The sequence below is a fragment of the Saccopteryx bilineata genome, chromosome 3 (assembly GCF_036850765.1).
Source record: "Saccopteryx bilineata isolate mSacBil1 chromosome 3, mSacBil1_pri_phased_curated, whole genome shotgun sequence".
Taxonomy (NCBI): Eukaryota; Metazoa; Chordata; class Mammalia; order Chiroptera; family Emballonuridae; genus Saccopteryx; species Saccopteryx bilineata.
This window is the reverse complement of record NC_089492.1, coordinates 209,188,296-209,332,474: the sequence shown is the minus strand read 5'-3', so window position 1 is coordinate 209,332,474 and position 144,179 is coordinate 209,188,296. Positions and strand designations below refer to the sequence as shown.

The following is a 144,179-nucleotide window of genomic DNA, read 5'->3' as shown; positions in this document are numbered from 1 at the left end:
TTATTCTCAAATAAGACCAGATTTCGGTTTGGCTTTCTTTTGGAAATTCCCCTTATTCTGAAGCAAGAGAGGACAGCTTCACAAGGCAAGGAATATCAGGGAAAAGGGAACAGGGAATTGAATCCAGGTGGTGGTTACCGCTGGTGTTTAGGGAGGTATATATACCCTGCCAGCTTTCAAATCCCAGCTCTGCCACTGCCCAGCTATGTAACTTTGGGCAAGTTATTTTATCTTTCTGGGCTTTGAGTTAATTGTGTTTATCAAATTCTACCTACCCTTCACAGGATTGCCCTAAAGATTAAATAAGTTACTACCTAGAAGATGCTAGAATATTCTATTATAGTCATTTTTACTGCTTGCAAAGAACAGACATAGATTGCTACTAAGGGCCACTGATTATTTCCAAATGATCATTTGCTTTTCTATGGGCATCATGCCATCAGCTAAAAGGAAATAAAAGAAGCTAAATGTAGAGAGGACAAAGCTACTTTGCAGATTTCCTGGATTCTCTGAAAGTGACATCATGTCAGGGCTATGACTAGTTTATCATCCATTCATTTGGAAAATATCTGATGGTAAGATCTCATTAGAGGTTCTGGCCTCAGTGAAGGAGCGAGGCAGACACATTGCCACCTGCATGATGCTTAGACCAGAGTAGAAGAGAACGACATCATAAGTAACCTCAATACAGAGCCATGCACGTGGTAGGGGATAAGTGCGGGCTGTGGCTATTGTTCAGTGGAAGGCTACATCTTTCACAGCCTTGTACTGTCCCCATCCCTGCCACCAGGCACCCAGCCCAGGTCAGGCACATAGAGGACGCTCAGTAAACATTCTTACTGTGCTTTGTGGTATGTCTCATGTTGTTCTATATCCCAAAATCTTCAGAACAAAAAAAACCCCTTCATTTTTGTGTTCCAGTTAAGGTCCAGAGACCACTTAACATCATGCCCAGCACATAGGATAGGGGTCCATAAATATTTAGTGAAATATATGAATGACTGATTAAACCTATTGTGTCTCCCCCTTGTTCAACTGTAAAAGCTGTTCTTGCTTTAACCCAAATAAGTGAGAAACTTAACAAGATCAGCAGCCAAGTTATTTTTAGGAACTGGGCTTTTAATACCCATTAAGATTGCATATGTAACTGGTTTTCTGCTTACTCTTAGCTGCCAGGACCTACTCTTTCTTGCTAAAACTCCCCTCTTTTAGTATTAGGGTCCCATCCTGTCTGCCCCATCTCTCTGAACATTCCAGTATTTTTCCCTGAACCATCTTCCTCCTCCAGCAGCATAACATGGCCACATCCCAGCCTCAGTGTTAGGCCCAGTGGTATCTATTGTTTCTGTTGAGCCATTAACTTTATCAACCTCCAGTAGCAAACCTATTCCCTGGCCCCAGAAGTGAACTCACGACCCAGGCCTGGACACATGATCCAGACCCAGGAGTGTCCCCAAGCAGGGACAATCAAAGTCATTCTCTGGCACTGACAGCTGGCCCCTGTTGTGATGAAGCTGAGAGGATGTGGCTCCGCGGCTGTTGGTAGCATCCGCCCTATGACAGGGGTCCATCTGCAGAGAAAAGTGGAGACCAGCTGAAATGAGCCCTGGGAGAGAGCAGGCAAGAGCAAGAGAGAGACCCAGTCTTGGAGGCCCTGGCTCTGTAGCCGTTCCATTGGGTTAGAAGCTTCCCAGTCTCATAAATATCTACAATCCCCTCTGACTTGAGCTAGGCTAAGCAGGTTGCTGTTGCTTGCTAAGGGATTTGTTCTCACTGTATACCCTGCCTTGGAGACATTGTCCACTTTTACATCTTTAACTAAATCTCTAGGCAAATGGCTCCCAATTTCTATCCCCAGCCTCAATCTCTTTCCAAGTCTCAGTACCCCATTTCCAACTCTTTATGCTGGGATTTTTTTCTGGAAGTCCACTACCCTTTGACTGCAACAACTCCAACAGATCTAAAACTCGTCCTTATTGAGCTGCTCTACCTTGACCGGTGGGGATAACTTTCTCAGTCCCAGGACCTTCCTCTTTTCTCTCCCTTTTTGCCTTACCCACAATCAGGCACTAAGTCCTACTGCTTCTTCCTTCATACTGTTTCCTATCACTGTCCTTCCTTTCTATTCCTCAGCCACCATGTGGGGTAGAAGCCTAGCTTCTTGATGTGTCACCCTGACTCAATTCTTCTGACATGCCATGAACAGAAGAGTAACTCAGCGTCAGGTGCTTCATAAGGTGCTACTTGGCTCCAGGTGGTCTCTGCTGGCACAGGGCTCTCAACCTATTAGCGTGAGACTTGGCAGCATGCCCCACTTCACTTATATCCCCTTCTCCTCTGGAAGCTGGCGTATCTGTCTCAGCTCCCTGACTAGCTCCCAAGATATTTTAAAAAAGGGACTCATAAAATAGTTCCTGGCACACTGCCCCACACATAGTAATCCCTCTATATATATTTATAAATTTGTATAAGGCTGGATCTTGGTTAGCAAATTAATAAAGAATAGGAGCTCTAAAAAAAATGTTATTCTTAAAATTAAGGTGCGGGCTTAAGGCCAATCCTTTCAGTTTGGTCATTTGATTAGCTGTCTGTAAAGTTTATCAAATTCTGAAATCCCAGTCACTGTCACGGTAACATAAGCACTCTCCATAGTATATTTCCTCTTAATTCCCTTATGACAAGTATGTGAGTCATTTTATGGTTTGTTTGTAGCTGATTCAGAACTGTGAGTTACATATATCCTACCTTAAAGGGTAATGGCTGAGGATGGCAATTACAATTAGCCAAACATTATCAACATGCTTCAGTGTGGAAATAACTTCCTTTATCCAGGAATTACTTTCTGGCTTGAAAGCAGGAATATAGAAATTGATGTAATATATCTATTAAAGGTAGCAAGTAATTGACTAGTAGGTAGAAAGGTAAATTTTTGGAGCATCCGTGAATTATGCTATTTTATAAAATGTCAACCAATGAATTATCTAAAAAGGAAAGAAGTCTCCCATACAAACTTCTTAAATTGGTTATTTCCCTAATGTTTTTATTCTTTATCTGAGGAATCCCACACTTAGCTATCTTTTTTGTTAGAATTACCTTTTTATAGAGTCATCTTGCTGCATCAGAATTTTTTTCCCATGTGCGAAACTTTGAGAGTTCATCAATACATTCAAATTGATAAAGTCCATGTACTTCAAGTTCACAGATCATTTTCTGAATTAGATAGATGTTTGATGGACTGACCTTGGCACACCTAAATCTTTTTTTTTAATTTGTACGAAACAAAATTTACTAATAAATTACATTGTTAAGATCGTTTTATACCTAATCCAAAATACTGATGGAAAATCATTCAAATTATTAAAATTGGGTCACTAAATAGAAGTGATGATATATTTCATAAGAAAAAGATTCTGTTTTATTCTGGATATTCAGAATCAAGCAGAGAATTCAGCATCAGGTAGATATTCAAGTATGTATTAAGTGAATGAATTTCTGTCCATCAAATTAGTACATATGTTAGGAATAAGGAGTTATAAAATGGGGAATTAAGGAATGCTTACATAAACTGATACCATATAAAATCTTTCAAATCATATGTTATATTAATAAAACCATAAGCTGAATACTTTTATTTTAAATGAATTTTTGTTGTTAAAACAATATCCACAATTCACATCTATGTTTTTATTTATTTTGTCACTATTGAGTATGTAGAGAATAAAAATAATACTCTCTCTTAATCAAAATCAAAGTTGACAAATATACGATAGTTTGATAAGCCTTAGACTTATAAAGATAGCAGTGTGCTAAAAATACTAATCCATGTCTAAGACATAAACTGTAAGCTTTTTTTTTAAGATTATACTGTTTAGAATATTGGTGCTATGTGGTCACTAATTTATCAAAGCTTTTGTTAAACTATTATAGACAATTAGTTAATAGAAGGATTTTGAATGACTAGGATAATAGATTTCATTGTATGGGCTTTCAACTATTTAATCTTGGCCTAACATATACACTATGGAATACTACTCAGCCATAAGAAATGATGACATCGAATCATTTACAGCAAAATGGTGGGATCTTGATAACATTATACGAAGTGAAATAAGTAAATCAGAAAAAACCAGGAACTGCATTATTCCATATGTAGATGGGACATAAAAGTGAGACCAAGAGACATTGATAAGAGTGTGGTGGTTACGGGGGGGGGGGGGGGGGGGGAGGAGGGGAGAGGGAGAGGGAAGGGGGGAGGGGGAGGGGCACAAAGAGAACTAGATAGAAGGTGACAGAGGACAATCTGACTTTGGGTGATGGGTATGCAACATAATTGAACGACAAGATAAACTGGACATGTTATCTTTGAATATATGTATCCTGATTTACTGATGTCACCCCATTAAAAAATAAATAAATAATAATAAAAAAAATAATCTTGGCCTAAATATTAGCTGTTGGACTAGTCTATAATTATTTTTACAAAATGCATAATCATGACTGCCAAATTTTCCATGACTAACTATACCCTGCCAGATGTGTTTTAGGTTTTGCTGAGTCACTTTTTTCCCCCAGAACTCTGTGTTCCCACTCTTAATTCCCTCTGGTCTTCTTTCATATTTTTTCTTTTACCTGAATTTTGGGTAAAATTTGGGGTTTCACAGCTCTTTTTACCATTTCATATGCATATAATATATAGTTTTCTATGAATTACTCCCGATTTCACCTGCTGTCATAAGTTTAGCCAACCCTGGGAAATACATGTTTTGTGCAATTCATTCTGAGAAGTCATTAAAACTTGCTATGCAAGGAAAGCTCTCAACAGCCTCATCATGTGGCTGAAAATTCTCTGACTCACTCTAGAATCCAGTCTTTTAGAAAAATGCTAACTAGTTCTCAAGCTTCCACATTTGTTTCCTGCTCTTCAGCTACTCTCTTCTCCTGATTAGATTTTCTGGCTGTGCCAAGGATCAGTAATCACTCATCAGACAGTTGGAGCTTGCTGTCAAGTGATGCCTTGAACCCACAATAGATTTATATTTTTTTACCAATCTGAACATTTTGGGACACTCATTGCCCAGCTCTGAGACAGAAAAATTTCAATGACAAATTTCATCTCTTGAATACCAATGAAAATGTTTGGCTGCATGCATGGTTCCAAAAGTATTTATTGATTCAAAATGTATTAAAAGCCTACTATGTGCTGGTAATCACACAAAGGGTTGAGAGATGTAAAGAATAAACCCCTCCTTATTCCCTCACGGAGTTCTAGGGGGAAGACAAACAACAAACACAGTCAAAATCAAGTGAAGCACACAATAAAACCAAGTCTGTGAAATTGGTGGGAAGAACTATAAAAGCACAATGGGAAGAGCTGCAACATCACCCCAATCACCTACTTCTCATCAACCACATTTCATAACATTATGCAAAAGCAACGCAAGCTCTTCTATATGTCTCCATGCAAGCATGTTTCAAGGAATAACCATCAGGATATTTCTGCTGGAGAACAGTGAGTTCTCCAAACTCCAAGTTTTTTCCACATCAATTGCAGAACATTGTTCAGTGCCTACAGGTGAGTGAATTAATTTAATACGCCTGGGCTTAGAGCCCAATCTTACTTCCATGCATTGGGAGTAGAAGAAAGCACAGCCATGGAAAGAAATCTCCTGGAGTCAAAAGATCACCTCTGACTTGTGAGGGTCGGCAAGCCAGTTCACTCAGGCAGGTGGCCGCAGGACTCTCACGTGGGAAAGGATGTCTGTGAGAGGTCCCCTCCAGCCCTCTGACATTCTAATATCTAATCATAAAGGGATTGGTGAGGCCAGCCTGATTACCACTATAGTCTAGGAATTGTTCATACTTCTCAGAGTCTCTAAGATGTATCATATAGAAGGGAACATTGATAACTGCTAAGGTTGAGTTTACTGAAGGGGGTTTAAAAAATTGGGTCAGGTTTGTGAAAATTTTTAACAAATCAATCTGTTCCTGTGCAAAAGATAACAAATGTGAAATGTTGGAAATATACTTTTAACAGCGCTGAGCATCTGGCCACAGTCTGATCAATCAGGAAAATTCTTTGCTATGAGATGTTATTTATCATGGTCAGTTTTCTTCCTCTTCTTAAAAATAGTAATAATTTTTAGCATTATTAAAATCTTGAAGAATGTTATTCTATATTTACTCCAAAATCTATGCAAACACCCAAGAAATTCCTCTCTTCTCTGCCTAATCATTTTAGTCAGTGTGCAAAATAAATATTCATGTATTTTATCAACCTTTAAGGCACCTTTTGTATCACACTTTAATGTTAAGCACATTTTTCTCATCCAAGTGCTGATCTTGACACTGCTTAAAGCCCTTCATGATTTCAGGACACTTGTGGCTCTAAATGGAATCTGTAGACAGAACAACAATTTTCTAGTCTTCCAACATGGCTGAAGTGTAATGTTTTCTCTTAGTTACCTTCAACTCCAGAGTACAAAAATATCACATTCCTGTGGGGCCAAAGATCTGTTGAGAAAAATGACTCAGGCCACAGCCTGCAAAACTGAGGACTGCACGGCTCAGTTGTGCAAATACAAACGTTGTGGGTTATAGAGCTGTAAGTGAGCTCAAAGGGGAAGCCAACAAGTGCAGCTTAGCTTCCAGGAGGAAGGACCACAAGGCTAAACCTGGATGTGCTATTTCAATTCAGGCAAAGGGAAAAAATTAAAACTTTTGAAAAGTTTAATTTCTTTCAAAAATGAGGGTAATGCCTTGGCTCAGTAGGCTTGATGTGGATGTATGTATGCACAGTATGCACTAAAATGCAAGACTGATTTCCTAGGAAAATAAAAGTGGGAGAGGAGAGAAAGAAAAGACTCCACTCTCCCCCTAAAAACTCTCCAGTCTGTCTTGGAGGCAATTCCAGAGTAATAACAAATGAGGAGAAGCACTCTGATAAACCCGTGTACAAGCCAGTCAGTAGAGTAAAAGTGGACATTTTCATGCCTGACCATTTTACAGCAGAGCCCAGAAGAGGAAGCCAGAAACATTGGTTATATATTTTAATTTCATTTTTTGTTTCCTTGCACTTGAGTGAAACTCAGTTCCACCAACATCATCTTCGATGTGAGAACAACCTTTTCTGGAACCACAGGGCTGCAGATGTCGCCCTGGAATTCTCCCAGGCAGAGGAAAGGCTTGGGAATGCTCTTCCACTGTTAATACCCTGGGTAGTTGAGAGGCTTACTGACCTCTGGATCTGTCAGCAGACACCTGCATCTCCACCACCTTTACAGACCCACGCTAAGGGTTCTGTGGGGTAGGAAGGTCAGGTGTCATTGACTGCGAGAGAGAAGACCAAACGCAGCTGGTCTTAGACCCACTTAGACCTGCTGCCCACTCTGGCTGGGCAGGAGTCGCCGGCCGGGTGGCCTGGAACGAGGGGCCTGGGGGTCAGGGGAACCCGAGGGGCGTGAGACCTAGTTCCCCTCGGCACCTGGGTCCTCCAGCGACCCAGGGGGAACTTGGAGCTCGGCGGAGCATTTCAATCACGGGTGAATCACTCCTTACAGGGTCTTGGAGTTTCCTACCGGGAGGAGGCGGGACAGGGGTGTGGATTCGCCGGGGCCGCCCACCGCGGCTGCGAGTGACCGGGTGGGGGCGGGGAGTCGGGAGGAGCGGCTGGGCTGGCGCCGGGACCGCCGAGGCGCGGGTGGCCGCGCGGCCCTTTAAAGCGCGCGGGGCACTGGCTTCCGCCGACTCGGGCTCCCCGCGCTTCTTCCCACTTTCTACTGCCGCCGAAGGGCACCTTCAGCCCAACTTCCCCAGCCTCCGGGGTGCAAGGGGATCCTCCCGACCTTACCACTAGCTCACGGACATGGCGACTCCCACGGGACCCCGGGTGACCTGCCCCGAGGTTGCTGTCTCTAGGACACTGCTTCTCGGTTGGGTCCTCGTCCAGGTGGCCGCAGTCACAGGTGAGTGGCATCGCCTTCCTTAAGTCCTGGGGCGCTCTGCCCAAAGGATGGGGGACAGTCCTGACCCGCACCGGGCTCGCCCTGCTGCCCGGAGGTGCCCCAGCGCCCGCCGAGTTCGGCCACGCTCACCCTTCTGCGTTTGAACGAACCTGGGCCTGGGGCTCCAAGGCGGGAGTTGGAGAGTAGGTGGTTCGCGCCGGGGCCCCGCCTTCGTCTGCTAGAGATGCTTGCTGGGGGATGCGTTGTTGCATAAGTGAATTCGTGGATCGTCCAAGTGACCTTGAAGGTGGTTCTTAGGTCTGCACCTGCACGGGTCAGCGTGCAGTGGTTTGGATATTATCCTTAATTGTGCTCTTCATTTAATAAAGAGTGATCCCTCAATCTTGTCTTAATTATCTTTGTTTTAGATTGAGTTAGAGGCAATCCTGTTGCAAACCGTCGCTTGGATTGAAACAGTCATTATTACATCGTGCATGGCCCCAGTACGAGGCAGGACAGAGACTGACCTGCCTGGTATTGGCAAAGTAGACCTTAATAATAAAGCGTCTTAAGCGATGTACCTCCCCCCGGTTATGACAGGCGTCACATCTGCCCGGGTGTCTGTGGAAGTTTCAGTATAGAGGCATTTTAGATAAAAATGGAAAAGCTCAAGATTTGGCCTTTTCATTATATGCGGCCCTGACTCCTCTCACACATGTGGGATTGCCCTTTTCCATAAATTAAGGAAGGCGCTTCCTAGTCAGCCTTCGGGGCCACAGCTGAACCTTGGAGTCCTGTGCTCCCCAGCTGGGCCATTGACACCCTAGAGCACTGATGGCTCCTGGGCTGTGCTTCCAGGTCAAGTCTTCAGATGAATTTCAAACAAAGATTTCAAGATTTTTACCTGTTTCCTTACATTACAAACAAGCTCTTACCATGAGAAAATTCTGGGTTAGGGAAAAATTTGAAACTCTTTTCTCTTGAAGCTTTCGTGGTTGGGAAAAAAGTAATGTGAAGTTATAGTGATGTTTGGGCAGGAAGGTGTTTTATACCTTCAATGTGAAATCATGTGCTGAGAAGTTTGTGTAATAAGAGCTGTTTCTCTACTGTTTAAAGGCACTGCAGGTGTCGTGGTACCGTATAATTTAACTTGGAAATCAATTAATTTCAAGACTATTTTGGAGTGGGAACCCAAACCCATCAATCATGTCTACACTGTTCAGATAAGGTAAGCTAAGTACAAAAAAAGAAAAAAAGAAAAGGAATGTTTTTTGATGTTTCCACTTTCCTGTGCTGAATACAAATGTCTTTAAAGCTGATTGATGGATGAGTTTATTTAATAGATGACATGGTAATTTGCTGACCAGAGCTATACTCTATCAAGCCTGCAACATGTCCAGAACTTAAACTAATAAAACATTTCATTGTTTTGGAAATGATGGGAAAATTCTCAAGTGGAGTATGAGCTGTGGAGAAGTGAACCTTCTTAAGCAGGCCATGTGGCTTTGATCAATGTGATTCTGGATGGATAACTGATCTCACCTAAGTGCATGCACCTTTTTCTGTGCTGTCTAGACTGTGAGCCTGCTCTAACGTGTTGGGGAAGAGGTGGAGAGGAGTTCGGATGTATACATTGCCCCGAAGCAATGTTTTTGATGCATTCACCTTTGGACTCATGATTCCAAATTCAGGTGCATACGTGATATCGAAGGATGTCAGTTTCGTGACTCACCCAGCGGGAAAGAAATACTCCTCTGTCTGCACTCAGCTGTCATGGCTACTCTGCTTATTTAACCTTGTCTCTGACTGACAGCTCTCCCCAAGAACCTGTAATTCAGTATATTCAGTCTAAATGTTGACATATCTTCCATAATGGTTTTCACCATATTTTTGCAAGTTTCTGGTTCCTGAAAGTATTTGAAGACTTGGTAGCGATCTTATTAATTAGAGGAGAGCAGCTGTGGAAATTATTTTAACACTAATTGTATAAAAGCATGGAAGTATCACTAGCTAAAATTAAAGATGTCATGCTTTTTGTTTTCTTCTGTTTAGTGTGTTTCAAGCCTTTTATAGCATTAGGAAAGCAAATACTAAGTATAGAGGGGGTCTTTTGGGTGAATCTTCTTGTTTTTCAAAATGAACTTCATGACAACTGTTGTGAAAGCAACAGAGAATAGAATTTGTGTGTGCACACATGAATGTATGTATAGATAGAGGGAGGGAGGGAGAGAAAGGAGTTTCATGACCTGAGGTCATAATTATGATTATGGTCAAATTTGTCAATTCAGATTCCACTAGTCAAGAATACGGAGCTGAAGTTCACCTTGGTAGGAACTTTCCTTCTGGAGAGTGAAAGTAACATTTTAGGAAGGATGCTTACCTCGTAAATATATTCAGTCTTATGTTTGGTGAACATATGGGAGCATATTTATGATCTAGCTGATTTTTAAACATAAGCAAGCTCTTTGGACTTCCCAAGGCTGCTCTTTAAGTGAATGTGGCCCCTAATGAGCAAACATCCTGGTGCAGAGCTGCCGCTTGGGGGCGCCCATGAACACCGGGTTCTTGTGGAGCTGGGGATCTCCCCATGCTCTTGCCCGAGATAGAGGACTTGTGAGCAGTCCGTCGGCACTGCTGGAGACCTCACTGTGCTCGTCCTACCCTTGGGGTAAACAGAATCCTGGGTGAAATGGACCACAATCATATTATAGAAGAGGAAACTGTTGCCCTGGGAAGGTGAAGGATTTATTCATGACAGTATTGATGGTGAGTGCCCAGCGGGGTCTAGAACCAAGGTCTTCCCAGTGGGCCTGTCGGGGTCCACGTGAGAGGAAGAAGAAGGGTCGGTGCCAAAACACCGAGTTTCTCCTTATTTCTCAGGTTTTTCTGAGGCTCCAGCTCCTCAGCGGGCTGCCTTCCCTCCTAGTTTCTCTAGAGGAAGTGTCTTAACCTGCTGCTCCTCTGCTCCCACTGCCCACCTGTCCCCCGCCACCGGGCACCGCTGCTGTGCCTGCAGCCCCTCCGTGGACATCCAACTATATTTTTCTCTGAAACAGTTTCAGAGGTGGTGGCAAAGGTTGTTGGCCCAAGCACTGAATCATCACCTGTAATATTGATTCCAAGGGAATGTTTCAATTCTAAACTAAACTTTCAAAGCTCCTAGAAAACAACCTGCTCCTAAATTGGTGAGTCTTGATTCTGTTGGAATTTTTTTAGTAATTAAGACAAGTCTTTTATTTTTTCCCAATCAGGAGATTTTTGCAATAAATACCTAGAGGGTCCTCAAAAGCTTTTGAAGTGTTAATGCTGGTAATAGCATTCAGAGGAACTTACTAAAGAATTGCCATTTTCATTACCTGTTCACACAACTTCACTGATTTTGCTAGTTTGGGTGATATAGGTGCTTGTGTTAAGTTTTGCCAGAGAGTACTATGATGTCTGCGTGTGAGCTGGGAGGAAGCAAACACACATCTCTCGGACAGAAGGCAGCCGGAGAGCAGAGCAGTGTTTGCTCTGTCGTCTGAACAGCATGTTTGCCATAGTGATGCAGAAGAATCATGGTTTCCTTCACTTTTGCAAAATGCATTTTGGTCACTCTGGAATTAAGATAGCCTCTCTTCTTTTATCACAGAAAATTAGAAAAATCTAAGAAGTCAAAATATTTCTGTATCAAGGGTAGTTTGTAAATTTTAGGACAAAGAATGTGTTCATCCATCCATACCCTCTTAACCCAGTTATTTAGTTCAGAATTTTGAAAAATGCATATTTATGGATTTAGATAATTGAATTCAGCTTGTTTTTTCTCTAATTCAGCCTATAAGTGCAAACCTTCTAATACTCAGCAAGGCCTGGCCATGTATCAGCCCTACAGTCTTGCTGCTTAACAGCAAACACCAGGGCATGGACCCTGGGTACCAGCAGCCCAAGTTCAACATGAAGTGCTTAATGAGGATATTAGTGCTGGGGGACAGGGAAGAGCGAGATCAGTTGTGAGCAAGGAGAGCTGAAGATTCCTGGGGGAAGTGGGATTGGAACACGGCCTTAAAGGGTGGGAAGGGCTGTGACGCTCGAGGACGCTGAAGAGAAGGGAAACGCAGCGTAGTTGCCATGCTGTTGTGTCAAGTCTCAGTGACATTTATCTATAAATTGAGTTCTTTAAAACATTATATTTATAGAAGTTCTATAAATCATGTCCTCTTCAAATGAGGTCCTACAAAAGAGAGATCTGCTAGCATCTTAGCCTTCCAGACTTTGTTAGAAAAACACTACTTGTAATGTTATCCTGTAATCTTGAATGGAATGCATTCACATCTTGTAAGAGTGAGGGAGGTCTGGAGTAGAACAAGACGAACAGACCCAGTTCTCACCTCATTAGTTACTTGACCTTGTACAAGTACTAGCCTCTCTGAGATTCAGTGTCCTTGTGTGTAAAAAAGATCTAATACCTTCTTGGAAGGATTATATCAAATGAAGTAATATGTGTAAGGGGCCTAGTACAGCACTTGGCGTATAATGAACTCAATAAATTTTAAGTAACCACTCCAGTAATTGTTATGATAAAATGTAATATACAGAATATATTATATAGACTCTATTATTTCTACATTGACTATATTCTACAGGGAAAATAGAATGTGATATAATAAATAGAATGTAGTATAATATAATAAGTAATAAATAATCGGGTCTTAATTTTAAAAATTGTCTACATTTTAAGAAAGATATTTAACAAAATGGTCAAGAGCATGGACCCAAACTTAAGCTGTCGTCTGGCTGAAAATTCAGTTGTGTGACTTTGAGCGGGGCACCTAATCTCATTTTGCCTCAGTTACCTTATCTGTGAAAACAGAGATGATTACAGAGCCACCCCAGGTTACTGTTAAGACTCAAGTGCATCTGAAGTGCTTAGCATAGCAAGTGCCTGCTCATCAGTGGTTGTGGGTGATATTATTGTAACAGCCAGAAAACCATCTATCTTGTTGGATGCAAATCATAATGTTTCTCTTCCTTCCTTCCTTTAGCCATAGATTAGGAAACTGGAAAACCAAATGCTACCACACAGCAGACACAGAATGTGACGTCACTGATGAGATTGCAAAAGACGTGAAGCAGACGTATGCAGCGCGGGTCTTTTCCAAGCCAGCAAATGCCACCAGTTACGCCGGGGAGCCCGTGTATACAAACTCCCCAGAGTTCACACCTTACTTAGAGAGTAAGTCGTTTGGTTTCATTCTTGTTGTCATAAGCTCCTGATCTTTTTGTGAGCTCATGACACTTAGGAGACATTAGATAAAATGTATTTCTCCATAAACACATCTTCTTTCTCAGAAACTGGAAAGCACCCCAGCCCTCTTCACTCATTTCGATGCGGTAGATGGGTCACAGAGCGTGAACTTTGAATTTGATATGTGTATAAAGTAACTTCCCCCACCAGTCTATCCAGACGGTACCAGTAACAGGCTGGATGGGGCCTGTGGGGACTAGGAAATCCACCAAGGCTGGGGGTTCAGCATTTCTCCATATATATTTCAGAGATTACATGTACATAGATGTGTGTACAGACATACATATATCCTAAAAATTCTGTCCATCATCAGACCAGGAGTCCCAGTTTAAGGTTTTTCACAGTCACAAGTCCCCAGGGAAAGTCTAGTTTCCCTCTGATGCCATAATAAGGCTTGCTGACCTTTGTTAATCAGTTGGCCGTGGTCTGAGTCCTGCATTGTGCCGGCACTTAGCCAGCTCCCAGCTGCCTCCTTCATGCTGGTTTTTGAAAGTGCAGAACACTTTCCTCCCCAGCCTTTGCCCCAGTGAGCTGACCTTAGCATCTCCTAAGGGAGTGCATGGGATTCCTGCCAAGTGGGAGATTACATTTTTTTGTCATGACTATGGTTCTGAACTAGGTATTTCAAATAAACATGTAGCACATTGGGAAGAATGAAATCATTTAAGGTCTTTTAAGGTCTTTAAATCTTCAAAGGTCTTTTAAGAAAACCTGGAACAAAAGGTTAAAATGAAAGTGTCAGGCTATTAGTGCTTTTATATCTATCCCTCTGACCACTCAGAGAGAGGATAGCCTCTCAAGGCAGGGATGGTGAAGAAGGGCAAAGGACCAGTCTTTCCCCTCACGTATAGACTTTGAGGCTGGAAATAGAAGGTAGCCTTCGCCCAGGGGAATCTGGCTGCCTTTCCTGAGCCCTTGTTTGCCAGAACCTGTCCTCAAACTCTTTTAGTGCTTTTTACTTGTGTGTCTGTCATGCTGGAGTTTAGACACCACCTCCACGGCACCTCCAGTAATTCTGCCAGATCACTAATTGTCCGCCCCCTTCCATTGATGGCATCCTTGTGATCTTCCATCACAGTTCTTGAGGTTTCTGTAAGCCACTCCACATCCTTTTTTGGTGCAAGATAGAATATACTTTACATATTTATTTTGCATGTGCTCACACATACTTGCATATAATTTGTGTGTTCAATCATTGAGATTGGTTTTACTGTCTGTCATTCAACCAAAGCACATGAGATAATTGAGCCATCCACAGCCCCAGGGGTTAAAACAGGTTCCTTGAGTGACCAAGGACATTCCCTGGGCTTTCCCACAGTCCCTACCTTATTTTATTGTACCTAAAATCTGGAATCTTATGCAACCATATTATTTAATACAGTAGCGGCCACTAACCACATGTGGATATTGAGCACTAGAAATATGGCTAATGCTGTAAATGTAAAATATACACTTTATTTTGAAAAATATCTCCCAATGTTTTTTTTTATATTGAAAACATGTTAAAATGACAATATTTTATAGCTACATTGAGTTAAATAAAATGTATTATTGAAATTAATTTCCCCTGTTGCTTTTCACATTTTCTAATGTGACTACAAGGAAGTGTAAACTGACACCTGTAGCTCTGGTTACATTTCACTGGCAGCACGGCTGCTGGAGGGCCTGGGGTTCGGGTCTGGTGCCACTCAGCTCACTATGGCCAGGGAGCTGATTCTATGCCAGTGTTTTATGAGGGCTGACCAGGCTGTTATTAGCCATGATAACTAAATGAGATCCCATTGGTAGAGAAGTCTTTGGTTCCAACAAAGTTTATTTTCTATGTTATAGCAAAGCTTGGACAGCCCACAATTCAGAGTTTTGAACAAGTTGGGACAAAATTGAATGTGACTGTACAAGATACACGAACCTCGGTCAAAAGGAACGGCACATTCCTGAGCCTCCGGGATGTTTTTGGCAAGGACTTAAATTACACTCTTTATTATTGGAAAGCTTCAAGTACGGGCAAGGTGAGGATTCTGCCATTTGTTTTTATGACTTGCTTAAAATCGGAGGTCCTTGATTTTACAACTCACTTCTGCCCTGGTTCAGAAGTAGCCGCACGGAGCGGTAGAAAGGACGGGGCGGGGGGGGGGGGGGGGGGGGGGGCTGCTGTCCTGGTTCTACCTGTGACTTTGAGCAACCTTGTGACTTTGGGCAGGGCCCCCTGGGATACCCAGGCTCCTCAGCCAAGAGGAGGTTTCTGTCAGGTCTCACATTTCTTTCTTCACTGAGGACCACAGAGGCAAAATTTGTTTTCCACTCAAAATTGATATGTTATCCTTTTTTCTCTTTACTTCAAATACCCACTAAAGAGTCTAAATTGGATATTACTAGTCTTGAAAAAAGCATCTCCAACAATTACCATGGGGAACTGCTTAGATGAGTGACCTCTAACCCTGTGTATGTCAGATGTGACCTCACAGGCCTTTACTTCCACAGTGACTTAGCAGAGGAGAAAGATCTCCCCTAACACCCAGATGAATTAGGAACCCTTTATCTTTCAACAGAAAGCAGTCAAGACAAACATGAATGAGTTTTTAATCAATGTGGAAAAAGGAGAAAACTACTGTTTCAATGTTCAAGCAGTGATTCCATCACGAAGAACTAACCAGAAGAGTCTAGAAAGTTCCATTGAGTGCACTAGCCATGAGAAAGGCATAATGAAAGGTGAGTGTTCTGGCCAGCAGGCACGGATGCACAGACGCCCTCCAAGAGGACTAGCTGCACCAGGATGTACTTTTTGTTCAGAGAAAAACTATCTTGGTTGTTCATGGTTTTGTGTTTTTTTTTGGGGGGGGGATACTCATAATTTTAGGCATTTAGAAATGTTTCTGTGTTGTTCCCTTATAGTAGCAAGTGTTTTCTTGAGCACCCACCATGTCCTAAGCTCTCTGCTGAGCACGGGGCACCCAGTCCATGTTTGGAGGTTAACGTGAATCCCAGATTTCTCTGGGCATGTCTTCATAGTTAAAGTCTAATCTTGCGGGCTTGGGGGAGCATCTGGAGCAGCTCTGAGCAGCCACGGTGGGCTGTTGTCACAGAGGACAGAGTCTCACCCATGAGAGGCAGGACTGAGTTTGTCACACACACACACAAGTCCGTGCACTCATGCATGCACACACACAGGGCCCACGCGTGGTGAGGAGAGGCTCCTAACCGGAATTGCTGTGGGGTGGGTGTTCAGACACGTACATGAGGCTACAAGCCTGTGAGTCCCCTCTGGCTTTGTAGGGAAAGTGCTCTGAGTACTTTTAGGGATTAAGAATCAGAGGATAGTCATGATGACCTAGCTCTTTGCTAAGAAGAGATTAGAACATGTAACAACACTTTAAAATAAATTCTCTTCAATTTATTGCCGTTGACAGAAAGAAAGGACTCTCCTTTTCTCTTGTCTTGCAAGATGGCCTCTGGGCCATCGTCCCCACATCCCTGAGGTCTGTCTTCCTAACGCCAACTTGCGTGCACTGCCTCTGTCTTTGTGTACACCCCGATGACGGCTTCCCAGGTCTCTTCTCTAGCTGCTGAAAGGTGTCCTTTGGCAATCAATGCGACCTCCACCAAGAAGCTTTCTTGTTACCCCAGTCAGCTAGCATCTCTCTTCACCTGAATTCTGGTAGCACTCTGTGTGTCTCTGCACAGATAGTCTATCTTCTACTGTAATCATGGCCATGAGCATTAAATCTTGGTGTTATTTTAACTGTTTGTTTCTAATGCTGTTCTTACTTCAAGCTGTGTGTACCTTTACTAGACTATGAACACTACCCAGTTTACTAAATGGCCCATTTACTAGCTTTAACCATTGTCAAGTGCTCTAAAACATCTAGGGGTTGACAAATTCTTAACCAAAAGGTGTTGTGGTGAAGACAATGGAGAAAGACATTTTGAATTACACAAAGGCAGAATGGTGCGATTTGGGGATAAGCCCTCAATTCTACCCACTGATATATGAGATTCAAGCTCTTTGTCCACATTCACTTAGTACCCTTTATTTTTCAGAAATGTTCTTCATCATCGGAGCAGCGCTGTTTGTGATCATCATCTTCATCATTGCCCTGTCTCTGTTTCTGTACAAGTGCAGGAAGGCCAGAGCAAGGCAGAGTAGGAAGGAGAACTCTCCCCTCAGCATTGCATAAAGCATGTGACATTGGAGCTGATTTCTGCAGAGTTTATATTGCACTGACATTAACAATTTTTAAGAGAACAGACTATATGGAAACAAAAATGAGTATTTTGGAGCATGAAGTCGCTTGGGCCGAAAGAAAATTCTTTATCTGACTGTTCTCATGATTAGCATTGTAGTTTTGACAACAGCACTAGTCACTTTGGAATGTAATGAATGGTACGACCAATTCCAAAACATTTTAATTTCTTTTTAAACACAATGATAGTTTTTGCACATATCATGTCTTAGACTGTATGTTCTACTTTCAAGACAAAACCAGGTCATCTAAGCAAAAACAAAATAACAAGTGCCTTAAAAAATCTTGGATGGTCTTTTGGAGAACTTTGAAGAACTGACTTCAAACCATGTGGGAAAGTAAAATGGAAACTGGGTGGACTTTTCTAACTATGTCTATCCTTTTTTAATATGGTGTTTAGGTTCCTTTTTTTTAAGAGTTCTTCTAATTGGCAAACTTTTATATGAATGTGTTAAATGCAGACGTCTACTTTGGCATGTTACTAACATGCATTACAGTTTAGCACTTTAACTAACTTAAATGTTGTTTATTAAATACTTGACAACTGACTATTTTTTATAAGACTACTATAGAAACAAACTACATAGAGTTTATGATTTAAAGGTACTTCAAGCTTATATGGTCAATATTGTATATATATACTTTTTAGAAGGTTTTATATGTGGGGATTTTCTATTTATAGAGGTAATATTCTGTTTGTATATATTGAGATAATTTATTTAATATACTTTTATATAAATAAAGGTGACTGGAAATTATAACTGTTGCATGTATTGTATCTTCCATTTATTGTTTATGATTTGGCCTTTGTATTAGTTGGCTCAGCTGCAATGGCAAAAGGACCCTAAAATTCTCAATGGCTATGACATTATTTCTATATTATTTTTATTTCTCACTTACATTAGTTTAGTGTCTGTGAGTTGACTGCAGCTCTTCTTAATGTCTTCTCATTCTGGGATCCAAACTAAAGGGAAGCCAGTATTTGGATCAGGGCAGAGGAAAAGCAAAAAGAGCTGGTAGAATTAATGCTCTTTGTGGGCAGAACTGGGTCTTGCTCATCTTTTTTGCTCCTTTGGGGAGACTGTGCCAATGGGCTCTTAATCTCGATGGATTTGGGTTCATTTACCTCCTCCTAGAATGTAGAAACAGTATGTTTATTCAAGTACAAATTAAACACAGCAGAACAGCATTGTTCTCTCAAGTGTATTAACAGAAGATTCTAACTAGAAATGAAAACGAGGTTCCTGGCACCTACTTGGGCCACAGCCATATTTGCTTCCTGCTGCAGAAGGTTGGCCAGTACAGTTTAGGAAAAGCATCCAGATGGCACACCTACCTGGATGTGGTCCCACAAGGAGACACTGAGTAAGCATTAAAATTAACAAAAACTTGGTTCACTGTCCAACCACGCATACACTTTAAATCCATTTTGCTCCTTTGCTCAAAAGAACTAAGCATTGGCAACAAAATTCTCAATATGAAATGTGTGATATACCATTATGTTCTAAGAAATAATGAGCAAAAAAACTTTCGATGTTCCCTAAAAATGGTATCCTGAAGGAAAAATAAAAAAAAGGTAGACATTTTATAGAAATTAAGGGAAACAGACCAGTGGTTGGTTAATCGAGCTGATTTGTTGATTGGTTTGCCATAATTCATCCTCGCTAATGCTGGAGAGGGTAAAGCACACACTGTTACACTGTGTATTGTGCCAGAAAAAGAGCTGCGTTTGCAGTAGCGAATCAACAGAAGAAAGGTTGGATGGGGCACATCCTGAAAGAAGTGTGCTTTGGCCATCCTCTTGAATTCCTGCTCTGTGAGGCTACCGGGGACAAAATGCTCAACACTAGACGAGAGCAGAACAAGCTCCCAGAGCCAATGTCTGACGGGCATTTCCATCAGGCTGGGCTTCCCTGCCAAGAATTATTACAGCATTGGGCAATTCTGTGGCCTCATAATCTAAGGAATTTTAATAGTCCCACTATAAAGTACTGCTAAAGTAAACGCAGGTCTCAGTAGTAATGAGAGGTGTCTGGCTGTTCATAGGGAAGGAATCCATTACAGATCCGAAGGAGGCCACACAGTAACAGGGAGCTCCAATACTGCACATTTTAACCCTGGCTCAGGTCGTCACACCTCTCCTTATCGCTGAGACAAAACCGCAGCTGCTGAAACCAACCGTGTCATCAACACTGGAGCAGAAAACCATACTTTCGATTGTTGGCTAGTACCCAGAAACTACTGCCCACCAGCGGGCCAAATTCTATTGCATTACTTAGCCCAGCCTATAAAAGATCCAAAAAATTTGTTACTAAATGAAACTTTCATGATTTTAAGAGAGATTGTTTACCATCTTAAATTATCGACCAAGTTTGCCTGACTGGTGCTGTCACAGTGGATAAAGTGTCGACTCAAGATGTTGAGGTCTCCAGTTCGAGGTCCAAGGTCGTTGGCTTGAGCACGGGATCATCAACATGGTTTCAAGGTCACTGACTTGAGCCCAAAGTTCACTGGCTTGAAGCCCAAGGTCTGTGGCTTGAGCTCAAGGTCACTGACTTGAATAATGAATCACAAGCTTAGCTTAAGCCCTCTCTTCCACCCCTCAGTCAAGGCATATATGAGAAGCAATCAACAAACAACAAAAGTGAAGCAACCATAAGTTGATGCTTCTCATTTCTCTCCTCCATTTCTGTCTCCCTTCCTCTCTCTCTCTCTTTCTTTAATCAATAAAAAAATAATAAGTAAATAAATAAAAATTGCTCTTAAAAAATTATTGACCGCCTGACCAGGCGGTGGCGCAGTGGATAGAGCGTCGGACTGGGATGCTGAGGATCCAGGTTCGAGACCCCGAGGTCGCCAGCTTGAACCCAAGGTCGCTGGCTCCAGCAAGGGGTTACTTGGTCGGCTGAAGGCTGCGGTCAAGGCACATATGAGAAAGCAATCAATGAACAACTAAGGTGTTGCAACACACAACGAAAAACTAATGATTGATGCTTCTCATCTCTCTCCGTCCTGTCTGTCCCTATTTATCCTTCTGACTCACTGTCTCTGTAAAATAAAAAATTAAAAAAAAAAAAAAAAAATTATTGACCAACTTTGACCTACATGTAAGAAACTAATACCGAACAACTCCTGGGCAAGATGGTGGCATTGGTAAACATGATACTCACCTCCTCCTAAAACCACATTAAAATTACAACTAAACTACAGAACAACCATTATTCAGAACCAGCTGAAATCTGTCTGAATGGAAGTTATACACCTAGGGAATTAAAGAAAGAGCTATATCAAGACTGGTAGGAGGGGCAAAGTACAGGCTGGTCCCACATCCATATGTGGTGAATAAAAATTGGGAGGGAGGCCCTGGCCGGTTGGCTCAGTGGTAGAGCGTCGGCCTGGCATGCAGGAGTCCCAGGTTCGATTCCCGGCCAGAGCACACAGGAGAAGCGCCCATCTGCTTCTCCATCCCTCCCCCTCTCCTTCCTCTCTGTCTCTCTCTTCCTCTCCCACAGCCAAGGCTCCATTGGAGCAAAGTTGGCTCGGGCACTGAGGATGGCTCTGTGGCCTCTGCCTCAGGCGCTAGAATGGCCCTGGTTGCAACAGAGCAATGCCCAGATGGGCAGAGCATCGTCCCCTGATGGGCATGCGGGGCGAATCCCAGTCGGGCGCATGCAGGAGTCTGTCTGACTGCCTCCCCGTTTCCAACTTCAGAAAAATACAAAAAAAAAAAAAAGGGGAAGGATATCAGACTGTAGAGTCTCCCTTGAGGAGCAAGGAGTCCCAGCCCTAAACTAGGCCTCCCAGCCCAGGGTTCCAGTGCCAGGAAGAGTAGTCCCCATAACTTCTGGCTTTAAAAAACCTAGTTGGAAATCAGTCAATCCTTGTAGTTGATCAGCCCGGGAATAAAGTTCTCCCTTTGACATTCCAACAGCAGTCAAGGCTCAACTACAAGAGGAAGATGTACACAGTCTATGTGGGAGGTGCTCAACTTAGGTGATTGGGGAGGCTGTGCCACTGGACCCTACAAAACACCTACTACATTAGGTCATTCTACACAGCAGCCTGGGAGACACAACAGCTCTACCTAATATGTAGAAACAAAGACAGGGAGGCTGCCAAAATGAGAAGACAAAGAAATATTTCGTAAATGAAAGAACAAAACTCCAGAAAAACAAAGTGGAGACAAGCAATCTACTAGATGCAGAGTTCACAACACTGGTTGTAAGAATGCTCTATGAACTTGGCGAGAACCTCAACAGCATAGTCAAGGACCAGTCAGAAATGAAAGGTACACTATCTAAAATGAAGAATAGTTTACAGGGAACCAGAGTACCTTTGATAAAGCTGTGAATCAAATCAATGATTTGGAATATAAGGAAGCAAAAGACAGCCAATCAGAATAGCAAAAAGAAAAGTAACTCCAAAAAATGAGGGTAGTGTAGAGGCTTCTGGAACAACTTCAAATATACCAACATTCACATCCTGGGGGTACCAGAAGCAGAAGGAAAGCAAGAAATTGAAAACCTATTTGGAAAAATAATGACATAAAACTTTACTAACTTGGTGAAGGAAAAGACATACAAGTCTAGAAAGTGCAGGGAGTCACAAACAAGATGAATCCAAAGTGGCTCACATCAACACACATCATAGTTAAAATGCAAAACATTAAAGGCAAAGACAGAATCTTAAAAGCAACAAGAGAAAAGCAGTTAGTTACCTACAAGGAAGTTTCCATAAAACTGTCCTCTGAGCCCTGGCCGGTTGGCTCAGCGGTAGAGCGTCGGCCTAGCGTGCGGAGGACCCGGGTTCGATTCCCGGCAAGGGCACACAGGAGAAGCGCCCATTTGCTTCTCCACCCCTCTGCCGCGCTTTCCTCTCTGTCTCTCTCTTCCCCTCCCGCAGCCAAGGCTCCATTGGAGCAAAGATGGCCCGGGCGCTGGGGATGGCTCTGTGGCCTCTGCCTCAGGCGCTAGAGTGGCTCTGGTCGCAACATGGCAACGCCCAGGATGGGCAGAGCATCGCCCCCTGGTGGGCAGAGCGTCGTCCCATGGTGGGCGTGCCCGGTGGATCCCGGTCGGTCGCATGCGGGAGTCTGTCTGACTGTCTCTCCCCGTTTCCAGCTTCAGAAAAATGAAAAAAAAAGAAAAAAAGAAAACAAAACTGTCCTCTGATTTCTCAACAGAAACTTTGCAGGCCAGAGGGAGTGGCAAGAAATATTCAAAGTGACAAAAAGCAAGGACCCTAGAATCAAGATTCCTCTGCCCAGCAAAGCTATCGTTTGAAATTGAAGGACACATAAAGAGCTTCCCAGACAAGAAAAAGCTAAAGGAGTTCATCACCACCAAAATAGTATTATAAGAAATGTTAAAGGGTCCTCTTTAAGAAGACGGAAAAAAAAAGATAAAAAAACGTAAAAAATAAAATGGCAATATATATATTGCATATCAACAACTGATCTAAAACAAACAAGCAAAATAAGTGAATGAACAGAACAGAAAAAAACTCATAGATACAGAAAACATTTTTATGTTTGCCACATGGGAGGGGATTTGGAGATGAGGGGTCAAAATGTGAATGGATGAAGAAGTATGAATTGGTTATTACAGAATAGTCATGAGGATGTAAAGTATAGGGAATATAGTCAATAATATTCTAACAACTATGTATGATGTCAGATAGGTGCAAGATTTATCGATGATTACTTAGCAAGTTATGTAATGTCTAATCACTGGGGTGTACACCCTGAAACTAATGTAAATAATGTATGTCAACTGTAATTGAAAAATAAAAATGATTTTAAAATGGAAAAAAAAAAGTAATACTTGTGGAATCCAAAGACATTTTACCTTAGTTATAGCTGATAGCCTACAATAAAAGTACCTGTCTCTTGAATAAACAAAGAAACAATTATCTTTATCCATCACATAGTAAGTAAACTCTTTCCCAAATGCAGTTTTTACCTGTTTTAGGATACATGCATTTACCATGTGTTACTTTTCTCCAGAGGTTGCCTGAGAAGGTTTATTACTGTTATAACGTGACCTTCATTTAGACATGTATAGTGAAGATTAGTTCTCTTGCCCCCAGCCCTTGCTTTTTAGCTGAGTGTCTGGGTGATTTTGGCTTTGCCATTCAGCACATTCCTTTCTTGTGGCTGCAGAAATTGGTTTAGGGGTTGGCACATGACCTACCCTAGTCTAGGAAGGGTAAACCTCAGGGTTTTTTTCTGGGAATATTGGAATATTCTATTTCTTGATGGACATAATCAAGAAACATGTAGCCCTGAGAGCTGCTGGCAGTGACCTTGAGACAATAAAGGGAGCCGCCTTAACTGAAGCTGGCACCCTGTACAGCAATGCAGTGTGATGGAAAGAAACTAAGTCACCGAGCTTCTGGATCAAGCCTTGCCTGAAGTTATCACGGCCCATGGACTTTTCACAGGATATAAACCAAGTAATTGTTTATGCAAGCTCAATTCAGCTTTTCTTGACTTTTTTTATTTGTCACAAAAAGTACCTTATTTGATGCTGTGTAAGCATTGACTATGCAATATAAACAAAGAGGAGGAGGTGCCTATAATGTGATCTTATCATGTAAACTGACATTCCATTCTCAACCACTAAGACTTTAAACTGAAATTATTCACTCTTTCAGCATTGTCAGGTTTTTCTTTCCTATTCCATCATTTCTGTCAGAACACTAACGTACTATGTTATTTTTCTTCCTTAAAAAATAATCTTCTTTTGTCCTTATAAAGGCCCTCATCTGGATTTCCTCCGTCCTCTGTTCTCCTTGGATACCATCCTCCTCTTTCTGACTTCTAAATGTTGGATTACCTTAGTGTTCCAACCTGTTCTCTATCAGTAATCACTCTCTAAGTGACATGTCTAAGCCCATGGCTCTATCATCTACCTCTTTCATGCTCTATCATCTACCTCTATCATGCTACATCCCCATACCATCTACCCATATTCCCCCATGTATAAGACACACCTTTTTTAGAAAAATTTGGGGTCTTAAAAACTGGGTGCGTCTTATACAGTGATTGTAGATTTTTTTATTTGCATTTCCTGTTTTATCGCACTTGTTGTCTGAGCTCATTGTTTCGCACTTGTTACTGGTATATTATGGTAGGTTACATTTTGCCATATTCTGCCCAGTAATGGCTCAGAAAAGATTTTTGTACAGTGCTGAATATAAGTTAAAAGTGATCCAGTTAGCAAAAGTGAATGGAAATCGTGCTGCTGAATGTAAAGTTGGTCCTCCTCCAACTGAAAAATCAATCCAAAACTGATTAAGGGAAAAAGAAATCCTACTAAAAATGCCACGGCAGAAGAAGGCCATGAAAGGCAAGTCAGTAAAATGGCCTGATTTAGAGAGGGAAATGAAGATACGAATCGAAAAGGGCAATTGGAATTTCCATGTCCACAAAGATGGTTCAGCATGAGGTAAGAAGAATTGCTGATGAAAAAGAAGTTCCTGATTTCAAAGGAGGACACAATTGGTGCTTCAGGTTCATGAAACAGAATGGACTAAGTATGTGTACACACACCAGACTTGCCCAAGAGATGCCTTAAAGCTATGAGCAGAAGGTCCTTGAATTTTATCATTTTGTCATTCAATGTTCGAAGAAACATCAGTTTGAGTTGGGACAGACTGCAAATATGGACGAAGTCCCCCTTCAATTTGATGTCCCAAGTACCAGAACTGTTGATAAGAAGGAGGTAAAAACTCTCACTGTGAAGAAGACAAGTGGACATGAAAAGAGCCATTCTAGAATTGCTCTCATTTGTTGTGCTGAAAGAATCAAGCTGCCTCCTACACTGATTTTCAAATGTAGTACAATGCTAAAAGAAGACATTCCTCGAGGAGTGATTGTTCATGTTCATGGCAAGGGTTGGATGGATCAAGATGGGATGAAGATCTGGTTTGAGAAAGTTTGGAGAAGGAGACCAGGTGGGCTCTTATGCAAACCTGCCCTATTGGTGCTTGATCAGTTCAGGGCACACATTACAAAAAACACAAACAAGATTGCTGCAGTGCCAAAAACAAAACTTGCCATCATACCTGGAAGCTTGACATCCCAGCTCCAATCACTATGATATCAGCATTAACAAACCCTTCAAAGCTGCCATGAGAGATGAATGGAACCAATGGATGAAGTCTTCTGGGGACAATTTTACACTAGCAGAAAGAGTGAAGAAACCAACTATAGGAGAAGTTTGTACCTGGGTGAAAAGGTCCTGGGATAATATCAAGATTGAGGTTGTTGTCAAGTCATTTAAGAGTGGGGTATTTCAAATGCCAGAGATGGAACTGAGGACAAGGCAATATACAAAGACAGTCATCAGACACAGATGAGGACAAGCTAATGGATGGGAGTTTTGACAGTGATAAGGAGTTGTATGAATTTTATGATGAATAAAACTTGAGTTCAATAACTGTATGTAATATATATTTTTTCAAATTTCAGGCCCCAAAATTAAGGTGCATCTTATACATGGGAGTGTTTTTTTCATGGGGAAATATGGTATATGCTCAGAACTCCCAAATGTATATGTCAGCCCCAGCCTCTTTTCTACACTCCAGAGTTGCAGTATAGATCCACTCATTTACACAACATTTTAAGAGAATGTCTAACAGGCATCTCAATCTTACTATGGCCAGAGAGAATCTGTTTATTTCATCCCCAAAACCTGTTTCTCTCTCAATCTTTTCTATTTGAAAAAAATGTTGCCACCATTGGCACAGCCAGAAACCTTGGTCGACACTGACCTCTTTTCTTCCCCATGCCACATTCGCCCACCAGCAGAGCTGTCAGCTCCACCTTTTATATAACATATACCCCAACTGCAAAGCTCACCCCCTTCTCTGCTGTTCCTCTAATTCAAGCCACTCTTGTTTCCTACTGGATTATGGCAATAGTGTCCCAGCTAGCCTCCCTGTGTCTACATTTGGTCCCCTGCAGTCTATTCTCCTCATAGCAATTACAGTAATTTATTTTTTAAATACATAAATTATGTTTTTATGGGCACTGTTCTCGGCCCTCCATAAGGATTCTGCTGGGGAGGGGGTTGTAGTGTGTCAATTTGGCTGACCTGGAAGGGCATGTCCTGAAGCCTTTTCCCTGTAGGACTCTAGGTAAGAGGTATCCAAAGGGAAATGTACACAAGGCTTTAACAGAAGTGAAGCAGCAGCAAGGGAAGGTTGGTGCGGTTAACAGTGGAGCTAGACAAATACAGAGGTCCCAGCAGGTTCCCCTCCCTCCTACTCTGTAACTGGCTTTTCTCTCTGGCTTCTAACCCTGCTGACCAGTACCCCCTGCACCAGATGCAGGAGAGCTGTTTTACATAGGCTTTCCCACCAGCTCTTTAGCTGAGAGCCCAGGGAGGCAGTGACCACATTCTTCTGTGAGGGCCCACAAAGCCTTCAAGGAAAAGGGGGTGTGAACTGACACACGTCCTTCCTTCCACAGTCTCCCCAGCTTTCAGCCAGAGAGATGCATTCCTCAGTGGCTGGCCTGACAACACGAGGACCAGAGACTGCTGAGCGGAGGCCACGCCATGCTCTGGGGCCACCTGCCGAGCCCTGCACAATCTGGCCCTCACTCTGTCCTCCTGAGTTGTAAGTCCTAATGCCTCCCACACACAAGGCCCCTGTAGTGGTGTAAATTCAGTACATAGCCCAGGTTCTTAATCATTGTAACTTTCTTCATATTACAGACTCCCACATGTGCCCCAACCAGGATCCACCCCACAAGCCCCCTACTGGGGGATGCTCTGCCCATCTAGGGCCTCTGCTCCATTGCTCGGCAACCTAGCCATCTCAGCACCTAAAACGAAGCCATGGAGGCATCTTCAGCACCCGAGGCCAACTTGCTCAAACCGTTCAAGCCATGGCTCAGGAAGAGAAGGAGGAGAGACAGAAAGAGAGAGAGAGAGAGAGAGAGAGAGAGAGAGAGAGAGGAGAGGAGGAAGAGTGGAGAAGCAGATGGTCATTTCTTCCATGTGCCCTGACCAGGAATCAGACCTGGGACTTCCACACACCGGGACAATGCTGTACCACTGAGCCAACCGACCAAGGCCTTTCTTCATGTTTCTAATCCTTGATTAAATTTTTTAAATTTCTAAGAAATAGTAGAAATCATTCTAAGCAACCTGGAGATTCCCCTGCACACTCACTCTTCCCCTGAAGTTGTATCCAAGTCCAGCACCCCCGCTACCACTGTTGCTGAGCTCTAGGTCCCTGCACTTCCCCTCTGACTATCCTCTCCAATGAGCTTGAGAAATCCTTTCCTAGTTGAAGGGTGGTGGGTTGGGCTGGGGAAGACTCACTCTTACTTGCCATTTTTCCTTTTTTATTATTTTATATTTGTTTCAGGTGTATAGCATAATGGTAAGATAATTCCACAATTTATGAAGTGATTCCCCTGATAATTCTAGTGCCCACCTGGCCCCATACATAGTTATTAAAATATTATTGACTATGTGTCCTGTGCTGTATTTTGCATCCTCATGATTATTTTGTAACTACCAATTTGTATTTCTTTTTTTTTTCTTTAGCAAGAGAAACAGGAAGAGAGAGATGAGAAGCATCAGTTCTTTGTTGCAGCACCTTAGTTGTTCATTGATTGCTTTCTCATATGTGCCTTGACCAGGGGGGCTCTAGCAAAGTGAGTAACCCCTTGCTCAAGCTAACAACCTTGGGCTCAAGCCAGCGACCTTGGGCTTCAAGCCAGCTATCACTGGGCTCAAGCCACTGACTACGGGGTAATGTCTATGATCCCACGCTTAAGTCAGCGACCCCATGCTCAAGCCAGATGAGCCTGCACTCAAGCCAGCAACCTTGGGGTTTCAAACCTGGGTCCTCTGCATCCCAGCCCAAAGCTTCATCCACTGCGCCACCACCGGGTCAAACCCAATTTGTATTTTTTAATCCTTTTACCTCTTTCACCAACTCCCCAGTGTTCCTCCCCTGCAATAATCAGTCTGTTCTCTGTGTCTGTGAGTCTGTTTCTGTTTTGTTCATTTATTCTGTTTTTAAAATTTCACATATAAATGAAATTATATAGTATTTGCCTTTTTCTGTCTGACTTATCTTACTTAGCATTGTACCCTTTTAAGTCCATCTATGTTCTCATAAATAGTAAGGTTTCATTCTTTCTTATAACTGAGTAATATTTCATTGTATATATGTACAAAATCTTCCTTATCTAATTGTCTATTCATGAGCACTTTGGTTGCTTCCACATCTTGGCTATTGTAAATAATGCTGCAATGAACATAGGGATGCATATACCTGTATTTCCCCATATATAAGACGCTCTCATGTATAAAACACACCTTAATTTTGGGGCCCAAAATTTGAAAAAAAAATGTATTACATAAAGTTATTGAACTCAAGTTTTATTCATCTACAATGAGCACAAAAACAAGCGCAAAAAATCGGACAATGCAAGTAAAAAAATTCTACAACCACTGTATAAGCTGCACTCAGTTTTTAGACACCCAAATTTTTCCAAAAAAGGTGTGTCTTATACATAGAGAAATACAGTATCTTTTCAAATTAGTGGTTTGGATTTCTTTGGAAATCCGGTGGAATCACTGGGTCATAAGTTAGTTCTATTTTTAATTTCTTGAGGAAACTCCACAACACTGTTTCCAGAGCGGCTGCTTCAAGTCGCATTCCCACCAACAGTGTTTCTCAGTATATACTTTTTTTTAATGTCTTTGTCTGATTTTGGAATCAGAAAAAAATAAATTTCAAAGTCTTTCCTCCTCTTAAATTTTTTGGAATAGTTTGAGAAGAATATGTGTTAATTCTTCTTTGAATGTTTGGTAAAATCACCTGTGAAGCCATCGGTCCAGGATGTCTGTTTGTTAGGAGTTTTTTGATTACTGATTCTATTTTGTTGGTAGTAATCAGTTTATTCAAATTTTCTGATTCTTTTGGTTTCAGTCTTGGAAGACTGTATGTTTGTAAGAATTTATTCATTTCTTCCAGGTTTTTCAATTTGTTGGTATATACTTGTTCGTAGTATTTTCTTATAATCTTTTGTATTTCTATGGTTTCGGTTGTTACTTCTCCTCTTTAATTTCTGATTTTATTTCTATGGATCCTCTCTTTTTCTTAATGAGTCTAGTTAAGGATTTATCAATTTTTTTAATCTTTTCAAAGAACCAGCTCTTGGTTTCATTGATCTTCTGTATTTTATTTTAGACTCTTATTTATTTCTGCTCTGATATTTATTATTTTCTTTCTTGTACTCACTTTGGGCTTTGTTTGTTGTTCTTTTCTAGTTATTTTAGGTATAAGGTTAGATTGTTTATTTGATATTTTTCCTGCTTCTTCAGATAGGAACATAGTGCTATGAACTTTCCTCTTTGAATGACTTTTGCAGTATTCCACAGATTTTGTGTTGTTGTGTTTTCATTTTCATTTGTCTCAAGGTGTCTTATAATTTTTTTCCTTGTCATTGTTAACCTATTCATTGTTTAGCAACATGTTATTTAACCTCCATGGGTTTGTGTGTTTTTCAGGGTGTTTTATTTTCTTCAGTGAGAGGAGGGGAGGCAGAGAGATAGACTCCCGTATGCATCCCAACCAGAATCCACCTGACAAACCCACTAGGGGGTGACGCTCTGCCCATCTGGGTATTGCTGAGCAACTGAGCTCTTCTTAGCACCTGAGGTAGAGGCCATGGAGCCATCTTTAGCACCTAGGGCCAACTTGCTGCAATGGAGCCATGGCTGCAGGAGGGGAAGAAAGAGAGAAGCAAGAGGGGGAAGGATGGAGAAGCAGATGGGTGCTTCTCCTGTGTGCCCTGACTGATAATCAAATCCAGGACATCCCCACACTGGACTGACATTCTACCACTGAGCCAACCAGCCAGGGCCAGTTTTTTTCTTGTAATTGATTTCTAGTTTTATACCATTGTAAGCAGAGATAACATTTGATATGATTTCAATCTTCTTAAATTTATTGAGGCTTGTTTAGTGTCCTAACATGTGGTCTATCCTAGGAAATGTTTTGTGTGCACTGAAAAATAATGTATATTCTGCTGCTTTGAGGTGACATGCTTTGAAATTATCAATTAAATCCAGCTGATCTACTGTACCATTTAAGGCCATTGTTTCCTTGTCAATTTCCTGTCTGAAAGATCTGGGTGTTAAAATCTTCTACTCTGACTGTATTACTGTTGATCTCTCCCTTTATGTCCATAAAAATTTTCTTTATATATTTAGGTGCTCATATGTTGGGTGCATAAATGTTTAGAAGAGTTATATCCTCTTGTTGATCCTTTTATCACTATGTAATGTCCATCTTTGTCTCTTATTATAGCCTTTGTTTTAAAGTCTATTTTGTCTGATATTAGTATTGCTAACCCATCTTTTTCTTTTTCATTTTCATCTGCATGGAATATCTTTTCCCATCCCTTTATTTTCAGTCTGTATCTTTTGTTCTGAGATAAATCTCTTGTAGACAAAATATACATGGGTCTTGTTTTCTTATCCATTCAGCTACCCTGTCTTTTGATTAAAGCAGTTAATCCATTTATAGTTATAGTAATTATTGATAGGTACATACTTATTAACATTTTATTATTTATAACTATATTCCTCTTTTTTTGTCCTTCCTTTTTCCTAAAGAGGACACTTTAACATTTCATGTAATACGGGTTTGGTGGTAATGAACTCTTTTAGCTTTTTTTTTTTTTCTGGAAAGCTCTTTATCTGTCCTTCAATTTTAAATGATAGCCTGGCTGCTTAGAGTAGTCTTTGTTGTAGGCCCTTGCTTTTCATCACTGTGATGAGTGTGTTGGTTCTGGGGCCTCTTGGGAGGGACTGGTGCAGGTCAATGTCAGATGCTGCCTGTGACCAGCTCAAGGATACCTGTTAGGAGCTATAGAGTGATCAGTGGTTGGTAGCTGCCTGTGTTGGGACTTGAGGTGCCTGAGAGGGCCATGCTGCAAACCGAGTCAGCTGCCATCAGTACTGGGCCTGGAGCAGGCCAGAAAACGGCCCAAGGAATCCTAAGACCTGCCACCAACTGCCAGCTGTGCCTAAGGCTCCGTTGCTGAAAGATCCTTGAGAAAATGCGAGTTGGATGATGTGGGTTGTCAGAGACCCATCAGAATGGAGCTAATGGAGTTCACCAGCTTAACCAGATTTTGGTTCGGCTGTGTTGGGGGGATGGTTCAACACAAAGACAATGGTGGCTATCTTTCCAGTCCTCATCCTGAAGCCACACAGTTTAGTTTTTTTCTTTATGTTTCTGGCAGCCCCAAACTTGACCAGAGTTTTTAAAGACTGCAATACAAGTCCAGGCTGGTTGCCCCCAAAAGAACCTTGTACCATGAAGGAGCTGGGTCAAGCAGAATGTCAGGGAGTCATTAGGATGGACCTAGCAAAGTTCTCCAGGCTACTGCAGGCCACTGGGGGAAGGTCTCAACACAGGAAAGATGGTGCCCTTCAGCCATGCTGAGGGAGGGCTCAACACAGTGACCATGGAAACCATCCCTCCAGCCCCCACCCGGAAGTCACACAACTCAGCTGTTCCATGTAAGTCTCCAACACCTCCAAGTTTGACTGGAATTTCTTGAGAATTTTTTAAAGAAAGATTACAACATAGGCTCAGTCTGATTGTCACCATCAGTAAATTGGGTAGGGTAGGGTCTCAGGGAGATGTCAGGGTAAAGCTAGAAGAATTCACAGGCTACTGTACTTCAGATTTGGCCAGTGAGGGGAGTGCCCAACACAGGGAAGATGGTATCTGTCAACCCAACAGGAGGACAGCTCAACACAGGGACAGTAGCAGGCATTCCTTCAGCTCTTGCATTGAAGCCATACAACTCAGTCTCTCCCTGTAGTCTCTGGTGCTCCTCTCCCACCACTGAGCCACTTTCTCTCTTCCAGAGTCCAGTAGTGCCAGTGAGCGAGAGTTTGTGCACTGGCCCTTTAAGAGGATGCCTAGGTTTCCAGCAGCCTTCCATCTCACCAGAACAGACAGAAGAATTCTTGTTGATTTTTACAACCAGATGTTAGGTGGGTTTCTCTTCCTGGCACTGGTGTTCCAGGCCCAGGATCCCACTGTGTGGCTGAGATCCCTCCCTTCTAGGGGGGCACCTCTACAGCTGAGCTATCCCTCTGGATTTTCAACCTTCACATGTGGGTGCAGGGCCTGCCCATTTCATGTCTCTGCTCCTCCTACCAGTCTCCATGTGGCTTCTTCTTTATATTCTTATTTATATATAAGACTTCAAGTTCAACTAGTCCTCAGATGGTTCTCCAGGTTGATTGTTCTATAATGTAGCTGAAATTTTGGTGGGGGCCAGGAGAGTGATTACAGCATCCACTATTCCACCACCTTAACTAGAACCTTCATAAATATTATTTTACCATGTTCTCTTTAAATCTGTTATCTGTGTTCTAATCCTGTCCTGAACGGGAGCGGACTCCACTTTTCTCTTTCACCTGCCAAATCTCTTCCTAAGACAATGGTCACAGAACAGTGACTGACTGAACCAGAGGGTCAAGTGCAAAAGAACGTACCAGGGGAAAAAAAGCACAGACTGGCATTTCAAAAGACATCATTATACTATCCCAACTAAAGAAAAAAGTTAAAAATCACATTAAAATGTCAATGGCTCATAATAATATTTTACCAAGAGTCATTCTCTTCAAATAAAAAACGAAAGAGTAGTGGTGGAATTGCACTCATCAGCTGCTGTGACAGGGTCTGGTGGGAAGGTAGGAAAGGCTTCTCGCTCCTGAGTCTGGCCGCACGCTGTAGGACAGGCCCCGGGCCTCCCTGACATCCCGCCCTTATCCCGCTCACACTTCACTCCGCGCCTTGGCTTCCCACTTGTCCTCGTTTTTAATATCCTCTTATTTTCCCTCTTTCAACAGCCAAGCCATGCTATTTTCTTTAAAAAAAAAAAAGCTGTATTCACGGTGGTGAAGCTTAAATCTCGTGTACATATCAGATTCCCTGAAAAAAATGTGTTCATTTTCCTGGATACTTGCAAGTCATCACTTTGCTACATCGTTAGCTCAGTCCCGTGGTTCGCAAAGTGCAGTTCCCGGAGCAGCGGCACTAGCGTCCACTTAGAAAGTCTTAGAAAAGCAAATTTATAACCCTGACTTGTGACTCACTGAATTAGCAATCTGTGTAAGTTTTGTTTCTTTCAAGTTTTTCTGAGACATCGTTGTCATACATCACTATGTATGTTTAAGGTGTGCAGCATGATGGCTTGATTTATACGTAGTGTGAAATGACAATCACAGGTTTAGTTGTCATCCATCATCTCACGTAGCTACAATAAAATCTCTCCTTGGATGAGAACTCTCAGGATCTCCTGTCTTAGCTTTCCTGTATCTCATGCAGCAGTGTAAACAGCAGGCATCATGCTGCACATTACAACCCTAGTACTTATTATACCCGAGAGTGTGTACCTTTCGACTATCTACCTCCAATCTCCCCTTCCCCACCTCCCCCCTGTGGTAACCACAAATCTGGTCTCTGTGTTTGGTGCTTGGCGTAGGATTTTTTCTTATTAGATTTCACACATAAGTGAGATCATACAGTATTTGTCTTTCTGTGTCTGACTTATTTCACTTAACGCTTTCAAAGCCCATCTACATCCTTGAAAATGGTAGAATTTCCTCAATAACATTTCTCTGTGTGTGTGTATATATAACATACACATCTTTGTTATCCATTCAACTACCATAGACACAGGTTGTTACCATGTCATGGCTACTATAAAAATGCTGCTATGAACATGAGTGTGCAGGCATCATTCTGAGTTAGTGTTCATGTATTCCCAGAAGTTCAAGTGCTGGATCACCTGGTAGTTCTATTTTTAATTTTCTGAGGCAGCCTCATAGTTTTCCAAAGTTGTTGTGCCAATTTACAATCCCACCAACAGACCACAAGATTTCCTTTTCTCCACAAGAATTTCCTATCTTTTGCCTTTTTGGTAATAGCCATTCTAACAGGCCTGAAGTGATATTTCACTGTGGTTTTAATTGCATTTGCTTAGTTACTAGTGATGCTGAGCACCTTTTTATGGACCTGTTTGCCACGCATAGATCTTCTTTGGAAAAAGATCTATTCAGAGCCTTTGCACATGTACATTTTTAAATTGGATTGTCTTTTTGCTGTTGATTTGTATCAGTTCTTCATCTACTTTGGATATTAACCCCTAATCAGATCTATGGTTTGCAAATGTTTTCCCATTCCATAGGTTGTCCTTTCACTTTGTTGTTTCTTTTGCTTTGTGTCGCCTTTTATTTTGATGTAGTCCCACTTCTTTTTTACTTCGTTATTTGTGCTCTAAGTATGCTTTCCAAAAATTTATGACTAAGACCCAAATCAGTCGGCTTTTCTCTGTGTTTTCTTTTAGGAGTTTCACGGTTTCAGGTCTTTCATTTAAGTCTTTAATCCATTTCAAGTTAATTTTTGTGAGTGGTGTAAGATAGGGGTCAGCAATCTGTGCCGAACAATAAGCCCTTCGAGTGATTCTAATGGATCATCAAGTCAGAGAACCACTGGCCTACTCTCATTTCCTGCACTGAGAGGCTGGGAGTAGTTCTAGACCCAATGGGGCATTCCTAGACCTAGGAGAGTCAGAATGCAGCCTGCTGAGAACCCAAAATCAAATGAAGAATAAATACAGCATAGACAAGATTCTCCATCTATAGACCACAGAGTGCCCAGAGGTTTGTCACACAAAGGTCTGTCAGGATTATTCCTATTGTGAGGAACACACTCTTTCAAGAGAACTTCAGCAAAATTGGATTGTTTTCTCTTTTGTCAAGTGCACTAATTGATCTAAAGCTCTTCAGTTCCTTTTAGACTAAATCCCATAATTATACATTATAGTATCAATAATTAACAATTAAAATAATACTTTCTCTGGGAAAATTTTTTTAAAAATTAAGTAATTTTGAAACAGAAGTTGTGATTCATCTTAAACATGCAAAATTTAATAAACTTTAAAATATGGTTCTAAAATTCCATTGTATGTATGTATCAACTTTTTTATTCAATTATCTATTGATGGGCACCTGGGTTGCTTCCATATCTTGCCTATTGTAAGTAACACTGTAGTGAACAGGGGAGTGCATACATTCTTTTGAATTCATGTTTTGGGTTTCTTTGAATATATCCACAGAAGTGGAATTGCTGGGTCATAAGGCAGTTCCACTTCTAACTTTCTGAAAACTCTATATACTATTGGAATACTACTTGGCCATAAAGAAGAATGAAACCTTACCATTTGCAACAGCATGGATAGATGGAGACTATTATGCTAAGTGAAGTAAGTTAGATAGAAAAAGACAAATACCATATATTCACTTATATGTGGAATCTAAAGAACAAAATAAATGAACAAAATCGAAACAGATTCATGCATCCAGAGAACAGGCTGATGGTGGCCAGAGAGGAGGAGGGTTTAAGGGACTGGATGAAAAAGGTGAAGGCTTCGAGAAGTACAGACTGGTAGTTACAAAACAGTCACAGGGATGTAAAGTGTATCATAGGAGATATAGTCAATAATATTATAGTAACTATGTATGGTGCCGGGTGGGAACTGGAAATATTGGGGAAAACTTTGTAACGTATGATTGATCACTATGCTGTACACCTGAAACTAATACAAAATAATAATGAATGTAAACTGTAATTGAAAAGTAAGATGTAAAGTTCTTTTTATTTCTTATTTTTATTTTATTATTTATTCATGTTTGAGAAGAGAAAGAGAGAGAGAAGGGGGGAGGAGCAAGAAGCATCAACTCCCATATGTGCCTTGACTGGGCAAGTCCAGGGCTCCGAACTGGCGACCTCAGCGTTCCAGGTTGACACTTTATCCACTACGCCACCAGAGGTCAGGCGGAAAGTTCTTTTTAAACAGAGTTCTAAAAAGTGTTTAAAAAACTTCTCGACATAATCTTTGTCTAGCCTAATTTTCAAAAACCACCGAATAACTATGCCCCACCTGCAAATTATGATTACTAATTTTTTAAAAGCATTTTCAGAGTAACATGTCTTCTCTGAACATGTATCAGACTGGAGAGTAAGAAACATAACACTCAAAGGGGCAGGGAAACACTTTACCCTTGCAAATTAGCATATAACTTTGGCACTCTGAATATCCTTGATAACTAAGATTGTGGCGCCATCTTCAGTTTCTGAAGAGGATTGCCAACTTGACCAGAATGCTTGGACTGAATTTCATACTTAAAAAAAAAAATCAAAAAAAAAAAAAAAAAAAAAAAAAAAAACCTGTAAATGATTAAGAATGAAGGAACATGTGGGAAGGAGTGGCCAGAATCATTAAACCAGAGAACGTTCTCCAAGCTGCTGCAACTCAACTTGTGATGGCCTCTTTAGTCCCCAGCTAGAACTCCCACCCTGGATCACAACACTTGAAGAGTGTGCTTGGGGACTTGAGCGTCATGAGAGCTAGATAGAGATGGAAATTCTCAGGCCCAGCAAGACTGAGGGAAGCACAATCTGCACTCTGCAGCTCACGTGTGCGCTCCCTGGGAAGTCTGCGGAGCTCTGCTCTCTGTGCTTTCCCCCACCACTTAGCCACCGTTTCAGACTTCACACAAGCAGGGCAGGGGACGAGGGGCGGAGAGGGGACACAGACATCTCACCAATGGCTAGAACCACAGTCCATAAGACACACTTCTCCCCCAAAAAAAGTGGAGGGGAAAATGCCTGTGTCTTATGGAGCAAAAACTACATTATTTTATTAAATATTTTAACACACCATTTGGTTCAGAATATTTTTCTTATTTTCCTTCTTAAAACCCTAGGTGTGTCATATGGTCAGGTGTGTCTTATAGAGCAAAATAATACGGCATAATGCAGCAATAAATGTGAAAGAACTATTGCCAAATCTACCACGAATCAGTGTCAGAAAGTTAGGGGAAAGGAGCTGTACACAAAAGTGTGTCTAGAAGTTCAAAACTAGGCAAACTAGCCTGGCCAGGCAGTGGTGCAGTGGATAGCATTGGCCTGGGACATGAGGACCCTGGTTTGAAATCCTGAGGTCACCAGCTTGAGGGCAGGCTCACCCAGCTTGAGCCCAAGGTAGCTGGCCCACTGGCTTGGCTACAGCCCAGGTAAAGGCACATATGAGAAAGCAATCAATGAACAACTAAGGTGTCGCAACGAAAAACTAATGACTGATACTTCTCATCTTTCTCCCTTCCTGTCTCTGTGTGTGTCTCCCACAAAAAAAAAAAAAAAAGTTTCTTACAACTAACTGCTAAAATAAAGTCTGTGTGAAAGAAGAAAATTCACTGTTTTTAGGTAAATTATAAACAGCAAGCTTAAAAGTAAAAAATTATGTAAGAAAATGATAGATGCTATAATACCATCTTAGTTTTAAGCTAAATGCTTATCATTAAGAAATGTAGAAAGAGGTGAAGGGTGGCAGAATATGCCATCCCGAAATATGCCACTTCAGCATAAGGACGATTTTGAGCTAAAGGCACTTAAAAAAAATAGCCTTTGAAAGAAGGATGCTCTCTTTTTCTTCCTGAAAACAGGCCATTAAACGCCCACATGGAAGATGTCTTCCCTGGAAAGTAATAGTCTTAACATTGAGGTCAGGATGTAGAGACAGAGAACTCTACACAAGCCTTGTTAGAGGAATTCTCACCTTCTCGTAGCCTCTCACACAGTGAGTCTCCCGCAGCTGCCTCTGGTTGAGCCTAGTATGGAAGCACTTAGGTTCTGCCATTGCCTTGGTCTTCATTTCCCTAGTGTCACATAAAACCTGTATGATTTTCTCCTGTTACTCTGCCTTATGTCTACTTAATTCTCTGGCCCAGCCAAAAACCGTAGAGGGTAGAAGCAAACTTCTACCTCCCCTGCAGAGGCAAACCCTGGGTACACTTATCCTGGTGAATGCACAGCAAACAACCTTCGTTGTTTACATCCCCATCTTTTCATTATGTAAAAAGTGGAAATTTGGTGTTCAACACGGAATGACAACTTGGTATGCAGTGTGTTGATTATGGATAGAAGTTCGTTCTTTTTCTTCATTCTTCAGATTAAACTTCCATTGCCCAGTACAATCTATAAAAGATGTTCATAGAAATTATGTGAAAAAAGATGTCCCATGGTCAAGCATGTTTTGGGAACATGGGATTTCCTTACTGCGAGTCTTCTTAGACACATCATTCTGCTATGAACACTGATTCTCAAGGATGATCTTCCTCTATGACTCAAGTTGGTGAGGTTCTTTAATATTTGTTAAATTAAAAAGGAAAGAAAAAATGTGCGTAGTACAAATCATTACAGGAGGAATTGGGAGGCAGTTATTAGTAGGTACAGGGTAATCTAGAAATCCAAAAATCTCAAACTTACCCCATGCCTTAAAATCTTTCCCCAGACTACCTGGTAGCATTTAGGAGGTACACTAATGGGTTTACGTGGCTTTTCTAAAAGAAAATTTTATTTTATTAAACCACATATGACACAACTTTTCAAAAAAAAAAAAGAGACACTGGGTACAAAAAAAAGCTTTCTGAATGTTAGTTTATTTTTGTGTTTTTCAAGTCAAGACTGTATAAACTATGTATGAACTACCCATTATTTATATACCAGAAAAAGAACAAGCAAAGAATGTATAGGATATCTGATTTTAAAAATTTCTGAACAGAAATTAAGCAAGTATACAAGTACATTAAAAAGTGGTAAAAACTGAATGTTAAATATTATGAAATCAGTACATCAAGTTTTACTTTGGTAGCTGATAATTCTTATAACTAATTCCACAAAAAAACAATACCAGTTATGCAGAACAAAAATTTTAAATGCCCCTTTCTGAACCCCAGTTTGATCAAACTGATTTCATATCTAGCTTATTGATCACATTCAGTTTCAGTTCTCCCCCTGCAAATAATATATGTGGTCATTGATGGTGATTTGGTGAGGTGAAATCAATTTTTCTTAGGATAGTTCAACATAATAATCCAAATATTAAAAAGTTTTTAAAGATTCACAGAGATTAATCAGTACCTACAGAACATAATTCACTCATGTGAATACTAGCTGTATAACATTTTAAAACATAAAATCACAGTCAGAGACATCTAGAACCCTGCAGACTCACTGCATTGCTTCATGTAGTGCATTCTGGTAGCTCACCTGGAGTTTAACACCATGGAACCACCACACTGTTAATGAATGGGCTTTACTGTACACAAATCCATCCAATTCTTGAAAAAAAAAAATCTAAACATCTTGTAAGACTCTGAACTTACTTGAACATGTAAGGACTTTGTGTTTTAACATCCCAAACATTGGGAAGATCGGGTGTAAAACATGGTAATCACCTCTTGTAAAGCAAAACTGCATATATTTTTGTTATATCACCACAAAGAATCTTCAAAACAACTCGACACTGCCCATTGAAAGGGGTACATTTATTATTTGGCCAAAGAAAATTCAAATGCCTTTCCCGGGGTCAAATGTACCCCAAGACATACACAAGGAATGAGTATAGCTGTGGCAGCTACAGAAATACGCCACCGTGTAGTGAATGTTATTCTGCACTGATGCTGTACATTTTGATAATACACTATGATTTGGCTGCTTCCCACCATCACGGGACACAAGAAAATAAAACTCAAAACTATCTCATTAGAACAGGACAAGTGATGACCCCAGGCTTAAAGAGGGTTCTTCATTGAAGGAAAAGATAGAACCATAAGAGTCAAATTAGTTGACTTCAAATGGTTTACATCCCAGGATGAATCAGGTTACACTGATTAAAGCCCAATTTAATTTAGGCAGTTTTTTAACCACAAAAATAAGGTCATTCTTAGTACATATTAATAATTAAACCAACATATACACAATTAGTAATATCCTATATAATATTAAATTTTTAGCAACTTGTTCTCGATTACTTTATACTTAGTTAATTTGTTGCTTTGTTTAAAAAAAAAAGCTCAACTTTAATTTACAATGTACTTGGAATTTCTAAATGTGTTCTGTAATTATTTCATTGAAGCAGGTACAGTTCTCCGGATTCTAAGAGCCAAACTCAACTGTATCTTCTGTTATCTGTTTAAATTCATAATTTCCTCTTCCATCCATATGCAAGTAGTACTATGGGAAAAAAAGGGGGAGAAATCAATAACTAAGAGAATTTCCTTCTTGTCAGAAATGTAGATTATTATCCAAGTAAATGATAAAAAATAATTATTTCAAGCCACTAATCTTGAAAAGTTTATACACAGAAATGCATATAGCTCTCCAAGGTAGGACTAAATGAAGAAGTCTGTTCTTTTTAAAAATAGCAACATTATGACTCTGCTTAGAATGGATATGGTACTTGACCTTCTGAGAATTAAAATACTAGACATTCTCATTATTTTAAAGAAACCAAATCTATAAGCTTCCCATAAGTAAGAATGTTTCTATGACTCCACAACCAAGGATCTGATTTACAATAGGTCAAACTGCGTGAAGCGCAAGTCTGTTCAATCAGGCAGTCTTTATAATTCCTTAATAATGTTTCCTAGACGAGCTTGGAACCTGACTAAAAGCTTCTGTTTGGGGATTTAGCAGAGGAGAGAAAGAGCTATACAGTGGGCTAACATCCAATCCTATGAAGAAGCTCAGGACAGTGGTTAATAAAGCATCTGTTTAAGTGGCTTTTTATTTACAGAAGACTTCTGTTTCTCTGTTTTCTATATTGTTATTTCTTAGCTATTCTGGCCTATAAACCTTGCTGTCCCTCCTCCTGTCATTCCTCCGTCACATAATCACTAGTCTGATGGTTATTTTGCTGCTTGTCTATACGTATCTCCAGAAGAGAGGTAAAACCCAAGTCCTCTCACTGTTCAATGGTTGTTAGGTTTATGAACTTCTAAGAAAATACAAGGGTTTGTATATACGGTATGTCCATAAAGTCATGGTGCACTTTTGATTGGTCACAGGAAAGCAACAAAAGACGACAGAAATGTGAAATCTGCACCAAATTAAAGAGACTCTCCCAGTTTCTGTAGGATGATGTGGCAGCATGTGCGCATGCGCAGATGATGATGTAACACCGGGTATACAGTGGAGCAGCCCACGGCCATGCCAGTCGAGATGTGGACAGTACAGAGGAAAGTTCAGTGTGTTCTGTGGCTTGCTAAATTCGAATCCGTGACCAAAGTGCAACAGGAATATCAGTGCGTTTATAACGAAGCGCCACCACATAGGAATAACATTACTCGGTGGGATAAGCAGTTGAAGGAAACCGGCAGTTTGGTGGAAAAACCCCATTCTGGTAGGCCATCAGTCAGTGACGAGTCTGTAGAGGCTATACGGGATAGCTACCTAAGGAGCCCTAAAAAATCTGTGCGTGAGCCCACATCGAACTGCACTGAATAGGTACGAAACTGGGAGAGTTTTCCTTTTATTTGGTGCAGATTTCACATTTCTATCATCTTTTGTTGCTTTCCTGTGACCGGTCAAAAGTGCACCATGGCTTTATGGACATACTGTATATATTTTAAACTGCTCTGATTTCTAATTATTCAATTTCTCATTCAATTCATGAAAATATAGGCAAATTATAATGCCATAATAAAAACTATCTTTAAAAGTCACAGAGCTACATAGAATTTCACTAGATTTTATGAAGTACTCTCATATAGGCTATCTCTTTAATACTCATGGTTATCTATAAGGCAGACCAGGATCAGTGACTTCAGTATAGGAAGGAAGCAACTGATGCCAGAAACAGTGGTGTCTGCAGCCAGGGTCTCTAACCTCAGTCCCATGCCTCTCACTTTATCATGTGTACACTGCTGTCCACCACAGGTTCTTAGGGGTAAAGAGGACTCTGCATCCCTCAGACACTTAGCCTAGTACCTGGCACAAAAGGTGCTCAATTAGGAGTGTATTTTATGAGACAAGATACCTTTACCACTGTACCAACTTTTCTCAAACCCCTTCTTTTACCTAAAATTTCCATATCATTTAGGAAGAAAAAGGGGAAGAAAATAAAATGGACTAAACTGGGTTTATCTGTAGGACTTGATCACTTGACATAAAGAGCTGAAAAGTACTGCTCCGATCCCGAGCACAGCGCTGCTGCAGCGGCGGGACGAGGCACCGTGCACACCGGCTGCAATACCTCTGTGGACGGAGGTGACTACCTGACGAATCTCCTTTATTACAATGCAAGGATGAACACAGCTGGCATCATTCAAGTTCTCTGCGGTCCTGACTGCCACTAAAAATATCCCTAGACTTTCCGGAATCTAATCCTTCTTAGGAGTCTTTCCCGTTCTCCAACACTAGATGGTAAGAAAAAGTTTATGTAGCCACAGTTGTGATAAAATTATGCAAATTTTAATCAGTCATTATATGACAGTCATTTATAAAACTAGAGAACCAACAACCAGTTCTCTAAAATCTCTCATATATAAAAGGGATTGTTTCTAGATATTGTAGCTTTCAATACTGACAACTACATTACTATTTAAGAAAATCCTACTTCATTTTATTATACTGAGACAGAATCACCCTGTTCCCTTAAGGTATAGATATATAAGGGAACATACACCAAGAAATCTAAAACCATAATCAACTGAATTCACGCATTTAACAAAATAAACACCTGACCAAGCGGTGGCACAATGGATAGAGTGTTGGACTGGGACACAGAGGACCCAGGTTCGAGACCCCAAGCTCTGGTTTGAGCTAAGCTCACCAGCTTGAGCCCAAGGTCGCTGGCTTGAGCAAAGGGTCACTCGGTCTGCTGTAGCCCCCCCTCCACAGGTCAAGGCACATATGAGAAAGCAATTAATGAACAACTAAGGTGCCGCAACAAAGAATTGATGCTTCTCATTTCTCTCCCTTCCTGTCTGTCTGTCCCTGTCTGTCCTTCTCTCTGTCTGTCCCACACAAAAATAAATAAATAAGTAAACCTTCACTGATCATTCACTGTGAGAGATACGAACCTCATGGTGCTTCCAGAGAGACTTCCTGTGTGACACAGTGAAGAGGGTGATGCCAACCTAACACAAAGAACAGGACTCAGATTCATATCAATAGCACAGAGTACTATTTAAACCACTCTATATATTTTAAGGTATTAAAATCATGGTCTTTAGTAGCTACAGCTAAAAATTAATGTCAAAAAGAAAAAATTACAACTGATGCCAAATGTTCAAGGTAATACAGTTATCAATAAAGTTCTTTAAGAAAAAAAAACAACAAGCCCCAGCATTGTGTATTATTTTGTTTTGGGCAGAAAATATATAACCTGGCACATTTTCTAGTTAGTCTAAAAAAATATGAAAAGTGTATAAGAACAACAGAAATAGCAAAAGGTCAAAATCAGAAAAATTAAATCAAACATAAAATACGGTGTACAGAGATGTGTTGCAGAATTAGTCACCTGAAACCTATATAATTATATTAACCAGTGTCACTCCAATAAAATCAATTAAAATAACAGAAAATTTAAATCGATATAATATTGCCTACAGTCAATTTGTTTTTCAAATACAGGGTCATAATCCTTTATTAGAAACCCATTTTGGAATGTGCCTTGGAATTCAGATCTCAGAAAAGCAGTATTTACCACCCCAGAGTGTTGTGGGGCAGAATTCTGTAATTAAACACACAACTGTTTTTTCTACAGCATCACTGTGGAATGAGAATAGTTAAAGGCCTTTAAGTATCTTTTGTTAGTTCAGGTCAAGTTTGGCTACCCAAAAAATGATGATTAAAAAAAAGTCTTTGGTTTTAAAAAGCTTACTGGAGTTTAGATCGTGAATAAGCTTTTAGAGATCTGAACTTTAGATTTAAAAAAAACAAAAACACTAATTGATATAACTAGTTGCTCTAGATCAGTGGTTCTCAAGTGGGAGGTCATGCGTGTGTGTGATTTTGTCTCTTAGGGGACATTTAGCAATGTCTATAGACATTTCTGACTTTCACAACTGAGAGTGCTTATACACATTTAATGGGTAGAGCACAGAAATGGTGCCAAACACCATCCAGTGCAGAGAATAGCCTCACACTAAGAATTATCCAGCCAAAAAGGTCAACAGTGCTGAGACTGAGACAACCTGCTCTAGGTCACTGTCTGTCCAAATGGGTCCCTCGGGGCTGACAGAGACACAGGCCAGGGTATCCAGGGCACTTCCATCGTGAGTTCTAAATTTTATTGTCATGTGATAATTTTTTAAAAAATCAGCATAAGTATATTCTGGGTCATTTCTATCAGGAGATTTAAGTGCCAAAGTTTGTATTTATACTTCTGCTGGTACAAAGTGACAACTTAATATCACTTAAAATCTTCAATGTGTCATAAGTTTGGCAGCTATGTCAAAAAGTTCTCCAACTGGTTAGAAACTGATAAAATAAATATGCTATCAGTTGTTAATAAAACATCCATTTTAACAGTACAACAAATATCTGATTTTTGAAAGTTCATTTTGGTCCTGGCTGGTTGGCTCAGTGGTAGAGCATCAGTCCAGCAAGTGGATGTCCCAAGTTCAATTCCCAGTCAGAGCACACAGGAGAAGTGTCCATCTGCTTCTCCACCCCTCCTCCTCTCACTTCTCTCTCTCTCTCTTCTCCTCCCCAGCTGTAGCTATGGCTCGATTAAAGCAAGCTGGCCCCAGGCACTGAGGATGGCTCCATGGCCTCTGCCTCAGGTGCTAAAACATAGCTCCAGCTGCAACAGAGCTAGGGCCCCAAATGGGTAAAGCATCGCCCCCTAGTGGGCTTGTCAGATGGATCCTGGTTAGAGCGCATGTATGTAAGAGTCTGTCTTTGCCTCCCCTCCTCTGACTAAATTAAAAAAATAAATTTAAAAAAAAGTTCATTTCATATATCGTTTCTCTTTTCATGATTCTACAATAACTGAATTAGATCTTGACTTAGTGAGGCATTCTTTGTAAAAGAATTACTAAAGTCAAAATACATAAGAGGAGAACCATATTTTATGTGGGGACTTAGAGCTACAACTAGATACAAAAGGAAATCACATGATCAAAATTACCAGCGAAGAGCCTCTAAGTCACTGATCAAACAGACTCCAAGGTATTATGTGTAAGAGAACACCTCTAATACCTATAAATCTGAAATCTATATATATAAATGCATTAAAAAATTATAAATGACCAAAACTGATTCAAGAATAGAAAACAAATCATTAAAAAAACAAAACCAGTAGTAAAAGTGTTCCTACAAAGATGGATGTAACAAATTTATCCTTTCATCAATATGTCAACACTTCTCAAACTTTGATGTGCATTTGACTCATCTGGAAATTTTGTTCAAGCACAGACTGAATCAGCAGGGCCTAAGATTCTGTGCTTCTAACAGCTGCAGGTGGTGTCCGTGCTGCTGACTCACGACCACACTTGGAGCAGCAGGAATCCATACTTTTATGTGCATCTGACCTTTCGTATTTATTTTAAATGCCCAAAGAGTAGTTACAAAGGTACTTTGACCCGTGGTTGAGCAGTGGATAAAGCGTCAACCTGGAATGCTTAGGTCGCCAGTTTGAAACCCTGGGCTTGCCTGGTCTAGGCACATATCAGAAGTAACTACAAGTTGATGCTTATATCTCCTCCCCCACTTTCTAAATTCAATAGTTAAAAAAAAAAAAAAGATTCCTGTACTTCATTTACTTATGTAAAATCTTGTTGGATTTGCTCAAAATTGTGAGAAAAATCCAACAACAGTAAAGATGGTAATGACAATTCCTCACAGAAAAAAAAAAACAACAAACACTGAGACTACATACTGAATAAATGCTTAAGGAATGAAGCCAATGTAGAGAGCCTCAGAAAAGGCTACTAAAAGAAGCTTGGTAAAATACTGCCCAGGTGAGAGGGCAAAGATGAATAAATTAAAGACGCCAAATGATCACTGGTGAATCTTCTTGATTGAAAAAACTAAAACAAATGATATTTAGGTAAAGTTAATGGAACAAATTAAGAAAACACCAATTTATTAGCTCTGTGTATAGAAAATGATGTAAAAAGGAAATAAATTTAAATATATTATTCATTTCTTTTTTTTTCTTTTTTTTAAATATTTATTTATTTACTTTTTTAGATTTTATTTATTCATTTTTACTAGAGAGAGAGGGGAGAGAGAGAGAGAGAGAGAAGGGGGAGGAGCAGGAAGCATCAACTCCCATATGTGCCTTGACCAGGCAAGCCCAGGGTTTTGAACCGGCGACCTCAGCATTCCAGGTCGACGCTTTATCCACTGCGCCACCACAGGTCAGGCCTATTATTCATTTCTTATCTTAAGATGTGGCTAAAGGGAATTAGATACAGAATTTGTGTACTTTTTCTTTTACCCATAACTATTACCCATTTAAATTTTTGCTAAAGCAAGATATTATCCTTTGACAGCAATCGGTTACTTAATAACTCAGAATCTTCTCTTGGCTAGATATCTGCCTGGACACAGAGTGCACCAGGAAAGGGGACAGGACCCTCAAACTGAGAACCTGTCCTACTTACCTCTCGACAATGACTGTAAATGTAGCCTTCCACGTCCACACTCACAGCACTTGTGCATTCATCCAAAATGGCAAACTGGGGTTTATGATAAAATAACCTTGCCATCTGAAGCATAAAAAATAAATAAATAAAACTGTGTATAATCACATGCATAAGTTAATAAATTAAAACAGATTAATTTAGGTATGTACTTATAGTCTTATAAAGCAAGTATAAAAATTATTCTAAAAAATTTATCTCCCAAAAATGAAAACGTAACTGCTTTCTTTTATCTTCATGAACAAAGAGAGAAATAGGAAATATTTTTAAGAGTAAAATAAGACTTTTAGGACTGAAACGAAGTAAAGTTGAGTTTTAAACTAATATTAAAGAAAGTTCTCTACATAAGATTAAAGGGTACATATTTTAACCAAATCTTAGAATTCAGACTTAGAAATAGCTCAGGTGCAAAAATGTGTCTATCTTTAAATATTTTGTTGCTTAAGTAATGTCTATTAATATTAAGTTGCCAATATTCCCATCAATCCTTTTTAGTGCACCTGTATTATATTCCTATAGTTAGTATTAGTCTTGCTCATTTTTTAAAGTGTTTGCTAAATTTTTTTTTTCATATAAGAGAAAGTTTATTTAGAAAGTTACAGAGGCAGTGGAAGTGAGCCAGCTGGGGTGTGTGGGCTCAGGAAACAAGTTACAGAGGCAGAAGAAGGGCCCCTGGAGCTCAGGAGAGAGGCAAAGGCGGCACCTGAGAGGAAGGGGAGGAGAAAGGGAAGGACTGGGCATGCTCCCGGCAGAGACAGTGTGCCAAGCCTTCACTGATTATATAACTAAAAATTAACATCAAGATTTTTATAGCTTACATTTCTTCGATTAGCAGGAATGTTGAACTTTCTCGTGTTTACTTGCCATGTGTTTTATTTTCTGCAATTTATTTATTCTGATCCTTTGTCCTAACAGATAATCAAATTTGTCATCTGCCCCTTACAATAAGCTCTATGTTGCGAGTCCAATGGACACTTTTCTATCCCTTATCCCATTTAGCTTCTCTGCAAAATTCAATTCAGGTGACCACTCCTTCCTTCTTGGGACAGTGAGAGCGAACCATGGTCTTAAGTTTTTTTCCCACTTCTTCAGGCTGCTTTCTCAGTATCTTTTCCAGCTTTTTCTCTTCCACTTACCCATTGAATGTTGGGGTCCCTCAGGGCTAACTCCGAGGCCCTCTTCGCTTTTTTTCTATATTGTATCTAAGTAATCTCATCAAATTTCATGATTCCAAATATTTTTTACATTTGTAAACTCCCCATACATATCTTTCATTCAAACTTCTCTTCTAATTTCCAGATCAATATATAAAAATTTGTTTTTGATTCTTGGATATCTCACAGGAGTCTGAGACTTTAAATATCTAAAACTCTTATTGATTTTCCCCTTAAAATTCACTCATCCATCACTCCCACATAACACTATCAGTTTCTCAAGCTAGAGAGCCATGAGTCCTTGATCTTTTTCTATTCCTCCTTCCTTTCACACCTCATGTTTAGTCTATTCCGGTAAGTTTTACTGTGTGTATGGTTCACTCACTTTTCCCCCATCTCCACTATCAATGGCTTTAGCCAAGAAGACAATTTCTGCCTGATTGACCACAAACAGCCTATTTCCTCTTTTGCTCTTCTCCAATCCATTCTCCATTAGCCAGAGAGGATCTCAGAAATGTAAATCACAGAATTTCACTCTTCTGCTTAAAACCATTTAACAACTTCCCTATTTCATTAAAATAAAACTCAAATTCCTTACCATGGCCTATAAGGCCCTACACAATCTTATTCTTCCTCACTCTCTTAACCTCCACATTCAAGCCAATATCAGCTCCTCCCGACTACCAGAACATGAGACCCAGTCTTAGGCATTAGAGGCTCAGCACCTGTCGATTTCCTTTTGTCTCAAATGCCTTACTTTGCTTCTTGAACCCTTCAAATTTCTGCTGTCACCTCCTCAGACAACCTACCCTGACCTCTCCTAGTCATTATTAATATCCTGTTGGGCAGATAAAATGTATTATGCTCACTTTGTTAAAGATGGCACTGCCCATGAGGAGGCCGTCGCCCAGGTGATATTAATGTGTGTTGGGGGTAGGCTAAAGGCAGGCAGAATCCTTGTAGCCTGGGGCTTGGTTTTGGGATTAAGCCTTTCCCACCTGTCTTGATGTGGGGTAGTACAATCCAATCATGCCTCAGAGAAGTGACTTTGTATTAAAGACTTCCCTATTTTGTATATTGGATTAAAGGTTTGGAATCTACACTATAAAATGGGGGCAGAACGAGAGCTTGCTCTCTTGGTTCCTGGAATGATTAGCATGAGAGAGCAGAGAGATCACAGCAGAGAGCAGCAGAAAGAGGCCATGTGGCCAGGAGAAGCAGCCAAGATGGCGGAGTGTTGAGTGAGAGGCCAGTTTGTGCAGTTTGACGCTGGAGAAGGAAGGAGATGGGGAACAGAGGTGAATAAGTCTGGTGAGCTAGAAACCTTTGATTCTAGGAAACTCGGATAAGTCAGTAGCTTTGTGAGCACTGAATGTTAGTGGGTTTTGGAGCCCAGTGTGTGTTTTTACTTGCCCGCCGGGTGCAAGCTAGGATTAAAGATGACAGCCCATCAGTTCTTGGCTCCGTTGTTTCTTTACCGACTGTTCGAATCCAATGAGAACCTGCATGGGCCAGGAGGCTGCTGTGATAGTGGCCCTGGCTGCTGGCTTTACATATCCCTTCTATACCATCTCTGTGGCACTTCTGATCCTGTGAATTGTATGTTGTCTGATTCTTTGTCTACTGCCCCAGGCCAGAATATTCATTCTCAAAAGCAGAGAGCCCACTTTAATCGGTACTGTACACCCAATACTTCATATATAAGAAACATTCAAATATTTGATAAATGATTGACTAAAACATACAAAATTGACTTCTTGGGGCTTATATCTATTTGTGTGAGGTGAGGAAGGGGAAGCAGCAAATATAGACTACCAAGAAGTTTAGCTGTACAGAGAAAAAAGGTATAGACTACAAGGTATAGACCTTTGGTTAAGGCCAAATTTGCTTTTTAGAGGGGAGAGTCCTGAAAATTTCTTTTTGAAAGGGAAAGACTAGAAGAGATTAAATATAGAGTGTAGCTGTGGGCCTGCACGTGAAGAAAGGGGATGTGATAAAGTTGGAGGAGACAAGGTTCAAAAACCCATAGAAGACATTTAGCTTTTCTCAAGAAGAAGGATGGCATACCCTCCTAGATAGTGGAAGAAGGGTGCCAGGACAGCCCTGTGCAGAGGTAATTAAAGGAGTGGTTATTTGAAGGCATTCCACAAATGCCCCTCCTGTGTTCCGATGGAGCTCTTTGCATTCCTTCATCACCACACTCACCACATTGTGTGGGGATTTTCTCATGTGTGTCTCTCTCCACTCTGCTGTCGGCTACTCCATTCCACAATGTAAGACTATAAAGTGAGTAAGTACAGGGTGTGGCAAAACTAGGTTTACAGTTGTGAGTATGTAAAACAGAGTCTATTCCTATATTATTTATTACTGCATTATTTTCCACATGAACAACTGTAAGCCTACTCTGTCCACCTGCATGAACACTGCAGTTGTACTGCAGCCTGGGCTTGACAAGCCCCTCCCACCCCACCAGCTCTCATTTTTATTAGCTATCTTTGCTTGGCAAGCTCCTTACTTATACTACAGTTCCATTTCCTCTGTCAAATGGGGCATTCACACTTCTTATCTCACAGGATAAAAGCTGTTGTGAGAATTAAATGAGACAACCTATGTAAACTCTTAGCATACTGCCTATCATCGATTAAGCACTCAATAAAAGTTAACTGTCATTTAACTGAAATAAAAGCTTCTCTTTTTTCTTTAAAAATCAGGAGTTATTCTGCTGAAAGTGGTGGAGTAAGGTAATGGGGTAGAAAGCCTGAGGTTAGCTGTTAAAAGATTATCATGAAAAAATGAGAAAGAGGGGCAAAAATAAGTAAAATGACTGCCAAGCCATGATGTGAGCCTCTGTAGGAACTGATAAGCCTGAGAGTGTGGGGCCGCCAACCCACAGCACTGACTTTTCAGCTGCGCTCAGAAGCCTATGCACAGAATACCACAGCAGCAACTGCTCCTGGGCCGGGGGGGTTCAGGGAATATGTGGAAACAAAAAGCGGGAAAGGAAGTTAAGGGTAAGGGATCACTGTTTATTCCTGTAAGACATACCCCCTGAATACCTCCCACGTGCCAGGCCCCAGAGCCAAGGCCTGGACTATTAAATCTGTACTAGACAGTAAAGAACACAAAGTCAGAAGAGATACGATCAACTGTAAGAAAAGGTAGGTTAGTATTTAAGAAATCTCAGTGAGTTTGAAGGAGGAAGATAGTTAACAATTAGGTAAAAGAAAAAATTTGTAATTTAACAGATTAAGCAAAACACAAAGTATTTTGACCGTGGTATCGCTCGTAAGGGGACTTTGGCCCTTCATAATTTAATAAATGTCCCAACCTTTCTATCATATATATTTTTTCATATATCACAATAAGAAAACCCATTGCTAAACAGGAAGAGCAAAAACAGTAAAGTGGGAAAGAACTTTCAACCAGGAAAGTAAGATATACCAACTTATGATATTAGGTGGAGCAACCCTGTCTGTTGATGACTGGCCCTAAATGGGTACAATGAAGGAAAATGTCACTTGAGAATACAAGGGACAATGAGAGAAGAGAACTGGACAAACCATCCACCTGCACAATGAAGGCTCTAACATACTCATTAAGAGCAAGAGTTCTGGTGTCAGATTCACCTGCACTTGAATCTCACCTCTGCCACTCAGTAGCTGTATGGCACTGGTAAACTGCTTAGCTTACTTACTGCACAGGGATGCTGGGAGAATCATATAGGATCTGCCATACAAAACCAACTCTTCATCATCTACTCCAGTGCATATTCTTTGCAGCTGTAAGATTGCCTTTTATTACAGTTAGCTGAGAATATTTGGATACCTAACTAGATTATGAGCACACGCACCTGGCTAATACTGAATTATGATTCATAAAATTTCTTCCCTCAACTTTTTACTTCGAAAAAATTTTGATCCTGCCCCCCCCCCAAAAAAAAATAGTAAAATGAACACACTTTCTTCACCCAACTTCATCAATGTTAATATTTATTGCATTAGCCTTTTCTCTCTCCCCACAAACCCTTTGAAAGTAGTAAAACAATATGCTCTCTTTTAAATTTCACATTCAATTCTCCGAATCCTGGCCCATACAGAACACACCCTGCCAATGACGTGGTCACGCAGCAGTGTCACTGGTGAGCTTTCTCTGTTTTCCAAACAACTCTACCACGGCCCATCTGGTTTCACAGGATTCCTTCCCCCGCTCCTTTACTCTTTAAGATACCCTCATTCCTGTAGGGCTGGAATTTCTTATCTTTAAATAAAAACTATCCCCTCTGTACCTTTACACCACACACATAGTATTCATTAGTTCTGCACATTTTTCTTTCTCTTGAGTTTCCATTGTATCTATCTATAAAACTTGACTATCATTCCATTTTCCTTATAGTCATAGTACAGAAATTTGTATATGTTTTGACTTGCAGTTATTTCTATATAACCATCCTCTAAACTGATTCAAGAAATACCCAATTACTTCAAATTCCCACTCTTTCAGTCCAATTTCCATTTTGAGTATGGCTGCCACTTCTCTTTTGTTTACAGTTCATTCTTCATTCTGAATTAACCTCATATTACATAACCAGACAAATAAATCACAATATTAGGCTATTAAGTTCATACAGAACGGTTATGATTTTCGGACAAACAACATGCAAAATCAGGAAGCAGGAGGCAACAAAAAGGTAAAATATAACCTGAAGATAATGAATAAGCAATTCTACAATAAGCCGCTTCTTTTGCTGTCTTTCCTTAGCTCAGTTTTCTCTAAATTAACATTCCGGTCTGGATCTGCTCAAACTATATGTAGAGTCAGAAAATGAGTTTTTAAATGTTATCCTTCTTAATGAAATACTCAAAGTAGCACTCTTAACATATATAGTGATGTAAGATTAGGGATAAGTTTAGTCAAACATAAAATTAAGGCTTTCTTAAAATAGGAAAAATTTTAAAATCTAAATCACTTTAGATAGTAGATACTGAGCCCTGAAATAAGGATATGTACTGCCAGAGGGAAAGAGCAAGAACAGAACACAGAATAAAATGATAATAAAAGGCTGATAAACTCTAATATCTTCAGCTACTTAAGATACTGACCAGGATCTCATAACCTAACCAGGATTACCATATATCCCAGGACCAATGTGGTACAAAGTTTCCTCAACTTTTACAAGAATGGATTAATGGTAGATAGTTGGATCTAGCAGCTTTTCCTTTCACAGGAAAATTCAAAATTTTTTCAGAATTTCAAATTTACATGCAACTTACTTTTAAGTACCTTAATTATCATTTAAACTAACCTATACTATAAAATTGCTCATTAAAAAGATTAAAATAAAATGGCATGCCTTGGTTAATCAACCAGTTGAATTGTTGTGCAATGTCTTCAGAGTATACTTACTGCCATTCTCTGCTTCTCTCCACCACTGAGTACATCCATCCAATCCTGAACACTGTCCCAGCCTCCTTCACGTTCCAGGATATGACCCAACTGGACGTTATCTAAGTATTCCTTCAGTACCTTTCAGCAAAATGATTAAAGATGAAAAAAAACTTAATATAAGCCAACATGTTCTAACTTGCTTAATTTTTTTAAACTAAAATCACTGTAACTCTATTGCCACTATCATTTAAAGAAGCACATTTCACAAAAGAATTTCGTACAAAGGTAGCCCTGAACACTTTACTTCCTATCTATATTAACTTTGACAAAATGTATCTAGCAGCTTAAGGTGAATAACACTACTGTACATAATTAAAGGATGAGGGCAATGAGAAAACAAACAATAGTGTAAAGACAAGGTTAAATACACAAAAAGTCTTATTTAAGCAAAATGGTTAACATCCTATCTCAACTTGGAAATTATAATTGATGTCAAAGCTGTAGAAGGCTTTACAGGTTAGAACAAACTACCTGGCAATGAAAATACTTAACTGATTAAGAAACAGATCTGAAACAGTATTTTCAGCAGGTCTAGGACATAAATATTAACTTACTAGGTCAGATATCCCCTTCTTTTTCTGATCTTCTCTTCCATCTGGATAAATCACTTGGTCTCGGAGTGTTCCAAGGGTCATGTAAGGTCTCTGATTAGAGCATAGCAAAAATCATTAGAAGTGAATTTTTAAGCAATAAATGTCTTTAAATAAAAGATTACAAAATAAGGTCTTACCTGAGGAACATAAAATAACTTTCCTCTCTCAGGTTTAGTTAGACGTCCTCCAAAAAGAGGCCATAACTATAAAAGGGAAGAGGTGGAAAGAAGCATTTGTAAATTTCACAATGTGGTAGATCATGGGGCAAAATAACACAACATATTGAGGCCAATCTACTTACTTCACCAAGGACACGAAAAAGTGAACTCTTCCCACAGCCATTTGGACCACAAATTAGAACATTGGCCCCAGATCGAACCTGAAAGAAAGTTATGAACTAATGAATAATTTAAATAAATTTAATTAAATAAGTTAGAGTGACTCTATACACAAAGAACATTTCCCTAGAGTCCAATTATTCTTTGCTAATAAGCTTTCTATTTTGTCTATAAATGTAATATTAGGTAGAAGCAGTGAAGGGTATGACTGAAGGTCCCATTTACTTTTGCTTACTTTCAGATTTTATTCACTCTATTTTCAAAATCATTATTTATATTATGAACTTAATCTTTTTTTTTATAAACTTAATCAGAACACAAAGAGCCAAAGCTAAAATTTTGAGAATTCTTATTTTATTTTATTTTTTCATTTCCTGGGAGGTGGGGGAGGAGCAGGAAGCATCAACTCCCGTATGTGCTTAACCATGCAAACCCAGGGTTTTGAATCAGTGACCTCAGAGTTCCAGGTAGACATTTTATCCACTGAGCCACCACAGGTCAGCCCAAAATTTTAAGAATTCTTGAAAACCAATAAACATGTGGGCATATGCAGGTTTTTAAATTTTTACTTTTCAATTACAGTTTACATTCAATATTATTTTGTATTAGTTCCAGGTATACAGCACAGTGGTTGGACAATCATCTAGTATACAGTGTGATCCCCAGATATTTCCAGTACTTAGATGACACAATGTATAGTTATTACATTATTATGCACTACATTTCCTATGCTGTACAGTCTTTTTTTAAAAAAATGGAATCATACTATATGTGTTCTACATTTATTATTATTTAACAATATGTCATATATATTTTTCCAGGTCTATTCAGATTCCATTCATGCTTTTTATTTTATTTATTTTAATTTTTACAGAGACAGAGTCAGAGAGAGGGATAGATAGGGACAGACAGACAGGAACGGAGAGAGATGAGAAGCATCAATCATCAGTTTTTCACTGAGACACCTTAGTTGTTCATTTATTGCTTTCTCATATGTGCCTTGACCGTGGGCCTTCAGTAGACTGAGTAACCCCTTCCTCAAGCCAGCGACCTTGGGTCCAAGCTGGTGAGCTTTGCTCAAACCAGATGAGCCCGCGCTCAAGCTGGCGACCTCGAAGTCTTGAACCTGGGTCATCCGCATCCCAGTCCACGTTCTATCCACTACGCCACCACATGGTCAGGCCATGCTTTTTATTTTTAAGGCTTGCAGTATATATCATAGTAAGGATAAGCCATAATTTATAAATCCTCCCCTTTTGTTAAATATTTAGGTGCAATGAACCTCCAAGATAGTAAGCAAATTTATGCTCGATTGGTTTGAATGTCAGCCTAAGCACTAAGAATAGCTCAGTTGATTCGAACATTGGCTCCAGATAGGGGTTGCTGGGTTGATCCTGATTGGGGCATATGTGGGACTCTGTCTCACTATCTCCCCTCTTCTCACTTTAAATTAATTAACTAATTAATTAAAATAAACAAACAAATAAATAATAAAACGTTAGAAAGCAAGTGATATGGAGAAAATGTAGATCAGAGTAAGAAAACTTGGGAGTGATGGGTGGTGACACTCCATTTTGGGGGGTCAGGCCAGGAAACTGGGAAAAAGTGGAAAGAAGGAATAAATTAGGAATTTATCTGGAGGAAGATTGTTCCAGTCCCAACTCTACCACAAAAAGATGATTCAAAGGCACTGAGGCATCAATGTACCTGTTCTATTCAAAAAGCAGAAGGAGTTATTTGGCTGGAGAAAAAAAAGAGCAGGACAGAATAGGAGAAAACGAGCTCAGAGAGGTAAGAGGTCAGGGCAGGATAGTGGCAGGCAAACCAAACAGGGCATTATAAGCTACTGAAAGGATTTTTTTTTTTTTTTATTCATTTTAGAGAGGAGAGAGAGAGAGAGAGAGAGAGAGAGAGAGAGAGAGAGAGAGAGACGGGGGGAGGAGCTGGAAGCATCAACTCCCATATGTGCCTTGACCAGGCAAGCCCAGGGTTTTGAACCGGCGACCTCAGCATTTCCAGGTCGACACTTTATCCACTGAGCCACCACAGGTCAGGCCTGAAAGGATTTTTGATGGCTTTTACTCTGATGAACTGGAGAGCCATTTGCATTATTCACAATAGCAAAAAAATAAAGTGAAACAAGAGAATGAATGGATAAACAAATATAGCATATACAATAATAATAAAATATTATTTAGCTTTAAAAAGGAATGAAATTTTGAAACATGCTACAACATGGATGAACCCTGAAGACATTTATGTACACTAAGCGAAATAAGTCAGACATGAAAGGATCAATATTGTATGATGTCACCTATATGAAGTACCTAAAGTAGTCCTATTCATGGAGACAGAAAAAGTAGTACAGCGGTTACCAGGGACTGGGGAACAAGAAAAATTAAAGAGTTACTGTTTAGTGTGTACACAGTTTCTGTTATGATGAAAAAGTTTTGGAGTTAGTGGTGATGGATGCACAATACCATAATTGTACTTAATGCCACTGAATTGTATACTAAAAAATGGTTAAAAGAGTTAAATTTTATGTTACATATATTTCACAAGAAAAACAGAGAAAAAATGAGCTTCTTGAAAAGGTTGAGAATTACCTACCACATAGCTGACCGTAACTTATGCAATCAGTGTTAGAGACTACACTACTATGAAAGAATGTTCCAGACAAAAAAAACGAGTAAATTATTTTAAAGAATTATTTTGATGGCTCGAGCAAGGGGTTACCCGGTCTGCTGTAGCCACGCGGTCAAGGCACATATGAGAATGCAATCAATGAACAACTAAGGTGTCACAATGAAAAACGGATGATTGATGCTTCTCATCTCTGTCTGTCTCTATCTATCCCTCTCTGACTCTCTCAGTGTAAAAAAAAAGATTTGACAGACTTCTCTATATGTAATCATTTAGTTCCTTTTCCTGTAAAATATAATGTAATAAATAGTCCTGATAGTACGAGGTTATTATATAATAATATTACTCTACAGGAATATGATGTCCTTATGAGCTCCTATAGTTCAGAAACCTGTTAGTTAAATGGTTCCCCTACTACTATGCTTTATTTAAGTAATGTCATTTTTTTTCTGCCCCTCACTGCTCATTATAATTTTCACTGGTATCCAATACTTCTCCACACTATTTGTTTCAATAAGCCAGAAAGCCCTAGTACAAAGTTTGTAATGATGTGTAAAAATAATAACTAGACTTACAGACATCCTTAGGTACTCTTTTATGTTCAAATGTCTTAGCTTCAACATTAACTTTTCTTCTAAGATCAGACGTGTTCAGGGTGGTATGGCCATAGATGCCTAACATTAACTTTTCTTTATTCCATGGATTTTGATAATGTTGGACAAATCTTCCAATTATGACATCAATCATGGTAAGCCAGTGATAATTTTTCCATATTAAAGGTTCATAAAAAATGTATTTTTTTTTTCTGGGTTGAATTAAGACTAAAAAGCCAAAGGTAACTTTCACTGAAAGCTTAATAATGCTATTATTCATAATAACACTTTATTACTGAGGTTCCTGGATTGGATTAATAAAGCAACATATGCTTTAACTCACCATACTTTTACCAATTAAAGCATTTACCCAGAAATAACGCTTCTTCATAAATCTCACTTTCTATTAATTTATAATAATAAATTATGAAACTATCTATACATAAATATGACCTAAAGAGAGCTTATGTAAACGTTATGCTGTTTATGAAGATTTATAGGTTTCTTTTTATTAACTGAATTTATTAGGGTGACATTAATAAAATTATATAGGTCTCAGGTGTATGATTCTACAACACATCATCTGTACATTGTATTTTGTGTTCATCACCCCAGGTCAAGTCTCCTTCCATCACCATTTACCCCTATATCTCCTCGTCTACCTTCCCCACCCCCTTTTCCCTCTTGTAATCACCACTGCTGTCTGCGTCTAAGGTTTTTTCCTTTGCTTTATCATTTCACCCAGGCTTCTTATACACTATAAATGTGCCTTACTAAAAAGGTAAGAACTTGAATAAGTTATAAAGTACTATTTTAACGCCTACATTATAAATTACAAGTTCTCTCTTAGGGTCTCTTCAATCTACATCTAGATAAATAAATATGCCTATGCTGGGGGGATTTTCTAAAAAAAAAAAAAAAAGGGTATGAAATCTCCTATCTCAAAGAAGTTTATGTTATTTGGTTATTATATAACCCAAAAAACAAACTAATCACAACATATAAAACTTTTATTCTTGGTGGCCAAGTCTATTTTATTATGCCTCCAACCAGGACAAAAGAATCCTTAATTTCAAGTAAGCCAGATGGGTAGGAAATAACTGGAGGTAACAAAAAAATGAAGGATGTTTGCTGAATAAAGGAAGACTATGTTAAGAAAAACAATGGAAAGACCAAATAAATAAGAAAAGCCTGACCTGTGGTGGCACAGTGGATAAAGCGTTGACCTGGAAATGCTGAGGTCGCCGGTTCGAAACCCTGGGCTTGCCTGGTCAAGGCACATATGGGAGTTGATGCTTCCTGCTCCTCCCCCCTTCTCTCTCTCTCCTCTCTCTCTCTCCCTCTCTCTCTCCTTTCTAAAATGATTAAGAAATAAAAAACAACAACAACAAAAAAAAAATGCCTGACCTGTGGTGGCACAGTGGATAAAGCGTCGACCTGGAAATGCTGAGGTTGCCGGTTCGAAACCCTGGGCTTGCCTGGTCAAGGCACATATGAGAGTTGATGCTTCCAGCTCCTCCCCCCTTCTCTTTCTCTGTCTCTCTCTCTCTCTCTCTCTCCCTCTCTCTCTCCTCTCTAAAAATGAATAAAATTAAAAAAAAAGAAAAGCCAAATCTAAAATAAAATACATTAAATCAGAGACAGAAGAAGAACGCATTACAGTAGATCAAAAAGAGAGAAGTCAAAGAAACAGCTCCCAGGGGTGGAAAAAACAAAACAAGGATCACTGGACAGATAACAAGTGGTATGAAATACGGTCAAAATAATCTCCAGGCCCATTCATGTTGTTGCTAATGGTAAAATTTCCTTGTTTTTTGTTTGTTTGTTTGTTTGTTTTACAGCCGCATAATACTCCATTGTGTAAATGTGCCAGGGTTTTTTATCTATCCACTCATCTACAAGTCAGTCAAAGAAAGACAAATACCACATGATCTCACTTATATATAGAATCTAATAAAATCTCAAACTGATGAAAGAAACAGAGGCATGGATACATGGAATAGATTGACAGCTGTCAGAGGGGAGAGGAGTTAGGGGATTGGATGAAACGTGAAGGAATTAGCCAAAAAACATATCCATAACACACAGACACAGAAAACAGCACGGTGGCAGCCAGAGGAACAGGAGGGGCTTGGGGACAGGTGGAGGCGGGCAAAAGGGGTGGGGAATGGGATGAAAAGAGACTTTGCTGGGGCACTGGGCACACAATGCAGCATGTAAATAATGTTTTATTAAATTGTACAGTTAAAATCTGTATGGTTTTGCGAATTAATGCCACCCCAATTAATTTAATTAAAATAAAGAGAAAGAAATATGGCACAAAGTAAAAATCTTGAAAAACTAGGGGCATGACTAGGTACTCAAAGAAGATTTTCCAAATGAAACCAAAATAAGAGCAAAAAGTAAGTGCCCTTCTGAGACTATAAAAGTAAAGTTAGAAGAACTGGCCAGCCTGACCTGTGGTGGCGCAGTAAATAAAGCGTTGACCTGGAAATGCTGATGTCGCCGGTTCAAAACCCTAGGCTTGTCTGGTCAAGGCACATATGGGAGTTGATGCTTCCTGCTCCTCCCCCCTTCTCTCTCTCCTCTCAAAAATGAACCAAAAAAAAAAAAAAGAACTGGTTAGAAGTACATTAAATTTAAACATAAGGGCTTTAAAGGGAAGGGCATCTGGACTGAAAGGAAAGCAAGCAGTCTAGTGTGGTAACCTTATGACAACAGTAACACTACAGACCACCACCATGAGATCCACAGATCCACTCTATGTATCTGTGCACACAGGTCCCAAATCCCTTCTCACTGTGCTTAAGCCAGGTGTGCCTCTGCCTTGTGGATTACTTATTTCTGCAGAAAGATAGTGAGGGCAAGAAAGGGCCAAGAGGATTCTTCAATGAAGACATCTTGATGACCCTTTTTTTAAATGTTTATTTTTATTGATTTTAGAGAGAGAAGAAGAGAGAGGGAGGGAGGGAAAGAGAGAGAGACAGAGAGAGACTGAGATAGGAACATTGATCTGTTCCTGTATGTGCCCTGCCCGGGGAACTAACTGGCAACCTCTGCACTTTGAGATGATGTTCTAACCAACCAAGCTATCTGGCCAGGGCTGATGACCCTTTTAACCCTTGGGTAGTGGCAATAAAGGGGCTCCTGGAACTCTAAGAAAGACAGGGTTTTGGTCTGTTTTATCCCTGAAATCAAGCCTGATGGGTACACACCAAACTGACTGAAGTGCCCAGAACTAAATCATAAAACACTTTTGTAATACTTTTATAGTCATAATATTTACCAACTATATTTACATTTTCTCCACTTCCTCTTGTTTCCTGGCTTTAAAATAAATATAATACACAATACTCATTGTTAAGTTCAAGGTACTTTGCATAACTAACATTTTTCATTTATAGTTTCTTAAGAAAATGAAGATGTATTTAATAAATATGTTACTAAGGTAGGAAAATTGAAGACATACCTAAGATTACAATAATTTAAAAACAAATCCAATAATTATACTCCTTATTTTATAAACTATCAGACAACATCCCTTCAACAAAAACAGTTGAAAAGACCCCTACACCCAGCACAAACTACAGAAAGCCACATCTATAAGGCATACAGAGAAGAATTCTATGGCTGTGCTGTCTACTAGCCACACAGCTATTTAAAGAGTAAATTAACTAAAATTAAATAAAGTTTAAAATTCAGTGCCTCAGTTGCACTAGCCATGGACTTTATTTGCAAAAGACTTTTTTGATAGTAATATCTGAGTCAATTTAGAAAAATAATATTTCTAAGTCTTTCAAACACTATTTAAGGCAATTTTGTGGATTCAGAGATTAAGTCAAGCCCTAAAATTATTTTAAATATTTAGACAACCATTTTTTATTTCATATTCTGAAAATGAGTTAAGCTTTTATATAGTCATTTAAAAACTTACTTCAAAATTAAGATCTCGGATCAAGATATCTCCATTTGGCGTTGCTAAAGGAACATGATCAAATCTAGAGAAGAAATCAATAAAAAATGGTAATTTTACATTGAACACTAAATAAATGCAGCTGAAAGAAAAGGGCATTATGTAGTTTAACAAGTGTTTTTGGTGTTAAAAACCTTTCTCTGTACGTACTTTATAATGTTATCAGCATTGATGATTTCTCCAGCACCAGGTATCAAGGGAATGCTTTGTGCTCCTTTGGAAAACAAGTATGAGAGCATCATAATCATATCACATATTAAAGCAAAACAAACTGTGTGACTTATTACATTCATATTTACCCCTTTCTTGTTGCGAGACCATTGTGCGTTCATATTTTCCATTATTTAAATCCTTTAGTACTTGCGTTAATTCTGAAATCCGAGCAGTAAAACTAAAATTAAAAAAAGAAAACAGCCATGATCAAATCTCCAAAGGTATCATATCTTTTATACTATTTGTTTACTTGTTCTTGAGATAAAATTGACATATGACAGTGTGTAAGGTCATATTTTCTATTTTATACAAACTGAAGTTTCTAAAATTATAATTTAAAATTAAATAAAATAACCTAAAAGAAGTCTCATCAACATAGAGTATTAGTGAGAGTATGCATGTTTTACTATTATGTTTCAGCAGGACAGCAGAAACATGGGGATAAAAGGGGAGTTTCATAGGATTCCAACCTCAACAGATACTTTGTTAGTGCATAAATCAAGAAGATTGTTTGCTGCTAAAATTTTAAGGAAGTTTCTGGTAGATACTACAAAAGGACTAGTACTAGTGCATTTCAAAGGCCCAGGAAGTATGGACTCTGAGTTTTGATCGGAGTATCTATAAAGCCTTGTATAAAGATAGCCTTCTATTTGTTGAAGGCATTTATTATATGTACACCAAATACCTACTACCTCCCTGAAAACATGGAAGATTTGGAAGAGTTCTCTCCTATTCTAAAGAGGAAAAAAGATACTAGATAGAAATTACCATGCCAATAGAGAGAAATCAAAATTAATGACAACAAGTTGAAGCATATAAGAATAGCATGACAGTCAATATCAGAGGCACAAACCAGGATTTTTCTGTGAAAAACAAGCAGCAATCTCCTAAAGGAACAAAAGCGTCCATATGCCATGAACTCTAAAGGCATGAGACAATAAAGATATTAACAAGTAGGAAGAATGTTGGCATTCTCAAGAGAAAGAGACCCTGCACCATAGTTCACAACTTCCATCTCGCAGTGAGGACCTTAACTGACCTAGGAGGGAAGGAAGAGGGATAAAGAAGAGGAAACAGACAGATGAATCACGGGCCTGGGAAAGTGCTAAGCCACCCAATTTCTGCAGATGATTTATGGTGCTTTTTTACACTATAGTGGGCTTTTTATACTATACCAACCCTTTATATGAAGGCTAGAAATACTGAAATATTCTTTCATTTCTTTCCATTAAAAACAACTTCATCTTCGTTCATTTTTTGCTACGTTGCCAGTACCAAAGGTTTAAGACAGAAATTTCAAAAGAGATTTTATTAACTTTATTTTCTGCAAATTAATAAAAGACTGTCATGATTCAACATTTCCCAACTTACTAAATATCCATGTCTATGAGGCAGTATGAGAACTACCACTTAGTTTAAGGCTCAAAACAACTATCTAAGGTCGTGATGGCAAACCTTTTTATAAAAACTGCCCGCTTTTGCAGTGCTGGTCAACCTGGTCCCTCCTGCCCACTAGTGGGCTTCCAGCTTCGCCATCACGAATCTATGAAAACTTCACTATCAAGGGAAAATCTTCCTTAATTCTGTATCAAAACCAGCTTCCAGGAGGAGCAGCTTCAATTATCACTGACCTTAACCTCAACTGGGCACAAACATTAAGGATAACATTATATTTTTAAAAGGATTCTCTGCAATTGCTCTTTATGACTAATTAGTACTCACCCAGCCAATCTTGTCATCTCACGGCCAGCCAGAACAATTCTACCCAGAGCTTGAGACATTCGCAAAAGCATCCTTCCACTTTGGTAGTAATCCTTAAATAGAAATAAATATTAGTTTTCACTTACATTTCTAAGATTAAACAGTAGGTTTTCTGCATTTTTCTATTCAAATATTCAATTTATTAGTATTATTACTACTACTTTACCTCCAGAAGTTCTGAATGTGTACTCTTGAGATGCCGAGGATGAGACAAATCTAGGAAAGGACGGCTGACAACTAAGTAACCAACTACAGTGGCAAGATCTGAAACAAGACAATTAAGATTTAAAATATTACCATACTTCCCTTTATCTACAAATCCCATTCCACCATCTCTTTTAAACCATACTTACATTTGGCAATTATGCTATCAATGAAGCCCATAGAAAACCGAAACAAAATGAAATTATGTAGGTGTTCCACCTGGCAGAAAACAAAAATAAATTTATTTTCTATGTATACAAAAAATGAATCTACTATGAGGTTGAAAGAAACTAATATATTCATTCAAGAAATACTGACTGAGTGCATATGAGTTCTGATTATTTTGTACATCACATTTCATCAAGCACAATAATGACAGAGTAGGTGCCAAATACATACTTCGTGAAACCATTTTTATACAAAGAGAATGGAAAATACATAAAGAATGTTAACATGGTGTCTCTTGCATGTACAATGATATTTATTCACAATACTGTCATATACTTATATACTAAAACTGATCAATAATCAAAAAAAATCAGAAGGATGACCTCATTTAGGGAAAACACTAGCAATCTGGATTGGCATGCAAATCCTTTGCTTTAACTGAAGACATTGGTCTATGATTAATTATATTACCCTGAATCTGAACTAAGTGCTAATAGAAATTAATGCCACACAGTCCAAGTTTGCGGGTTTAACCTGAGCTCAGAATTATAAGTTAAAAATGTTTTTAATTCTGCATCGTAGTGCTCTCAAATTTTCCATCTATCAGATTACTCAAGGTCCTGCATGTGCTGGCATGAGGCTCTATCTTAAACTCCATCTGCTTCTGCTTTGCTCCTCAGTTCCAGAAATGCTGCTTCTGCAAACATGCTGCAGCCTTAAGGCTTTCCCTTTGCTGTGCCCTTTCCCAGGAATACTGTCTTCCTAGATATTGATATTATACCACCTTCTCAAGAAATACCTTCTTGCCACCCTACCTAAAACAGCTAGGCAACAGCCTTCATCATACTCTACAACTCTATCCCACTTTAAATTTTGGGTCACAGAATTCATTACCATCTGAAATCACATAAAATATCTAGTAGTTTACATGTCTACTGTCTCCTCCACTAAAATGCAGGTTTTTCTAAGTTCAGGATAGCTTGCTCTTACTCTATCTTCTGCAAAAGAACAATGGCTGAAACATTTATTCAATGAATGCTATTAATATACTAAACCTAGAACAAGCACAGGCACCTAGATGGCACCCAATATCTTTTGAATGAATAATTAATTAATTACCATTTTCCAAGTGGCAAGTGAATACAAAGTAAAATAGTTTCCACAAGAAACTGTTTATATTCTAAATCAAATGTCAGTAAACAATGGTCTCCAGTACAAATCCAGCCTGCTACTTATTTTTGTTAATAAAGTTTTATTAGAATATAGCTACATGTATTCATTTACATATACTATATGGCTACACTTGAGTAGCAGTTGAACTTGCAATAGAGACCAAAAGGCCTGAAAAGCCTCAACTATATATGTACTATCTTGTCCTTTACAGAAAAAGTTTGCTGACCCCTGCTCTCAATAATAATCTTCACAGTATTTTCATGAATGCTATCAGAACAAATTTTCTGTAGGAATCACTAAATTTATTAAATAACACTCTTATGCAAACTCTGTAAAAATACACTGACAATTATTTTAATAAATCTACCATTTTATAATTAGGAAACTTAATATATTAATATGATAGTTTTATTTCTCATATTTTTTATGAAAACACATCACAAAATTCCTGTATAACATTTTAAAAAGAAATATCTTAAAAATTAAAGCTATGTATATATGTATCTTGGCATAAGCCAAAAAAAAAATCTTTCCAAAAACACACGAGCTTGATCAAGCAAGATATCTTACCAGTTTTCGGAAGACTGTGTGGATTGTCTGCTTTTCTCTTTTGTTTCCATTATAAAAGGCAATTTCTTCACTATTAAAAAAAATTAGCAATTAATTTTAATGTTACTCAAGTGTGAAAAATAATTGTAACAGTTTTTTGACTGAATATTTTTATTTAAAAAATCATTTTGTGGCTAAGAGCTTACCAGGTATGTCTCAAGGCCTGGTCTGCACTTGAGACCTGCTAGCTCAACTGATCTGAGCATATGAATACACACCCAATTACACACTAGATCACACACTGGACTGCAACTGTGTGATGCATATGCCATATGTAGCCTGGCTGGAAAAACTGTGCCAGGCTAATTCTCAGAAATCGGAATAAAGAAATACGAAATAAGAAAGAAGCTGCCATGACATATAGGAAGGCAGAGCCTGGATAGCCATCATAGACTACAAATTGAGTACAGACCCAGATAGAAAGCAGGGGAGAAAACAACAGCTGGAAAAAGACAGGTAGTGATGTCATGATACGCAGCCTCTGAAAGACAGGAAAGCAAACGAAGTGCTCATGGCTTCACAGTGCCACCTCCCAGGAAGCCTAGCTGCATAATTGTTTTTATTCTCGGAACTCCACCATTTCCTCACAACAACTTGTTTTTTTGAGTTGGTTTGAATGGGTCTACAAGGGCCACAGGATCTTGACTAGAAAGACAAGTGCTTTTATAGATGAAGAAAGCCTCAGTGTAATTAAGTAAATTTGCTAAAATCATGCAGTTAGTAAGTCAAGCAGCTGAGATTGTAACTGACCATACCTGACCCTGAAGTCTAGCCCTTCCATTTTATTCAGTGTGATGTAAACTTTCCCAGCAAAGTACCTCTTACAACAGAGGAAAGTAAAGATTTACAGAGCAGTCCTGAAGGCACAGTTAAAACAGCCTTCAATAAACACCAAATATCTCCTTAAAGTCTCTTTCCTCCCTTAATAATTTATGTGAATTTTATATTTTACTCCACACTATGCCTGTGTTTTTCCATCAAACAAGGTAGCTCCTATTTCTTTTTTAAGATTTTATTTATTCATCTTCTAGAGAGAGGGAGGAAAGAGAGAGAGAAGGGGGGAGGAGCACGAAGCATCAACTCCCATACGTGCCTTGACCAGGTAAGCCCAGGGTTTCGAACTGGTAACCTCAGTGTTCCAAGTCAATGCTTTATCCACTGCACCACCACAGGTCAGACAGTAGGCTCCTATTTCAACCCCTTCAAATATATAAAAGTAACTTTCCATAAAGATGCATCATGTTTGACCTGTTTGATGGTTCCCTCGACACAATGATTCCGAGCCCCAAGGCATGAGAATCCCAATTTAAGGAACACGATTTTGCACCTATAATTAGTTTTCTTTCTTCTTTCTATCTCCTCTGCACATTTAAGGCTACGGAGGAAGATGGGGTGAGAATCCTAATTCTTCTAAACTGAATCATTTCAGGCCCATTCTAAAACTGAAAGAACAAAATATCCTAGAGTACTGACTATGGCTGCCTAACCAGCACCTATTCTCTTCCTCATCCTTACTCCTTAAAAAATCCAATTTTCTTAAAGTCATCTATTCTTTTCAGTATATCCAAATGGTTTGGTAATGGCCTAAACCCCACCTACAAGGGGTGAGTTCCAAATGGTCTTCAGTGTTTTCAACTGCTGGTCCACGAACTGGTCCACCAGAAATTTCATGCAGGTCCACATTAAACACCCTGATGTATAAAGATTATAGACCCAATGGTCTTAGTCAAATTTGCTTATGCTCAGGGTGATTTCTGCTTTAGCAGCCCCAAAATAATTCTCCTACTTTTACTGGTCCCCAAGCATAAAAAGGTTGAAAACCACTGGAAGGCAATAATTTTGATGTAATTGTTTTAGACATGGAAGAGCAAATGATAATTCTGGCCAATAAGATGTGAAGTCTGCTGTAGGGCTTCTGGGAAAGTGTCCTTGCTCTCTTACAGCAAAAGAGGTGGCCTCATTTTTGTTTCTGGACTTTTTGTAGGGAAGAAAGGCTAATGAGATCTGGAACTGCTTTCATCTTGTGACCACAAGAAGAACTGGGCTGAGGAAGGGGGCAACATGCAAAGGAGAGCAGAGCAAAGAGGTCATGAAAAAAGAGCCAGAACCCTGACCATGCTGTGCCTGGAGCTGCTCTCCCTTGAGTTCTTATGGGAAGCAGTAAACATTCGTATTGCTGCAGCCCTCTGAGTCAAGGTGCTCTGCATTTCAGGATGATGCTCCAACCAACAGAGCTATCCAACCAATGCTAAATTAGGCTTTTCTGTTTCTTGCAATAGAAAGAATACTGGCTGATACCATTTTCAGTCACTTGGCAAATCACCTCTACTCAGCCATCTATTCTTCTGCCTCCCTAGAGCATAAAACCCTATTTAAAACTGGTACTGCCCTGGCCGGTTGGGTCAGCGGTAGAGCGTCGGCCTAGCGTGCGGAGGACCCGGGTTCGATTCCTGGCCAGGGCACACAGGAGAAGCGCCCATTTGCTTCTCCACCCCTCCGCCGCGCTTTCCTCTCTGTCTCTCTCTTCCCCTCCCGCAGCCAAGGCTCCATTAGAGCAAAGATGGCCCGGGCGCTGGGGATGGCTCTGTGGCCTCTGCCTCAGGCGCTAGAGTGGCTCTGGTCGCAACATGGCAACGCCCAGGATGGGCAGAGCATCGCCCCCTGGTGGGCAGAGTGTCGCCCCTGGTGGGCGTGCCGGGTGGATCCCGGTCGGGCGCATGCGGGAGTCTGTCTGACTGTCTCTCCCTGTTTCCAGCTTCAGAAAAATGAAAAAAAAACAAAAAAAAAAAAAACAAAAAAAAAATAAATAAAACTGGTACTATTTAGCAATCCAAGAAAATAACATAAGAGGGAACTACTAAAAAAGTAATTTCCTAAGTAATTTTAGAAGGGCCTATATGGCAGTAAATAAATATTAGGACCCTAAAAATTACTTACAGTTGACAGATCAAGGTATGAGAAAACTTATTGAGTACCTGCTACATACCAAAAACTACTGTAAGCTTTATATAGATTTCCTATTTAATCCTCACAGCCTTATGTTATCTACCTATTATAAACAAGAAAAGTGAAGCTATAAATAACTTTCCATAAGTCACTGAATATATAATAATAGACAATAGGAGGAGGTAGATTTTGAACTAGCTAGCCTGGCTCCAAAGCCTAATACTTTTTCTTCCCATTTCAGATTTTTAAACTACCTGAAACATAGGTAGAGGCACATGCAGTGGACTGAATTACTAGTATTCCAAACACAGTCTCACATAAATATATAAAATGTAAAAATATTTTTGGATAAGTTGAGACAAAATTTTCTTTGAAGTGCTATAGTAAATTTGAACTGTGTTTTGACTATGTTTAAAGTGAAATTAACAGAAAAATTAGTCGATAAGCAACATAAAGAGGTGAATCAGCCTGACCAGGCAGTGGCACAGTGGATAGAGTATCGGACTAGGATGCAGAGGACCCAGGTTTGAAACCCTGAGGTCGCCAGTTTGAACACGGGCTCATCTGGTTTGAGCCCAAGGTCGCTGGCTTGAGGAAGGGGTCATGAGGTCTGCTGTAGCACCCCCATGCCTGGGTCAAGGCACATATGAGAAAGCAATCAATGAACAACTAAGGTGCCACAACAAAGAACTGATGCTTCTTATCTGTCTCTCTTCCTGTCTGTCTGTCACTATCTGTCCCTCTCTCTGTCCCTCTCTGTCTCTGTCACAAAATAAATAAATAAATAAAATGAGATGAATCAGAGATACTACAGTAAACTAGTGAAGGGGTTATACAGCTAATAGTCTTCAAAATGTGTATTTTCAAAAGAGGTAAATATACACCCACACACATAATTTCAGTAACAGCGTAACTAGACTTTTTTAAGTTAACTTACACGACATCAATATCCATAAAAATAAATTTTTAGTATAGTTAAATACATTTAATACATTTCTCCTTACCTGTTTGTAATGAGCCGGGAATTAACATATCTATACTCTCCTTCATACTTTTGCTCAGTTATTGTCATCTTACCAATGGGTCTTCTCAATCGAGTTAGGAATAGCCCAGAAACAAGCAAGTAGGCCATCATGCTCGCTGGGCCCTATTATTGTTTTGCAAGAGAAAGATACAAAGTTCAAGGATATCTAATAAATTACTGGATGCAACATGCACAATTTCTATAAGTAACTCATGACTTTGAGAGAAATTAATCTTTTGACTAATTTTTTCCTGTTTCCTTTCTGAAAAAATACACACTGAGCCCCTAAGTTTTTACTATTCATTCGACTCCTCCTCCTCCTACCAAGGCAGCTCATCTCTCAGCTCTCCTGAATATGCTCATTTAAAAACTCCTAATTGCAATCATCACTCTTTCTATGGCATCTAAAACTCCTCTGATGGAACTCTTCTTGATATTTTCTCAAGATTCCACAATAACTCAGACTTCCTTTTACCTTCTCTCTGAATGTCAATACTCTCTGGGTTTCTTCCTTAGGTCTCTTCTCCCACAATTACAGCTCTAGTTCCATCTCTCCTAAGAATCTATGACATTATTTCCAAAGAAGAACTATTCATCTTCACCTCACTGTTCTGTAGAGCCTCAAGCTTAATTTCCCCCAAACAAGTGCCACCTGCCTGTATGGTCTCTTATATCCTGCCTTCTAGCTCTGTACTTGATAACTTGCTAAGTGCCCTCACTACCCACTGACTATCCCAAGACGAAGCTTCAAGCTGACCTTCCAAGCTCATCACAAACTTGCCTCACTCCCATATGTATGCTATATTCTGTCATATTTTCTGAATATGCCACTCAATTAAGTTGTTATGTCTGGCAAGCCTGACATATCTAACAGATGCCTACTCATCCTCCTCAAGGCAACTCAAAATCATTTCCAATTCTTCCAACACTAAATAATGTATTTTTTCAAACTTCTACAACTGGATTTATCACTCTGCCTTATGATTGCTTAATACCTATCTCTTGTACCAGATCATAATTTCTCCTCAGTAATACCAGTCTTATTCATCTTTTTATTCCTATTTCCCAGCACAGTATGTGCAGAACATAGTGTATACTCAAATTTTTTAAATTAAATGACTGATTCAATGCATTTCAATTATCATTACAATATGAACAAAAAGATAACTAAAACAGTTTCTGCCTTCAATAAATGCGAAATCAAATAAATATTTCAATATATTCTGTATATATTATAGTATTATAAAAATGTAGTAAGTACCATAAAAATATTATAGTATAGAGACAAGAAGGATAAGGCCTAATCATTTCTTATAATAAACACATTATAAGAATGAGTAAATCTAGATTGTGAGATAGCAAAAGTTAGAAAAGTAGACAATAAAACTCAAATAAAAAACTGCTTTTCCCAGCTTTTTGAAAAGGAATAAAAACTATATATTATTTATTAATCAACTATAAAATATGTATATATTTATACATAAACCAATCACACTATTACATAGTTGTTATAAATATACAACAACATTACATATTAAATTACTAAAGTTAGATTTCAATAATACCGAGAAAATTTAAAGGTCATTCTTACCAACACAGATATCACAGATGGTAATAAGGCTCACAGGATAGTCAACCATTGATATTATCATAAAATATTCTTGAAACTGGTACAGCCAGTCTAAAGGTATTCCTGATATTTTAACACTCGAATTATATTAAAATGATGATCTCAAGATCTTTTTTTAGACATTACTTTGCAACATTAAGTATATGTATGTTAAATGTTAAACACTGTGCTTGTGGTTATTAATACACAAAAATTTCCCAAGTTAAAAAGCCAAATAATAATTTTTCAATCTCTAGTAAAGTATTATTTTAAAATCAAACTTTACTAGGTACATCCTATAAAAACATGTTCTTGATATAAAAAAGCCCTGGCTGTTTGGCTCAGTGGTAGAGCGTCAGCCCAGCATGTGGATATCCCAGGTTCGATTATTGGTCAGGGCACACAGGAGAAGCAACCATATGCTTCTCCACCCCGCCCACTCTCCTTTCTCTCTCTCTCTCTGTCTCTCCCTGCCCCACCTCCAGCCATGACTCAGTTGGAGCAAGTTGGCTCTGGGTGCTGAGTATGGTTCCATGGCTTCACCTCAGGTGCTAAAAATATCGGGGTTGCCAAGCAACAGAGGAATGCCCCAGATGAGATGAGCAGAGCATCGCCCAGCAGGGGGCTTGCCTGGTAGGGCACATGCTGGAGCCTGTCTTTCTGCCCCCCCCCACTTCACACTTAAGAGAAAAAAGGAAAAAGAACTCTCTGACAAACCATCCAGCTACTCACAATACAGCATTACAACAATAAAAGTAAACTCACCTGAGCTCCTATTGCACTCGTTAACTTGAAGATATACAAAACTATGTCTAAAAATGGCTGTAAAACAAATAAAAGGTATAAAATTAAAAAGAACTAATTACTTAGACTGATAGCTAATACAGCATGTTAAATACAAAATACTATTTAACATCTAACACGACTGTTAACATGTACATGAATTCCCACTGTATATAATGTAACAGCATGTAGATTAATGAACACATAAAAGACACAGTTCTTATTGTCAAGAAACAAAAAAGACAGCCTGACCAATGTCTACTGACAAGAGGAAAAAATATTTATTGCTTTCTATCAACTAAGATAGCTCTACTATGATATCTAAGTAATTTTTCAAGGTAGTGCAAAAACACTAAATAAAATGACCCAAGTTATAACCCCAAATCTGCTATCAGCTTTTCTGGTTTCCATATATCTTCACCTGTTAAATGAAAGGCTCTTCCTGCTGTTATTACTGTTTGATTCTATTCTTTTATAACAACATTTACATGTTGAAATAATTGAGTGAGCCTATCTATGAATATAATTTTGATATAAAACTCAAACTTCCAGAACTAAGGTTCCCACAAAGAGGCAGCTCAACTCACATACCAAAAGTGTTTTCTGAAGTGTTTTTCAAGAAACCGATATTGTGATCATTCACTTAAGTCTACAGCCATCCCTTCCTAACTAATAGATACATTATTACTAGGATAAGTGGCTTGGTTTATTAATTGGCTGGTACTAAGATAAATCTTTTCTTTTTTGCCTTATATATTATTAATAAGCTATACATACTTGTGAAATTCAAGCACATTTAAAAGTTGATAAAAATTTTGACTCAAAATTTGTCAGAATTCAAAAAACTAGATGTGAAAAGTAAATACATTATACTGCATAGCACCACTACAATTAATTTGATATTTAACCCTATTGCACATGTGACAAGACCTGAGCTATAGACTTACTCGAGTACCAAGATGTAAAGACTACAAATCTACAGAATTACATGAAAAACTTTATATATACCTCTCAAACACACACACACACACATATATATACAGAACAAACTTTAAAATGTGGTAATGGAGCAGAAAAGGCTGAATTACTGAACAATCTGTAGTTGTTTTTGTCGTTATAAGAGTTCCTCAATTTTGAAATAGTTAGCAAAGACTTCTAGAGAGCTGAATAAAGAACAAAGTTTGGCGTGAAGTGAAAAGGTATCCTAGCAGTGGGCCTACCATGAGGGGTGAAGCTCTTGTGGGTACGTATCACTTTTCTAAGAACTGCCTATCCTCCATCCATGTGGTATAAGCTGAGCATTCCTATTCTTACAATCATCCAAGCCCCTTGTAAATATGGACATCTGGATCAATTGTGGCAGAGGCAAAGACACTATAAATGGTCCAGGCTGAGACAATGTCCCATCTCAGACCAAGAACAGTCATGTGGACTAAAGTGGGAAATGGAACATCATCTAACATGAAGGGGGGGAATGCTGCGTAGACAGTCTTAGGTGCCCACTACATGTCCTAGTCAACGGAGGAAGGCAAAAAAGATGGCTTAATGAGAAGACCATAGCAAAAGCTGTAAGGGTGGTGAGATAAAATGAGGAGATACATAAGAACTGAGGAAATTAGCAGGAATAAAACTGGTTAAAGCCTATCATTTGAACCAAAAGCTTTGGCAATAGTTTAGGAAGCGGGAGAAACAGTAATTAGAAAACTGAAATAAATTAATGTCCTTGAAAATTGTTTTGACTGTTATTTAATCTAACAGAATTAGAGATACTGAAAATGAGCAATGGGCAGGAAGAAGTGCTAAACTAATGTTAATGGATTTAGAACTGAAACATAAATTGACTACCGATCTCTAACAAATTACAAAAATACAAAGATCAAAGGATAAAAATTTAAATTTTTCTGTTGTTTTACTGAAATCAGCCTGCAATATTCTTATGGAATCTCTATAAGACACTAAATCCTCAGTTCTTGGCAAAAGCACCTCGTAAAAATAATATAAAAAATTTAATTGTAGTTAAAATTATTGTAACTCTTAGTTTTCTTATAAAAACATTAAATATTTATATGCTGTTATACTCATCAAATCAATTCTACATAAATTTGCATAGATTTAAATTCAACAAATTAACACTTTTTTTTTTTTAAATAGTGACTTACCTTACTAAGATTTGAATACAGATCTACTACACTGTTACAAAACTTTTCTACATCTTGTGTAAGCAGCTGGTCTGGATTGGCTATTCTGTTGTCCAGATTTCCCATTTTATAATATGTGAAAGCTCTAAAATAGCAACAAGAAAATGACTTTAAAACAAATGATTTTTTTAAAAACTCACATTATACTAAATAGTTCAAATTAATAGAATCAGTAAAGTCTGGAACTGAAAAGGCCCCAGAGATTATCCCTAAAAATTTAAAAGATAAGGAAGCAATACCAGAGAAGAATGACTTGCCCATTAATGGAATGGCCAGAATTACTGAGTCTTTCCCTATATATTTCTTGCGTCAAAGAGCAATTTTCTTGAAAAACATAGCCAATAAAAAAGATAAATTCCTACATTTCAATATCGTAAGTATTATTGTTCAATTTAAGTACTTTTAATATAAAAACAGTTTATTACTTACTGGAGATACTCCTCATAGAGGTATTTAGTTAGTCTTACTCGGAAGCACAGTTTGAGCTCATTTAACCCAAACTTCAAGAAGTTATTAACCAGAGAGATCTAAAACAAACAAATACATATTACTGGTTTTGCTTCATTTTTACTTACTAAATCATACTTTATTTCTATCATTGGCTGTCCCCAAATTCTATAATTTTTATAATAGTTCAAAGTCATATAATTCAATTCTGTTCTACTTAAAACATACAAAGATACAAAGAGAACTTGCTAAACCAAAGGCTCTATTATCCTGATACATTAAACATTACCTGGAACTTAATTTTAGAATATGTTAGTTAATATTGATTCTGAGAAGCATCTTGCCAAATCTGCCACTTTTCTATCAAATGTAAAGGACTTCCTTTTAGGAGTACTGACAATTATGTTTATATATTTTGCTTCCTGCTACCAGTGTTATAACCACAGACAGTGGAATTCTACACACATTGCATTTGTATTTATTAAAAAAAATAGTGTTAAATGTTATACCTACTAATGCCATTTTCCAGGTTACTTCTAGAATATTTACTCTTTTTCATCATTTTATTAAAACAAATTCTTCCCTAGTTCCAAAGTCATACTGACACAAAATTTTCTCAAGAAAACACTAATTTCCTACTGACTCTCAATTGTTGACTGATATCTTGCTATTTATCTCAATTTTTTATATTAAAAGGTCTAAAAACCATGTATGTTCATCCTCAAGCTTTATCAAATCTCAGATAATCTAATAAATCGTAATTTACAATCAAGCTGCTTGCTCCTCCTTTCACTCCCACATTAAAATACTACAATTCTTATAGTGCCAATAAAATAAACAAGCTAAGAAAATCACTTATAATTTAGAGCACTTACCTTTACCTTTACTTTTAATAAATTCAGATAAAACTACATCCAACTGAACTTAAACTACATCAGTGGTTCACTTACTACAATATTGTGACCTAAAGCAATAAATCTAAACCAGGATGATTTTGCTCCCACACATCCTCCCCCTAAACTCAGTCCCTCAAGGGATATTTATGGTTGTCACACCAGATTTGGGGAGTGGGAAGGAATACCACTGTCATTTAGGGGAATGGTACTAAATATTGAGAAACCCTTGCTTAAGGGTTAAAAAAAAATCCACATATGTATATATCCACATGTATATAACTGAACCAAAGATAATTCCTTCTAATTTTTCTATCTAGTGTAAAGGCTTACATCGAAATATTCTACTACAAATTACAAAACTAAATTCAAAATAGGAATTTAGTATCATTAATCTTTAAAGAACTTAATAAGTAAATATATTTAAAGATTTTTAGAAAGATGCAATTCTTTTCCTTGTGTAAATTTAAAGAATTCCACTTACGAGAGGCATGGCAGCGATGAAGTTGAATAAGTACCTCTTGAAATCTTTTCTGCTACGACCAATGATACCACTGCAAACCACCACATGCAATGCATTAGTTGCAAAAGAAGCAATATTTAACACTAAGAAAATTTCTGTAAAACTCTAAAATTACTCTTGGAAATTTTTATTGAATCAAAAGAAGCAATAAGAAAAAAGATGTTAAGAAGTATTTTCTAACAAAAACGTTTCCATGTTTTGATCACTCTAAATCAAGGGTCCCCAAACTTTTTACACAGGGGGCCAGTTCACTGTCCCTCAGACTATTGGAGGGCCAGACTATAAAAAAAAACTATGGGCCCTGGCCGGTTGGCTCAGTGGTAGAGCGTTGGCCTGGCGTGCAGAAGTCCCGGGTTCGATTCCCGGCCAGGGCACACAGGAGAAGCGCTGATCTGCTTCTCCACCCCTCCCCCTCTCCTTCCTCTCTGTCTCTCTCTTCCCCTCCCGCAGCTGAGGTTCCATTGGAGCAAAGATGGCCCGGGCGCTGGGGATGGCTCCTTGGCCTCTGCCCAGGCGCTAGAGTGGCTCTGGTCGCAACAGAGCCACGCCCTGGAGGGGCAGAGCATCGCGCCCTGGTGGGCAGAGCGCCGCCGCCCTGGTGGGCGTGCCTGGTGGATCCCGGTCAGGCACATGCAGGAGTCTGACTGTCTCTCCCCGTTTCCAGCTTCAGAAAAATACATGAAAAAAACAAAACAAAACTATGAACAAATCCCTATGCACACTGCACATATCTTATTTTAAAGTAAAAAAAAACAAAACGGGAACAAATACAATATTTAAAATAAAGAACAAGTAAACTTAAATCAACAAACTGACCAGTATTTCAATGGGAACTATGGGCCTGCTTTTGGCTAATGAGATGGTCAATGTCCGGTTCCATATTTGTCACTGCTAGCCGTAACAAGTGATATGATGCACTTCCGGAGCCATGACACATGCATCCCATGTCACCGGATATAGTACTGTATGTGAGCAACACTGAACTTTGCATCCGCATCCTGTGCTCCTCTCAATGACCAGCAATGAAAGAGCTGCCCCTTCCGGAAGTGCAGCGGGGGCCGGATAAATGGCCTCAAGAGGCCGCATGCGGCCCATGGGCCATAGTTTGGGGACCCCTGTTCTAAAGAAACGGCAAAATTAAAAAAAAAACTAGTTCTTCCCTTAGTAAAATTTAGGGCAATTTTTAAAAAAGGCTTCAGCTGCCACAAGAAGGGTTTAGATGGCAAAACAATTACCATATTTTTTGTTCCATAAGATGTATTTTTTTCCCCCAAAAGCAGAGAGGAAAATGCCTGTGCGTCTTATGGAGCAAATGTTCTTTTTTTTTTTTTTTAGCTGCTGCAGGTTCCCAGACAACTAGAAGAGTATTTGAACATTAAAGTCTCTTCTCATTTGTTAATAACAGTGCTAATGGCTGTTAATACTGCTGTTGAGTTTACACTGTTGAAATATTATTGTGGTATATTTTATTAAATATTTTAACACACCATTTGGTTCAGATTTTTTTTTTCCTATTTTCCTCTTTAAAACCCTAGGTGCGTCTTATGGTCAGGTATGTCTTATGGAGCGAAAAATATGGTAACTCTACATACCCAGGAATGGGTCAATATAGATGATATAAGCTAATATTTCTCTTTTTAAAATATTTTAACATTCTGATTCTCATTTGTATGAACACTTTTGTGGAATTAATCTCTAAAGAGCTAGACTAATGAGAGATAAGCAAAAACTCCAACTATAAAGGGCCAAGAGCAAATATTTTAAGCTTTGTGGGTCATTGGGTTTCTGTTGAACTCAATCTTGCTACTGTAGAGAAAAACCAGCCAGGAATAAAACTGGCTGTGTCCTAATAAAATTTGCCAAAACAGATGGTATTGAGATGTGACCCATAGGTCTACTTTGATGACCCAGGACTAAAGGATGACTCATAAAGTAATTCAGTAGGGTCCCTCAGAGCCTCAAGATCTATTAATACACTTCAACTAAACCAGCTCCTCTTTTTAAAATCTGTTTTTAATCTATCTTACATATTTATCTGCTTTTAAAATATCCATTAATAACTTAATAAAAAGGGTTTCCTACTTTTTAAAGTAGTTTGAAAACTATTACATTATGTAAACAAAGAACCTGAGTACCATGTCTATGATCCAGTATAAAGATATAATTTACTGATCATACTCTGATTAAATGACATTTATTAATACTCCCAAGTATAAATAATATATACTTTGAAAACCTATACTAAATGATTTAAACGTAATTCTATACACAAAAAAACCTGATAGATACATGACAGAGAAATAATTTGCTTTTTATGAAGGAGTAGGTGAATAACACCATGTAATGTTAGCTGATGTTTTAGAGTAAAAAAGTTCCATGGTCAAATAAATTTGGGGAAACCTGGGTTAAGTAAAGCTGACAAATGTCTTTACCTTCTCAAAGTGCTTAATGGATAATATGTGCATTGTAACTTCTGACAGGGCTTTGTAGTACATAGCATGTCTTCTGTCATAACTAGCAGTCTACAGAACATACTTTGGGAAATGTTACTTTAATAGAAAAATTAATAGTCCAATTTTGATATAATTGCTAAAGAGAGAGAGAGAGAGTGTGTGTGTGTGTGTGTGTGTGTGTTGAACTAGAAAAAGTTAAAATAGAGCCACACAACCAAGCAATTAAGACAGAACAAAAAGTCTAGAGAGTTAAAATTGTTTGAACCAAACTTTACATAAAACCAAGTGCATTAGTGCTGCTCAAGCTGCGAAACACACAAAATTAATAAACTCTGATAAAACACATGCCAACATTCAGCAATAGTTTACCACTGGAATAGCAGCTATAAATTTAAAAAATGGTTTCTTGAATAAAGCCTTATTTCTGCTTATTATTCCACTGCAAAAAAAATAATAACGAATAATTTTATAGTAGTCCAGTCATTATTACTTTCAGTACATATAAGAATCTTATAAAAGATAAAGATGTTGCTTATAGCCAAATGTGAAAATATATAAAGTTACGTATTGATGATTACACACAGCAGCAACAAGAAAGAAGGATTCTCCTCCATATCACAGAATCACCAGTTTCTTAAAGAAAAGGTCTGTCCTAATAAAATTTTCCCGCACTCTAAAGTCATTAGCCACTGCTAACAAATACACCTAAAAGGTATAAAAGACATTAAAATGAAGTACACTAAGGACCACAGCAGAACTATGAATCTGAACCTACTTTGGAAGAGGCAAAATGGAAATGAAAGATAAATTCATTCCATATTATGAATTCACAAAATTTTAAAACTTGTCATTTAACCAAATGTCAAACATTTCATATATAACAGAAGTTCAAAAATATTTATTACAGAGAAAGTTAATTAGCTTTAAAATGACCATTTTACAATTGATGAGTCTGGGTTAAGAGTATAAGAAAATTCCTTGTACTATTCTTGCAAGTTTTCTCTCAGGTTAAATTGTATCAAAATAAGTTTTTTGGAAACTCTTAAATGTTTTTAGTTTTTGATTTTTTTACACCTCATAACTAAAATTGAAAACTCACTACCCAACAAGTTGATTAGTAAAATCACAAGCTAGCTCATGCTCCAGAATAACTTCCTTCTGCCCATCACCATGAACCAAATGAATGCACCACATACTCTTCATGATGCATTTATTCAATTAAAGTTGAAAAAATCTGGTTTAGAGAGTAAATATTATTCTTTTGGATTACAAAAGCATAAAATTACAAAATCTGAATAGAAGCGAAAAATCTTTAAAACAAACTAATCATCTAATTATACCCTGTTTGTACAGGGTTTTTATATGTATATGTAATATGTGACAGATTCTACACAGATATTTAATTGGTATTGATCATAGTGGATGTAACCTACATATTTTTGTCACAGGTAATTAACAGTGCTCTAGTTGGGTAGGCTATATTTTTATTAACAGATAATGGTATATAAATAATAAAGCCATCAAAGAAAAAAGTGTAAAATTCTATAATAATGTAAAAGAACATCAATGGATTCAAATTATTTGCACACACAGCTCATAAAAACAGAACTTGTCAATAAAATCGATATTGCTAAAGCTGACTGTTAGCAACAATGAACATTTCAATTATGTATATGCTGAAATTCTTAGAATTATTAAAAGAGTCCTCACTAGGGCACACAGACATAAAATTGACCAGCTCCTTCCCCCCTCATCAAACACAAACCTGAAGGACCACTCAACAAGCCCTCAACCTGACTTCTGACACGTTTTTAGGCCTTCACTTTTAAATATGAATACAAAGCCAAGAGTGAGTGACAAACTGCTTGAGGAAAGCCTCTAACAAGAATGACAAAGATACGAACAACAGACAAAGGATCATGAAGGAAACAAACAATGCAGGGAGCTAAAAAAAAGTCACAGACTTGATAGATTGACTTCTACAAAAATGAACACCCATAAAAGAAGTTAACTCTTAGAAATAAAATTATAATAAAATTTCATGGGTAAAGTTAAAAGAAATTTCCTAGAATACAGAATAAAATATCAGTAATAAAAACAGTACAAAAATTACAACATAATCAGAGGATCAATTCAGAGGGGCCAACACTCAACAACTATTTAGGATTCCAGAAAAAATATAGAAAAAAATGGAGAGGAAGAATGAAGAATGACTTAAAAGAGCCCAGCATAAGGAATTAAACAACAACAAAAAAATCACACCAACATTCAGTAAAATTGTAAAATTCCCAAACAACAGCAACACAACGATAACAAGTGATCATAAAAGCTTCCAAAAGGAAGGAAAACAGATCTGCTGGGGAAAGGCAACCAGCAAGGGAATGAGCCTCCATACCCATGTGTAGTGGGATCAGAACAAAGTTTTTAGCCACGCTGAACATCAGAATCACATGGATGTTTCAAAAAGTAATGATTAAGTGAATCAGCATATGCAAAAGTGGGCCCAGCCATCAGGTCCCTGATGATTCTAATCATCCTGCAGTCAACACTGAGAACCCAGTGAGTTCTAGAGAAGACAACAGGATACTTTCCAAATTCTGACAAAAATTTTCAACTTGCAATGTATATATACAGCTTTATCATCAACCAAGTGTTAGAGTAGAATACTTTGTCACATCTAAAAGGTCTCAAAAATTTATTTCCCTTACCCCTTCTCAAGAAAAGACTGCATCAGCCAAAATGAGAAAGTAAACTAAGACAGCAAAAGATTCAGAAAACAGGTTAATGCAGGAGAGAAGCATGAAAGAAATTCCTAAGATCACGATAAAGCAATTCACATACATGACTGCTATTTAGTGGGCCTGAAGTGCAATCAATCCTGATTAGAGCAGAAAACAGAAAACTAACAAGCATAAGGGTGGGTGATAATAAAAAGATAAAAATTGCCTGACCAGGCGGTGGCGCAGTGGATAGAGCATCAGACTGGGATGCAGAGGACCCAGGTTCAAGACCCCGAGGTCACCAGCTTGAGCGTGGGCTCATGTGGTTTGAGCAAAATCCCACCAGCTTGAACCCAAGGTCGCTGGCTCCAGCAAGGGGTTACTCGGTCTGCTGAAGGCCCACGGTCAAGGCACATATGAGAAAGTAATCAATGAACAACTAATGTGTTGCAACGTGCAATGAAAAACTAATGATTGATGCTTCTCATCTCTCTCCGTTCCTGTCTGTCTGCCCCTGTCTATCCCTCTCTCTGACTCACTTTCTCTGTAATAAATAAATAAATAAATAAATAACAAAAAGAATTTAAAAAAAAAAAGATAAAAATTGACAGACTGTCTGGTGTGTCTGACTAGATTACAATACTAAGAAGATTTCACAGTGTTGTCAAATAAGCTTGAGTTTAATTAATAAGTAGGCAAAAACCTAAAGCACACAAAACCTTGCAATTTATTAATGCCAGGAAAAACAAAAAGTTGTGTATAAAATAAACTACCAAAACCTATATACCACGTGGCTAAGCTGTAAATAGTACATAGTTAAAATCATGCAAACAATAAATTCCAATCTGACAAAATGTTTCACTGTAACAACACTGAGAGGATGAGAACAGGTGTGGGGAGGAGTGTAAAGAGCCAGTGCTCTTCTTCCAAGATAGAAATAAATATTTATATATACTCTCTAAAAGCTCCAAACTCTAGAAACAGTGACTCAAGTATGTTACACTGAAATGCAGAGATAAAATTGATGAAACAGAAAATGACTGGCTCCAGGAATGACAGTTATGAGTGGGAGAAACAGTGCACAGGATTTATAAGTTTGTGACTAACTCCCCCAAGACTGACATTAAGCTACGTTCACATATTATTTTTAAAATGGTTCATATATTATTTTGATTAAAATTAAAAGGCCTAGGACTGACAAGTTTCAGAGAGACCTGTGGTTGAATATAGGAGCCTACACAATTTACACACATTCGGAGGCACATGGTTAGGGCTTTAAATCTACACAGATAACCTTTATTCTCCTAGAGACAGAAGAGTCAGAAAACATGTGCATAAAACATTCTTTCTCTTCCTATAAATCCTCTAAGAAGCAAATAAAGGATTATAGGAGAAAAAAATCTTTATTGGAAAATTTAGCAGCATTTAAAAATTTAATCATTCAAAAGGTTTATCATGAGTATTCAACACATTTTCTAATAAAACATCTCAGAAAACAAAATTCCAAGAAAAATTCTGCTACAACATTCAAACTGTATCATGAGGAACAAATTCTTTATTAACAGATGTTATTTTTTGTTTTTAGATCCAAAATTATCAATTGCAATGATTAATAATTAATATGAAGACTATAATGAAAAAAATTATAAACGCTAACTTCAAAAACTGAAGGAAATTTCTAAATTTAATTGTTTTTCCCTTTAATAAAGATTTTCAATGTGATTCTCTAAAATGCTTTGATATTTTCCTTCAAATATCTCATTAATTTTAGTCATCCAACTTGGTGACTATTTTAAACCCCCAATAAAACATTTTTTATACTGAATTTTAATTTTCTTCTTATTTGTCTCTAACCCTCTACAAACCGTCAGCTCTGCAGGGCCTGATACAGGGAAGCTCTCTACCATTCACCAGTACATCCCTACCACTGAGTTCCTGGCACATGGGAGACACTTGGTAAGTATCCAAGTAAATGAAGAGACATAATTTGACTTAAGTATTTATATCTAATTTAACATCTATTTCTTGCTCATTAAGATACTGTTTAAATATGAGACAAATTAGTATTTCACACATATGGGAGGAAGGCAAATAGAAAAGTACCTTTCAATGAGTGTCCCATTTTGAATCATCCAAACATCACAATATGTCCGAGACACCAGCATGACAGCAATAAGTATCAGGTAGCCTGTCTAAACAAACCAGGCACAATACATTAAAGAAATGCACTTTAGAAAGTTAAAACAATTACTTTGGTAAAGATTTTTGATTTCTAAATTGAAGACTTTTTTTCTAGTTTTAATACAGTTGGCTGATATTTTACCTATAGGCAATTTTAAAATATAATTTTAAAAAACTTTAACAGATCATTTCATCTAACTTTCTTATCCAGAATTCAAAAGTGAATTTCAGGCATGTCAAATGACTTGCCTTCAGACAATTGTCAATGACAGAAACTAACAGTATAACTTCGATCACCCAAATCACTGTGTATTGTGATTGTCTTATATTTTTAATATATGACTAATACAAAAACTGACAATTTCCTAAAAATGAAAGAGAAAAATGACAGTCACATACTGTCAATATATAATTAAACAACAAATACTGAAGTCTAAAATTTTATCTAAGTAGAATAAATTTGGTTCAGTTTGTTTGTAAAATCTCTAAGAGTACCCCTGCCCTCATAGGGATTTCAATTTAGTTAATTAAGGCAAGAATTACACTAAAAAAAAAAAGAAGAAAACAGCAATGTAGGTACATCTGCATCACTTCATGTGCTAAAAAACAGGAAGGGGAAGGTCTGGGGTAGCAAAAGAGGATTATGACATTAGAAATACATTAACTAGACCAGTGGTTCTCAACCTTTCTAATGCCGTGACCCCACAATACAGTTCCTCATGTTGAGGTGACCCCAAACCAAAAAATAATTTTGGTGGCTACTTCATAACTGTAATTTTGCTACAGTTATGATTCGGAATGTAAACACCTGATATGCATTATGTATTCTCATTGCCTCTCGGCCTCCTAGGCTTCTGTCCTCTGGCGCTTGCTGCACCCGCCCACTGATGACATCAGCAAGCGCCGGACACAGGTAATGCGCTTATGGACTGTGGAGCAACCCCCACCCCTTAGGCCCTGGACGGATGATGCAATCATGTCTGCGCATGACTGCAGGCATTCAGTTTGGAACGCACCTCCATAACAGCGTGTGTTCAAGCTGAATAGCGCTGCTGCAGACGGTAGCGCGGCTTTTCAGCGGCTAAAACCATGGGAAATATGTATTTTCCGATGGCTTTAGGTGACCCCTGTGTTTTGGTCATTCAACCCCCCACCGGGGTCACGACCCACAGGTTAAGAACCGCTGAACTAGACCAAGTAAAACAAAGAAAAGAATGAAGATCATAAGTAAAAAATGATGAATAATTTAAAGAAAAATAAGAAATAAATTCAAACCATATGAATTATGGTATAGCATATCCAGTGGAGTTAGACAATACAGTATAAAACTATTAAAAGCGTCTAGGTAGAACAAATATTTTAAAATGTTGGTTAGAAAACATTACTGAAGCAATGTTGCACAAGATGGATTATCAAAGAAAGAGCTGAGACACAGACAGACCTTGGCTAAGAATCAATTACCTCAATGTGTGAGATGAGAATCTACCCTCCAACCTCCAACTCATTCAAAGCTGACTTTACACTTTCTAAATTGGAAGAGTATGACAGTAACATAGAAGCTAAAGTCAGGGAAGACGGTGTGTGGTAGGGGAACATTTGTTGGATAATGGGTTTAATTTCAAAGTTATGGAATTGAGGGGCAACTGTATCTAATACATACACTTATGTAATTTTTGCAAAACAAATACTGTTTTTTAAAAGGTGAAGATACTGAAATTATAGACCTTTATGTGAAAGACAAGGCAGAGAGTCATAAAAATATGTAGAATAAATGAAGCCTTAAGAAAGAGAAAGTGGCCTGACCAGGTGGTGGCGCAGTGGATAGAGTGTCGGACTGTGATGCGAAGGACCCAGGTTCGAGACCCCGAGGTTGCCAACTTGAGCATGAATTCATCTGGTTTGAGCAAAGCTCACCAGCTTGGACCCAAGGTCGCTGGCTCGAGCATGGGGTTACTCAGTCTGCTGAAGGCCTCCCGGTCAAGGCACATGAGAAAGCAATCAATGAACAACTAAAGTACCACAACGAAAAACTGATGATTGAGAGGCTTCTCATCTGTCTCTGTTCCTGTCTGTCTGTCCCTATCTATCCCTCTCTCTGACTCTCACTCTGTCTCTGTAAAATAAATAAATAAATAAAAAGTTTGTAAAAAAAAAAAAAGAAAGAGAAAGTGTCGCCTGACCAGGCGGTGGCGCAGTAGATAGAGCGTCAGACTGGGATGCTGAGGACCCAGGTTCGAGACCTTGAGGTCGCCAGTTTGAGCGTGGGCTCATCTGGTTTAAGCAAAGCTCACCAGCTTGGATCCAAGGTCGCTGGTTCGAGCAAGGGGTTACTCAGTCTGCTGTAGCCCCACAGTCAAGGCACATATGAGAAAGCAATCAATGAACAACTAAGGTGTCACAACGAAAAAAACCTAATGATTGATGCTTCTCATCTCTTTCTGTTCTTGTCTGTCTGTCCGTCCCTATCTATCCCTCTTTCTGACTCTCTGTCTCTGTAAAAATAAATGAATGAAAGAAAGAAAGAAAGAAAAGAACAAACGAGAAAGTGTCAAAGAAAGTCTGTCATTGAGCTGTTACAGCTGCTACTCCAATGTTTGCTGGCAAGAAACATACCATCTTTCTACCCTATCCTACCATCTCAAAGTTAGATATTCTACTGACAACATAAAAACCTACTGTTTTAAAAAATGCTGTTCATGTCACTTTAAATGTAATGCCAACTTTTAATTTGGACCTTACATACAGTCTTAATCCTAAATTAATCATTTGACATATAAAAGTAACAACATTAGACAGTTTATTTTTCCTTTGTTTTATGTTTTTGGCTTAATTTATATCTTTAAATAAGTGTCAAGTTTACTAATCTCACTTTAGCAAAATCTGGCATTCCTTTATTACTGACAGTCCTGAAATGCCTTTATACAAAGGATGTCATTAGAATCACCACTATTTCCATTATTAATGGGTTTGTAGACAATGACAGGAATTGAGGATCTGCACTGATTTAGGCTCTCCATCACCTTATTATACATATGAAATTCTAAATACTCATATAGTAAGTAGTATTTTCATTTCTCTGTTTCATAAATCAGTTAATCTATTTCTAACTCCCAATTTTTGTGATTTCTATAGGAGTTTATTTCACTTTCTTGAACTGGGGTTGAACTAGGATTTTTATATCGCCCACAAATGGTTCATAAAATGACTCTATAACATGGTTACACCTAGACAAAATTGGGATGTTGGCCCAAGTTAGGCCCTTCTACCTCCTTACTAATTCCCTGAGATCTACCCAATGTCTCACATTCATTTTACAGTCAGCAAACCCCTGCTAAGCAGTTAAAAAAGCATTATGCTATTAAGTGATAAGGGGCAATATATGAATCATTCCAGAGAAGCTTATATTTTAAATAAGGATTCTCCAAAGTCAGGTAGGTTATAGAATGAGAAAATGATTAATTATGCCTGAAGAGTCATGGGAAACCTTCACAAAGAAAATAATGAGCATTAAGCTATTTTTTTTAACATATTTGTTTTAGGGAAAGGAGGCCCAGCTGTCACAGACATGACGCCTTGACAGCACACGGCCTGACTAAAAACAGCGAACAATCTTCTAAGCAAATGATATTAAAGTGGAGGTCAAAGTTAGGTTTGATTTATCTTATAAGAAAAAAGAAACTAAATATTTTTATTAGGGTTTTAGAAAGAAGACTAGTTAGAAAAGAAGAAACAAAAAGATCAATTAAGAGTTAATAATCCAGTAGAAATGAAAAGAGATTGATTTAAGAGAAGCTCAAGGATACTTGGAAAAGACATTTAAAATATAAGGGAGGGAACATATTTGAAAAGTTTCAGTGTGATCTCATTGTTATGTGCTCATACACAAGAAGACTATACATCAAAATAACATGGAAATTCTCTCTTGAGAGGTTAATAGGCACCAAGAAGAAAAAAAAATATCTATCTGCATTTTCCAGTTTTTCATCAAGAAACACTGGCCCTGGCCAGTTGGTTCAGTGGTAGAATGTCAGCCCAGCACATGGATGTCTTGGGTTCGATTCCCAGTCAGGGCACACAGGAGAAGTGCTCATCTGCTTCTCTACCCCTCCCCTTCTCGCTTCTCTCTCTCTCTCTCTCTCTCTTTCTCCTCTCCTCCTGTAGCCATGGCTCAATTAAAGCAAGTTGGCCCCAGGCACTGAAGATGACTCCATGGTCTTTTCCTCAGGTGCTAAAAAAATGGCACCAGTTGGGTTGTAACGGAGCAAGGGCCCCAGATGGGCAGAGCATTGCCCCCTAGTGGGCTTCCCAGGTGGATCCCAGTCAGGGTGCATGTGGGAGTCTGTTTCTGCCTCCCTTCTCTCAATAAAATAAAATAAATAATAGAAACACATTATCTCTATCTAATCAGAAATAAACAAATGTTATTATATTTTCGAGTTTCTTAAGAGTGGCATCCCCACGACAGGATGCTGAAGGGAGAGCACAGAGAGCAGCCCAGTGTGATGGAGGGTCACTTGCTCTCTCCAGGAATCTCTATGCTTTTAGCATCTTATCCTTTTCTTGCTATTAATAATAGATAACAAGTAAAATGCTTTTTTAAATTTGAACAATGGGAAACATTATGTTTTAAAAAGATAAATTTGGCAGAAAAGATTAAAAGGGGATCTTCTTTGAAGTGAGACTAATTAGTGAACACTATGATATCCAGGCAAGAATATTTAGATGAAAAAATGTCAGACTCCAGTGACTAAAAGGATGAGGTATAGGGAGAAGGAAGAGTCAAAGTGATATTTTTAGTTGTATAAAAGAAAAATACTAAGGTAATTAAAGATAGTAAACACTGCATTATTTTTCAATCATGAAAAGCACTTAGATAATCTTGATAAAGGGCAAAGGAAGGGATAATAAAACTTTATTCCTACAAAAACACTCACTTTCTACAAATACTTGAAAAATTCAAATATTTTGTGTCTTAAAACATATTTAATAATTTATTAACCAATGTCACCCCAATAAGTTCAATAAATTAAAAAATAAAAGTCAAAATACAAAATAATCCTCAAATACATTCCATATCAATGTGACTTGTTAATATCTTAATGAAATAAAAAGATGTCTTCTTAAATTTCAATCTTGTTTTCATTATATTATAACAAAGCAACACCACTTAGGATAGCTGCACTGAAGTATTCTAGAATGTTACATAAAATATAAGACATTTTATAAACAAGAGGAAACTAGCACAGAACATGGATACCTGCATGACAAGCAATGATTTTAAGACAAAAATGCAGTATCTTTTTATTGCATGTATAGAAAACATTTGACCTTTATTATAACAAAAGCTTTATATTTATATTGTTCTGATTTCATGTAACCTTTAAAGTTGCACACTTAACATTATAAATTCATAAGACTTACCTCTTTACAAAATGTTCTAGGAACCATGATTTTCAGAATCCGTGAAAGTCTTGAGAAAAATACCTTGTCCACCATAGCTCGCTCTTTTTTTCCCTCTTTCTACATTAAAAGAAAAAAAAAAACCTTTTAATACAGCTATTCAAAATCTACAACAAATAAAATTTTAAAACCATATACCATTTAAGTCAATATAAACTATTATGATGATATTTCATTTAGAGAATATAGACTTATACTGCTCTTCATATTCAAACATTCTGTCAAGAAAATAAGATGCTACCAAAAACAGTAAGTTTTTATCTTGAATTTGAATTTCCCTAATATCAATTACAGGAAACTTTGGATTCAAAAATTTATCATTTAGCACTTCCAATATTGTAAAGCCAGTAGCCACGGCCACCATCACAGCTGCCTGGCCAGTGCAGGTTTGCATTGGATTCAAACAGACGGTAATGAAACAACGGAGCCAAAAACTGGTGGGCCATTAGCTTTAATCCTAGCTTGCAACCAATGGGCAAGAAATACACACAGTGGAAAAACACTTCCCTTTCCATTCAGGGTTCCCAAAGCCACTGACTTATCTGAGTTTCCTAGAATCAAAGGTTTCTAACCTCACCAGCCTTATTCACCTCTGTTCCCCATCTCCTTCTCTCTGCACAAACTGCACAAGCTGGCTTCACCTTCAGGACTCCGCCATCTTGGCTGCTTCTCCTCTCCTCCACGTGGCCTTATCTGCTCTCCTCTCTGCTCTCCTAGAACAGTGGTCCTCAACCCCCGGCCGCGGACTGGTACTAGTCCGTGTGCCATTTGGTACCAGTCCACAGAAAAAGAATAAATAACTTACATTATTTTCGTTTTATTTATATTTAAGTCTGACCCATGTTTCATTTTTTAAAAATGACCAGATTCCCTCTGTTAACATCAGTCTAAGACTCACTCTTGATGCCTGTCTCGGTCACATGATACATTTATCCGTCCCACTCTAAAGGCCGGTCTGTGAAAATATTTTGACATTAAACTGGTCCGTGGCCCAAAAAAGGTTGGGAACCACTGTCCTAGAACATAATCACTCTTCCCCGAGAACAATGTGATCTCTCCTTTTAAAACCTTTTGGTGCGAAAGCCCTCCCCCAACACACATTAATATAATCACGCCCATCCCAAGCAAAAAGGGCAACCAATACCATCACCTGGGCGACGGGCTTCCACATGGGCAGTGCCATCTTTAACAAAGTGAGCATAATATATTTATCTGTCCAACAAATATGCAATCTGCAATTCCTTCTCTCTTCCTCATAAATTAAAAGACAAAGTTTGCTCATTCATAGGGCTCAGAGAGCAGGGAAACAGATTAAAATTAAACTAATAAATTGTTACAGATAGACTAGGCAGTCACGAGAGGAAAAAAAGAATGATTCAGATAGGATGATGAGAAAGGCGTCTTTGGGGAGGTGACATTTGAGCTGAGACAAAAAGTAAACTATGTGATCATCTTGAAGGGAGAAAGGTAGTGAAGCACAGGGAACACCAAGAAGGAAAACCCAGCACCAGGAATAAAATTGGAGCAGATCATAGTGCTGCTAGAGCAAAGGGAACAAAAATGAGAAAAGTTTAAGGTAGACAAAGGCCTAAGCCACAATAAGGGTCAAAGCCACAGTAAGGATTTAGAGTTTACTGTCTATGTAGAGGGAAACCACTGAAGATATTTAAGAGTAGTAATTAATCTTATCGCCCTCAGATATTTCTTCATTTTGACTGGTTTGCAAGGATAAGGAAAAAGTGTTGGAACTAGGTGTAGTGTAAGCTATTGGAGTGTTTGGAAGAACAAGCAGAAGGAATTCCTTGGAATAGGCAAGACACTCCAGTAGTAACCCATCCCCCAACTTAAGCCCTTCCCCCAACTACCATAATCACAGCTCAATTATTTGTTAACTACTATGCTACTGATAAATACCCACGATATAGTAAATTCTGTTAGACAAATTTTAGTATAAATATGCTTTGATTAAACAGTATCAAACTTGATGCCCTTAAATGAACAGTTTCTGTATTGAATTAGACTAATAAGCTACCATCTATATGTCAGACACTGTGCTAAATGCTTTATAATCCTAATAGGCACAGAGCGTACTACAAAATTATAGACCAAGAAAGGAAGTCATAAATCTGTGTTTATAAAATAAGATCAGGAAGACTGAGATAGAAAGACCTGGTGCCCTGTCTCATGACTCAGTGGATAAAGCATCGTCCCAGAGCTCAGAGGTCACTGGCGGAAGCCCCGGGTCATTGAGTCCAGGGTCACCTAATCCCAAGGTCACCAGCTTGACCCCAAGGTTGCTGGTTCCAGCCCCGGTCAGGGCACATATGAGAAGCAATCAATGGCACCACAAAGTGTAACAACCAGTTGATACTTCTTTTTCAAAAAAAAAAAAAAAGGAGGAGGAGGAAACAAAGAATTGGCTACCTACCAAGGATCAGCCTACCCTGCAACTGCTGGAACAGAGTTCAGGTCTTTCAAACCTTAAAGACTGCAAACTTCGTCCTACAGTTACAGGCCCATTCTACTTCATTTACACATACATACATTCACTGATTTAATATTTACTTAGCCCGCAGCACTGTTCTGAATGATGGGAACACACAAGCAAACAAGTCAGACAAAAGGAAAAAAAAGAAATAAAAAAACAAAACAACAGAAATACCCTACTCAGTCTATTTACTTAACTAGCCTCTTCTTTTCAAGGCAACCTTACAAATTCAACCTAATTATTCCCTTTTACTTCCCCAAATTAAAAAAAGAATAGAGAAAGGGCAATACACACCAACTGCCTTTTTAAAAAGAAAAAGGTAAACTTCTAGTCATCTCAGATTTCTCCTGTCACTGCCTTCAGACTTCACCTCATCCCACCAACACCCCGTTCTCCATTCCTAGCTGGACCCTTAGAGTAACTCCAAGGCGGAATGGCCATCTTCTGACTTAAAGAGAGGACTACCCATTTCTACCTGGACTTAAAAAAATGATGAAACAATTAGGAACAATTAGGAAGAACAATTAGGAAGTTTTTTTTTTAAGTTGTTAGTTAGACTGAAGCATTTTAAAAAATAACAGCTACCTGGTATATACACTGCTCACAAAAATTAGGGGATCAGGGAACGTGCAGATACTCCAATACTTTCAGCCATTTGTATAGTGCATTTTCACCAATGAAATAAAAGTTGGTTTTGCATCTCATTTGCATAATCAAACAACTTTCTTGGACTTGTCATTTACTTTTCTGATGTTTAATAAAAAAAATCAAATGCTTTATCGCTTCATATTCATTTTTAAATATCCCCTAATTTTTGTGAGCAGTGGGAATTGCTTTTTGTCTGTCCCTGCTCCCTTTCTTAAACTGTCTGAGCCTGACTTGATTTTCACTATTTTTCAATCCATGAATGGAAATTTATACTTCTAAAGTCATCACAGGGTTTTCTGCAAAACAAAAAGAAAACAACTGGAGTGCTGGCACAAAGGGCTGAAGAGATACAGATGCCCTACCATTCCTGGGCCATAATAAAAGCCATGCCAGAAATCAGCCCAAATGAGAATACCTACACAGACCGTACATTTTGTGAACACCAAGAACTGATTTTCAATTCACAACTGATTTTCCCCACCTTTAAATTTCCCAGTAATTTTTTAAAAATACAAAAACCACTTTGATGCTATAAATTTAATATACAAATTATAGAAAAATCAAATCATAATATAAAGATCAGTTAAGAAGCTGAAGTAATAATGGGACTAGAAAAAAAATGTACCTTGCAGGCCACAAGGTCAAAAGTCATTGAGAAGTTCCTATTAATGTGTCACTTAGATAAGATGAACAGAACTGACTGAAAAAGATAGATTTGAAATAGTAAATAAAAGGCCAGATGGTGCTGACCAGAGTGTAAGCATTCCTGTATATTGTGGGGGGAAAGTGTAAACTGGTATAACTATTATGTAGCATCTATCAAAGGTAAAATGTATATCCTGACTATAAAATGTAAAACACCCAACAAATTTACTTTTAGGGATTTATCCTATAGGTATTCCTGCACCTATGCTTAAACACATGAACAGTAAAAATCTGCACAATGTATGTAATACCATAAAATTAAAAACCTACATGTACATCAATAAGGAGATATTACATTATGGTAAGTCTATGCAATAAAAATCTACACAATTTTAGAAAAGAAGTTCATATTCAAACAACAGGATATTATAAACTAGTTAATGTATAGCCTCAACATAGATCTAAAAAGCACAGTGGAAAAAAAGTAGAATGATATATACAATTATTCAATTTATAAAATTTTTCAAAATGCAAAATAATCCTACCTATAATGTTTATGGAGGTATATACATACCTATACCTCGAAAATATAAAAATATGCATGGGAATGCTAAATACAAAACCCAGCACTGTGTTCACATTTTTGTGTTCTAAATTTTATACAGTGTATATTACAAACAAAACAATTATTCTTTATACTGTATCTTTTTCTCCTTCTTAAATCTCATGTCTTATGAAAATTGTCTCACCCCACCCCATCCTACCAAGATTTTAACAAATTTTAAATAAAAAAATACCTTTTTAACTGCTTTCCCTCATAAGTAACATACTCACTAAAAAAAAAAAAAAAAACTAGAAAATTCTGATTAGCAAAAATAAGAGGTCTAGGTCAGTGGTGTTCAACAACTGGTCAGCAGACAGGTGCTAGTCTGCCAGAAATTTCATGTCCATCTGTGAAAAGAGTTAACCAACTGGTCCAGACCTACCACTCAGATGTCAACTGTAATATTTAGCATATATCCCACCAGATTTCATTTTAGCATATACGTGTATGTGTGCACATGTGTGTACTTCCCAATGAAATTTACAAATGTGGTTTCAGTGTGAATACTGCCTAATATCCTTTCTTTTTGGCAATCATTTAATCTAGCGTAAATTTGTCTTGCTCAGTCAATAGCAAATAAGTATATGCTAAAAACAATGTACAAAAATAAAAAATTTGGACCTGACCAGTTGGCTCAGTGGTAGAGCATCAGTCTAGCCTGTGGAAGTCCTGGGTTCGATTTCTGGTCAGGGCACAAAGGAGAAGTGCCCATCTACTTCTCCACCTTTTCCCTCTCCTTTCTATCTCTTTCTTCCCCTCCCACAGCCAAGGCTCCACGGGAGCAAAGTTGGCCCAGGCTCTGAGGATGGTTCCATGGCCTCTGCCTCAGGCACTAGAATGGCTCTGGCCGCAACAAAGCAAGGCCCCAGATGGGCAGAGCACCACCCCTTGGTGGCCCCTGCATTGTTCCTGATCTTAAGGGGATTGCTTTCAGTTTTTGCCCAATGAGTATGATGTTGGCTGTGGGTTTGTCATAGATGGCCTTTATCATGTTGAGGTATGTTCCCTGTATTCCCACTTTGCTGAGAGTTTTGTTTTGATCATAAGTGGGTGCTGGATTTTATCAAATGCTTTTTCTGCATCTATTGGTATTATCATGTGGTGTTTATCCTTCCATTTGTTTACGTGATGAATCACATTTATTGCTTTGTGAATATTGTACCAGTCTTGCCTCCCTAGAATAAATCCCACTTAATCATGATGTATGATTTTTTTCATGTATTTCTGGATCCAATTTGCTAATATTTGGTTGAGAATTTTAGCATCTAAGTTCATCAGGGATATTGGCCTACAGTTTTCTTTCTTTATAGTATCTTTACCTGGTTTTGGAATGATGATTATATTCACTTCATAAAAGGAGTTTGGAAGTTTTCTCTCCTCTTGAATTTTTTAAAATAGCTTGAAAAGGATAGGAGTTAGTTCTTTAAATATTTGGTAAAATTCGCCTGTGAAGCCATGAGGCAGGCTCAGGACTTTTGTTTGTTGGGAGGTTTTTGATAACTGTTTCGATCTCATTTGGTGTAATCGGTCTGTTTAGGTTTCCTGATTCTTCCATATTGATTTTTGAATGATTATGTATTTCAAGGAATTTATCCATTTCATTGAGGTTTTCCCATTTGGGGGCATACAGTTCTTCAGTTTTTTCTTACAATCCTTTGTATTTCTGTTCTGTCACTTGTTACTTCTCCTCTCTCATTTCTAATTTTATTTATTTGAGTCTTCTCTTTTTTTCTTGGTGAGTCTGGTTAAAGGTTCATCAATTTTGTTTACCTTTTCAGAGAACCAGCTCTTGGTTTCATTGATCCTCTGTATTGAGTTTTTGTTGTGGGGTTTGTTTTTTTTTTGCCTCTATGTCATTTATTTCCACTCTGATCTTTATTATTTCCTTCCTTCTACTTCCTCTAGGTTATACTTGCTGTCTGTCCTTTTTCTAGTTCTTTTAGATGCAGGGTCAAGTTATTTATTTGAGCTTTCTCTAGCTTCTTAAGGTATGCCTGTAATGCTCTGAACTTCCCTCTCAAGATTGCTTTCGCTGTGTCCCATAAATTTTGAGTTGTCATATGTTCATTTTCATTTGTTTCAAGGAATTTTTTTTATTTCTTCCTTCATCTCATTGTTAACTCAGTCATTATTTAATAGTATGCTATTTAGGATCGAAGTGCTTAAATGTATTTGTTTTTCTACTGTAGTTGATTTCTAGTTTCATGCCATTGTGGTCAGAGAAGGTACTTGATATTATTTCAATATTCTTAAATTTATTAAGACTTGTTTTGTGTCCTAACATGTGGTCTATCCTAGAGAATGTACCGTGAGCACTTGAAAAGTGTATATTCTGCTGCTTTGGGGTGAAAGGTTCTAGATATCTATTGAATCCAGATGATCTAGTGCAGTGATCAGCCAACTCATTAGCCAACAGAGCCAAATATCAACAGTACAACAAGTGAAATTTCTTTTGAGAGCCAAAATTTTTAAACTTAAACTATATAAGTAGGTACATTCCTTATTGAGGTAGTGCCCACATGTGGTATTTAGTGGAAGAGCCACACTCAAGGGACCAAAGAGTGCATGTGGCTTGCGAGCCGCAGTTTGCCAACCAGGGATCTAGTATGTCATTTAAGGCTGCTGTTTCTTTGTTAATTTTCTGTCTGGAGGTTTTATCCATTGATGTTAGTGAGGTATGAAAATCCCCTACTATTATAATACTGCTGTTGATCGTGCCCTTTTTGTCCATGAACATCTGTTTTATATATTTAGGTGCTCCTATATTAGGGGCATATATATTTATAATAGTTATATCTTCCTGTTGTTTTACAATTATGTAGTGATCTTCTTTATCTCTTACTATAGCCTTTGTTTTAAAGTTTATTTTGTGAGGTATAAGTATTGCTAACCCAGCTTTTTTTCATTTCCATTTGCATAAAAATTTTTTTTCAATCCCTTTACTTTCAGTCTATATATATCTTTTGCTTTGAGGTGGGTCTCCTGTAGACAGCATATGTACGGGTCCTGTTTTCTTATCCACGCAGCTACCCTATGTCTTTTGATTGGAACATTTAATCCATTTACATTTAAGGTTATTATTGATATGTAGTTGTTTATTGTAATTTTATTCTTTAGATCTATAATCTTCTATATCTTGATTTCTTTTTTCTTTTGCTCTTTCTACAGCAAGCTCCTTAATATTTCCTACAGTACTGGTTTGGTTATAATGAATTGCTTGAGTTTTTCCTTTGTCTGGGAAGCATTTTTTTTTTCTCCTTCAATTTTAAATGATAATGTTGCTGGATAAAAAAGTCTTGGTTGTAGGCTCTTGTTTTACATTATGGTGGTACCTTGAGATACGAATGTAATTCGTTCTGTAACAGAGCTCGTAAATCAGTCAACTCATGTATCAAACTGCCGATACTGGAACCATGCGCCAATGCGCCAACTAGCAGCAGCTTCCCAAATCACAACTCGTATCTTGGAAAAATCGTATGTTGGTCTGTTCGTATCTCAAGGTACCACTGTACTTTGAATATTTCTTGCCATTCCTTCTGGCCTCAAGTGTTTCTGTTAAAAAGTTGGATGTCATCCTTATGGGGGCCCCTCTATAGGTAATTGACTTCTTTTCTCTTTGATTTAGTATGTTTTCTTTATCTCTTAACTTTGGTATTTTAATTATGATGTGTCTTGATGTAGGCCTCATTGGGATTCTTTTTATCAGGATTCTCTGTGCTTCTTGAACTTGTGTCGCTTTTACCTTCATCACTTTAGGAAAGTTTTCAGCTATGATTTCTTCAAACAGGTTATCTATCCCTTGTTCTTTCTCTTCTTCTTCAGGAACCCCAATGATGCGGATCTTATTTCTCTTCATATTGTCACAGAGTTCTCTCATAATTTTCTCTGACTTTTAGAGCCTCTTTTCTTTTTGCTGCTCTGTTTCTGTGTTTTTATTGATCTTGTCCTCTAATTTGCTGATTCGATCCTCTGCTTCACCCAGCCTGCTGTTGATTCTTTCCAGTGTAGTCTCCATTTCTGATATTGTAATTGTCATTTCTGATTCTTTTTATGATTTAAGTGTCCTTTCTGATGCTTGCAATTTCTTTATTTAGGTGCTCATTAAGTCCATTCATTGTAGCTTTGAGATCCTGAAGCATCCTAACAATCATTACAGTGGCACCTTGAGATACGAGTTTAATTCATTCTGTAACTCAGCTTGTAAGTCAGTCAACTCGTATATCAAACAAATTTCTCCCATTTAAAATAACTGAAATAGGCCCTGGCCGGTTGGCTCAGCGGTAGAGCGTCGGCCTGGCGTGTGGGGGACCCGGGTTCGATTCCCGGCCAGGGCACATAGGAGAAGCGCCCATTTGCTTCTCCACCCCCACCCCCTCCTTCCTCTCTGTCTCTCTCTTCCCCTCCCGCAGCCAAGGCTCCATTGGAGCAAAGATGGCCCGGGCACTGGGGATGGCTCCTTGGCCTCTGCCCCAGGCACCAGAGTGGCTCTGGTCGCGGCAGAGCAGCACCCCAGAGGGGCAGAGCATTGCCCCCTGGTGGGCAGAGCTTCGCCCCTGGTGGGCGTGCCGGGTGGATCCCGGTTGGGCGCATGCGGGAGTCTGTCTGACTGTCTCTCCCCGTTTCCAGCTTAAGAGAAATACAAAAAAATAATAATAATAAAAATAAATAAATAACTGAAATAGATTTAATCCGTTTCAGCCCTGTGAAACATCCCCAAACAATCCTAAATTATGAAAAAAGACGTTTTTAATTAAGAAACACACATGTATATTTTATCAATGCATAAAAAAATATATAAAATAAAAGAAAGTGTTACTTAGTACTGTTTTCGTACCTTGGAGACAGATGAGTGAGGCTAACGAAGATGAATGGCGGAGGAGAAGAAAGGGAGGAAGGATGCAGGCACTGCTGACATGTAAACTAAAACTGCACTTTCTTAATATTAAATGTAAACTAAAACTGCATTTTCTTTACTTGAAACAAAACTAAACTGCACTTTCTTTACTTAAAATGAAACCACAAAAACTTAATTGTAAAAATATGCACTTCCTTAACTTTAAGCTTAACATTACATATGATACTTTTCATTTAATCATCACCTGTTTTTGCCTTTTTAGCTGCACTTTCGGCACTTTCACTTGCAGGACTTTTGAATAAAAATGTATCCAAAGAGGTCTGCTTTTGCCTACCTTTTAAAATGTTACAAAAATATGACAAACAAATGTCATTAAAAAGTGCTAAAGCATGACAGGTTGAAACTCTTTCTGGGTGTTTCTTTTCAACGAAACTTGAAAGCTTTTCCCACGTTGCCAGCATGTCTTTAATTACATTTGTAGAAATCACTTCCTCTGACTCTACCTCTTCCTCATTACTAATCTCTTGCAGAAGCTCGTATGTTGCATCATTTGTAGGTCTTTCAATTCCTCAATTGAGAGTTCCTCCTCATGTTCCTAGACAAGCTCGTTTACATCACCGTCATCTACCTCCAGACCCATCGACTTTCCAAGGGACACAATCTCCTCCAATGCTTCTATCTCGGATTCGGTCTCTAGTTCAAATCCTTTGAAATCCCTGTCTGCAACAACATCAAGCCTTAACTTTTTCCATGCCGAGTTCAAGGTTCTTCTTGTAACCTTTTGCCATGCCATGTCAATAATGTGTAAATATATCACGATGTTGTAGTGATCTTTCCAAAACTCTTAGAAGGGTTAATTTGTATTCTCAGTCACCTCAAAGCAGCGGCAAAAAAAGTGCTTTGAATAAAGCTTTTTAAAGTTGGAAATGACCTGCTGACCCATAGGTTGCAAGATTGAAGTCGTGTTGGGTGGGAGGTAGAGGACTTTCACGAAGTTGAATGCATCGAGAATGTCATCTTCAAGACCAGGTGGGTGGGCTAGCGCATTTTTAAGAATTAGTAATGCGGCCCAGGCCGGTTGGCTCAGTGGTAGAACATCAGCCTGGCGTGCAGAAGTCCCGGGTTCGATTCCCGGCCAGGGCATACAGGAGAGGTGCCCATCTGCTTCTCCACCCCTCCCCCTCTCCTTCCTCTCTGTCTCTCTCTTCCCCTCCCGCAGCCGAGGCTCCATTGGAGCAAAAGATGGCCCGGGCGCTGGGGATGGCTCCTTGGCCTCTGCCCCAGGCACCAGAGCAGCTCTGGTCATGACAGAGTGACGCCCCGGATGGGTAGAGAGCATCGCCACCTGGTGGGCGTGCCGGGTGGATCCCGGTCAGGCGCATGCGGGAGTCTGTCTGACTGCCTCCCCGTTTTCAGCTTCAGAAAAATACAAAAAAAAAAAAAGAATTAGTAACACTTTCATTGGGAGTTTATTTTCTTGAAGATATTTCTTCACTGAAGGACCAAAGACGAGATTTATCCATTCAATAAAAAACTGCTGGGCCTGACCGGGCAGTGGCGCAGTGGATAGAGCATCGGACTGGGATGCTGAGGACCCAGGTTCGAGACCCCAAGGTTGCCAGCTTGAGCGCGGGCTCATCTGGCTTGAGCAAAGCTCACCAGCTTGGACCCAGGGTCGCTGGCTCAAGCAAGGGGTTGCTTGGTCTGCTGGAGGCCCACGGTCAAGGCACATATGAGAAAGCAATCAATGAACAACTAAGGTGTCGCAACAAAAAACGGATGATTGATGCTTCTCATCTTTCTCCGTTCCTGTCTGTCTGTCCCCATCTGTCCCTCTCTCTCTCTCTCTCTGTCTCTGTAAAAAAAAAAAAAAAAAAAAAAAAAAAGTCAAACATAGAGCCTGGCCTGTGCTGGTGCAATGGATGATGTGTCAGCCTGGAATGCTGAGGCTGACGGTTTAAAAAAACTGCTGGATAACCCATGCACTAGCATTGGCGTGCCACATAACCTGCAGTTTTTCTTTAAGAATCTTGTGAGTCTTAAAGGCTCGAGGATTTTCGGAATGATACACAAGCAGTGGCTTTACTTTACAGTCACCACTAGCATTTGCAAATAATGCAAGGGTCAGATGGTCCTTCATGGGTTTATGGCCTGGCAGCTTCTTCTCCTCTGCGGTGATGAAAGTCCTTTAGGGCATTTTTTTCCCAAACAATCCTGTTTCATCACAGTTAACATTTGTTGGGGGATGTAGCCTTCCTTTGCGATAAGCGCAACTAAATGTGCGATGTACTCCTCAGCTACCTTAACATCAGCACTCACAGCTTCACCATGCCTCACCACCGACTGGATGCCAGATCTCTTCTTGAATTTTCAAACCAGCCGTGACTTACCTTAAATGTATCTTCTGCTGCCTCTTTTGAGGTTGGTGGTTCTTTCTTCTTCAAGTCACCATAAATAATACGTGCCTTTTCACATACTACAGTCTCTGTCACTGTATCTCCTGCCAGCTCTTTCTCTTTCACCCACACCAGCAGAAACTTCTCCATTTCTTCATGGATATTTGTCCTTAATTGGGACAGAATTGTAGTTCCTTTCGCTGGATTTGCGCTTTTGATGGCATCCACTTGTTTAAGGATGGTACAAACTGTAGATGTTTTGCAGTCATACAGCCTTGCCAGTTTAATCATTCATACACCACGCTCATGTTTTTCTATTATTTCTTGCTTTACTTCTATCAACATCATTCTCTTCTTCTCATCACTGTCCTTTATACTCACTTTCTTCGGCCCCATGATAGCACACAAAAAAGTTAGTAAAAATGCAAATAGATGCAAGAATGAGTACAGCACACGAGATTCAACTTGATTCTGTAGGTAACACGTAAGAAGAAATGAGATGCTGTTGTTGCGCTGCCGATACTGGACCCATGCGTCAACACGCCTACTAGAGGCAGCTTCCCGAATCATGACTTGTATCTTGGAATTTCACTCTGATCTCGAACGAAAATACGAGCCAAGTTGCAGCTCGTATCTTTAAAAAAAAAAAACATCGTATGTTGGTCTGTTCATATCTCAAGGTACCACTGTATTTTACACTCTGCATTCAGTAATTTGATTACTTCCATCACATTCAGTTCTTTTTCTGGGGATTGTTCTTGTTGATTCATATGGTTTACGTTCCTCTGTCTTCCCATTCTTTCTGTGTGTGGTTTGTAAGTTTGTCTGAGTTGTGGGTCTGAGGTTGGTTTATGGAATGTGGCTTCTTCTCCAGGACTTTATTCCTCAGCCTCTGTTTGTTACTTGGATTTTTTCACTCTTTGTTTTTTATTGGTTTGTTTTTTTTTAAATAACTGCTTCAGTTTCACTAGTTGTAATTTGCCCATTCAATTTTGGAAGTATGTTTCTAGGAATTTATCCGTTTCTTCCAAACTGTCCAATTTGTTGGCCAGAGTTATTTGTAATATTTTCTTATAATTCTTTGTATATTTTTGGTGTCAGTTGTTACTTCTTGTATTTCATTTCTGACTGTTTACTTGGGGTCCTCTCTCTTTTTTTCTTAAGTTTGGTTAAAGGTTTGCCATTTTGTTTACCTTTTCAAAAAATCAACTCTTGGTTTCATTGATTTTTTGCATTCGTTTTCTAGACTCTATTTCATTTCTTTCTGCTCAAATCTACATTATTTCCTTCCTACTACTCACTTTCCATTAAATGTAAGCAGCAACTATGGTTACAGTAGTAAAAACAATTTTTGGCTGACTTTTACCAAAACGATGTTCATATCAAGAGATGTAAGAGTGGTGATATATACCATGCTAGTCAACTGTGTCTGGTCAAATATATTCTTCTAAAGTATAATGTCTAGAGAAACTAATGAGTTTAGGTCTAAAGGAATAAATACAGATTAAGAAAAGATCAGAAATCATGTCACATGAGAAACACTTGAAAAAAAATGAGGGTTGCTTAGCAGGGGGGAAAAAGACTCAGAAGACAGAACTATCTTCAAACAATATGAGAGTCTTAACAGAGAAAACAGAGTAGATTCGTTAATCACTAAGTGCCCAAAGGGGGAAGATCTATCTCATTATGGGCTAGAGCTAATACAGTTACCTGTCCCCAGGTACTCCAACAAATGAACAGACTGAAGTAAATACTAGGACCTAGCAAGAATTCCTGTTTCAGAACAGATTCCTGTAATACGTAGCAGATAGGAAATGATATTTAAGTTTCCCAATTCTAAAATTCTGTGATTGTTATCCTAACTCAAAATTATATAACAAAATAAATAAATGCATAAAATTCCCAAGAGTTGATGATTTAAAATTTTACCTCATTGTTCTGTAATGGTGGTTTTCCATTTTTCTTACTGCAGAGAAAAAGAAAAAAAGAGCACTTTATTTGCAAATTTCCCAACATAAAAATTGTTTTAAGATATCAGAAGAGTGTATCAGATTCTCCAAATGTCTCTTCTTTCACATATCACACAAAGAATATGTTAAATATAATAGTTTACCTGCCTTTTTAAGTATAATATACTAAAAGTGCTCAATAAGTGTTAAATACTACTATCAGGCATTATGTTAGATAACATACACACACACACACACACACACACACTTATTTTTTAAATTCTCCTACGGAGAAGTAGTCTATTTCTCCATCTTTAAATCAGTACTTCACTACATGAACTGCTTTGGCTATGGGACATTAGCAATTTGATGCAAGCAAGGCCTTGAAAAGTCTGTACATTGGACCCTCTCTTTTGATGCTAGGAATCTTTCCTTAGTTGTGTGAGCAATCCTAGGTTAGCTGCCTAAAGGATGAGATATCATGTGTCATTTTCATGTTACAAATTTAAAAACTGGCTTGGAAATGAGGAAGTAGTATATGCAAGGTATGCTACTTAAACTAGTTAGCCTGGCACTAACCAAAGTCTGACTACAGATCTAGTTCACCACCCTAAACTTTATAATGACCAGGCTTAGGTTTTGTTTGTTTTTTTATAACACACTAGCATAACACTACATACCATACCCTGTGCTAAAATCACATTTTAAATTTCTTCTGTAATGTATATTTCCTCCCAATAAATTAGTTCTATGAGATCAGGAGCTATTCCAGGTTGCCTTCTTCAAAGTTCAGGTGAGGTGATGTCTGAGGTACAATGTTTATTGAGGATCAACACCTGTTAAAGGAAGGTAAGGAAAGCAAGTGTTGGCAGAATTTAAACTATGATGCAGGGCCAACAAAATTTCACCTAACCAGGTGGGAAGCTGAGACCAATTACTGTTCATCAGAGTTATCTGTGATTGGTTGAAATGGTTAGGTCTTTATACCTCTTATGTGCTCAGTGTACAGATGCATGCTGCTCCAGAAAGGTCATGGCCTTAGGAAGAAGGCTCTGCAGCCTAGGTAGATCTTAAAGTACGGGCAGAAAGGGTTACCTGATCTGCACTCCTCACAGCTGGACTAGACTTTCTTTGAAGGGGAATCTGGGTAGAATATCTCCAGGCCTACTATAGGGGTCATATATTACTCAGCCCTCTATGTTTGACATCTAGTTGGGCTCCAAGAATCTGCAGAATAAACATTTTCAGTAATAAGATACCAGGTCACTGAACAAGGCTAGAAAGCTACATAACTATAATTCAGTAAGAACAGATGCTCTTGTTAAAAGTGCTTAGGTTTATTATGATTTCTAATCCCAACTGTATTATAGGATTATCTGTTTTTAAGTTTTTATGACTGCAAAAATGTTTCAGAAAATGGCTTTTATATGTATTTTCACAAATGTCCAGTTAGTTATGAGATCCCTTATATAACACCTTCTCAAGTCCTCTTTTTTCCACTAATGTTCTCAATTTTAAAGATACAAGCCATATAAAAAAACAGATTGCCTAGGATAAGTTATAGCAGTATATTGGAATACCATTTAGTGAGTTATATACATTTTTTCAGTTGAAATGTCATGCTAAAGACTGGAGAGAAGTTAATTCCATAACATGATACTGGTAGATTCAAGTCTAACAAAAATTCAGTATTTTCCTTTTCTTGATTTTTACCCTGTGAAACTAAAAAGTCTCTACAACACAGTCGTGTATTCCAGTTTCATGTATTGTATTCCTTTTGGCTACCAAAAAGATCTATATATCAGCTAAATAGATTAATGGTATCCAACATACTGAAAATATATTACTGATATGCATACTAATGGCAAGTTATCTGTAATATTAGTAATAACCACCAAATATCAATTGTCTTGTTATATTTCATAGTATAACCAACTGAAATTATTTTAAACTCTAATTTTATGTCTATGTGAATAGTGACCATTTATAAAACCAGTCTATACCCAATAGCAATGTCATGTTCAGTCAGGAGCTACTAATCCATTTTCTTCTTGTCCAGCAATCACCAGACTTTCCATCTATAAAGGCATCCTTGAATCAATTTCACTGGTTGCCCAACATCCCTGCATGAACAGAGGCAAGGAAAAGAGAACCATAGCACCAAGACTAGATAGGGAAACACCTGGCTAAAGTATGAAGATACACAGAAAAGATACACATCAAATAATGTATTACTGAAAAGATAGGTAAATTATAAAAGTAAAATGGTCAAGAATCATTCAAATGTTTACTAATTGCTTACTATACGCTAGGCATTTTTCTAGATCAGCATCTTGCAAGCCTTTTAGTCTCAGGATCCCAAAAAGCTTTTATTTATTTGTATCTTACCAATGGATATTTATCTTATGGAAATTTGGCCTCAGTATTTTTATAAAGTACTTATTTATGCATATAGAGAAAACAGACACCTTATACACAAATTTTATAAAAATAGCAATATTTTCCCAAACAAAACAATTTGATAAGTAACATTGTTTTATATTTTGGCAAATCTCATTAATGTCTGTTTTAATAGAAGACAGCTGGATTCTCATATCTTATTCTGCATTCCTTATGACTATTACAATACAGGTGGGTTTTGTAAAATAGAAATATTCTTCTGTGAATATTAACATGTTACAATCCAGTCTGAAACCATATCAATGAACTTTTGTACTGATACAATTAAATCCATTGGTCTATGTTATACTTTCTATAGATCTTTTACCCACGCAACACATTGGAACATCAAGCCATAAGTAAACAAACAACAAAAAAAAAACAGAACCTCAACCCTTATTGCTCAACATAAATAAAAATTAATCTGAAATGTAACACCGACCTAACTGCAAGAATGAAAACTGGAATTTCTAGAAAACAGGAAAAAATAATAATCCTGAGTTAAGCAAAGATCTGTCAAATAGGACACACAGAACTAGAAAACAAAATCAATAAACTGGATTTCATCAAAATTTAAAATGTGTTTCTAAAAAGATACTCTTTAGAGAATAAAAAGACAAGCCACCAACTAGAAAAATATATATGCAAAAAATATATCCAACAAAGAACTTGTATTCAGAATACATAAAAAACTGTTCAAGTTGAAAAAAAAGAAAATCACTTAAATATTTAAACATTTGCCAAAGAAAATGTATGCATGGAAAATAAATACATGAAACCTGCTCAAAATCATTAGTTCTTAGGAAATGCAAATTAAAACCAGGATGAGAATCCACTGCGTCCACTAGAATAGCAAACATCATTCCAAGTGTTAGCAAGGATGTGAAGCAACTGGAAATTCCTTTCACTGATAATGGGAATACAAAATGGTGTAATTACTTTGAAAACAGTTTGGCGATTTTTTTTTTTTTTTGTATTTTTTTTTCTGACGTTGGAAACAGGGAGGCAGTCAGACAGACTCCCACATGCATCCAACAGGGATCCACCCGGCATGCCCACCAGGGGGCGATGCTCTGCCCATCTGGGGCGTTGCTCTGTTGCAACCAGGGCCATTCTAGCGCTTGAGGCAGAGGCCATGGAGCCATTCTCAGCGCTCAGCCAATTTTATTCCAATGGAACTCTGGCTGCGGGAGGAGAAGAGAGAGACAGAGAAAGGAGAGGGGGAGAGGTGGAGAAGCAGATGGGCGCTTCTCCTGTTGCCCTGGCTGGGAATCGAACCTGGGACTCCTGCACACCAGGCCGACGCTCTACCACTGAGCCAACCGGCCAGGGCCGAAAACAGTTTGGCGATTTCTTAAAAAGTTAAACACCTACCATATGACCTAGTCAGTCCAATACTAAATATTTGCTCAAAGGAAATGAAAGTACACTACTAAGTATTTGCTCAAGAGAAATGAAAGTACATGTTCATACACAGACTTTATATCAGGGGTAGTCATCATTTTTATACCTACCGCCCATTTTTGTATCTCTGTTAGTAGTAAAATTTTCTAACCACCTACCTGTTCCATAGTAATGGTGATTTATAAAGTAGGAAAGTAACTTTACTTTATAAAATTTATAAAGCAGAGTTACAGCAAGTTAAAGCATATAATAATAATTACTTACTAAGTACTTTATGTCGGATTTTCACTAAGTTTGGCAGAATAAATCTTTATAAAACAACTTACTATAGTTAAATCTATCTTTTTATTTACACTTTGGTTGCTCTGCTACTGCCCACCACAAAAGCTGGAACACCCACTAGTGGGCAGTAGGGACTAGGTTCACTACCACTGGTTTACATGAATGTTTATAGCAGCTTTATTATTAATAGCCAAAACCTGAAACCAATCCAAAGGTCCATCAGTGGGTGAATGGATTAAAAAATTGTGGTAATCAAAACAAACAATTTTTTTAAAACAAACTATTCATATGTACAAAAGGATGAATCTCAAAATCATTATACTAAAAATAGCTAGGCAAAAAATATATAGTGTATGATTCCTTTTACATGACAATGGAGAGTAGCCCAAACTCATCTGTAGTTACAGAAAGCACATCAGTGGTTACTGCAGGCTGGTGGTGGGGAGGGAACAAACCACAAAGGAAAAGAAGGATCTTTGGAACGATGGAAATGTTCGCTATTTTAATTACAGTGATGGCTCCACAGGTGCGTACATGTCAAAACTCAAGTTGTGTATTTTAAATACAAACAGTTGATTGTACCTTAACAATACCTCAATAAAGCTGTAAAAAAAAATGTAGGATCAAAACTTAGGAGACACTTTTTCCTAAGAACATAATAGAATAGTGCATTTTGTTTGTTCTCCATTGTTGGACGGGTGAGGAAGAAGAAAATGGAGTTTACTGTTCCTTAATAATGCCAACAAAATATGTAAAATAAATAAGTAGGAACCATCCCTAAAGATGGGTAGAGATAAACTATGAAACTAGGAAAAAGAAATTGCCAAGAATTAAAATACAGAACTTTTTGGAGCTTTCAGACTAAGTTAAAAAAACAAAATTCTGAAAGCATTAATCAAAATATGGTTAACCAGAACAGCAATTCTATAATAAATCCTAAAGCCTGTCTCACTTAGTTCCTTTTTTTTAGACAGTGTTCCTAGACACAGGGTAATGTGTGAACTTCTGAGGAAAAAAAAAATTCCTACAGACCCTAGCATTGCCTTAAATTAAACTGGTGCTTTCTTAAGTATGAATAAGCATAAAATTAAAAATGCATTACTTTTGTTTATAGGTCTTCTACACTGCAAAATAAAACATCATTTAAATAGAAACAAAAATTATAAAGCCAATTAAAATGGAATCAATGTTCAGTTAAAGTGACAGGTGAGATAACACCACTACAACTAATCACCAGTTCTAGGGTAAGAGTAGAAAGAATTATTCATGTACTGTTTGTTCTAGTTGATGTCCAATATTTCTTATAATCTTCATTACTTTTCTCTCATAAACAACGAACTGGTTTTAAATCACTACTTTACTAATTTTTTTCTTTTTTAATTAATTTTTTGGGGTGCTGGTTTCAGGTGTGCAACTCTAATAAACATCATCTGCACCCTGCATCATGTGCCCATTGCCCCAAGCAAGGTCTCTTTTGTCCCTATTTTCCTCCCCTTTGTCCACCTCCACCTATTCCCTACTTTATTAATGCTGATGAGATAATTAATTTATTAGTATATCCCAAACAAAATTCTAAAAATTAAAATATTCAATGAAAATTCATAGTAAATTTACTTCTAATAAATGTTACAAGTTGATATTTATAGAGACAAATGGGGATCCATGTAATGTGACTCCTTCCCAACAATAAGTATTTACTTCTCTGTCTGATACATATGAACATACACATTATATGCACATGTGCACGCGCACACACACACACACACACACACACTAGGCCACATGATTAGTTAGCTCTCCCATAAATTTTCTCTCTTCAACCTTCCATGAGATACCTTATTCAGAGTGCATCATGACATCTTATAAGGCCTTCTCCTGACCTGAACTCATAATCTATCCATGTGTAAATTCCACATTCTTTTATCAGCCAGTGACAATTAAAATGAGACATTACCCGGTTGTTGTGTCATTTTCATGATTTCAAACCAAAGCTTCCTAATAAGATTTCAGTTTCTTAGGAATTCTATAAAAAACACCTTTAATCTATAATTACCACTATAATCTATAATTATCATTACAAAGTTTTTTCTTAATGTTTCCATTGATTTGAGCGAAGAGAAAGAAGCGGGGGTGGCAGGAGAGAGCATCAACTCACTGCTCCACTTAGTTGTTCCACTTAGTTGTGCACTCATTGATTGCTTCTCACCTTCTTGACCAGGGATGAAGCCAATGACCTTGGAGTACCAGGAAGACACTTTATCTACTGAGTCACCAGACCAGGGTCCCCCCCAAAATTTTGTGGCATTATAATTCAGTATGAGTGGAAAAGTTGAAGATGATTTTCTTAAGTTTTACATTACTACGCTTCAACCTAATACAGGTTCTAATGCAGATTTGTTTACCATACATGTGCCTCTCTAGATGATCACTTAGCAACAATTCATACACAATATATAGACACAAACATCTTCAATAGTATGGTAGTCATGCCCTAGCAAGTTTGCTGAGTGGTAGAGCATCTGCCCAGCATGTGGATTTCCCAGGTTCGATTCCCAGCAGGGCACACAGGAGAAGCCACCATCTGCTTCTCCACCCCTCCCCCTTCCCCCCTCTCCCCCCCCCCTTCCCACAGCCATGACTCAATTGGTTCCAGTGCATTGGCCCTGGGAACTGAGGATGGTTCTGTGGACACTCTGCCTCTGGCACTAAAAATAGCTCGCTTATGAGCATGGTCCCAGATAGGCAAAGCATCAGCCTCAGACGGGTTGCCAAGTGGATCCCAGTCAAGGCACATGCAGGACTCTCTCTATCTCCTCTCCTCTCACTTGGAAAAAAGAAATGACAGTAGTCATTTAGATGACCTAAATGTGTTCATACTAAGATTTATATATATAATTTATCCTCAAAATAAAAACATAAAATTAGAAAATTCTCATAAAACTTTAGGACTCTAGAAAATGCATCTTTAGATCCATTATTTCTAGGCCCTAAAGGTACCTTTACTGAGTTAAGGTTCCTCTTCAGTGTAAGAGGTTGGAAAAAGGATCTGGAGTGGAAAGGCAAATTTAGACAAAGTCATGTCCAGTTTAAAATGATTTCAGAAGATCCAAATACAGATATCTCATTTAAAAAAAACAGATATTTAAGTAAGAAGCTCAAGAAAGAAGAGGAAGCTAGAGATTTGGGGAGTCATTAGGGTATGGCAGATATCACAGTTTTGACAGATTTGGCCAAGAGTACATACAACTGAGGTCAATCAGGCCCAGAGATGATCAAGACCTACACAAAACACTAGCTATGGAAATGAAAAGAAAGATGCAGGAAAACTGCTGGAAATGACAGGGTAAGGAACTAGATAAGAGCTGGAAACTGACTGTGGCAATGAAAGAAGAGTAACAAATTTAAAGAACTATGTAAAGGTAGAGGAGGAATTAGAAACCTTTAGCTCCAAACTGATACCCAAAAAGGCAAAGATCATCTTCCTAAGGTCTCACAAACAGTATGCACTTGGAGTGATAGAAGACAGTGATTCCATTGGCCATAATAAAGAGTAATAGTAGAAGCATTCACTGTAAAAAATTAAAATAAAAATTATTTCCCTGAAATAATTTCAAGTCCTAGTAAGATAAAATTCAAGTGCCAAAAGACAGTTTTGAATATATTCAGATTTAAAGTTCAAGAGCAGAATGTTGATTTAAAAGACATTAACATGACAATGATATGGGCATACAGTGCTAGAAATCCTTTGAGAAACAAAATATCAAATCTGAAATGTGAGTCTTGTATCTGTTAAGATGCTATCCTAATGTGCTATACTAGGGTGTGCTCTGTAGGAACTTTGCTGATATGGCTTCCAGACACCTTAAGAAAAACATTTCCTCCTGGTTGGTTGACTCGGTGGATAGAGCATCGGCCCTATGCACAGATGTCCCGGGTTCGATCCCCAATCAAGGCGTATATGAGAAGCGACCATCTGCTTCTCTCTCCCTCCCTCTCTCTCTTCTCTCTCTTCCCCTCTCATAGCCAGTGGCTCGACTGGTTCAAGCTGTTGGCCCAGGTGCTGAGGATATAGCTCAGCTGATTCAAGATTGACCCTAGCATCAAGGAGGTTTCCGGGTGGATTCCGGTAGGGACACATGCAGGAGTCTGTCTCACTATCTCCCCTCCTTTCACTTCAAAAATAAATTAAGTAAAATAAATAAATAAAAACATTCCTCTTAAGCAGAAAGTATATTTACTATAAGCCTCAAAATTATTCCTACATGTAATTTTAAATAAAATGCCCAGACCATAATCAAGTCTAGGAAACTAGAATCTATAATCACAACAAAAACAAAATAATACAAGTTGCAAATTTTAAAAAATTGTGGTAGATAAAATAAAAAGACAAATTATTTGTGCTCTTCCTAAAAAGAAGAAATGTATTTTCCCATACTTGAACCTGGGCCAAGCTTATGACTTGTTCTAATCAACAGAATGTAGTGAAAGTGATTATACTTTCACCTTTGCCTCTTAAAACATTGACCTAAGACTACCATGTGAGGGACTGGTCTAGTCTGCTAGATGATAAAAAGTCACTGAGATAAGAACCAAGGACTACAGTCACCAGCCAGCACCAGCTGCCAGATACGAACCTTCCAGTGCAGCCAAACCTCTAGGTCAGGGGTAGTCAATCCTTCTATACCTACCGCCCACTTTTGTATCTCTGTTAGTAGTAAAATTTTCTAACCGCCCACCAGTTCCACAGTAATGGTGATTTATAAAGTAGGGAAGTAACTTTACTTTTTAAAATTTATAAAGCAGTTACAGCAAGTTAAAAGCATGTAATAATAATTACTTACCAAGTACTTTATGTCAGATTTTCGTGAAGTTTGGCAGAATAAATCTTTATAAAACTTACTATAGTTAAATCTACCTTTTTAATTATACTTTCGTTGCTCTGCTACCGTCCACCATGAAAGCTGGAACGTCCACTAGTGGGCGGTAGGGACCAGGTTGACTACCACTGCTCTAGGTAAAGGAAGCCTCACTAGTGAACCCAGACAAAACCAGCAGAGAACCAGCCCAGCCAGCCACAGAACTGAGGGGGAAATAGCTGTTTTAAGCCACTAAATCTTGGGGTGGTTTATTATATAACTAAAGATAGACTATAGACATAAGAAGTATGCTTGTGAAAAGTCATGGGTCAAAGAAATAAAAATATATTCTGGAATCAATGATATATTAAATTATATGTTTGCAAAATGATATGGTTTACATATCAAAAAAATTTTGGGATGCAACTAAAGCAGTGCTGAGCGAGAACTGCATAAACTTTAATGCATATATTAGAAAAGAAGGCTGAAATTTTATAATTTATCACAGAACATTAGAAAACAACAAAATTAAATGAAGTATAAAGAATAAAAGAATACAAATAGCAAATAAATATAAAACACTTAATAGAGGTAAAGCAAAACTAATATTTAAGTTTTAAAAAAATTAACACATTTTACAAACTCATAGCAAGATTGATCAAACTTTTTTAAAAAGAGGTCAAGAAATTGATCTACAGATTAGAAGCAATCCTCCTCAAAATCAACATGCTGATTCTAAAATTTATATAGAAGTAATACCAATGCAAGAGTTGGGAACTGAGGAACTGAGGTACTTTTCATATTTTGTTCATGAGTCACTGCATTCATAAAATATGGTTCCTCCAAAGCATCTATAAAATAGTGAGTATTAAATATTTACCTGGAGTAAATCTATTGATGTCATAATGACATTTAAGAACTCACAAATCACTGCCAGAGGATAACAGGGAAGTAATCACTATTTTTTAAACTGGTAAAGAAGCAAATGTCTACCCTGCCCTTCCTAACTGAACTGTACCACGGGGTAACTAAATAGCAGATGAAGAAAAGTTTATTTTTATGGAAGCATTTCACCTTATAAATAAAGAAATAATATATAAAATTCAAATATCTCCATTCTGTAATCCTTAATAAATTAACTGATCTAGGTATCAAACATCAGTGGCTATAAACATCATGTATTACACCATGACTACATATTTTAATATTAATTTACTGCAATTAAATTTTAACAGTCAACTTCACTTTGAATGTAAGTGTGTGTGTGTGTGTGTTTCTGAAGTGAGAAGCTGGGAGGCAGAGAGACAGACTCCCACATGTGCCCGACTGGGATCCACCCGGCATGCCCACCAGGGGGCGATGCTCTGCCCATCTGGGCCATTGCCGGAGTCATTCTAGGGCCCAAGGCGCTGGCCATGGAGCCATCCTCAGCACCCGGGCCAACTTTTGCTCCAATGGAGCCTTGGCTGCAGGAGGGGAAGAGAGAGATAGAGACAAAGGAGAGGTGGAAGGGTGGAGAAGCAGATGGATGCTTCTTCTGTGGGCCCTGGCCGGAAATCAAACCTGGGACTTCCACACGCCAGGCCGATGCTCTACCGCTAAGCCAACTGGCCAGGGCCTAACACAAGGCTTTTTTAACCCCTGAATAACTCTTGACTGTTCTTTTGAATCTAAGTCCATCTGAAAGATTTGATAAAAATGCTTCAATCTATCTTTTTCCTTCCACATGGTTATTTCATACTTAAGTAGTCTTAGAATAAGGTACCATTTTTACCTCTCTGATTCCTTACTGGTAAAATGAAGATAGTAAAACAATTATTACAAAAACTGTTGTGAGAAATAAATGTAAACTACTTAGAACAATGCCTAAAATACAGTAAATGCTTAGAAAAATATTTAATAGTATTGTCTCCAGCTTCCTGTCTTTGCAATACTACCTTTTTCTCAAATCATTCCTCAGCAGCTCCATGCCTTTGCTCACAGTTTTCCGAACCTAAAATGCCTTTTATCCCTTAGCAAAACAGGGTTATGTGCAAATGTGAGAACTCCTCATGTAACAACCTAAAGAATTAAACATTCTCAATTCAGTCCTCCATCTCACAAATTTTTGTTCCTACCACAAAGGTGTAGTCATACTAAATTATACAAATTTTCTATGTAATTCCACAAGACTTGAATCAGAAATAATGTTAATTCAATTTGGTATCTTTTTAAAGATATTTTTATTTTTTATTCATTTTAGAGAGGGGGGAGAGGGAGAGCGAGAAAGAGAAAGGGGGAGGAGTAGGAACAATCAACTCCTATATGTGCCTTGACTAGGTTAGCCCGAGGTTCCAAACTGGCAACCTCAGCATTCCAGGTCGACATTTTATCCACTGTGCTATCACAGGTCAGGCTCAATTTGGTATCTCAATGCCTAGCCTACTGACATACAACAAACATTCAAAAAGAATGTACTGGATAAATGCTATGTTTCTTCCCACACTGGTATTTTCTCCAATGGAGGGAGGGGAAGTAGCTATTTTGTTGAACCAGTGATAAAATACATACAGAAATGTATTTGCCCATGAATTGTTAAAATAGAAATTATCTGATATTTATATTAAAAATGGGAGCATACCATGTATTCTGTCCTAACTCCCTTCCCCTGCCCACTCCTTTACTAAGCCACACATCTTAGGCATTATTGGGGTAGAGGAAAGAGCAAATTACTACTGTGATTGAAAGCACCTTAAATGTAATTTCCTGATGCTACAAAACCATATTCATAGGTCAATAGAGAACTCTACTGTAAATAAAATATTACCAGAAAAAATTTTAAACCAGAAATTTGGTATATAATATAAAAACACAGGATTCTTTCTTTCAATAGTCTGTGAGTTTCTCAACTGCAAAAGTCTTATTTAATTTTTAATCTACCCAAGTGCTCAAAACAAAACTAGCATGAAATAGGTTCTATCTTCTCCCACTGTAGGATCCATCTAGGAAAGAGACCTTATTCATCACTGTGTCCTCAGCACCGAGCACTAAATGATGAATTAAGGTGCAAATTTGGATCAAACCGACCAGTTGGCTCAGTGGTAGAGCGTTGGCCTGGCATGAGGATGTACCAGGTTCGATTTGAAGCACCCATCTGCTTCTCTACCCCTCCTCCTCTCACTTTTCCCTCCCCCTTCCTCTCCTGCAGCCATGGCTTCATTGGAGTGAGTTGGCCCCAAGCATGGGGATGGCTCCATGGCCTCTGACTCAGGCACTAAGAACTCGGTTGCTGAGCAATGGAGCAATGCTCCAAATGAGCAAAGCATCGCACCCTAGTGGGCTTGCCAGGTAGATCCCAGTCAACACGAATGTGGGAATCTGTCTCTCTGCCTCCCCTCCTTTCACTGAATAATAAAAATTTTGGATCGTACCCCTCAATTCTTGAGAATACGACCTCTAATTCATCTCTATTCTGAACATTCAAAACCCCATCTTCTGACAAGCAGAGGGAACTCAACGTTTTCTGAGTTAGAGCACGACTTTTGAACTCCTTTCTTAGAGTGGTTCACTGATTCCCAGATCAAACTACTTCTTTCAGTCCTTGTTCTGGAATGAGGAAATGATCTGACTCTACCTCAGTTTCTTCCTTTCCAGTAACTTAAGTTCATCTCTAAGATGTTACTGAAGAATGACAATAACACTGAATTTGGAGTCAGAAGATTGAGTTTGATGCAAACTGGCATGTAGTATTTTTACAAGCAAGATAAAAACATGGCAAAAAGTAAATGCAACAATATGCTAATGCCATATTATTCAAAGCTATGATGCATCTGCTATAAATTTCATCCTAATTTCAGACAAGCTAAAATGTGAAAAAGGATATTTAAATGTAAAAGAATATCTTAAAATCAATTAAATATGACAATAATCACAATATAGGTATTTTGTCCCTTCTTTTTTCTAGTACGCAAACTTTTTATAGTGTGTACTTATTTTGATAAAGCAAAAATATTTAATTTTTAAAACTATGAAGCATGAAAGTGTTTAATTTTAAAACAGAATTTCAGGTTCAGTCCTATTCACTTAAGTAATATAACCTTATAGGACCATACTTTTTGCTTCTGAGGAGACACCATATCTCATGTTGCTTACTTCATAGATTTATGATAGTATACAATCATTTTAAACCAGGGGTCTCAAACTCGCGGCCCATGGGCCACAAGTTTGAGACCCCTGTTTTAAACAGTGATATGCAGTAACATATGGATACAACATGCCAATTAAATGACTAAATTATTATTTACCAAGAGACATTGCCTCATTCCACATAGCACAGTTATTTTCAATGGCAACAGATAATTTCTTAAATAAAGTGACTCATATAATCTATATTAATGTGTAGTATTGTGGTACCATTCTAGTGGTATGTGAGATTGCTACATCTATTCATAGATATTAAATTAGTTGATTGTGCTTTAATGAGCTTTATTTTCAATTTTATAGTTTATTAATCTAACTGCATTAATTCAAGACTGTTAATCTAGTAAAAGGATAACAAATGCATGTTTTTTAAAAAACATCTTTTAGCATACTCACTACAGTTTATCTAACAAGGCTTCAAATCATCATAATAAGTGCAATACTTCCCACTGAAGAACATAACCATCAGTTATCCAAAGTATTTTAACCTTATGCTTCTGGAAGGCTATGTTCTTGACAGAGATGCCTAAAACAAAAGCTATTTCCTCATATGGAAAGAATTTTATTATGTAAGCTATGCTCTTAAGCAAAGGCCTGATGCCTAATTTTTCTGTAGAAATTACTATAAATGCCATTTTTAAACAACTCTAACACTCCATAAAAAACATTCTACAAGAAGTAACAATAGAAAAATACAGTGCCCAGTTTGTATAAGACAATTTGGTATATAGAAGTCTAAAGAAAATTACAAGGAGCTTGTCTTTCTTTTTCATAATTCTAGCTTACACTTTATTGAAACAGCTTATATTTTATTCATTAAGTCATGGATGACTTTGATGTTAATCCTAGGAAAAAAATATGACTTATTTGTCTAAATGTATGGCATAGGTACTTAGAAAAAAGTGGCAAATTCTGGGAGCAAGCATAACTTTACCAAAAAGTCATGTCAGACTAAACTTACTTTCTCTGAAGGATGAATTTAAGATTATTACACTACAAAGCATTTGATGATAGGCCAATTAGGGATTCTCCACCTTTTCCACATGAAAGAGACCAATGTCACATTCAGCTCCAGGGTCTAATCTTCATAGCTTCATGACTAGAAAGAAAAAGACACTACTTTCCCTACTGACTCCAGAAGCATCCCAAAGGAGGACTCTGCCTGGCCCAGTATGGGTCAGATGCCTTGCCCTGCTGTCAGAGTGCCAGGTCATTAATAAGAGAAAAGGTGTGAAAAGGTACAACTAAGTTAAAGAAGAGAACCAACACAACACCCAGAGGATGTCAATTAATACAAAAGTTATAATGGTGTAAATACACTGTTCTATACTAAGTTTATTGGGAAAACAGACAGAAAGAATACTAATTAAATGTGCAAATCAAAAATAAATTTAGACAAAGGAAGTGATGTGCCCAAACTAAGATAAGTGTAAATACCTACAACAAGATTTTTAAAAAATAATCAAAACAAGCTGAGGAGGGGAAAGAAAGGGAAAACTGTGTAAACTAAATAAGAGTGAAGAATATTGTTTGTCACAAAAATGAATGTAACCTCACCAAAAGATTAGGATCTACAAAGAAGATAGTAACCTGTGTCAGTTAAACCACACTTAGTATGTATAATGAACTCAATTTCTGACCTCCTCTTTCACAGGTGGAGAAATAAAGTATATTCAGGAAGCAGCAACTGAAAAACTACAGGGGCCTGAAATCATGTTACAAAAGAAGTAAATTAAATACTATCTAGATCTGAGAGTAAATGATTTTGCCAATTCAAAAAGGCTCCTATAGGGAGATTTACATGTGTGTATTTGAGAAAATTGTTAGGAAGGCCCAGTTGTTTTTGTGACCCTGACAATGGGATGTTTTGCTGTCCTTGTACTTTTCCTTTAGCAAGCACAAGGAGGTCTAAAGCTATCTATCTATTGAGCTTTGTTCCAACTTTGAGTTAAGACATTTTCTCATTAAATCTCACAACCACAAAGTTAAGTATATGCTACCAACCCTGTTCTACACATGAGAAAACTAAGCCTCAAAGAGGTTAAGTAAATTGATCAAGGTCACAAATCTAGCAAATAGCTTAATAAAAACTTGAACACAGATATATCTAACTCCAAAGACTATGTCTTACACTATGCCAAGCTCTCTCCATAATAAAGATAAAGTTGCTGTGTATAAAAATGTGTATTCTTTTTTTTTTTTTTTTTTTTTTTTTTTGTATTTTTCTGAAGCTGGAAACGGGGAGAGACAGTCAGACAGACTCCCGCATGCGCCCAACCAGGATTCACCCGGCACGCCCACCAGGGGCGATGCTCTGCCCACCAGGGGGCGATGCTCTGCCCATCCTGGGCATCGCCATATTGCGACCAGAGCCACTCTAGCGCCTGAGGCAGAGGCCACAGAGCCATCCCCAGCGCCCGGGCCATCTTTGCTCCAATGGAGCCTTGGCTGCGGGAGGGGAAGAGAGAGACAGAGAGGAAAGCGCGGCGGAGGGGTGGAGAAGCAAATGGGCGCTTCTCCTGTGTGCCCTGGCCGGGAATCAAACCCGGGTCCTCCGCACACTAGGCCGACGCTCTACAAAATGTGTATTCTTGCAAATAATCTTGCAACATTATTTTACACCACTAAATTAATCAAAAAATTAAAACATCCCTAATGATAATTAGAAAATTAAATTAGCATTCATTCATAGCATTCTAAGGCACAACTCTTTTTTTTTTTTATAAATAAATTTTTATTTTAATGGGGTGACATCAATAAATCAGGGTACATACATTCAAAGAAAACATTTCCAGGTTATCTTGTCATTTAGTTATGTTGCATACCCATCACCCGAAGAGAGATCGTCCTCCGCCACCCTCCATCCAGTTCTCTCTGTACCCCTCCCCCTCTCCCTCTCCCTCCTTCCCTCCCCCCACCCCCCATAGCCACCACACTCCTGTTCATGCCTCTTAGTCTCGCTTTTATGTCCCTCCAATGTATGGAATCCTGCAGTTCCTGTTTTTTTCTGATTCGCTTATTTCACCCTGCACAATGCTACCAAGACTCCACCATTCCGCTATAAGTGATCCGATGTCACCATTTCTCCTAGCTGAATAATATACCATGGTGTATATGTGCCCCATCTTCTTCATCCAGTCCTCTATTTTTTTTACGGTGATTAAAAGCCTTTAAGCAAACTCTTGGCCAATACAGCAAGAATCCATAAATGAGTAGTGTCCTTAACATGTTCCCCAAGTCCAAGTTGGCCCCATCACCATGTCTAAGGCACAACTCTTGAAAAGTAATATGTGTAATTTGTATAGCTCAGAATGTTCACACACTTTCCACAAACACTAAGGGCAGTTCATAACCTTCCATTCATTAATACTATTTCTGGCAATTTATTCCAAGGAAGTAATTCAGCAGAGACAGAAATGTTCATTTGCAAAAATATATAGTATTAGCTATAAAAATTACAGAAGAAATCTAGATGCTCAACACTTAAGGGTAAAATAAATTATGATATAGTCGCACAAAGGAGTAGTTAAGTATTTCGTTAAAAGTATACTTCTGGGCCCTGGCCAGCTTGCTCAGTGAATAGAGCATATGGACATCCCAGGTTCGATTCCCGGGCAGGGTAAGAAAAGCCCCCTGCCCCTGGCCTTGAACCACTAAGCTTCGAGGACATTTTATGTTTTAGGCCAAGCATTTAGAGAGATTTTATAAAGGACACCTTTGTAATTGTATGACTTGTACTGTTACTGTAATGTACTTCATTTCCTGCATTGGAATGCCTGTGGTATAGATAGTAAAGCTAGCAGAAGGGGTAGAATGTTGGCCAAATAATTTTGTAAATATGATTTTATACTTGTGTGTAATTTACAATGAGGGCTAGGCAACACCAGCTAAAAATGGTCAGTGAAGTTACAGATTGCCTTCCTGCTTGGAAAGGGCTATTATTTTGCTAATGAGGTTTTTGTACAAGAAAGTTTGAAAGAAAGAAGGAAGGAGAAATCAGACTCCTCCCTCTTATTCACTGAGGAAGAAGAGAAGCAATGAGGAATGCAGGGGGAAAAAATCTAAATAGCCCCTTCCTCTCCCCTTTTCTTAAAGTTTTAAGACCTTCATAGTTGATTTCCAACGCTTATTCTCTGACACACTTAAACCTCCTCCCATCCTGAATTCGTGTGATTGATGCGTATACCCCTAGATAAAAGTATCACGAGCCCCTTGCATGTGAACTTGTGTTCTATAAAGGTAAGGTGACCACCCTCCTTTAGGGAGGACAGTCCTTCTTTTGTAAGTTCCGTCCTCCCTCGAAAAGAGTCCTCCTACATGTCCTCCTTTTTGATATTGGACGACTAATCTGTAAATGTCCGTATTTGATCGATGCAGAGTCGATCCATTGAGTGTGATGTGACGTATTCGTACCTAAATGAGTACTTTTTTCTTATAACTATTATTAAAAATTAATAAGCATGTAAGCATAATTACAACATAAAATGTTATAAATATTTTTACTATGCATTTATCATATTATAGTGTATCATTGTTGGGGACCGAAAAATAAACACGGTATTTTGCAGTTTGGATATCTAGGGGACAAAAGTGGTGGGCCCAACCCCCCACCTCGCCTGCCTAATTAAGTTAACAAAGGGCTGGGCTTCCCTGCTCATCCCACCCATGTTCCTCAGAAGGTTTGGAAGCATGTTTTTTCTTGGTATAGTTAGATTGACTAGTATGGTGGGGATTGTCTTTGAGTTGCCTTGGACACTTAACTGAATTGCTAATGGCCCACATTATCGGGAATAAAGATGAATGTCTTTCTGGGGGCAGCCATGTTCTGTGGCAGAACAGCAGTAACTGCTGCCAGGCCATGGCATCCTCCGAACCCATGCTGTATGTATATATCTTTAAGTCTCTGTCTATCTTTAATTGAATTTCATACCTTTTCTCACTCGGGACCCTGGAATACACTCCTTGCAGCTGGCCCGCGACAGTCGGAGTGTAACATGGGAGCATCAAGAAAGGGAAAAAAGAGAATGTAATGAAAACCCCCAGAGGTGTGTGTGCAAAATAAGTGAAACTTTTAAGTAGAGTTTGGGGGGAAAGTATAATAATAAAGTAATTTGGGAGTAAAATAACTATGGGAGTGCTGGGATCTTTTTGTAGAACTTTTTGTAGAAATGTTTCCATATGAAGACGAATCTCTGTCTGAAGTGTATCAGGGTGAGCCGGAAACGGAGGGATGTGAATGTGAGAACAACTTGGCGTCCAAGGATGACTCGGGGGATAAAAATTTTGCAGCTATGGCTGCCATGACCGCAGGGCTTCCACCACTCTTGGCTCCTTACGTTCAACCCTCTGCTACTCCGTTCCCTTATCAGGCTGATTCCAGAATTTATAGCTCAAACTCTGGGAAATCCCCATTCCAACAATCGTTAGACCAGGCTCGAAATATAGGGGAAACAATAAATGGCTTTTCCTGTTGTAGAAAGACAAGACAATAAAGGGAATGTAGTGCAAGAGCATGAACCTCTACCTTTTAAAACTCTGGTAGAACTTAAACTTGCTTGTGCTCAGTATGGGCCCTTTTACACTTGGTTTATTAGATACTATTAGTGCAAAGGCTCTTTCGCCAAATGACTGAAAGGCGACTGCTTGTGCCTGTCTCTCTAGGGGTGATTATTTGCTGTGGAAGTCAGACATTTATGAAAAGGCTGTTGAGCAGGATGAGAAAAATCAGCAAGAGGAGGTTGCTGTTACTGCAAATATGTTAACTGAAGAAGGACAATATGCCCCTATGGCAACTCAATTAGAGTATCAACTAATTACTTCTGGAATGATTAATCAGACAGCCACACAGGCATGGAAATGCCTGCCTACTACAGGGGCCAAAACGGAATAATTTAGTAAAATTAGACAAGGTGCAGACGAGCAATTTCAAGAATTTGTTTCACGGCTCATTTAAGCAGTCGAAAGAATAGTAGAGGATAAAAAGGTAGGAAAGATTTTAGTAAAGCAGTTAGCGTATGACAATGCTAATTAGGCTTCTCAGGCTACACTTCAGCCTCACCACAAGAAGAGAGATATAAAGGACTATATCAGAATATGCGCCAATGTTGGGCCTTCATACATGCAAGGTCTTGCTTTTGCCACAGGCTTTAAGGCCAAGATTCCAGAGTATTTTGATAAAAGGCAAAACATACAAAAAAAGAAAGGTCAGGAAAGTACTGCTGCTCATGGACCTTGTTTCCAATGCGGGGGGTTTGGGTTATTTTGCTAAAAGCGACTGGGGTTGAAATGGAAGGATTTTGGCTACCAGTAACAGCAGCTATTAGAATTTAAGAATAATTAGAAGACTCAGATGCTTTTTAAAATTCTATTATTATCTGATTTTCTTTAAAGTTTTAGCTACAATCCTCTAAACTTCACTTTGTTTTATCCTATTCCATGAGTAAATAGAAGACTTAAGAGCTTGAGAAAATTACAGCTTTTTCCCGTTATTCTCTCACTTTCTCTAAACTGTTTCTTTCCTATTCCATGCCTGGAAGGAGAGGGCAAAGGGAACGCCTTTTTGGGTATAGCTAAACAGAATTTCATGAGACCGCCTTGAGATTTTTCGAGAGAGAATTGTTTGGTTTTATCCTTCTTAGGCTCCCTCTTAAAAAAAATAATCCTAAGTAAAATCAAGCAGGCAGCTTTCTAATATAATTGTACTCTGATTTGTCTGATTCTTGTTTGTGAAGTCTTTGTTTAATATGTCTAAGTGTGTTTGATTTTTTAAGGCCTGAATTAAGTTCCTGCATGCAAAAACTGAAAATGCCAGTTCTAATATTGAAAAAATAAAATGGTTTTATCCCTAAAGATTTTTTTTTATTTTAATTGGAACTTGAACAGAGCGCTCATTTAAATTTAAATAGAATGAAATATGGAGGATACCAAGATGGCAGCGGAGCAGCAGTTCCACAGACTCCCAGCTCACACCACCAAACGATTACAAATTAATTTAGGAACAATCAGTGTGAAAAACCAATTTGGACTATAAGAACAGGTCTCAAAAACCAAGAAGCAAAGAAGAAGACACAGCAAACCTGGTAGGGAGTGTGGGGCATGGTGGGAGCTCCCCAGCTTAAAAGGGGGGAGTGGGCGAGGCTGAGACCCAGAAGGGCTCTCATTACAAGGAGAAGAGCAGAAAATATTGCTTACAGCCACTTGCCTGGGGACCTGGGAACGAGGTGTGCTGAGAGGGCTGGCTTGTCTTCCAAAAGGAAAATGGGGAGAGAGAGACAGAAGGTCAGGGGCAGAGGAATGCAAGGGATAACCTGAGAAGCTGACTCATCCAGTGCGGAGGCAGCCATGGTTGAGGGAAGGGTTGGATCCCTCCACCCAGCACAAGTCTAGAGTGGTTCAGGTGACCCACCTCCAGAAAGCTCTCCAGCTCCAATCAGTGCAACAAGACACAACTGAAAACAGGAAGTGGGCAGGAGGGGCAGTAACTCAGGTCTCCATGGAGATTTGAGATACACCTCCACCAACTAAAACAGAGAAAACACCCTGCCCCCTGAGAGAAGCTGGTAGATCAAGCCTTCAGAGTCTCAGGTTACACACACTGCATTCCTGGATACAGTCTCAAATAAGCCCCCTGCTGAAATCAGTAAACAAGATTACCAGGGAGTGAAGAAAACTGAGAACAAATAAACAAATCAAGACTTCAAAGCAGCTCTACTAGGTAAGGAGATCAGAACTGGAAGAAGCCTACAAGTCATAGAGCAGGGGTCCCCAAACTACGGCCAGCGGGCCACATGCGGCCCTGAGGCCATTTATCCGGCCCTCGCAGCACTTCCGGAAGGGGCACCTCTTTCATTGGTGGTCAGTGAAAGGAGCATAGTTCCCATTGAAATACTGGTCAGTTTGTTGATTTAAATTTACTTGTTCTTTATTTTAAATATTGTATTTGTTCCCGTTTTGGTTTTTTACTTTAAAATAAGATATGTGCAGTGTGCATGGGGATTTGTTCATAGTTTTTTTTATAATCCGGCCCTCCAACGGTCTGAGGGACAGTGAACTGGCCCCCTGTGTTAAAAGTTTGGGGACCCCTGTCATAGAGAATAATGGGTAGGCAGAGACCCATAACTCATATGCTTCAACAAGGTAAGTTCTCAGAAAAAGTCCTGGACAAATCGGAAGTAATCAAATTACCAGATGCAGAGTATAAAATAATGATTGTTAGGATGCTTAAGGATCTCAAAGCTACAATGGATGGATGTTGGTCAAATGAGTTTTTAAATATGATATATGTTTGCTAACATAGTTTGCATTGGGTGTGAGGGACAGGCTATAAGCAGGCAGGGTGGTTATAGCCTAAGCCTTAGTTTTAAGACTAAGCTTTTCCCCACACCCTTGACTGATTGCATGATGTGGGGTGGTGCACTCTCATGAGGAATCCCATTATGCCTCAGATAAGTGACTCTATATCAGAGACTTCCTTGTTTGTATATTGGATTAAAGGTTTTGATTTCTACACTATAAAGTGGGGCAGACAGGAAGCTTGCTCTCTCTGTTCCTGAGATTACCATTAGAGGAGAAAGCAGAGAAAGGAGAGCAGAAAAAGGCCATGTGGAGGAGAGGAGAGGCAGCCTGTTTGTGCAGAGGGAAGAAGATGGGGGACAGAGGTGAATAAGGCTGGTGAACTAGAAACCTCTGCTTCTACAAAACTCGGATAAGTCAGTAGCTTTCTGAGTGCTGAATGAGTGGGTTTTCGAGCCCAGTGTGTGTTTTTACTTGCCCGCTGGGTGCAAGGTAGGATTAAAGCTAATGGCCCACCAGTTCTTGGCTTCATTGTTTCATTACCATCTGTCTGAATCCAATGCGAACCTGCATGGGCCAGACAGCTGTGATGGTAGCCGTGGCTGCTGGCTTTACAAAGGACACAGAAATCATAAAGAAGAACCAGACAGAAATGACAAGCACAGTATCAGAAATGAAAATTACGCTAGAAGGAATTAAAAGCAGACTGGATGAAGCAGAGGACTGAATTAGCGACTCAGAGCAGTGGTTCCCAACCTTTTTTGCGCCACGGACCAGTTTAATGTCAGAAAATATTTTCACGAACCAGCCTTTAGGGTGGGACGGATAAATGGATCACATGACCGAGACAAGCGTCTAGAGCAGGGGTCCCCAAACTATGGCCCGCGGGCCACATGTGGCCCCCTGAGGCCATTTATCCAGCCCTGCCGCACTTCCGGAAGAGGCACCACCATCTCATTAGCCAAAAGCAGGCCCATAGTTCCCATTGAAATACTGGTCAGTCTGTTGATTTAAATTTACTTGTTCTTTGTTTTAAATATTGTATTTGTTCCTGTTTTGTTTTTTTACTTTAAAATAAGATATGTGCAGTGTGCATAAGGATTTTTTCAGTTTTTTTTATAGTCTGGCCCTCCAACGGTCTGAGGGACAGTGAACTGGCCCCCTGTGTAAAAAGTTTGGGGACCCCTGGTCTAGAGTGAGTCTTAGACAGATGTAACAGAGGGAATCTGGTCATTTTTTAAAAATAAAACATCGTTCAGACTTAAATATAAATAAAACGAAAATACTGTAAGTTATTTATTCTTTCTCTGTGGACGAGTACCGGTCCATGGCCCAGGGGTTGGGGACCACTGACTTAGAGGACAAGATAAGTGAAAACACAGAAGCAGAAAAGCAAAAAGAAAAGAGGTTCAAAAAGTCCGAGGAAACCCTAAGAGAGCTCTGTGACAATATGAAGAGAAATAATATCACATAATAGGGGTTCCTGAAGGAGAAGAGAAAGAACAAGGACTAGAGAAACTCTTTGAAGAAATTATAGATGAAAATTTCCCTAAATTGATGTAGGAAAGAGTCACACAAGTTCAAGAAGCAAAGACAACCCCATTAAAAAATAACCCAAAGAGACCCACACCAAGATATATCATAATCAAAATACCATAACTAAGAGATAAAGAAAGAATATTAAAAGCTGTAAGAGAAAAACAGTTAATCACCTACAAAGGAACACCCATAAGGATGACATCCGACTTCTCAACAGAAACACTTGAGGCCAGAAGGGATTGGCAAGAAATATTCAAAGTAATGCAGAACATGAACCTACAACCAAGACCTCTTTATCCAGCAAGACTATCGTTTAAAATTGAAGGAGAAATAAAAAGCTTCCCAGACCAAAAAATAAAATAAAAATAAAATGAAAGGAATTCATCACAACCAAACCAATGCTGCAAGTAATGTTAAGAGGCCTGCTGTAGACAGAACAAAGCAAGAAAAATAAATCTAGTAAAAGAGGAATGTAGATTTAAAGAAAAAAATGGCAATAAACAACTACGTATCAATAATAACCTTAAATGTAAATGGATTAAATGCTCCCATCAAAAGACATAGGGTAGCTGAATAGAAAAAGGGCCCGTACATATGCTGTCTACAAGAGACACACCTTAAAACAAAAGATACACATAGACTGAAAGTCAAAGGATGGAAAAAAATAATTCATGCAAACGGAAATGGAAAAAAAAAGCTGGGGTAGCAATAGTTTTATCTAACAAAATAGACTTTAAAACAAAGACTATAGTAAGGGATAAAGAAGGTCACTACATAATGATAAAGGGAGCAATCCAACAGGAAGAGATAATCACTATAAATATCTATGCACCTAATATAGAAGCACCTAAATATATATATAAAGCAGATTTTGATGGACACAAAGGGAGAGATCAACAGCAATACTATAATAGTAGGGGATTTCAATACCCCACTAACAACAATGGATAGATCCTCAAGAAAGAAAATTAACAAAGAAACAGCAGAATTAAGGGACACACTATATCAACTGGATTTAATAGATATCTTCAGAACCTTTCACCCTAAAGCAGAAGAATATACATTCTTTTCATGCGCATGGTATATTCTCTAGGATAGACCACATATTAGGGCATAAAACGAGTCTCAACAAATTTAAGAAGATTGAAACCATATCAAGCATCTTCTCTTACCACAATGGCGTGAAACTAGAAATCAACTACAATAGAAAAACTGAAAAACACTCACTTAAAAACTAAACAGCATGTTATTAAACAATAAGTGGGTCAACAATGAGATAAAGGAATAAAAAATTTCCTTGAAACAAATGAAAATGAGTATATAACAACTCAAAATCTGTGGGACATAACAAAGGCAGTCCTGAGAAGGAAGTTCATAGCATTACAGGCATATCTTAAGCTAGAAAAAGTTCAAATAAATAACTTAATCCTGCAATAAAAGAACTAGACAAAGAATAGCAAGTAAAGCCCAGAAGTAGAAGGCCTGACCAGGCAGTGGCGCAGTGGATAGAGCATCGGACTGGGATGCAGAGGACCCAGGTTCGAGACCCTGAGGTCACCAGCTTGAGCACAGGTTCATCTGGTTTGAGCAAAAGCTCACCAGCTTCAACCCAAGGTCGCTGGCTCAAGCAAGGGGTTACTCAGACTGCTGAAGACCCGTGGTCAAGGCACATATGAGAAAGCAATCAATAAACAACTAAGGTGTTGCAACATGCAATGAAAAACTAATGATTGATGCTTTTCATCTCTCCATTCCTGTCTGTCTGTCCCTGTCTATCCCTCTCTCTGACTCTCTCTCTGTCAAAAAAAAAAAAAAAAAGTAGAAGGAAGGAAATAAAGATCAGAGTGGAAATAAATGACATAGAGACTAAAAAAACAATACAGAGGATCAATGAAACCAAGAGCTGGTTCTCTGAAAAAATAAACAAGATCGATGAACCCTTAGCCAGACTCATAAGGAAAAAAGAGAAAGGACTCAAAATTAGAAATGAGGGTGGAGAAGTAACAACGGACACAGCAGAAATACAAAGGATTGTAAGAAAATACTATGAAGAACTGTATGCCAAAAAATTAAGACAACCTAGGTGAAATGGACAAATTCCTTGAAAAATATCTTTCAAAAATCAATCTGGAAGAATCAGAAAACCTAAATAGACCGATTACAACCAATGAGATCGAAACAGTTATCAAAAAACTCCCAACAAATAAATAGAATGAAATGTGGATCCTAAAGACTTGCTAATTTGGCCAAGCTGCTCCAGGCTACTGCTGCTGCAAAGCTTGAAGCAGGTTGGATTTGCCTAACAAAGATGTAGATTTTTTTTTGCTATAGGAAAATAATGAAAGTCATACTGAAATTTTCCAGCCTAATGTACTCTTTTAATTGCCTGTTAATTAATGGGGTAGAAATGTTTTGATAAGTATGGGAATGTTACTTGAAAATTCAGCTACTATATTTTATTAGAAGTGAACATAAAGAAAATTATTTCTTACAATCTTTCAAGTCAAGGTATTATAAAGTGTACCCAACAAATGCTTAAAGGTCAATTGTAAATTATATATATATATAAAAGGGGAGTCATATCCTGAAATTCCTGCAAATCTTCTTTATCATGCTTTTTACTTTAAAAAAAATTTCTTTTGAATACTGATGTACAGGATTATTCAGCATCGGAGACTCTGGAATCCTACAAGAGACGCCAAACCTCTTTCTCTTGCAAACTTCTACCCTCTTTTATTTGATCCAGCTAATAACGCTGTTTTGTCTTTTTCCAATCAGCTCCAGATATACGGAAAAAGTTTATATAGGTGGGTGAGGACCCTCAAACCCCTCAGCAAGATCTTCTGAGCATGGCTTTTAAGGTCTATAATGACCAAGAGAGGAAGAGAAAAGGCTGACAGACCCCAAAGAGATCAGGCTAAATACCTGCTCTTGGCATAAGCCCTTAAAGGTTCCAAAGCCCCAAAGAGGCCTCATAAGCCTCCATCAGCGCCCTGCTTCAAGAGTGGAAAGTAAGGTCATTGAGCTAAAGCCTGCCTGGCTTCTAGGCCTCTGCCAGGGCCATGCCTTTGCTATGGGAAAAAGGGACACTGGAAGGCAGACTGCCCCCTTGCTCCTCTAAGGGAGGGTTCAGTCTCTTCCAGCCCTACTCCAGCCACCTGTGACCTAACCTTGCCCAGCCTGCTGGAACTTGCCACTGAAGGCTAAAGGTGCCCCAGGGCTGTCGACCCCCATCTCATGTCACTGTGGACGAGTCAAGGGTATTTCTTCCAAGTAACAGGTAAGATGATATCATTTCTTATAGACATGAGGGCCACTTACTATGCCTTGCCTTAATATTCAGGTTTTTATATATTTACTCCTCAAAGATCTCTGTTGTGAGTGTTGATAGTCTTATTTTCCGCTGCTTTGTTTAATATATAGTGTCTCCTTTATTCCTCTTGCCTCTAAGCCCTATGCCTATTTTAGGCTGGGACCTGCTCCTAATTTAGACGAATTTACCTTTGCCACCCAGCATAGTGTATCCCAAGGTTCTCTTCACCACCTCACGGCTGCAAAGCTCCAGAGAAAGGCACCCTGGGTTCACCTCTCCCGTTTAAAGAAAACGGAAGCTCCGTCTCCATACATGCTGCAGACGGCTCTTCCAGGCTACCTGAATCATTGCCAACTAGAAGCAGTGGTCATTGGGATGTGGACTCTAGCTACAAAGTGTGGAAATGTGACCACAACTCCAGTGCCTTGTGGACTTTTCCTGAATGTGTGTGACTTTTGCTCCTTCGGACAATTCTCAAACTGAGTGGGGTTGGGTTGCATTTACAAATAATGTGAACTGGTAATGGTGCCAACATAGACTTGGTGAAATTACATTAACATGTTAAAGACATTTAAGACTGTAAAAATTTTATTTTGGATCCTGCTGTATTAGTTAAGACTTTGCTTAATAATCTAATAGGCTTTAATCACTTCATTGTATTAAGACATTTGTTATGGTATGTTAGCACTGGCTATTTTAATTTTGTTGATTATTTTATATTTTTCCAGTCTGCCTCCAAATTGGAACATGAAAATTCAGATGAGTATGAATCACAGCACATGAACTGAAGTTTAAAAAATACAAAAGGGGGATCTGTTGGGGACTGAAAAATAAACAGGGTATTTTGCAGTTTGGATATCTAGGGGACAAAAGTGGTGGGCCCAACCCCCCAACTCACCTGCCTAATTAAGTTAACAAAGGGCTGTGCTTCCCTGCTCATCCCACCCATGTTCCCCAGAAGGATTGGAAGCATGTTTCTTCTTGGTGTAAAGTTAGATTGACTAGTATGGTGGGAGTTGTCTTTGAGTTGCCTTGAAAACTTAATTAAATTGCTAATGGCCCACGTTATCTGGGAATCAAGACGGATGTCTTTCTGGGGGCAGCCATGTTCTGCGGCAGAACAGCAGTAACTGCTGCCAGGCCATGGCATCCTCCGAACCCATCCTGTATGTATATATCTTTAAGTCTCTATCTATCTTTAATTGAATTTCATACCTTTTCTCACTCGGGACCCTGGAATACACTTGTTGCGGCGGCTGGTCTGTGGCATATCATTGTTGCAATGAATAAAATATTTCTTTTATTTACGATATTGTTTTCTTCAATTTATTTTTGTTGGTTGTTTTTTTTTTTTACAAAGAGTCAGAGAGAGGAATAGACAGACAGTAATGGAGAGAGATGAGAAGCATCAATCATCGGTTTTTCGTTGCGACACCTTAGTTGTTCATTGACTGCTTTCTCACATGTGCCTTGACCATGGCGCTACAGCAGACCGAGTAACCCCTTGCTTGAGCCAGCAATCTTGGGTCCAAGCTAGTGAGCTTTTTGCTCAAACCAGTTGAGCCCGTGCTCAAGCTGGCAACCTCGGGGTCTCGAACCTGGGTCCTCCACATCCCAATCTGACGCTCTATCCACTGCACCACCGCCTGGTCAGGCTTTTGTTCTCCTTTTCATTGTAAAAAAGTTGGTCACCTCAGTAAAGGGTATATAAAATGTAAGAAATATAACTTCAGGAAGCATGTGTCTTTGGAGCCACAAGCCCTGTGTGCTCTGCTGGCTTTTTAATAAATTCTCTTTTATAAAGTTTTCTGAGTATCTATCCTCCGTTGGGTAGCTTTCCTACAACAAGGGCACACAAAAGCCATGACCATCTGCTTCTCTCCCTCTTCCTCTCCCCTTCTTTCTCTCTTCTCATCCCGCAGCTAGTGGCTCGACTTGCTCAATTGAGGATAGTTCCATTGGTTTGAGCATCAGCCCTGGGCACTGAGGATAGCTTGGTTTAAAGCATCAGTCCCAAATAGGGGTTGCCAGGTGGATCCCAGTCAGGCGCATGCAGGAGTCTCTCTATATCCCCTCCACTCACTTAAAATAATAATAATACCATTTTTTGTAAGTTTCTAAGACTTGCTTTACCCATGCATATATAAAAGGGGCCAGCTCCTAAAGAGCTCATAATATACTTAACCCATTTATGCCAGAGGTTGAGATTTTTGAAATTCAGTTCTTCAAAAATTTTCCAAAAATTCACATCACTATTTGACAATCTCCCAGCACACTAGTATCCGCAGCAGTGACTAACACATGATGATAACATGTACCCTCACGAAGCAGATATGTGTGAACAAAGTCAGACCTCAGTGATGAACCTGAGCAGTAAATAGTATATAAATAACTCCCACGTCACTACCGTTCCAATAATGGAATATGAGGCATAAATGGGCTAAGGAGACAACATTTAAGAAAAATATGTTGTGTATGACAACAGTAAGCACAGCCATTAGAAATGAATGTCTCACAGTCAAAAGTCATTTAGCAAACATTTTTTGAGAGCCTACTATATGCCAGTCACAGTTCTACCACTGGAGCTATAACAATGAACAAAACAGACAAAAAATCATGCCCTTGAAACTTACATTGTAGCAGAGACATAAAATAAGTAAGATAAATATAATATGTAAAATAAACAGCACATTTGACAGTGAGAAGTACTAAGGGGAAAGTGAAGCCAGGAAAGTGGGGAGAGAACGTGTGTGGAGGAAGCTATTTTAAACTGAGTCACAATGGACAGTTCACTGCGAGATGTCTAATAAAAGATTGAAAAAGGGAAGGGAGTAAGTAGTGTGGATATCTGAAAAAAGAGAGTTACAGACAGGGAAACAGCAAGTACAAAAGCCCTGAAACAGAATGCCTAACTAATGATGCCACTGTACCCAAAACTGAGAAGTGTGATTAATTAAAGAGCCTGTACCCACTTGTCTCCACCAGCAGACCACACACAGTAACAAAATTCTGAGAACAATGCCTCTGGACCAGACCTGCCATAGTTGGTTTCAGCTGCTTTTTCCTGGCAAATCCTTTAAGGCCTTCTTCACCTATACTTGCTTAAGCATCTCCATTTTTTTTCTGAGGATGCAACTGTGGCCTGGGCCTGCGCCTATGAGACCTAATCTCAGTTCATCCTAAGAATCTCATGCCTGTACTTTGCAAAACATTCAGTGGGACTGTGAAACTGAGAAAAGTGACACCAGCCCCTTTCAGAGCTTGATTTGAAAGGAGCATACCTGAGGGAAAAAAGCATGCAGGATAGATGTAGAGAGGTTAGTGGTGAATGTGCAGGGAGTAGAAGCTACAGATATGAGAACATCCAAGAATACAGAAAAGACCCAGCAACAGGCCACAGGGGTGAGTCTCAAGGAGAAGTAGTCAACAAATTTCCAACAGTGGGCTTGGCCTGTGGTGGCACATGGGATAAAGCGTCAACCTGGAATGCTCAGGTCACCGGCTCAAAACCCTGGGTTTGCCTGGTCAAGACACATTCGACAAGCAATCAATGAACAACTAAAGTGAAGCAACTATGAGTTGATACTTCTCACTCCATCCCCCCCTCTCTCTCCTCTCTCTGTAAGATCAATAAATAACATCTTTAAAAAAAATTTCCAACAGTGGGAATGTCTAAAGAACTTATAAATAAAAGAATGTCTTCATTTTAACCTCTTCACTATAATCCCTGTCACTACTCCCAAATTTTCAATAAAACTTGACTAGAAATCCCTGTTTTGACTGATGCTTTAAAGGAATGAAGGCTGATACCAAAAAGACAGGCTCAAGAGACAAGACATAAGTGGGATCCAAAATAGAGCAGAAGCCAAGAAGTGAAGTGAGGTATGTCTAAGGGAAACATATACTCCCTGAAACTCCTATGAAGTATTTGGGGGAGGAGACTGTGTTCCCATCTACGGACTGGAGCTTTGAAAAGGATGAACAATCACCCCATAAGCTAATGGACTTGGCTATGCACCCTGATTAAGTGACAGCCAGATCACAACCAGTCAAGCAATTAATATATAAAAAACAAGAAAAGAATCTAAATTCATGCTTCCAAAAGCTAAAAAGGCGGTGAACATCATTTCAATCATTGAGAGTTGTTAAATACTTCATGGAAGGGGTGATTCTGACCTAACCCTTAAAGGGTAAGAGTTGAAGAGCAGAGGATACAAAGAGAGATATTCTGGATATGGATAACATCATGAATGAAACTCAAAAGCCAGGAATGAGTGTGGCCTGTTCGGAAACACTGCAGAAACTGGCCTATTTGGAGCAGAGACTACCCGTTGGCAGGCAACAGCATACAAGATTAGCCCAGTAAGGTGATATCGGATGGAGAAAGTTCTGAAATCCAGGATGAGAAATCTGAACTTTGACAAGCATTCATTAGAAAGAAAAGAACTGCTTTGTTCTGTTTTGGGTTTTTGTTTTGTTTTTTAAGAGCATAAAAATATCCTTGTAATGTAGATTGGTCCTCTTCCCTGCCTTCTAAAACTGGTCTACTGATTTCCTACTACCCAGCTCATGTTCCATACCCCCAGGTACACAACTGTCCCTTTTATGAAGATAACGTTTCTACTTATGCTTGTACTGGTCTGACATCTCCAAGGGCCTGTCAAACAATTACCCTTACAAGTTCTTCAACTATCCTGTATCATTTATCCACCCTATAAACACTGACTGTCCATTCCATGACCTATGCAAACTAGGAATTTAAAGATGACTCAGTCTATGCCCTCAGGAAATTCAGAGTCTGATGCAGGCAGAAGCCAAGATAATGAACTAATACAATACAGAGTAGTAACTACTAGAGTATAGGAATGTTTAAAGTATCATGAGCTCAGGACAACATCAGTTTGGAGATCAGGAAAAGATAGAAAATGCCTACGAGAAACTAGACTGAACTAAGTCTTTAAGGAACAGAAGCATCGAAGGGTAGAGAGAAGACCTGGAGATGACAGTGATCAGCATCACATTGCAAAGGCTGGGCAGACTGCTAGATTTCAGTTAAAAAAAAAGATCATATTTGTGTTTCTTAAAATGTAGATGGATTGAAAGGATACTACAAAGCTTTTTTTCTTCCTCTCCTAAAATACAACAAAAATCTGATAAAGGCTGCTATAACATTCATTTTCTCCAGTTATCCATTGCTACCCCTTTCTAGGCTTAGCTAACACCCTTCATACAGCCTTCTCTAAATCTTCTCAAACACATAAATTTTTCCTTTCTCAAAACTTCTAAGAAATATCTGTTTGTTCACTGCATTGTATCATCATCACATACATTTTTACCTAATTTACATTTAAAATTAGGCCCTGGCCAGTTGGCTCAGTGGTAGAGCATCGGCCTGGTGTGCAGGAGTCCCGGGTTCGATTCCCAGCCAGGGCACACAGGAGAGGCACCCATCTGCTTCTCCACCCCTCCCCCTCTCCTTCCTCTCTGTCTCTCTCTTCCCCTCCCACAGCCAGGGCTCCATTGGAGCAAAGTTGGCCCTGGCGCTGAGGATGGCTCTATGGCCTCTGCCTCAGGCGCTAAAATGGCTCTGGTTGCAACGGAGCGACGCCCCAGATGGGCAGAGCATTGCCCCCTGGTGGGCATGCCGGGTGGATCCCGGTCGGGCGCATGCAGGAGTCTGTCTGACTGCCTCCTCGTTTCCAACTTCAGAAAAATACAAAAAAAAAATTATTCTCCCTACCAATATGTAAGCTCCCTGAGAAAAAAAGTCTTATATTTTTTGAATATTTGTGTAATTCACACACACGCCCAGTTTTTTCCTATAGCACCTAGCATAGTAATATTACATTCTGAAACAAATAATGCCTTTGAACGGAATACATGATCTCCTTTATATATCTACTATTCCTCATAAATGAGGAACAAAATAAGATGTATAATTAGGCAAAACTAAGGTGAAAAAGTTAACACAGTGACAGCAGGTAATGAATACAAGGGAACTTTCTAAAAAGATGAAAATGTTCTAATTTATGATAGGTATGCACTTACACTGTTGTATCTATTTATTTAAAATATATCTAAGATTCGTACAGCTCAATATATACAAATTTTACCTAAAAGCCCGTTAAAATAAGGGGTGAGAAGCAAGGAGCTATAGCTGAAACAAGACTTGCAGAATATTGATGGCACTTCTCCAGTAAAGTGTATAGAGGTTCATTATACTATTATCCTGCATCTACTTTTTAAAAAAGTAATGTGTGAAAACTTCCATAATAAAAAGTCATATATATGTACATATATAATTTAACTGGGTGAAAAAAAACTTGCATTAACAAAATTAAAAAGTAACTCAGAACATTCAATTACTTGTTCTCTTTATTATTTAAAATAATGGGACATTGTAATTTTTAAAGTGTTTACTAGTGCCTAGCCCACTCTAAGAAATATCTTCTAAGGCAAACCTACTGTTGATAGCATGGACAAGAAAAAAGTCTGAGAAGTCACAGGTCCTTTAAATAAGCACCAGATAGTAAAATTAATTACCAGATATACCCAAAAAGCCAGTAAAATTTTAAGTTAGAATTTTCTAATCTTCAAACTAGATGCCAATGATAGCAACTGAAAAGATAATTTTAAGATTCTGGAAGTACAACATCTACAAAGACAGGCTCAACACATTCTTAATCATTTTCAAATAATTCAATTATTTTATCTCAGTAATTTAAACTTTAAGCTTATACAGTAGGCTCATAATTTGCATTCTACTCTCTTAAAAGCATTTCTGAAAAAGGGATTTTAGAGCATTTTACATAAACACTTAAAATGATTTAGTAAGACCTGTGATACTGTTTGGCTACTGTTGCTATTATCTCCCAGTAAATTATGTTTAAAAGTTACTCAATAATCTGTGCTGTGGTCTTATAAATCAGTAGCTACCTTAGCTGTGACTTTAAGGGACATGAAGAGTTTCTGGGATGCTGATAATATTCTAAGTGCTTATTTGACAAGTGAGTTCTACTTGTGAAAATTCTTCAAGCTCTACACATATGTGTACTTTTCTGAATGTAATACTCCAATAAAGCAAAGATTTTTTTTTAATCTTAAAAGCCAGAGCTTTAAGGATTGTCCTCAAATCTGCACACCCATACTAAAACACCTATTCTATGCACTAAAGCACTTCTCTGCAAAAATGTAATTCAAAGTTAATTTACAGCACTTAACATTTTCTATTGGCATATGTTCAGACAACAAATAACCTCCACTTGCAACTGGGGTCTCTGAAAGCACACAATTCAATCGAAAAATTTGCTTGTATTTCTCAGAATTAATCCTTTTAAGAGCAAACCGAATAGAAGTGAAAAGATACAGTATTCTTTTGTCCCTCCAAAGATGCAAATCATTTTCAACTTTGTTAAGCGGATTTAGGAAGAAGACCATTGCTTCAGGCTTTATTTAGTAAGTTAAAGAAAATAGAAGGCTAGTAAGAACTTCATGGAAAGGAAAGCTGTCAATGTTTTAGTTCGAAGTGTACTACTAATCATATACTTTAAGCAAACCAGAAACAGAAGGCAACAGTACCTGCCCAGAGAGATGAAGTAAAATGCATGAAAGCAGTATGACAATATGAAATATCCAATGACTGGCAAGAATGTTTGGGAAGTAATTTCATTCATTTGCTGAAAGCAAGTGCCTCCCAGCAAATAAGAAATTAGGGAACCGCACCAAACCTCGTCGGAGTGACTTGGACAACAGGCTCCAGCCTGGCGAGCCCAATCCCCTTCCTCAAACACACAACCACAAAGCAAATCCACCGTGTGGCAGGAGATGATATGGCAAAACTAGAACACACCCAGAAAGTTGGTAACAGAAAGGGGGTTTGGGACAAAGTGGGGACGACAGCATCGGGACAGAGACACAGGTTTGCCAGCGGGTGCAGAAGAAGCAGATACACCCCTGGGCGCAGAGCAAAGGCCGGTCAGGCGGGCGGGGGCGCAGGCAGCACGGCGGACGCGGGCGCCGCAGGCACACCCGGACACCCTGACATTGGAGCCTGGCAGCAGCCGCGGCCCGCGTTCTCCCAGTTTGACCCCGCGGGGCAAAGGGACCGGTCCGCCTGCCGCGGGGCGGGGAAGAGAGCGCGCGGAGCGCCGGCTCGGGCCCGGGAAAGCGGCGCGACCACGGGCCTTCTTACCCGTGCAGGCCGAGGGCGCGGCGCCGCTTGTGGAGCAGGCAGAGCAGCAGGAACGCGGCCCCAGCCAGCGAGGAGTTTCGCGCCGTCAAGTACTTGCTGAAGGCCGCCATGGCTCCGCTTGAGCGAGCGAGGGAGCCGGGGAAAGAGACGCAGCGGTGATTGCCTTAGTGCAGGAAGCGCGGGGGAGACTGGGAGGGGAGGAGCGCACCAAGGGGGCGGGGCCAGGCACGCGGGACCGCCCCCTGACGCGCGCCGCCGTGCTGCCCGCGCGCCGAAGCCCACCACGGACTTTGGCTCGGCGGGAGTGCGAGCAGGCACTCGGAGGCTGTAACTGTGCTGGGCGCTGTCTGCGCACGCGCAGACCCCCGCAGAGTTGCCAGGACTTCAGGCGCGGAGAAACCCGGAGAGTGTGACTCTGTGCCTCTTTACTCCTGCGAGGCCTGTCGCTGCGGGCGCCTCGCCCCTACTTACTCCTGCGTCCGCGCTCACACGCACAGGCTTTCACAAGAACTGGAAAAGCGGGCAAGGCCTGCACCGGGAATTTCGTGGGACTTGCCACTCCACTGCCAGCCATGGGCCGTTACCACCCTCTTAAAGGAGCCCTGGAAGAAGGGAATTGGCCCCATCACAGAACATGTGCATAATCTGAGGGCTCGGTAATCATTTAGACGAAAACAACAGTCGGGAACCCCGAAGACGTGTAGGGAGATATGGGAAGAATGTCTACAAATCTAAAACCTTTTTCCAAGCCAGTGTTTTCCAAACCATGAGTTATAATTTCCAGATGACTGTGAAATCAGCTTGATAGAATAAGACCACCTTTTCTTTTTTCTTTTTCTTTCTTTTTTTCGTTTAGTTTTAGTTTTGTTTTTAATGCTTTCAGGAAGAATAGAATACAATATAAAATCCCGGAATGCATCACGTTTAAAGGGGTTGTTTCGAAATTTTTATTCCAGTCTGTAGCTCTGTGCCCCGTATAGTGATATAAGATGCATTTCTTTATGTTAATCTGATCAAAAAGTTGGAGAAACACTTCTGTATAGAGTAATTCAGAAATAACAATCGTGCATTGTGTTAAAGCTGGCCTTACTCCCAGGATCTGAAGAGCATTACAGATTACAGCATTCTTCTACTCTCTTGCCCTAATGATGCAGAAATGATTATTCCTAGCATTTAGACTGGCATAGTACAGTAAATTAGTAAGTTCCTATCTTCCGATGAGCGAACTGGAGAAATTCAGTCAGAAAATGAGTACCTAAAATTTTGCATAATATACACACATATGAAAGTAGCCTTAAGTGTTAAAGTTGACCTCATTAAAATAGCCCACAAAACAGTGATTTCAGTATAAATTGGCAGTTGCCTAATACAGATGACAAGAATCCAAGGACCAGATGTGGTAATGTGTGTGTGTGTGTGTGTGTAAGGGTGTTCAAGTCTAAATTTCTCTAAACAGAGCTTCTTCTAAATTCTCCATTTGCATGTAGATGTTTCATTACCTTATTTAACAATTGGGTAATTAGGTATGCTAAGTGCTATATTAAAGGTATGAACAGGCACAATGATAGCACAAAAGAGAAAATGCTTTGTTTTTCTAAACCTAAAGCTTTCATTTAAGGCTTGACACAGAAGATGATTTTGCAACTCAATCCTAAAGACCAGAGAAGAAGTCACTCAGCCAGACAAGAGGGAAAATTACTAATTCATTAATAAATTGCATAGTAATGTAACAATGTTAGGATTCTTGGGAGAGAGTGACGGAATCACATTGGCATTTGTAGCAGTGAAGGACCTGCCTGCAAGGTTAGTTCGAAATGTAGTCTGTTTAGGAAATAGATAATGTTTCAGAGGAAAGATTAGAATGATTCATTGAGCAAGATACCCTAAAAGGTACACTTGTTCAAGAAGCATGGGTCATTCGAAAATAATAAAATTAGTTTAATACAAGCTCCAATTATTTCAGTAGTTTATAAAGCCCATCAGATAAGAACCATGAGGGACAAAGCTGTAACCCAAAAAAGTTATTAACTTTTTGCAGCAAAGGACACCACACAGCAGAGAAAGTGTGAGCATGTCTCCAAAAAAAGAAGAAATGAGGGATCATTATAGGATTCTGGGAAGGAAGGAGTTTAGGTAGAATCTAAATGAAACAGCACTTAACAGACTCAGAGCAAATCAGATCTGTTGACAAACGGATTAATATCAGACCTCAGCTGGCAAGCAGACTCAGGGTTCTATTTCCTTGGAAACATAAATTTAAGATGAATGATGACTATTGTATCCTAGAGTTCCTTATCTTAACCTATACACTGTAAATTGAGCCTGCTTCTCTAAATCAAAGCAACTTGTATAGTTTGCATCCCCCAAGGCAAGAAAGGACTGTTCTATTCTTTTTTTTTTTTTTAATTGATTCATTTTAGAGAGGAGAGAGGGAGAGAGAAGGAGGGAGGAGCAGAAAGCATCAACTCCCATATGTGTCATGACCAGGCAAGTGCAGGTTTCAAACCAGCGACCTCAGCATTCCAGGTCGACGCTTTATCCACTGCGCCACCACAGGTCAGGCTCTATTCTTATTAATATGAATTCCAAACAAGTTTCTGATAACCTAGGGTTTTTGAGAACAAGGCTCCTCAGCACTGTGTCCTTTGATAGTTATCCAAAACAAAGTTTCAGGTTCACACTTTATAATATTGAATAATTAAGAAAAATATTATATTATTGGGAGATCTCCAGGAGATCTGATTTTTATAGTTTGACCTACTGAGAATAGGTAGGAGAGGGTCATGTGGAGTTAGGGAATCTAGAAAGCCTCTTAAAGAGATGTTGTGTTAGCCAGCTTCCAACACTGTCCCCAATAATCCTTACTTCCTGGCACTTGTGCCCTTGTATAATCTCCCTCATATCAGAACAGGTCTGTGTGACCAAAAGAGTAGTATGATAAAGGGGATGGTATGTGATTTCTGAGACCAGATCATAAGAGGCCCTGTGGCTTCCACTTTGGTATCTTGGATTGCTTGCTCAGGGAAAGGCAACTGCTACGGAGAACACTCAAAGAGCCCTGGAGAAGAATTGAGTACTTCCGCCAAGAACCAGCACCAGTGCAAGCCATAGAAGCAGCTCTTCCATCCCCCAGTGTAAAGCCAGTAGCCACGGCCACCATCACAGCCACCTGGCCCGTTTCATGACAGATGGTCATGAAACAATGGAGCCAAGAACTGGTGGGCCATCATCTTTATCCTAGCTTGCATCCGGCAGGCAAGAAATACGCACATTCGGAAAACACTTCTCTTTCCATTCAGGGCTTCCAAAGCCACTGACTTATCTGAGTTTTCTAGAATCAAAGGTTTCTACCTCACCAGCCTTATTCACCTCTGTTCCCCATTGCCTTCTCTCTGCACAAACTATGCACAAACTGGCTTCTCCTTCAGCACTCCACCATCTTGGCTGCCTCTCCTCTACTCCACGGGGCCTTTCTCTGCTCTCCCCCAGCATGGGCTCCTCTGCCCCATTTTATAGTGTAGAAATCAAAACCTTTAATCCAATATAGTCCAGGCGTCCCCAAACTATGGCCCGTGGGCCGCATGCAGCCCCCTGAGGCCATTTCTCTAGCCCCCAACCCCCACCACACTTCCGGAAGGGGCACCTCTTTCACTGGTGGTCAGTGAGAGGAGCACTGTATGTGGCGGCCCTCCAATGGTCTGAAGGACAGTGAACTGGCCCCCTGTGTAAAAAGTTTGGGGACCCCTGCAATATACAAATAAGGAATTCTCTGATACAAAGTCACTTATCTGAGGCATAATGGGATTCTTCATGAGTGCACCACCCCACATCATGCAACAGTCAAGGGTGTGGGGAAAAGCTTAGTCTTAAAACTAAGCCAGGGGTCTCCAAACTTTTTACACAGGGGGCCAGTTCACTGTCCCTCAGACCATTGGAGGGCTGCCAAATACAGTGGTCCTCTCACTGACCACCAATGAAAGAGGTGCCCCTTCCAGAAGTGCAGTGGGGGCTGGATAAATGGCCTCAGGGGGCCACACTGTGGCCCGCGGGCCGTAGTTTGGGGACGCCTGCTAGGCTATAATGACCCTGCCTGCTTACAGCCTGTTCCCCACACCCAATGCAAACTGTAAGCGAGCAAACATATGTCATATTTACAAACTTATTTGACTAACACCAGTCAAACCTCAGTCTGCAGCCTCAGGAGCAACCCTGAGCCAATTGGCTCAGCCAAGATGCTCCTAACTTCCTGACTCACAGAAACTATTGGAGATTATAAATGTTTATCATTGTTTTGAGCCACTAAATTTGAGGATAATTTTTTAATGCAGCTGATGTGATTTGGGGCCACGCCTTGAAAAATAAATGGAAGAAAGGGGCTTTAGGTAAAGATATAACAAGAGCAAAGATACAAAGGCAAGAAGGTACAAAGCAGTTTCAGGAAAATGATTAAGTCTGGTGTGGATGGAGGCTGATGAAAGGGTGTAAAATAAGGAAAAGGGTTGAAATGTTTAATGGAGGTCAATATTAATGGAGGAAAATGTTTAATGGATGTCAATATTAATGGAGGAAAATGTTTAATGTTTAATTTGGTTTTGGGTATGAATAAGTAACCTCAGGTTTTGTTTTGGGTTTTTTTTTGTTTTTTTTTAAATTTTTTATTTATTTATTTATTCATTTTTAGAGAGGACAGAGAGAGGAAGAGAGAGAGACAGAGAGAGAGAGAAGGGGGGAGGAGCTGGAAGCATCAACTCCCATATGTGCCTTGACCAGGCAAGCCCAGGGTTTCGAACCGGCGACCTCAGCATTTCCAGGTCGACGTTTTATCCACTGCGCCACCACAGGTCAGGCCTGTTTTGTTTTTTAATTAAGTGAGAGGTGGGGAGTCAGAGACAGACTCCTGCATGTGCCCCCCACCAGGATCCACCTGGCAAGCTTGCTACTGGGCAATGCTCTTCCTATCTGGGGCCACTGCTCCATTGCTCAGCAACCAAGCTATTTTAATGCCTGAAGCAAGGCCATAGAGCCATCCTCAGCACCCAGGTCCAACTTGCTAAACCAGGGGTCTCAAACTCGCAGCCCGCGGGCCACATGCGGCCCGCCGAACAATTTTGTGCGGCCCGCAGACTAATCCACGAAGTTCAAAATATTTTGGATAAAATTAAGTAAGCCCGTGGATTAGTCTGCGGGCTGCACAAAATTGTTCGGCGGGCCGCGAGTTTGAGACCCTTGTCAGCTAAACCATTCAAGCATGCCTCAGGAGAAGGGAAGAGAGAGAGAGGAGGAAGGGAATGAGGAAGAAGTGGAGAAGCAGATGGCCACTTCTCCTGTGTGCCCTGACTGAGAATCAAACCTGAGACTTCCACATGCCAGGCTGACATTCTACCGCTGAGCCAACTGGTCAGGGCCGTAACCTCAGCTTTTTTTTTTTTAAAGGAAAACCATGCTATTGGCAGTGTGTAGGATGGATGGAAGGAGGAAACATTAAGCAGAAATATCACTTTCGACACACGTGAAATCATCTAGGTAAAAAGTTATGAGCATCTGAGTCAGGGCAACACAGAGCAAATAAGAAAGTTCTTTGAGTTCAATTTGTTAAAGTATTTTTTTTTAAGTCTCTATTATTTATTTATTTATTTATTTATTTATTTATTTATTTATTACAGAGACAGAGAGTGAGTCAGAGCAAGGGATAGACAGGGACAGACAGACAGGAACGGAGAGAGATGAGAAGCATCAATCATTAGTTTTTCATTGCGCTTGCAACACCTTAGTTGTTCATTGATTGCTTTCTCATATGTGTCTTGACTGCGGGCCTTCAGCAGACCGAGTAACCCCTTGTTGGACCCAGCGACCTTGGGTTCAAGCTGGTAGACTTTTGCTCAAACCAGATGAGCCCGCGCTCAAGCTGGCGACCTTGGGGTCTCAAACCTGGGTCCTCTGCATCCCAGTCCGATGCTCTATCCACTGCGCCACCACCTGGTCAGGCTTTGAGTTCAATTTGGATGAGGGTGGGTGAAATTGTTATTTAATGGGAAGGAAAATTTTAAATAGACTCTGAGATTTCCTGGTTGAGTGCATGAGGGGATAATATTTACCTAAGGTCGGGGCAGAAAAGTGGTGTGTGGTTATCAAGAAACATAATGAGATGCAAATGAATCCATTTCTCACTAGTTCCTCATCCCCAGATTAACTCTAACACAAAGGCAGTTATGATATAAGTTCTGCTGCCGCAGTGGTTCTCAAAGTGTGCGCTTGGGTGCCCTGGAAGATTTCCAGGTACGCCCTATGGTGTTCCAGAGAAATATGTGCCTGTTGAGGACCAAAAAACCAACAGGGTCTTTGGAGTTTAGGTTTTTGGGGGACAAAGGTGTGGGGAATTGGCTGTAAATTGACAGTCTGCCCAACCCCCCACCTCACTTGCCTGACTAGGTTGCAAACGGCTGTTAAGCTGTGGTGCTGGATTGTTTACACTACCCCCATGTTCTCCAGAAAGACTGAAGAAAAGTTTCTTCTATCCTTTGTTAGGTGTAAAGTTAAGATTTACTAATGGCCTCACTTTGCCCTATAAATAAAGCAAGATGCGGTTTTGGGGCATGCTTTGTTCTTGCCAGCAGCAATTACACGGCTCTCCCAACCCCATATTTTCTCAATTCTGCATATTTTCTTAATTCTGCACCATTCCCACTTGGGACCTACCTGAAATTACTAGCTGTGCTGGTTCACAGCCTGTGCCCAGATATAAAAATAAATATAGTTACTCTAGTATACCATTTTCTTATGGAAATACTACTCTTTTTGTTAACACATCATTACTATATTTATTATTGTAAAGCCAGTATCCAGGGCCACTGTCACAGCTGCCTGGCCCATGCAGGTTTGCATTGGATTCAGACAGTCGGTTAAGAAACAACGGAGCCAAAAACTGGTGGGCCATAGTCTTTAATCCTAGCTTGCACCCAGCGGGCAAGT

The 144,179-nt window shown here is 38.9% G+C and overlaps 2 protein-coding genes across 2 annotated transcripts; one reads left to right on the top strand and one right to left on the bottom strand.

Moving 5' to 3' along the window:
* The first annotated feature begins 7,645 nt into the window (after positions 1-7,645).
* On the top strand, positions 7,646-18,211 carry F3 (coagulation factor III, tissue factor). The gene is made up of 6 exons (XM_066268715.1): positions 7,646-7,961; positions 9,057-9,168; positions 12,962-13,152; positions 15,055-15,233; positions 15,774-15,933; positions 17,263-18,211. Exons 1-6 carry the CDS (start codon positions 7,862-7,864, stop codon positions 17,397-17,399), a joined length of 879 nt encoding a protein of 292 aa, XP_066124812.1. The 5' UTR covers positions 7,646-7,861; the 3' UTR covers positions 17,400-18,211.
* A 20,788-nt stretch (positions 18,212-38,999) lies between these two features.
* ABCD3 (ATP binding cassette subfamily D member 3) lies at positions 39,000-137,418 on the bottom strand. Its single transcript, XM_066268714.1, has 23 exons — positions 137,211-137,418; positions 102,696-102,732; positions 89,092-89,190; positions 83,593-83,681; positions 76,278-76,347; positions 74,883-74,980; positions 74,415-74,538; positions 72,238-72,294; positions 69,844-69,986; positions 65,855-65,924; positions 64,093-64,162; positions 63,906-64,003; positions 63,701-63,792; positions 62,065-62,156; positions 61,916-61,979; positions 61,727-61,790; positions 54,520-54,597; positions 54,356-54,421; positions 54,180-54,269; positions 53,584-53,703; positions 46,988-47,092; positions 43,454-43,510; positions 39,000-40,604 (listed from the first exon to the last, which is right to left on the bottom strand). Exons 1-23 carry the CDS (start codon positions 137,318-137,320, stop codon positions 40,527-40,529), a joined length of 1,971 nt encoding a protein of 656 aa, XP_066124811.1. The 5' UTR covers positions 137,321-137,418; the 3' UTR covers positions 39,000-40,526.
* Between the last annotated feature and the right edge of the window lie 6,761 nt (positions 137,419-144,179).

Excerpts from the sequence above, each read along its gene's own strand:
- F3 (XM_066268715.1), top strand. The coding sequence starts at position 7,862 with ATGGCGACTCCCACGGGACCCCGGGTGACCTGCCCCGAGGTTGCTGTC. Across the intron at positions 13,153-15,054 it reads GTTCACACCTTACTTAGAGA|CAAAGCTTGGACAGCCCACA; the intron begins GTAAGTCGTTTG and ends TCTATGTTATAG. Across the intron at positions 15,934-17,262 it reads TGAGAAAGGCATAATGAAAG|AAATGTTCTTCATCATCGGA; the intron begins GTGAGTGTTCTG and ends TTTATTTTTCAG.
- ABCD3 (XM_066268714.1), bottom strand. The coding sequence starts at position 137,320 with ATGGCGGCCTTCAGCAAGTACTTGACGGCGCGAAACTCCTCGCTGGCT. Across the intron at positions 72,295-74,414 it reads TGTATTCAAATCTTAGTAAG|CCATTTTTAGACATAGTTTT; the intron begins GTAAGTCACTAT and ends TTTGTTTTACAG. Across the intron at positions 47,093-53,583 it reads GAGAGAAGCAGAGAATGGCA|ATGGCAAGGTTATTTTATCA; the intron begins GTAAGTATACTC and ends TTTATGCTTCAG.